General features: G+C 37.2%; 7 protein-coding genes, 5 long non-coding RNA genes, 1 other non-coding gene and 1 pseudogene across 36 annotated transcripts; 5 read left to right on the forward strand and 9 right to left on the reverse strand.

The window, feature by feature from the left end:
* Positions 1-8,393: 8,393 nt before the first annotated feature.
* LOC112198051 (prefoldin subunit 1) lies at positions 8,394-11,010 on the reverse strand. The gene is made up of 6 exons (XM_024339065.2): positions 10,856-11,010; positions 10,726-10,779; positions 10,525-10,630; positions 10,376-10,382; positions 10,170-10,254; positions 8,394-8,710 (listed from the first exon to the last, which is right to left on the reverse strand). Exons 1-6 carry the CDS (start codon positions 10,877-10,879, stop codon positions 8,597-8,599), a joined length of 390 nt encoding a protein of 129 aa, XP_024194833.1. The 5' UTR covers positions 10,880-11,010; the 3' UTR covers positions 8,394-8,596.
* A 5,448-nt stretch (positions 11,011-16,458) lies between these two features.
* Positions 16,459-20,472, forward strand: LOC112197279 (annotated as a pseudogene).
* Positions 20,473-22,299: 1,827 nt separating this feature from the next.
* LOC112197278 (probable serine/threonine-protein kinase PBL17) lies at positions 22,300-27,647 on the forward strand. 2 transcript variants are annotated; one of them, XM_024337900.2, is made up of 6 exons: positions 22,300-23,030; positions 23,648-23,949; positions 24,612-24,747; positions 25,810-25,946; positions 26,269-26,392; positions 26,878-27,647. In XM_024337900.2, the coding sequence occupies exons 1-6, from the start codon at positions 22,961-22,963 to the stop codon at positions 27,411-27,413; spliced, it is 1,305 nt and encodes a 434-aa protein (XP_024193668.1). In that variant the 5' UTR covers positions 22,300-22,960; the 3' UTR covers positions 27,414-27,647. The 2 variants fall into 2 exon arrangements, with proteins under 2 accessions (XP_024193668.1, XP_024193667.1); XM_024337899.2 differs by having other exon boundaries at positions 22,304-23,030; positions 23,645-23,949.
* Positions 27,648-27,808: 161 nt separating this feature from the next.
* On the reverse strand, positions 27,809-33,870 carry LOC112197277 (TORTIFOLIA1-like protein 2). The gene is made up of 8 exons (XM_024337898.2): positions 33,595-33,870; positions 32,573-33,323; positions 31,799-31,993; positions 31,607-31,709; positions 30,162-30,817; positions 29,025-29,726; positions 28,381-28,546; positions 27,809-28,297 (listed from the first exon to the last, which is right to left on the reverse strand). Exons 2-8 carry the CDS (start codon positions 33,230-33,232, stop codon positions 28,293-28,295), a joined length of 2,487 nt encoding a protein of 828 aa, XP_024193666.1. The 5' UTR covers positions 33,233-33,323; positions 33,595-33,870; the 3' UTR covers positions 27,809-28,292.
* Positions 33,871-44,421: 10,551 nt separating this feature from the next.
* Positions 44,422-45,854, forward strand: LOC121052987. Its single transcript, XR_005810464.1, has 2 exons — positions 44,422-45,407; positions 45,501-45,854. It is a non-coding gene; the product is annotated as an uncharacterized LOC121052987 (long non-coding RNA).
* Positions 45,855-63,114: 17,260 nt separating this feature from the next.
* LOC112197019 (cycloartenol synthase 2) lies at positions 63,115-73,735 on the reverse strand. The gene is made up of 18 exons (XM_024337542.2): positions 73,219-73,735; positions 71,909-72,094; positions 71,649-71,738; positions 71,331-71,525; positions 71,113-71,197; positions 70,302-70,468; positions 69,614-69,802; positions 68,728-68,841; positions 68,071-68,193; positions 67,863-67,985; positions 67,688-67,786; positions 67,515-67,571; positions 66,734-66,780; positions 66,496-66,639; positions 66,132-66,309; positions 65,071-65,151; positions 64,507-64,590; positions 63,115-63,764 (listed from the first exon to the last, which is right to left on the reverse strand). Exons 1-18 carry the CDS (start codon positions 73,414-73,416, stop codon positions 63,651-63,653), a joined length of 2,274 nt encoding a protein of 757 aa, XP_024193310.1. The 5' UTR covers positions 73,417-73,735; the 3' UTR covers positions 63,115-63,650.
* A 2,278-nt stretch (positions 73,736-76,013) lies between these two features.
* On the reverse strand, positions 76,014-85,048 carry LOC112200894. 21 transcript variants are annotated; one of them, XR_002936504.2, is made up of 20 exons: positions 84,806-85,044; positions 84,605-84,707; positions 83,988-84,052; positions 83,471-83,523; positions 82,652-82,921; positions 82,426-82,572; positions 81,613-81,694; positions 81,002-81,127; positions 80,656-80,813; positions 80,505-80,571; positions 80,311-80,386; positions 80,129-80,193; positions 79,962-80,047; positions 79,153-79,215; positions 78,327-78,498; positions 78,114-78,242; positions 77,948-78,000; positions 77,078-77,262; positions 76,374-76,594; positions 76,014-76,253 (listed from the first exon to the last, which is right to left on the reverse strand). It is a non-coding gene; the product is annotated as an uncharacterized LOC112200894 (long non-coding RNA). The 21 variants fall into 21 exon arrangements; XR_005810387.1 differs by having other exon boundaries at positions 82,652-82,855; positions 84,806-85,043; XR_002936505.2 differs by having other exon boundaries at positions 82,652-82,781; positions 84,806-85,042.
* A 79-nt stretch (positions 85,049-85,127) lies between these two features.
* LOC112200888 (cycloartenol synthase) lies at positions 85,128-96,635 on the forward strand. Of its 3 annotated transcripts, none has more exons than XM_024341898.2 (18): positions 85,128-85,455; positions 85,584-85,775; positions 89,045-89,134; positions 91,818-92,012; positions 92,802-92,886; positions 93,012-93,178; positions 93,570-93,758; positions 93,981-94,094; positions 94,194-94,316; positions 94,432-94,554; positions 94,652-94,750; positions 94,847-94,903; positions 95,017-95,063; positions 95,315-95,458; positions 95,564-95,741; positions 95,889-95,969; positions 96,224-96,307; positions 96,389-96,635. In XM_024341898.2, the coding sequence occupies exons 1-18, from the start codon at positions 85,249-85,251 to the stop codon at positions 96,521-96,523; spliced, it is 2,310 nt and encodes a 769-aa protein (XP_024197666.1). In that variant the 5' UTR covers positions 85,128-85,248; the 3' UTR covers positions 96,524-96,635. The 3 variants fall into 3 exon arrangements, with proteins under 3 accessions (XP_024197666.1, XP_024197667.1, XP_024197669.1); XM_024341899.2 differs by having other exon boundaries at positions 93,603-93,758; XM_024341901.2 differs by lacking the exon at positions 91,818-92,012.
* Positions 96,636-96,771: 136 nt separating this feature from the next.
* LOC121052954 lies at positions 96,772-97,521 on the reverse strand. Its single transcript, XM_040519153.1, has 2 exons — positions 97,324-97,521; positions 96,772-97,041 (listed from the first exon to the last, which is right to left on the reverse strand). The coding sequence occupies exons 1-2, from the start codon at positions 97,477-97,479 to the stop codon at positions 96,892-96,894; spliced, it is 306 nt and encodes a 101-aa protein (XP_040375087.1). The 5' UTR covers positions 97,480-97,521; the 3' UTR covers positions 96,772-96,891.
* A 6,406-nt stretch (positions 97,522-103,927) lies between these two features.
* TRNAD-GUC lies at positions 103,928-103,999 on the reverse strand. Its single transcript has one exon. It is a non-coding gene; the product is annotated as a tRNA-Asp (tRNA).
* A 14,209-nt stretch (positions 104,000-118,208) lies between these two features.
* Positions 118,209-137,233, forward strand: LOC112200893 (cycloartenol synthase). The gene is made up of 18 exons (XM_040519152.1): positions 118,209-118,744; positions 118,820-119,011; positions 131,022-131,111; positions 132,115-132,309; positions 133,175-133,259; positions 133,386-133,552; positions 134,243-134,431; positions 134,651-134,764; positions 134,864-134,991; positions 135,114-135,231; positions 135,316-135,414; positions 135,511-135,567; positions 135,685-135,731; positions 136,006-136,149; positions 136,252-136,429; positions 136,559-136,633; positions 136,809-136,892; positions 136,980-137,233. The coding sequence occupies exons 1-18, from the start codon at positions 118,538-118,540 to the stop codon at positions 137,100-137,102; spliced, it is 2,292 nt and encodes a 763-aa protein (XP_040375086.1). The 5' UTR covers positions 118,209-118,537; the 3' UTR covers positions 137,103-137,233.
* On the reverse strand, positions 119,508-120,921 carry LOC121052955. Its single transcript, XR_005810390.1, has 2 exons — positions 120,395-120,921; positions 119,508-119,902 (listed from the first exon to the last, which is right to left on the reverse strand). It is a non-coding gene; the product is annotated as an uncharacterized LOC121052955 (long non-coding RNA).
* Positions 123,579-126,545, reverse strand: LOC112200897. The gene is made up of 3 exons (XR_002936516.2): positions 126,502-126,545; positions 125,570-125,617; positions 123,579-123,752 (listed from the first exon to the last, which is right to left on the reverse strand). It is a non-coding gene; the product is annotated as an uncharacterized LOC112200897 (long non-coding RNA).
* Positions 137,234-137,366: 133 nt separating the features above from the next.
* LOC121052956 lies at positions 137,367-139,196 on the reverse strand. Its single transcript, XR_005810391.1, has 2 exons — positions 138,597-139,196; positions 137,367-138,428 (listed from the first exon to the last, which is right to left on the reverse strand). It is a non-coding gene; the product is annotated as an uncharacterized LOC121052956 (long non-coding RNA).
* Positions 139,197-144,179: the final 4,983 nt, after the last annotated feature.

Below are 144,179 nucleotides of genomic sequence, written 5' to 3' on the forward strand. Positions count from 1 at the left end.
AACAGGTTTTAATGATAATCATGAAATTGTCAACAGAGGATATAGCATAAAGTTGCTTAATAGTCTTTTAAGCTTCATAAAATCCAAAAACCACAATAAAGACTGCACTTTTCATTGTCACCTCATACGAATTTGTCGGCCATCACCACATTCAACTCAATATACTTAGCATTAGTCCAACCTTCTTTAATAATCCAACTGTCTTACAAAATGAAAACAATTGGTGTCTACACTCAATTCTATGATAATGACCTATATGCATATGTATGTTTTCATAGAGCAAGAGAATCCAACCTGAAGAAAAGAAAACAAAAATGTGATTACCTCATTTTCAGGCTCTAAGTAGATTTTTTCAGACTCTGTTAGCGTTAATATTTTTTAGGCATAGTTGTTAACATAACATGAGAACAATTGAAAATGATGAATGCTAAAAAAGAAAGTGTTAGGGTTTAAAGATGATTGAAATGATCAAGCTTCAAGTTTAAGTATGTGTTCTATAGGGAATAAGAAAACAAATTGTAATTTTTAGGATTAATTTCAGTTTACCCCCCTGAGGTTTGATTTTGTCATTATGCTACCCCTCTATTCTCAATTTTGAATTTTTACCCCCCCCAAACTTTCCAATTTCAATCAGCCGTGTCCAATTTCTCCAATTCCGTCCAAATTGGACGTTAACTCTGACGATCGGACCCACTTTGAGAGCTAAAATGGTCATTTCAAGACAAAAAACAAACTATTAAAAAAATTCCTTTTTTTCTTTTTTCCTATTTTTTTCCTTTTTTTTTTTTTTTGTCTTCAACCTATACACCACAAGTTATAATAGGTTTATAAAAACAAAAAGATACTCTAGGTGGTTGAAAGCCGCTCGCTGGTCCACGATATTTGTGATATATCTCCGATAAAGTGAAGAATTTTAGGATATATCCCCAATAAAATGAAGAAATATCTGTAAAAAATGATTTTACACTTTATCTGTAAATATCTTTAAAAAATGATTTTACACAGATATTTTTTCACGATTTTACACTTTATCTGTAAATATATGTAAAAAATGATTTTACACAGATATTTCTTCACTTTATTGGGGATATATCCTAAAATTCTTCATTTTTTATAGATATTTCTTCACTTTATTGGGGATATATCCTAAAATTCTTCACTTTATCGGAGATATATCACAAATATAGTAGACTAGCGAGCGGCTTTCAACTACCTAGAATATCTTTTTGTTTTTATAAACCTATTATAACTTGTGGTGTATAGATTGAAGACAAAATTAAATAAGTAAATAAAATAAAAAAACGAAGAAATAGAAAAGAAAAAAAAAGGAATTTTTTTTTTTGTAGTTTTTGTCTTGAAATGACCATTTTAGCCTTTAAAGTGGATCCGACCGTTAGAGTTAACGTCCAATTTGGATGGAATAAGAGAAATTGGACACGGCGGATTGAAATTGGAAAGTTTAGAGGGTAAAAATTCAAAATTGAGAATAGAGGGAGTGACATGATAACACCCCCAAACCTCAGGAGAGTAAACTGAAATTAATCCTAATTTTTAATAAGACTAAATTAAACTGAAAGTTTACCCCCAAACCTCACAGGAGTAAACTGAAATTAATCCTTTATTGTAATTTTATTTTAGGGTATTTTGGTCTTTCAATAAATCAGAAAGTTGTAGGATGAACAAAGTGGTTCATAGGGTGGCAATAGCCGCACCGTAATAATAATTATATATTCCTTATATTATTCTCTAATTATAAACACAATGAATTTTTATACATGGCATCCTCATTTAAAACAAGAATAAAGTTAGAAACCATCTAATTTAAATTTTTAGAAAAAATTCAATTTACTCCCCTGAACTTTCGGCCTAAAATCAGATTGGTCCCTCTTTTTGAAAATCGATTACGGTGGTCCTTATACTCTCAAATGACATCACCCGAGTCCAAAATTTGAATTTGGCTGGAAGCATAACGTCACGTGCTGAGTTGGAGCCAACACAGGGGCCCACTTTTTAGACTTCAAACCCCCCAAGAAGGGCAAAATGGACATTTCTAATTTAATTTAATTTCTAATTTTTTCTCTCTATATTCTCTCTCTCTCTCTCTCTCTCTCTCTCTCTCTCTCTCTCTCTCTCTCTCTCTCTCTCTCTCTCTCTCTCTCTCTCTCTCTCTCTCTCTCTCTCTCTCTCTCTCTCTCTCTCTCTCTCTCTCTCTCTCTCTCGTTTCAGATGAAAGACAATGAAAGTCGACCTCACTGCACGGCGGCACTTGCAGATGTTTCACCAAAGCCGGAACCGCACCTCCAAATCTTCTCTCTACACCCAAAACCTCTTCTTTCTAAGCACATCCAAATCACAGGTGTCTCCCAAATCATAAACTTTGAAATTGAGCATCACCTAATCACAAGTCTCTTCCACTACTTGTTCCACTTTTCTACACACCAAAATCAAAACAAAACATTCAATTGCAACAACTCCAATGCAGAGAGATTGGCGCGTTGGGACTTAGCGCATGACAGAGTAGAGAGATTGGATTTGAGGAAGGTCATTGCTGATGGACATGGAAAGGACCGGGGGAGTCAATGTCGCTCGAGTACCCCAAATCCAGCAACACCAGTGTTCAAGATCCCATCTTTACCCCTGTAACAGTCAATCCCACTCTCAATCACAGAGAAATACAACCCAACAACCCCCATAGTGTTCGAGTACCTCCGACCTACCTCGCCCCAGGAGCTCAAAGCCCTACTCATTCTGACCTTCTGAGGCTCACTGACGGCATTGAGTCCCCGAACAGAGCTATGGACGAGTCCAATGGTCTCGCTACCGGTGCACCGCAGTGAAGTGGCCGGAGTCGCTATAAAAGGCTCAAGACCGCTCGAGCTACAAAAACTTCGTGGGGGAGATAGAGAGAAGTTAGAGAAGCTTGTGCCTACGCCGCCAATTCCGATTGAGGAAGAGGACGAGGAACGAGGAGCTTCAGATCGAAGGGGGTGGAGGAGGCATTTCCGGCTTGTCGGCCTCCAACTCCGAATTGGGCGAAAGTGAGAGATTAGGGCTTGAATCAGATTTGGGAGATAGAGAGAAATTAGAGAAGCTTGTGCCTAAGCCACCGATTCTGATCGAGGAAGAGGACAAGGAAGGAGATGGCATGATGTGGAGATTCAGATCGAATGGAGGTGGAGGTGGTCGTCGAGAGAGAGAGAGAGAGAGAGAGAGAGAGAGAGAGAGAGAGAGAGAGAGAGAGAGAGAGAGAGAGAGAGAGAGAGAGAGAAGAAAATAAAAATTAAGAAAAGAGAGAAAAAAAATTAGAAAAATTGGAAATATCTATTTTGCCCTCTTTGTAGGGTTTAAAATCTGAAAAGTAGGCCCCTATGTTGGCTCCAAGTCAGCATGTGACGTCATGTTTCAAGCCAAATTCAAATTTTGGACTCGGGTGATGTTATTTGAGAGTATAGGGATCATCGTAATTGATTTTCAGAAATAGGGACAAATCTGATTTTAGGCCCAAAGTTCAGGGGAGTAAACTGAATTTAATCCTAAATTTTTCTTAAATAAATTGTAATTAAATGGGATGAGAGCCCATATAATTTACAATTTCGAAATCAATAGCATTAAATGTTTTTAAAAAATATCTCTTTGCTCCCACTTTTTAGTTCTTTTTTTTTTTCTTTTTTTTCATTCTAAAAATTATGATTAGTCAATTTATTATCTAATATAAAATATCACATGTATAAAATTTTGTAATTGTTAATGTGTTTGGCCATCTAATGACAACTTCGTAGTTCCGCCATTGTAGAGAAACTACTGATATAGCTTTGGTTGAATGTTCGACTCAAAATTTTATACTTGATCAATAGGGTGTTTGGTGGATGAGAAGCCAAATAATACAAAACCTATTTCTAAGCATCTATTTGAACTTTGAAGGGAACAATAATGAATCCTTATGGATTTCCCAATAACTAACACAAGTAATTAATATGGTCAATTATATATACTAATCAAATTAAATAGTAGCCTTAATGTAGTTAAATAATAGTGTATTTCATGGTTTTTTAGTTTAAGGATATTTTAGGTAATCTGGGTTGTGTATTTAGTAAAATGTTAGAATGATAAATTAAATGGTAAATGTATTGAGTAAGGAATGTGTATTAAGTAATTAGGGGTGTGTATTTAAAACTTTTCAAATAAAAAATGGTTAATGAATTTTTGTTAAAAATTTTAATAGATATAGTTTGACCAAGAGAAAATTCAATCAAGGGAGATGGTATAAGTATAAAAACTGAAGCTCAATACTATTTGGTCTAGTAGCATAAATCTCTCATTTGTATGTGAGAGGTCATGAGTTTGACTCATAAAGTCACAATAGACTAGTTGATTATGAGTTGTTTTACTTGATAAAAAAAAGTATAAAAAACTGAGGATAATTTATAACAATGCAAGGTTAGCATGATAGTTTTTTGGTGACTTCTATTCAAGAGGTCATGGGTTTGAGCAATAGTTAGGTCATTTGAAAATATTATTTTTGAGATTTCTAATAGTAAGACTCACTCATTCAATCATAAGTTGACACGTCACAAAAAAAAAAAAAAAAAAAAAAACCCACAAAGTCCATGTAAACTCCTAAGCTCACTAGGTATGTCATTTCATCTCCACGTCATAAAATATGGGCCCCATATGAGTCACGTCAGCAAGTTAACAGACTCACTTAACAGAAGACTAATAGATTTGACTTATTAGATCAAAATTGAGAGTGCAAATATGTTTCTGATGAAATTAAAAGAGCAGAGATTGAAGTGATTTTACCCCTAAAGTTCATTTTAGTAACCAGTATTTAACCCTTTTAAATATTGCTCTCATCTCTTTTTTCTTTTGGAAGAGCTACCGCTACGGTTTTTTTTTAGCGTTGGCTTCGTACACCTATCAACCGGCTTTGGTCTTCACGAGGGAGTTTTCCATGGACGACTCCAGTAGTTGTCTCCTCACTGGGTGCCATCCTCGAGTTGCCAGTTCCTCTTATCTAATAGTGTGCATTCTTTTAGTGTGTCGCTGATATTTCACCTGCAGTTGTTTAGTCTAGCGTTGCGATGAGGGATCGAGATCCACCCTCAGCAGATCATGGATTTTTCAAAATGGTTTTCAAGCATTTGTCGCTAATCTCTAGTTTTCTAGGTTGGTTGGCTAAATAATAATAGATGTAAATGGCATAAGCTTGCTATTAGTAAAGAAATATGTGGCCTAATATGATTTTTTTTGTCAACTAAAGTTCATTCAAGAAAACTAAAGGATACAAGAGAGAATAGCAATACAAGACAAAACTAGCTAGGAAAAAGGAAACTAACTAAGGTACAGCTGAAGCCATATTAGAAAGCAAAATATGTTGCAAGAAGGGAGGCGGTTGCGAAACCCACGTAGGTGGGCACACCTTCCTGTATGCCAAGGTAGTGATGTGGTCTGTAGCAGCATTGACCGTTTTGTTGGTCCAAGACCAGTTGAGGTTGTTAAAGAAGCAACCAAAGTACGGATATCAGAGACGATAGGGCTAGAGACCAATGAGAATGATGAGATGAGTGTGAAAGGACGTTGATTAGATTTTTAGAATTTGAAGCGATCATGATAGCGGTGAGAGAGAGATCCTAAGCATAGAGAAGAACCTCTCTACAGGCCAATGCTTTCGCAAGCAGTGGACAAGAGGTACAAACATACTTGGCCACACCATGGAGGAGTAAACCAGAGGGTCTCGAAAGGGAGTAGCAATCCCACCATTTAGTGATTTCATTACTCACAAAGCCCGCAAGATGTTGCGAGTCTCTTTCCTTTCTAAATTTTATACATAATAAAGTAGCGATTATAATTTAAAATTTATTGGCTTACGTCCATAGCGCATATGTTATATAAATCTAATATAGAAAATACATTAACCTATCTACAGGGTCATACTTGTTAATTACAAACTTAAGAAGTTTATTCTCATCTAAACTACGATAAAAAATAAAAAAAATATAAAAAAATCTGTCATTTTTTATGAACGGTAGGTGTTGTCCTGTAGGTGATGTTTATACATATAATGATGTAAGGTATAATTTTTTTTTTTTTAATAATAACTTGAGGGACAATTCCGTAAAAGGGGAAGCAAAACAGGGGTAGAATGGTCAAGATATTATTTATTTTGTTTGTCCTTTTGTGAATGGGTTTTAGTATAGTTATAATCAGTGTTTTCAAAGGCAACGCTGAGGTGATCCCGGGACACGCTCCAGTGTGAGGCGACAGTAAATTGCCTTGCAGGTCCAAATTAAGGCGTGCTACCTAAAAAGCGTTAGGGCTGCCTGTTTTTGCTTAAGGCAAGCTCTGATCCAGCCTGAACACAAGGAAGAAGATGAAGTCGTGGGTCCCCTTTTTTTCCTTCTTTTTTTTGCATCAAAACAGCTTTAGTTCTAAACGATCTCCTTTACACGACATCGTCTTTAACAATTAATTAAAGCAACAAAACGACCTCCTTTATAACCTCCTTTATACCTCTTTTTCTTTCTATTATTTAATAATCATTCTCTATTATTCAGCCAGCAAGGTCATTTGCCTTCGCTTTCACATTTGAAAACATTGGTTATAATGTGCCATGAAGCATCTACATTTATCTTGATGATACCAGGGGGAAATGGCTCCTAAGGTTGTAAGGATAAAGTTGAGGCGGTCATATTGATAATTTGATAGCGACTCAGCTTTCCGTTAACTTAAGAAAATTCAGAGAATGCCGGAGTCGCCCACAAGACCACAGCAAAAGGATCAGGTGGTTTGCGATGAAAAATACAATCACAACGATGCTTCTATAGCTGCCAAAGTAGGTAAGCCACTTCGGTATATTTCTGGGAAGCAAAAGATTCAGATTGCCAATCTGTGATGAGTTGACGAATCTAATCTTCCAACGTAGTGATGTGAGCAACAGGAACCTTATAGCTTAAGGGATGTATGAACCATGCTTTTGTGGCTGAAGAGCAGGTGAATGCAACATGGCTCAATAGTTTCTGGTTGTGAGTCACAGATAGGACAAATGGGGGATGCCGCAAAATGACGATTAGAGCTGGTAGCTATGAAATGCTTCACCTTGGGAGTAGCACGGATACCCCAAATGCATTTCCAAACTGTAGAATCTATTTGGAATGAGGTGTGAGGATGCCTGAAAGAAGGTTACTAGCAAGATGACGAAGATGATATCCGGACCAAAATAGAGAAAATTGGGACAGGTGATCTCCTCCCCAGAAACATCCACATATGCCACACAAACTCCACAGATTAATATACACAGATTCCAACTCAGTTGAGAAAGTCTCAGAAAGATAATACATTTGCTTTAGAAGGGAAAGCCTGAAACCCACATCCATTCCACCTAAACTAGGACCTCCTCTTACCTCTCAAGCCGCTATCAATCAACCTACATGTATGCCGATGCCAATCCAACTTTCCTACCCCATTTCCGGTTTGTGAACACCAGCGGAAGACCAGGCACAGTAACCCATTCCTATGTCACCCACATCATCGTAATCCGCTACCACCACTATTGAGATAATACCATAGCACTATACAAATGACCCTCATTCCTTCTCCTCTGATTATTAGAATTGGCAATAGAAACACCCAAAGCTAGCTCGAATAGTGATCTGGCCTGAGTGGGATCAGACCTTACTGATGGCCGCCACGAACCGATCCAGATCAACAAGGGTAGTATTCGATGAGGAGTCGCGCCACCAAAAATCAATATCATTGTTGTCAATGTCATCACTGTCATCGTCAACAAGGCGTTGCTGCCACCACACCATCATCCCGATGGCCAGCGTTGCTGCCAGCTGCTTCAAGACATCATCAATAGTAGCCATGGTTTGGATCTTTCAAAAAAGAAAAGGAAAAAAAGATTGGCAGGACTGCAGGAGACAAAGAAAAAGGGAGTAGACCGGAATGGAAGAAGAGATTTCTGATGATGTCTACTCTGATTTAGACACAGCAGCTAGGATAACGGCCAAAACGTCTCTCATTTTTAATGTAGCCAAAAAAATTCTAGGTTATGGTTTTTTGTTTAGCTTTGTTGTGCGTTTTGGCTTTTGCTCAATTTACATACCTTCCATCCTTCAGAGTGGTCAGGCTGCAAAACTACCCTAGAGTGATAGATTCCTCATGCAATCTTTAAAACTTTTTCCAAGTTTTGGTCAGATACTATTATGGAAACTAGTAAGTCTACTCGCAACTGTTTCCTCATGAATTCATAAGCATGATCATGTTTTAAAAATAAAATTCGCATTAGAATATCAATGCTATAACGGGGCAATCTTTCTTATTTGATAACATGCTACTGTGCGTAAATGGTCAGCTTATCAAGTAATACAAAATTGATATATGGAGGATACTTTCAAAGAAAGAATTAACTTGCATGAGTTGCTTCAAGATCATGTCACCATATGATCCATGAACTACTATAAAATACGAGAATGGACACAGTATGTGATCAAAAAGGTAGCAGCAGAGAGGAAAACCATTTACTTCTACAAATGTCATGTGTTGTATAAACGAAACCAAACAAATTCACTGCATAAGACTTTGAATGATTTGAAATTCACATTACAGTCATGGACATTATCTGACGAGCAAGACTTGGATCCTGGTTCAATAGCTCCCTCAAGTTGCTCTCCACCTCTCCAATCTGTTTCTCAATGTATTCCTTTGAGGTCTGTGGAAAGCACAGAAAATCAATTTACTTCCATCAAAGTCCAGACAAGAAAAAAAGCTTTATTGTCTTTTAAAATTTAGTAGTGTTGAATGTAGCCAAGAAACAATGTACAACGTGACATGGTCTTAAACTTCTTCTTCTTCTTTTTTTGTGAAAACCAAGTAGTTAATTTAAATCCTACATAAATGCAATCATGGAACAAGTAACAAGCTAGAGCAGTACAAAATCCTTAACCACAAAGAATTCAACGAAAAGAATCCCACAACCCCCACTTTCTTCCTCCAATATTTTTGTAATTTGTTGTTTCCACCTTAACTACACAGCACCCCACAAAAATTCCACCAGTTTTCTCTTCAACTTGCTTTCTCTCCCTCCACAAGCATTTACATGAACACAAAACCACAGTTTGGGATTCAACACATCATAACTCATGAACATGATATTGACTTGTGCATCACATTTATTGCTTGATTGGGTAAAGAGACTTACAGAAGGTTGGACAGAAATTTTGAACAAGAGGAGATATATGAAATACCATATTAGGAATTTACATATAGCATTGCACATATATACGTGTTGACATGGATTCATATTTAACTGGAAAGCTAACAAAAATGGGAAAACTTGCTTGAGCAGAGACTTAGTACATCACATAACTTCAAATGAGCATTCTACAGGAAGTCTCTAATGTGCACACAGACAAAGCTTTAGTTGCGAAAAAGCAGTTAAATAACCTCCACCTTTCTGAAAACAAAACATGATTTCACAACATGACCACGCTGTTAACCATTGACAAAATGTCTTGAAGGCACATGCTTTCGATAAAATTTATCATTTTATCCTAATTCCTGGTTCAGCCCTCCTATTCACTATTATTAAAGTAACATTTCAAGACGGTCAAAGCTTCATACAAAATCATTTTAAGATTCTTATAAGCAATATCACAACTCACAGGTTCAAGTGAAACCAAATTTAACAGCACAAAAGTAAACAAAAAAACAAAAAGTTGACATTCAGGACTAAGAGACATGTTAATGAGTTGGCAATCATAGGATACTAGAATATACAATCCTTCAATCTCAACTGAACAAAATTGGAACTTCAAATCAATTACATTCATCCATTTCAGTGGAAAACGATAAACAATATGATAATCCTTTTAACCGAATCAATATTTGTTGTCTGGCATTGCAGTAAGAGATACCACAAATTGCTCAAGTGGTTTACAGAATGCAAAGACAACCGTTCAAGAAAGAGATTCAGAATGCAAAAAAAAGTCTGTAAATGAGGGCAACAGGTGAATTAGCATGCGCTTTTCAAGTCCATGTACATATGGCCGCCTATTTCTGACATTATGAATAAGCAAATTTGATCCAGGATTGACATCTACACTAGCTGGTGGCATCTCCCAAAAGGGTAAATTAAAGATCGAAAGATGTACAAGAAAGGAGAGGAATACCTGTAGTGAGGCAATTGCGCTCTCACTATCCTTGAGCTTCTGCTCCTGTTCATTCACCAACACTGACTTGGGCTCTAAAACAAACCTGGCCACCATAAATAACAGAGTTTACCACACTATTTCATCTATGTAGAATACGAGGTACCTCATTAATCAACAAGTCCTGAAAACCATTTAATTTTAAGTAAGAGCAATCCAGAACTCACGTTCTTCCTGCAAAACAGATTAAATCCCAACAAAACCATCAAATTCAAATTCAAACACCCAAAAAAAAAAAAAGCAAAAGGGTTAATTTTATTAGGGAAAGATTAAAACTTGAGACTCTTTGTTGATTAAAACAACAAAACTGAAGTACCTATGGATTTGTAAGTATTGGCGTCATCAGGCAAAGGGCGAATTTCCTCTAGGGTTAGAAAAGCACGCTTCTTTTCTCCTTCTTTGTTTCGCATCTGGTTCTGCACCTGAAACCCATTTCAATTCTCCACTTATAAGTTTACGTTTTCACCATATTTTTGTATTCGTATTGAACTGGGTGAAAAAAAAAAAAAAAAAAAACCTGCTTGAGTTTGGCGGTGAGCTCGATCATGCGACCTTGAATCTCCATGAACGCCTGTAAAAGAGTGATTGTGGTCAATAGCTAGCAAGTAAAGAAATTGGAAAATCGAGAGAGAAAAAAGGGAGCTTACAGCTCTGTTGGCTTCGTCGGCCATTTTCAATCGAGTAGTTGCAGACCCTGCTGTGTGGGAAGAGGTTCTAGTCTGAAAAATTAGAGTCGTCAGTAGCGAGTAACTTGGTGCTTGACTACTTATTGGCTTCAGGGTTCCAATTTCATCCCTTAACACTCAAAATCATGTGCACTCATTAAATAGCCGTATCAAACACGTGACATGATCGTAGCTAATATAAAAATTATGTGTTATAGTACGTGTGTATGTGTTCGGAAGCGAACAAATTACACGTAATGATTCGTTTGTAAAACTTGATGTCTATTATTAAAAGAAATGGTATTTTAACTTGTTACTAATTACAGTACAAGAATTTTCGAAAAATTATAGATTCCGTAAAACTACAATAATGAATTAAACTCAAGATCTCCAACAACTTCATGCGATGCTGTCACACAGCTTGCTAAATATAAAAGATGAACATTATTCAACGTCATTGCATGTTAAAAAAATGAGTAAAAGTTTTTTTTTTTTTTTGATACGAAAAGACTATAAATTAAAAATAGATGTCTCTCTGGCATGCCGAGTTTACAATATCAAACATTAAGGCTCTTGAAACCTCAATAGGGACTCTATTTGTCCACACATTTCTACTAGTACAATTGTGGCCTAGATTAGCTAAGGCATCTGCTACAAAGGTTTTTTTTTCAGAAGATCTGCTACAAAGTTTGCTTCTCGAAAGATATGTTGAAAGCAAATTGAGTTAAAACTTGTAGCAATAGCTTGGTGTATAAAATGATGTAAAAGTTAAAATGTGTACCCAGAAGACAAACTTCGCCTTATTGACATCACCCAAATAATGCTGTAGAGAGATTTAAATAATATAGAGCAAACAAAAAACCCAATTGATAGAAGTAATGTTATAAAAAATAAATAAAAAACGTCTAGGCTGACTACCTTTTTTTTATGTTATAAAAAATAAATAAAAAACCACCGCCTGACGACCTTTTACATGATGAAAATAAAATTGTAATAGGTATTATAATGTTAAAGTTGCAGCAGTAGTTGCCTTAATGGTGTTTTCTGTTGTTCGTTTTCAGGTTTTTTTTTTTTAAATTTCTTTCAATTCTGATTTTGGAGATCTGGGAATTCTAGAATTCTTTGTAACCTAACCGGCTAACCCTAATGAATTTAGAAGCATTTATGTGACACTGATGCGATGAATTCGCTTGATCCGCTCTTATCCTCTATTGGTTCTACGTTTTCTCATGAACTAATCGAATCAGATCATCATTTCCTCATTTCAATTTCTCAATTTTACAACCCCCAATTTTGCTATAATCCATAAAAATAATTTCATTTTCGTAATACATGAATTGATTCTCCCTAAATGTCCTCAGTTAAGTGCCAATCGAGCTCCAACTCTGACAGATCTACAGTGGACAACAAGAAGAGGAAGAAGATGTTGTCCAATTACAAATTGGTCACGCGATCGCTGATGAAGAAGTAAAAGCATGTGTAGGTGTAATATCCCGAAAATTCGTTATTAATTTCTTAAAATTTCTGGGAATTAATAAAGTGTTCTTTAGTATAATTTCGTGGTTTGAGGGTGGAACGAAAGTGTTTCAGACAAATAATTACTTGAAACGTTTTATTTTCGAGTGGTCAAAGAGTTGACTTTTATTCATTGAGTTTCCCCAAAAACATCATTCACGAAAGTCATAGAGCATGTCGATACGAGTTCGTGGATATGTGGAACGCGAAAATCGAAGTTCTTATAAAGAAGTTATGCTATTTTGAAAAAGTTTCCATTTTAGTGTAAATAGGAAAAAATTTCCGAAAATACCAACTTTCCATTTTTGGAAAGTTTTCTATCTCCGGTCCCGACCCCAATTTCGCCCAGCTTACTTTCGATGGCGATTTCTCTCTCCTCCGGCCACCATTGGCCACGCTGCTTGTCCCATTCTCTTCGCCTCACTCCCCTATCCAACTCTGTGAAGTTTCATCACCTGGGTCAGGCTGTGCGGCGCTACAACGGCTGGAAGTAATGGAGGCGCTTCAATCTGCCATCTTGTCGGAACTCTCAATTTCGGCCACCATAATCGGCGATTCTTGGGGACTTTTGGAGTCCAGAGGACGTAAAAGCTTTCTTCCATGCAAGGTGGCTTGCAACGATTCAACTTATGGAGATCGAATTTTGAAAATTGAGAATCTAGGGTTCTTCAGATTTCAAATCTTCCGAGGTAAATTCCGGCCAAATGGCTTTTGATTTAGACTTTGTGCATGTTAAGAGAAAGAGTTTGGCATAGGTCTTGCCGCCCAATTCGGAGGTCAGAGGTGGCTCTGCCACTTTCTGTGGTGGCGTTTTTCGGCGGCTTCCGGCCACCTCAGGAGCAGTTTCTGCCCCTCATTGGGATCTACTCGTCGATACAAGCATTTCGATATATAGTTTATAATTTTGAAAATCGTATGAGCAAGTTATGATTTTTTAGGGTTTTTGGTTAGATCGGTTTTTGATCTGTAAGGATTCGACTGTCCTATCGACTTGTAGCTTTGGTATATTGATCGTAGAAGTATTTTGGAGACCTTGGGTGGTTTCAGATGAAGTTTTGCCTCGATTGGCATTACTTTCAAGGTTTTAGTTCAAACGAGGGTTCAAAGCTTAATCGCTTTTGATCCGTGTACTAAGTTGTGACATATATTACTTAGATGATTAGCAGAGCGTATTCAATACCTTATCTCTACTGTAAGAGAAGATGCAGCAGGATTTTGAGGTGAGTAAATCTTACGTGGTTCATTTACAAATGAATTTACTTATTGTTCGGAATTAATTGATCATTGTAAATCGTTTTCAGAAATGAATATTTGTTTTAAATGATATGAACTCGATCGACTACGGTTCATAGGACTGCTGTTCACATGTATAGAAAATAGATTTTAAGTATAAAAATGAGTTTCTCGATGTTTTTGTGATTGTGAACTATAGTTGGTATTAATGGCATTCATATGTGGATGACCGTGTGTGTGTGTATTTATACATTTACGTGACATATATATATATATATATGTTGATGGCGTGACATTGTGATATGAGTGAATTGTGATTTATTCAGAATATCGTTTTGAACTGTTACTTATTGTGTTGAATGAGTAGTCCAGTTCAGTAAAGTTTTGAGTCACATGAGACTTTAAATGTTTTCGGATCTACTGATTCAGGTCACAAGTAGTGACAGAGACAATTATTATCGTAGGTTTGAATCTCAGCAAGCTGACAGTCTACAATTGAGTTAGAGCTCTAGTCTGTCTACCATTGTATTGCATGAGAGTAACACAGGGGTTACATGAGGCCTTGGAATACGCGCTTTTAAAGAGAATTCGTGTGGGTTCTTTCTTTTATCGTCCATTGAGGGACTTGAGTTTTTTTATTTAATATGGAGTTGTTTTTGGATTGTTTTAATTACTCGTGAGTTGTTTGACTTCTTTATTTATTTCCTTTTCATTCTAATTGTTTGATTTTAAATGTAATCTCCTGAACTAAACTATACACAGGGATTACTATGGTTTTGGTTTGTTTACTATTGGTGATTTCCTAAACTAAATTCCTATGCATGGATTACCGGTTTTCATTTAAAATGATTTGAATTGTCACGGTTGTGACATGTGTGTTCCTAAAAAGAAAAAAGAAAAAAATTGTTGTTGGAATTAATCATTGTGTTGATTGTTGTCCTCGAGTTGGAAATGCATCTTTAGGGTTATTTAGGTTTACTCACACAAGCCCGGTGCACTATTCCATGGTGTAGGGGTTATTGTGCAAGTCGGAGTAATAGTCATCGAAGTTGAGGTTTGGTTGCTGTTGTAGTTTGGACGTTGAAGTGTACTTTAATTTTATTCTTCCGCTGTGTAGTGAGTGTGCTTATTTATTGAATTGTCATTCAATTTAATTTGTAAATTCTCTGTAAATTAATATGTGACTTTAAAAAAAGAGTCAGTATTGATGTTAGTGAGTTCAGTTTGCTTTATCACCTAATTTAAATAAAGAATTCTAAGTGTTTTTTTTGTGCTTGTTAAGTTATCGCGTTTCGGATTCAAAATATCTTTATTCTAAATTTGGGGTGTGACAATAGGAGCTGACAATGGAGATCAACCGGCTCCAAATCTCAAACAACTAAATTCAACAGAGCATCGACACTAAGAGCAAGTTCACCTATTGGATCACCAGGTCACCAGGGCAGGACACTATTCACTGCCACTGGACCTCTGTTTCCACTCGTTGGGGTCAAGATCACCAGTTAGTTACTGTTCATAGAATATTTTATTAATTTTTTTAGTGTAAATAAGAAATGTATGATGTAAATAAATACTATTGATGAACATTTTGGAAATCCAACCAAAGAAAATTTTATGAGTACAAAATGATATATCCACCGACCACTCAATTCCGACCACTTTTTTTTTTTTTTATAACTCCACTGACACTTTTATCACATGTACACCACCGACAATTTATTCATAGAAAATTTTGGTTATATTTTTTTTGTTACCATTGTAATCTAACGGTTACTCACTAGGCCAATAACGTAAATATACAACACTTTTTACACAACGATTTTTTTTTTTTGTTGTGTGATGAAGGAAAGTGAATCATACAACACATTTAAGAAACTTTCGTCATATAAGGTTGTTAAAATTCAAAAGTTCTTAGTTAGAAACTCATTGCACAATACTTATAAGAAAGGTCTGTTATGTGAATGGAAAAAAAATAAGAGGCACATTTCCCTCCTATTTCTGCTCAGACTTCCCTCCTCTATAGTACAACAGTCTATTTGTATCTGTTGTATGTGTAGCGTGCAAAATGTCATACAACAGTTTTTTACTTTGTGTTGTCTAAATGAGGAAGATATATTGGGAAGGTTTAGATGTATCCCAGAATGACATTCATTTCCCCCAAAGCGAACAAATTTTGATTGAAATGTAGGTTACATATATGTACTCCTACAACGTAATTACTTATTTGTGTTGTCTGAATGAAAAACGCCTATGCCTAGCACCAAAAATGATACTTTGATTGCACATAAGCGGGAATTTTCCCTCTTTGCTCCCTCAGCTCAATTTTAATATTTAGATAATCAGACAACATAACTTGATTTATGTGTTGTCTGAGTCACGGACACAAAATAAAAGAACCAAATGCGCGCCTTCGACAAATTAATTAGGGCTAGCTAGCTACCTTCTCTATTATGAGATTCTCTCACTCCCACATAAGGTTGTTTCACACTTCGATAAAAACTCTCCCTTTTCTTCATGCCAGCACCCAAACTCTCCCTCTTCAGAATTTCATTCGAGTCAAACAACCATCACTCACCCAATACTAAAATCAGTCTCTTTGAATCACCCATACTGAAATCGGTCTCTTGAATCACCCAATACTAAAGGGAAATCTTGGATTGGGAATCCAGGTCTTCAATTTCGAAACCCAATTAGGTCATTCTCTCTTTCTCGCTCGTCTTCTCCGGCACGACACCAACAACTTGTCTTCTTCCCTATAACAATCATCATTTCTCACTTCCTATCTCACCTTCTTCACCTCTACAACACAATGGAGGAGAGAGAAAGCACGCAGATGAGAAAGAATTCGAGGAGAGAGAAAACAGATCTAGGATTTCTCTCTCCCCCATTGCTAACGATGCGGGGTATGGGTAGAGCTCCTAGTGGCGGAACCTCTCTTTTCAATCATCAAGTTCTCTCTTGGCCTCACTGGTAACCTCTCTTTTCAATCTGTTTATTTTCGAATCTTTAAATCTGTGGGTTATTCTCTGGTTTTAAAGAAAGTGATTTAAATGGTTATTAGCATCCCCGCAGTGGCAGTAGGTTATTCTCTAACCTTTTCATTTCCCTTTTCTTGAATTAGGGTTTTTATTGTATGAGTCTTTTTCTTTTTGGTGGTTTCTTGAGATCTCTGTTTGTTAAATGTTAGATTAGTAATTGTGCTCTTGAATATAAAGAATTGGTTGGAGAGAGAAAGGGAAAGACGTTTGTGAATCTTGATATTGAACCCAAATTGGATTTGGTAGAAAAATTGTGGTTATTTGGTTTAAAATCATGACCTGTTTTGTTGGAATTGGATAGAAAAGTACAGTGGAACTATACAATTGCATTAATCTGTTTGTTTGGTGGCTTCTTGAAATCTCTGTTTTTAAATGTTCCCTTAGTATATTGGGCGTCAGAAAAGAAGCTTATGAGTCTTGAAATTGTAGCCAAATTGAATTTGGTAGAACTGTTGTAATTATTTGATTTTGTAATACTAAGCTGTTTAAGATTGGTGAATAAATGAACTGGTTTTGTTTTTATATTGATGCAGAGTTGCCCAGCCCATAGCTCCCGTCTTTTATTCCATCTCTTGTTATGTGTAAGAGGTAGAATTAGGTGTTTCTATGAAGCACTTGCTAACTTTTGAGTCTTTGGGATTAGTGGAATATATAATTTACTTTGTTTAGTAGTTTTATGTAATCACTACTACAATTATGGGCTTTAAGGACACCCTACAAGGACACATTTTTATTAAGGTGTCCTAACAACGTTACGAGGACGAGCCAAAAAAAAAAACAGGAGCTGCCCCCATTTTTTTCGGTTCAATTTTTGGCACTCCCCCTCTTTTTTTCCAGAAACATTTTTAGTTCCCTCCATCTCACTCTCTCATCCCCATTTGTACCTCGTCATATCAACCAAACCAAGAAGCTCAGATTCTTTAACTCTGGGTAAAACAAATTCACTCACCGCAGATGGGCAATTCTCTTTCATACTCGATCTGTCTATCACTTTTTGTTCCGCCCAGATCTGTATGCTTTTGGTTCAGGGTAACAGTTGTTGGCACCAGTTCATAACTCTCCGTTGGCTTGATTTCACTATTATTCTTAAATTAATGAAAGTTTGCCACTGCCTCTACATCCTTCTACTAAATCTGTTTTCCAATTGAAATGCTCTATTTCACCCAATCCCTTGTTTTCTCCCATAACCTCTCTCTCTCTCTCTCTCTCTCTCTCTCTCTCTCTCTCTCTCTCTCTCTCTCTCTCTCTCTCTCTCTCTCTCTCTCTCTCCGATCTCGATATCACCCACCAAATTGCGATTCGAAGAACTTGGTGGCCACTGGGTTGACCTTGATAAGTTTTTTTTTTGGGTATCTCAATTCAGTCTTTACTCTTGTCAAACCTGATTCAACGTCCGGGTTACTGGTATTGGGCTAATTCCTTTATGCTTTGTTGTTTTGCAGGCTGAGCATCTTGCCTAGTTTCATGCGTATGGCAAGGGCTTGAATCTTGCTAGAACTTTTCAGTTTCCAACATGGCGGATCTCAGCCCCAGGTGTGAGATCTCATTCTTGCAGACGTTCTTGTGCAGTGCCTTCGCTGCTTGTTTCACTGAGGTATCCATCGTCCTTCTCTTTATATCTAAATTTCAATTCTTTTTTGGTAGTTTTAGTTTATAGTTGTGAAATTTGCTTATCTGGGTTGTTTGATGATCATTTAGCTTAAATTTATGTACTTTTTAGCTTCATCAGTGCATTTTCTTACTTGGGTTATGCTGAATTTTGTGTTGAGCAATCCAGAGTTCGCATGATGTCAATACATTTTCGGTTTTATGGGTTTGTGTTCTAAATTAGTTGAAGTTAAACTTTAGGCCTGGTATGATGCATCAGGAAATTGCATAATGTGGATTTAAAGCCAATAAGGATGGTGATTTGTCTCTCTCATCTCTTTGATATACATGATTGTCTCTCTCATGTCTTTGTCTCTCTCCTCTCTCTGATCTGAATATGTTAGGTTAAACTGTTAGAGTCAAAATGTCTTGGCCAACATGATTTAGTCCAACTTAAGCAATTGAAGTACAATTTGCAGGGCGCCCTCAACTTCATGTATCTGTCTGTATTCGGAAGAATCACAGCTTGGTATATGACAGGAAATTTGTTATTTTGCAGTTCTGTACCATTAAGTTGGACACCGCTACAGTGCTAAAGGTGATGCAGTTGGTGCACCTAAGTAAAGGGGCTTATTGGGTACTATGGCTACCATTGCTAGAGAAGAAGGTTTAGCAGCACTTTGGAATGCTATAATTCCAGGGTTACAACGACAATGCATCTATAGAGGCTTAAGAATTGGCTTATATGATATTATTCTTTCGTAATACATCCTGAATTGCCTGTTTAATGCTTTCTTTGTGACACATTTTGTATATCCCTAAACTACTTGTTGAATAGGTCAAACTTTTCCTTGTTTGGTAGTGCTTTTGTTGGAGATATTCCTATATACCATAAAGTGCTTGCTGCACTATTAACTGGTTAGTACAACCGATATCCCGCTAACCTTAATTGCATCCAAGTGTTATCTTAATTCTATGCAAGTTTTTGGCAATTGTAAAGGTGTCGAAATTACTGTGTATATATTCCTTGCCTTCTGAATTGAAAACTGGAAAATTTAACTTCCTAAATTCATGACAAACTTTTACATCAACAGGTGCTCTAGCTATCGTAGTGGCTAATCCAACAGACCTTGTAAAGGTTCGACTCCAAGCTAAATGAAAATTGCCCAGCCCACTGGAGTTCCTAGGCATTACTCTGGAGTAAAGATGCCTATTTCACTATAGTGAGGCAGGTTAGTTTTCTTAGAGTAGAAGAATGTGCTTCTTTGCCCCTTTTTTTTGTTGTTAAATTTAGTAGATTATACAATTATCATCTTATTATGGCTTTCTTTGTAACTTTTATGTAAAGGATCCTTCTTGAGTGCAAAAAGGTGCCTTCCTCCTGGAGACATGTTTACCTTAAGAAAATTTTAGAGCAGAAAACCTTTTCCAAGAAAGTTGTATATTTATTAGCATGTTTTGTTTCTGGGACTTAGAAATTACATAGACATTCTAAATGCAGCCTTCCATAATGAGATTGTAATAACACAGTTGACTGTAAATAATGTCCATTTCGCTTTTGGATGGGTACTATGTTGTTTGCTAAACATTGTTAGCTGTAGGAGTAAGTGATTTGATTGTTTGTGAACTCTTAAATTTATCTTTGGGGTGATTTTGGCTGATGATTTTGATTTGCAGGTCTCTCCCTCAAAATTGACTAGCCTGGAATTAAGGCCACATGCTATTGAGAGTTGTTATCTGTCAAAATATCAGGTTGTTTATAGCTGATTTCATGTTATGCGTGTTTGTTTGTTTGATCAATTGAAACTTTTAGCTATGATAGAGTAAGGTGGGTTGTTTACATCTGCTGATTTCATGTTATATATGCTTATTTGTTTGTTTGATCAAATTGTATTATTTGTTTGTTATGCTTACACATATATTATAGCTCTGCTTCTCGTAGTGTACAAGGCTTGGTAATGTTACCTTGCAATGTTTTCTTCTATTTTAGCTTTAATTAGTTTGAATCATTCCTTCATAACCTTGAATTTTGCTTATTCTGTTTGCAGGTTTGGGAATATCTAGTGAAATGTTGCCTAAAGAGTCACTAAGTGATCAAGCATGGAATACCAAGCAATGAAGCAAAATATATTTTCTTTCATCATGTAAATTCAGCTAGCTAGGAAACTTTATAGCAATGACATGTTACTTGGATTCAATATTTGGTGGATATATTGGAATTTTATTGATGTATCACATTGCTTTTGGTGTAAATATTAATCATTGTTCATTGGATAATGATTTCAAGCACTAATATAGTAAACTTCACACAATTAGTCACTGTTCATTAGGTAAAATGGAGCATTATTATCAATGCACAAAATCCAGAAAAGACGATTATCATACAACAGAATTTCTAATGTTAATAATGTTGTCTGAAGTAACAATTTGGATGTTCACACAATGAATCCTTATATAACATGCAACGGTTCTAACAAACATACGTTGTCTGATTTACAATCACACAACTGTAATAACTAGAATACGTTATCTAAAACTAACACACAACAATAAAATTTCCAAAAGTGAAGTGTGAGGATAACTCATACAACAGAGAAAATAAAATGCTGTTGTCTGATTCGCCTTTCATACAACGGCTCGAAAACAACTTTCGTTGTGTGAATGATGCCAATGACATGTGCAGCATGACTGCACGGCAACTGTGGCTGCCATTTGCCGAGAGAAGGCACAACAGTTTTAACCAAATAAGTGTTGACTGTTTGTGATTCACACAACGGGTTTCCACCGTTGTGCCATTTTTCATCACACAACGGAGATTGTCCAAATCACACAACGAATTTGGTCCGTTGTCTGTTCGCTTTTTTGGCCTAGTGACTAATTACAATATATATATATATATATATATATATATATATATATATATATTAACCTTATCTAACTCTTTAATCATTCACCATTAGATCCCATTCATAATTAAAACCAATGGTCAAGATTTGTGGACTGTTGGCTTCACATTTTCAAGGCTTCCAATGGCTACAGGCCACGTCACCCACCCACATGCCACAACCTGACTTTTCCCCACTGCCACGCGTTGCAGCCTTGTCTCCACTAGAAGACAAGCGACTGGCATGCACTCCACCCTCCTAGCGCGTCTCCCCTCAGCTTCTCTTTTTGGGCCAGCTGGAGGCTTGGGTCACGGGCTCGGGCAGCATGGTGACTGAGCTGCTGTCCTGGGTCTTCCACTGTTCTCTTGCCGCAAGCCCGGTGGAAGGAGCAATTTCACAATTTTGGTGACTTGGGTCACCGTTTGACATGGTGCTCGGGCATAAGGGCTGCCAGTGAACTTGCTCTAAGGACAAATAAGCCTACAACGAGGTGGAGGCTTGAAACCAATGTTTTAAAAAATACCTAGCGCCCAAGCCCAAACGCCTAGACTGCCTAGACAATGATTGATGAGTCAAACGCTTACAGCCATTGCCTAGCCTATAATCAGATCGGTGCCCCAGTGACCAACACCTAGGCAGATGCCTAGAACGTACCGTTTGTTAGAACAGTGGATAACTGGATATGAGTATTGAGATTGAAAAGAATCCTTCTTTACTGATATTTTAGAATAAGAATACCTTACTAACGAAATATGCCAGTCTAATCACCTCCTAATCCTATCACATCCCTTGATGACCTGCCCGTCATAACCATTGAACTCATCCCTTCGATGTGTTATGTCTACAACCTCGATTATCTATAATTTTAGATTCAGAACTTTACTCCCTAAGTCCTTATGAAAATGACTCATTAATATTCTAATAATCATGTTCTTGGACGTATTAACTCATTATATACCATGGTTATTATTGCCGATCACCATATTTCTTATCGTAAATTTAAAATTTTAAACAAAAAAGTCACTCTCATGTCAGCTGTCTATACTCCCCCCAATCCACCGTATTCAGTTTCTCAAAACAGAATCTAATCAACAAAACATTACTCACAATAGAAAGACAAATATTTCGAGCAATGGCAGTTTCGCTAATACCTTCCCGAACAAGTGGTCGAAATGGCAACGTGCCATGAGTGAAAACGAATACGCACCAAAAACAAACCAAATCCCACTTTCAAAAATCTTTGAATGATTGCTGGCACGAAAAAAGTACAACCCAAAATTACCAAACCATCACAACTCATCGTCGTCCGAGAAAGTTTTGATTTTTGTTATTTGTTTTTTTGTTTTTGCGGGAGGGAAGGAGTGACATGGTATTGGGTATCATGTCTGGTTTGCCGTTATGTTCGCCACTTTTGGCTTCTCGACCTTAAACAACAACTACCGGACCAAATCCCTCCTTCTCTTTCTCTCTCTATCTCTCTGTCTCTGGTTTTTTTTGAAAGACTTGTCCTTTTAATCTCTTCTCACTTTCTCTCTCCTCCCTTTATTTATCATCTCTCTGCTCCGAAAGCTTTGGGTGGCTTTTCTGGTGGCCCAATATAGAAGTTAGAGCCGTTTCTCCGGCGACCCACATCGCATTTGCCCCGACCCAGATCGAATCCGGACCCGAATTGCAGGTATTCCAACCCCCCCACATTGACAAGTGACCATGTCGGTGGAGGCTTAGAGGCTTTTGTCATTTGTCAATGCCATGAAATGGGCGGAGGGGTTGGAATGTAAGGTGGGATTTGGGTGCGGATTTATAAGGATTTGGTATTGTTAGTTAGATTCATGGGGATTTGTTTCAGTGAACACAAGAAGGAATCCAAGTTATCCAAGTTTACTCAGAAAGCCCAACAAGGTATATCATGTTTTTAACATTTCAACAATGAAATTTAGGATCTTTTGGGAAGAATTGGGTTCTTGTGTGGTACATTTTGAAAGTCGAGTTTTCAAGTATGGTCATTTGTCATGTGTTTATATAACCAGGTGACTGGATTTGAAGCATTGTTGAGTAAATGTGCCAGACGTAGGTTTTTGGTGAAGCATCAATCATGGGATTTGAATGTTAGTTTTTTTGTTTGGTATGTCATGTCACGGGTCAGGAGTGTCTGAAATAAAGGGATTTGCTTGTACTTCTTAATTAAAGTGCAAAGTTTGATATAGGTGAAGTTTGTATATGGTAGTTATTGAACATATTTAAAGTGCACAGTCTTATGTTGATCATTCTGTAAATGTCCTTTTTTGTTTTACAAATCATGTTGATTGATAAACGCCATTATAATTGTATGGTGTTTAGAAGCTACCAGGAAGAGATGTATTTCTTTGTTAGTCTAGTGACCTATGAGTTAATAAGGTGAACATTTATAGAAGTAAAGTGAAACTTGTGGTGTATGTTTAATCAAATGATGTAGGATTTTGTTTATGAGTTATGGTGTAACACTTTCCTTTTCTTGTGAAAAAAAAAATATGAAGTAGGATATGACTCCTCGGTATCTCAAGCTAACCCGGATAGAACACCATACGATACTCCTTTGGTTACAAAGAATATCAAAGACCTCCGCCAAAGTCCAGGATATATCAATGTCAACATCTTTACTCACGATGAGATGAGGTTGGCCACAAAAAATTTCAGGTCAGATCTGATTCTTGGTGAAGGTGGGTTTGGAATTGTATACAAAGGAGTCATTGATGACACTGTGAGGCCCGGTTACACGTCCACACAAGTTGCCATTAAGGAGCTTAACCCAGAAGGGTACCAAGGTGATAGGGAATGGCTGGTATTTGACTTATCTTTCACTCTTATCTTATTTATTTTCCTAGAAATCACACTTTACAGTATTCTGTTGTACAACATGTTCTGCGTGCGGATAAAGAATATGAATTATTGTCCTTGAAAACAAAGTAGAGGGACATTCTAGTAATGAATGTGGAAGATAAATTCATTCTGAAGGGCTGACAGAATGGCGCGTAGTCTGAAGCTTGTGGTCAGTCCTTTCCAGATATAAATGTTGCCTCCTTGTGTGCAAGGCAAAGTTTCTTTTACTTCTTAATTTGTTACAACTTCCATTAGAAATAGCGTAACCTTCTCTTTAGTTTCGGTGTCACATTCAAGCTTCCTTGATACTAGAAGATAGTGGATCAAAATTTTCAAAATGAAGGACCTAGTCAATGAGAGCAATTGAATATGGTAACTTTGTTTTAAGAAATGATGACCCTTATTGCAAGTTAAAAACATTGATGAAATAAGTAGGACATATGATTCTTTTTTCCTTTGTTGCTTAAACAAATTTTTGTCTCTCAACAAGTTTCTAGTTTGCAAAATACAAATCTTTGAAACCATGACCAATAAGTCGGATTTGGCATAATATATCTCATGTCATTTGTTTGCAATTGATTATAATCCTCTAAGCATTTTTGTCTGATATTGTTTATCTTGCAGGCTGAAGTACACTACTTGGGACAGTTCAGTCATCCTAATCTTGTGAGGCTGATTGGGTACTGTTGTGAGGATGACCACCGCCAATTGGTCTATGAATACATGGCAAGTGGCAGCTTGGAAAAACATCTTTTCCGCAGTAAGTGTTTTTCATGAATGATGAAACTATAACCCTTGATTAGTGCATTGATTGTTGCTTTATAGTGACCTAAGTATCATCGTTTTGGTTATATTGTAAATTATCACCATCATTTTTTTTGGTCATACTTTGGCACTTCTGACTTGGCCATGCTTATGTTGGTCACTTAAGAAAATTTATCTCCCCCTTGTGCTTAATTCCCTATGCTTCAGAATATCATGTATCACCCATTAGTCTCCTTTATTTGTCTGGCTTTTTGGGCAACTTTTTTTTCTTCTTTTTCAGCAGCTTTCCAACTCCAATTTTCCTAGACCAGTCTGGATCCTTACTCATCCCCAATACCTGCTTATTAGTGATACTACTTAATTTCGGCAGCTTTCTAACTCCAATTTCCCTAGACCAGTCTGGATCCTTATTTGTCCCCAATACCTGCTTGTTAGTGATACTAAAACATCTCTTTCTTTTATTTCTTGCCAATACTTTCTCTAGCCATAAAGCAGGTTTGATTAGGAATTTTGTTTTCAAGATGAGATACATTATTCAAATATGTATGTGGATTTTGTTTTTGTTCGACACATGACTGCATTTAAAAGTGTAAAATTTGTTTCACTTCAAACTTGGCACAAAGCAGGTTTGATTAGGAATTTTGTTTTGAAGATGAGATACATTACTCAAATATGCATGTGGATTTTGTTTTTGTTCGACACATGACTGCATTTAAAAGTGTAAAATTGTGTTTCACTTCAAACTTGGATTTCATCAGGGATAAATAACCATTTTTTTTGTTCTCCATTGTCTGATAAATTGTTGATCATACTTTATTTGAAAACCTACTGCTGGGGTAAATATTAATTTCCCCCAAACTGCATGGTTCCACCAATTACGAAGTTACTTGATATGCAGATGCTCTATGACAACAACTTTCAATATGTGTTCAAGTGGATACTTCCACTATGTCAAAACTAAAATTTCATGCATATTATGACTTAGATTGAGAGGCATATTCATATTGGACATTATGCCTCTTGCTTAATAGCTTGTTAATTCTGTTTTGGGTGGTAGGAGTGGGTTGTACGCTTACATGGACAAGAAGAATGAAGATTGCCTTAGATGCTGCAAAAGGACTTGCTTTTCTTCATGGTGCTGAAAGGCCAGTCATTTACCGTGACTTCAAGACATCAAACATTTTGTTGGATGCGGTTCGTTGTCTACTATAGCTATCTTATATCTGCATTTACAAGATTGAGCATTTCTTTAGGCACACCCTTCAAAAGAATGTAAAAAAGGGAAAAAAGAATTGATAGTGATTACCAAAAGCTCTCTAAAAAAGTCAATCTAAATGCAGAAGTGAAACTGAAACCAGAAGATGAAGTGACTCGAATGCTTCTTGCAATGATCTTTTATTCATTTTTGGCAAATAAAAGGATGGAAAATAAATATTCATGCTTTTATTAAATGAGTGATTTCTCCTGAAGAAGTCATGTTGATTTTGTTGTTGAAAATTGCAATTATAAATTGCAGGATTTTAATGCGAAGCTTTCAGACTTTGGCCTTGCAAAGGAAGGACCGATGGGAGACCAAACCCATGTTTCAACACGAGTGATGGGAACATACGGATATGCTGCTCCTGAGTATGTAATGACTGGTGAGTTGTGTCACAACTAAGTTGCTGAGTTATACTATTAATGATAATTATTCTTTTCTTGTCGCTAGTAAATGATATTATATCTATTCTTAATATAGACCAACAACTGTTTATGAATATATGAGGAAAAAGAATAAAGAACACAGAAATGAAGTTCATTGGTCTAGCATGTTTTTGCAGTTAACAATTAACACAAACGACTGGTATAAAGATAAATTGTGCATCTCGTATGGCATGTTCTTGTGCTTCACTCTTATATAACCGACTTATATTCCAGCATGTACATTTGTTTGCTTTTAAGAAAGGTCGAGAGGAAATAATATTCCAAATTGATATAGACCTCCCTCCATCCTCTCCTCCCCTATTGTATATTCTCCGTAGATATGGTTATTTTGACAAATGTTAGTTTTTTATATGAATGCTTATGCAGATGAAAACTAGAAACCAGAGTAGTTCATGTCTCATTTTTAATTTGATCCAATCAGGGCATCTAACGGCTCGAAGCGATGTTTATGGATTTGGAGTAGTGCTACTTGAGATGCTCATTGGAAGGAGAGCAATGGATAAGAGCAGGCCCAGCCGAGAACATAATCTAGTTGAATGGGCTCGGCCACTCTTGAATCATAATAAGAAACTTTTGAGGATTGTAGACCCTCGACTGGAAGGGCAGTACTCACTTAAAACTGCACTGAAGGTGGCCCATCTAGCATACCAATGCCTTAGCCAGAACCCGAAAGGGAGACCCCTTATGAGCCAGGTTGTTGAAATCCTTGAGAGTCTTCAAGCACCAGAACAGCACGACCCTTTGCTTCAAAGTGGAGGTAAAGCTGTAACTCTTTATGAGGCTCCAAAGGGAACCTCTGGAACTCATGCTAAGAGAGATGTAAATGGAAAAGATGGTGGAGGGGGAGGAGAGGTAAGGCGAAGGAGCAACCGGGGAAATGAAAGGAGCCACAGTGAGCCTATGAGTGATCATGATCATCATAGCCCGTCCCCAAGTTTTGTGTCTCGGGAAAAGTAAACTATGCAAGAAGTTAAACCCTTTACCAGAAAATGGATGGAGGTTGGAACTGTACAAGATATATCAACCGGTCTATCCTTTAGGTGTATTGAGTAAAATTCTTTCCCCTTTGGCAAAAATTGAAATGAATACGTTGTAATTCATTCTGTGACATTCTATGTTATGAGCTATCATGTACGTTATGATATTATACTTTAGCATAGCATTCGGAGAAAGCCGTTGATGGTTTTTTACGGTGGCTAGACTTTCAAATACCGAAGCCTCTTATCTTGAAGTCTTCTTATAGACAGAAACTTATGACTTGTTCCTTTGTTGGAGTTCACAAGAGAATCAGTCAAAAAACAGCCAATTTTCCTAGGACAGTTTTCAAGTGTGATTTTAGAAGGGCGAGGATATTTTTTTTTTTGGGTTTGTGTCGAGCAATGCTTGTATTAAAAGTTGAACCGCAAGCTCTATTCCCGTTTGTTTGACGGTTTGATTGCATGGATGTAGAGGATGCAGTTTCTCAATATTCCCAAGATTAAAAATGCTGACAAATATAGAAAGCTCTTTGTTGGAATTTCAAACTTCATTGTTTAGCAAAATAAATTGAATATTTCTACGAGTAAAAGAAATTGAACACGTCCACAGGCAAGAGATTTCCTCACAGAGTCTGATTAATAAAACCTAAACGTAAGTATACCGATAATGGAAACACAAACACTGCAGAAAATGGAGAAGCTACGTCTTACAAGATGGAGAAATTACATACAAAAGGCAAAAAAACTCTAATTGAGAAAAGATGGTGAGTGACCAGACTTGGACCATCGTCTGGTTAAGATCGTACTAATTACTAAAATGTTCAACATTAACTCTCATGACTGATTTATTATTCGAGCACTAACCTGCACAAGCCGAAGTTCATGGATTAGTCACAGGTAGAAACTGCAAGAATGTAAGTTGTAAACAACACATGAAGTAGCCTTACCCCAGTTATGCTGGAACTTCATAGCTAATTGAGTGATAGATCTTCTCTCCGAAGAATTGACAAATTCCATATTTACAGCTTCCTGAACAGAAGACAAGAATTCTTGCCTTGCTTTTGCAGACAGCCCAAAGTAATTTGGTCCATGAGTGGTGCTCAAATCAGCAATCTAAATAAGACAAAATGGCATAATGTGTTAACACTTTTTCTGTACACATTTCTGTTCCTACATAGAAAATGCAAAGTTTAAATGACTAGGGAAAAAGAAAACCAAGCCCCATACGTTGTTGCTTAGTAAGTCCAGATTATTTCAAGAAAGACTAGGGACTCTTTCTTGAAATAACCGAATTTTCAGTCTGATTTCAAAGAAAAACTAAACAACGCACTAGTAATCTACCTGAAGAAAGCAACAACATCCGTACTGTTAAAGCAAATAAATCGTTACGTTTGTAATACATTGCTTTAATGCATTTGTGGAAATATTTGTTTTTCCCCTTGTGACACTCGGTGAAAAAGTTCGAGAGAAAACCGTATTTTAATACATCCAGCCACCCAATTTATGTAAGAAAAGGATCTAGTGCATGATGGCATTCAATTTGTTCATAATAAAAGTTAACAATAAGTAAATCATGTATAGAAACACTTGCCTGCTGCAACCAAGGGATTATTGTGTTGATAAACCTTTGCTCTACAAGATATGATGCTAAAGTGCTGAGGACATCGCCGGCAGTTTTAGGTGACAAGCATTCTAGAACTGGACCAGTTCTATCAAGAAGTTCAATCAGAACAATTTCATCACCAGAACAAAGAGCTTCAACATATGCAGAATCTAAGTCGCCTTCACAGAGCAAACCCTTCACCTGTTTCCAGAGGTTATTCTTGCTTTCTAAAACATTTTGTCTAACTTTGGCACTAGAAGCTGAGGTAAACATAGCATCAGTCCTTGTTTGACTTGTCCTCTGTGTTCCCTGCCCAGAACTTTTCCGAATATCTTTTCCAGCAGGATTCCTGGTAAGTTTCACCTTAGTATTGCTCCATGTCTCTGTACCTTGTCTTGCAGAATTGTTTGCTTGGGTCCTCACAAATGTGTTTTCCTCCCAAATATCAGAATGTTTCACGGACAACAGTGAAGGCTGCCTGTTGCGCATATCTATAGATGGCCTAGGAGTGCATGTAGAGAGTCTCGGAGAATGCACACTTTGGTTTTGCTTCATGAGTTTGGAGGTTGCTAAATTGGAATGCTCCTCCCTATGTACTAGGTTCTGAGATAATCTATCTACAACATGTTCTAGGCCTACCACCCTTGTTTGTAACATAGACAAGCTACCCATTACACCAGATGTAAATGCCTGTAGAGAAGTAAAATACAAAAGCTAAGTATAATTGTTTACAGTCTTAGATGTAGATGAAAAAAATATTATTTTGACTTGTAATTATTTTGTTTACACTGTACCAGAATAACAATAAATTTCAAATACTATAAGAGTGCTAGATTGTAAGGTAGGAATTGTAAGAAGTGCTTGTTTAGCAAAATAGGTTAGTAGGAAGCCAGCCAAGTATAACTTCTTCTTTTTTTGGAACTGAGGTAAAAGTAAGCAGATAAGAACTTTTTCTACCTAAAATTGTATGTGCCAACGAGTCATACAATGTTAAATTGATTTTATCTTAATGATGGGCAATCAAAACTAAATGATTAGGCTCATGCTTCAATGAGTTTAGACAAATAGTGAAGCAACTAACATAAATTAACTTCTATGCATATCTGAGAATCTCGAGGTATGTACCTGTAAAAGATCCATTAAGTTTGACTGCTTGTTTTCAATTTCTGAGAGTTGTTTTCTAATGCACGACACTTCATTTGCCATTTGTGAACAACATCCATGTGGAGTATGAGAATCTGATTCTGTCACAGTTGAATCGAGACTTCTACGATCTCTTTCAGAGTATATTTTCTCACTACTTAAACCTTCAACTGCTGCAAACCGCTGATTTCTTCCCACTGGCTTCTGCGAACTACTCTCCTCAAGACTGTTACAAGAAACTGTGACAAACTTAGTGTCAATGTCATCAGTGACAATATTGGACCGAGAAGAACATTCTTGTTTTTCATCCATGTGAACATATTCATATCCCATATCATGTGTGCTTGTAACATCAGTGCTCATCCTTTCTAATGTCTTAGTAATAGTGCTACCCTCAGATTCCTCATTCTGATATTCTGGCAAAGAAGCATTGTGGGCTTTAGGAACTGCAATTTCAATATGCCAATCATCTTCACTGGAACGTTGATGATTTTCCACATGATTTGGACGTGTTCTTCTGCCAGACAAAGGAATCCTGCTCTTAGTCGCACCAATAACAGCTTTCCTGAGCGAGCGATCTTTCCTTCCAGATTCACTGGCACTTGTGATATCACTGTAGTCACCACCAAAGAAATTTTCTATACAAAAGAAAAATTGATAAACGATTATGAGAAGTAACAAGTTAAGTGCATTAAGTCAAGAAGTTTTCTGAAATAAAGAAGGAAAAGGATGTTCCATATCCTTTAAACGTTCAAAGCAGGCTTCAGAATAACATAAATGACGTAGTGGTACAGCAAGAACAATATCATGATGAAAGATGACCTATTTTTCCATGTTGGACGAGAAGTAGTGCCAAAAGAAATATAAATTCATAGAACATTGTCAAAATATGCCACTTTCACATAATATACCATTTGTTCCAAAACTACAACCTCATAAGTTGAGAAGGTTAAGATGTTGGAGCATGCATATTTTAAGGCATAAGTACAACTAAGCTTCATCATTAGAACCAGGTAACATAAAATAAATCAGGCTATAAGTTAAGTTGGTATATTAGGTCCAGGACCTATCCACCTATGGTTGCAACACTTTCAGCTCATCCTGATATACGTGAACTTTCCTTTGGAAAATATATTTGATAACTTGAGCAGTCATGTACTAGCATATTTTAATTAATTCATTATGAAAGCTGCAAAAATGAGATCCAGTCAACATAGGATTCAATATGCATCACAAAAATGTCGACAAATGATAAGACCGCACACAGTCGTCCCCTGGTTACTAGGGAGCATCTAGAAGCCGCAAGGAGATCAAACAAAGACTACTGAATTTTATGGTGATAAACTGAAGACATTGCATCGAAGTAAGAATCCAGAAAGTAAAAACCAATCTGAAACAAATATCAATACTGGCAACAGTCAGTAAACCTTTAATGGAAGAGCCAGCTTCTGAAGGTTCAGGAGTGTCAGCTCCTAGAAGACTTTTCCAGCACTGCAGTGCCTGTAGGACAGTATCCCTAACTGGTTTCACCTACAAGCAACAGAAGTATAAAACAGATACATTTTACTCATCTGCATGAAAGAAGATTCACCAAATCTAGATTTTTAATCAATGCTAACCTTGTCAAAGCGACATGATTCAAGGGAACGAATGCAGGAAGCCTTAAAAGAGCCCAAGATGGATCCACCACTTGAAGCTATCTCCCCTAAAGCTATGCATGCAGCTTTGCGTGTTGCCCAGTCATTACTCTTGAGAGATTCTTGAATACTTCCCATTGCACCGGAGAGAATGTTTTGTGTTGGTGCACCCCCTGCCTAAAATAGAGAATCAAATTGTGCATAATAAAAAGGACATATACTGCATACAAGGATTGAAAGTACATTCCAAAAAGATGCAGTAAAATAAAGACAAGCATATGAAGTGTAGTTGGATTTCAAACTGAGCTGTTTCGTAACTTGACAGCCCTATTTGGTAGAAGTTAATTTCCTTGTAAAGAATTCATTTCAGTACTTTAGGTGGATTGCCATGATTGAGAAAAAATGCCATGTAGCATGTTTTGCCAAATTCTGATCATTAATGTGACATGAGAGACCCAGGCATATTCTAGTATACAGAAGACAGCACACAAATAAATGCCACTGACGCATAACATCAGCCACCTTAAATAAAAAGGAGCATGAACTCAAATTGTTTTCATTAGCAAACATTCTAAACAAACATAACAAGCCTCGCGTGACTATAGCTAACAAGAATGTTTCGATTGATGTACACATAAATGTCACCAACAGCTGTTCTCGATGCAGCATTTGGAAAACAGATTTGATAATCCAGAAGTATGAACATAAAGAACAACCAAATAACCAGTATAATTGTGTTTTAGTTCAAGAAGTCACCTGGATAATGCTCCTGTTCAACTCAATAACAGCTGGCTTAGCCATGAAATGTGGATTCTTGAGCAACTTTATCGTTCGATTCAACATTGGCTGCAGAATTGAAACCGGGGGATCATGAGTATTATCAATGACCCTTGCTAGGCACAATGCTGAACCTGACTGAACCTGCCTGTTTTGTTCACCCAGAGCTTCGAAAAGTGGCCTTACTAAGACAACAAAGACCCCATCACCGTCACCCCTACCATCACTCAATTTTGATGCCAGAACACCAACAGTCTCCACACATGCATCTCTCACAACAGAGTCCGGGTCTTTTAGTCGCTTAACAATACTGGCAACCATCTTACCAAGATGCATTCCAACATGCCCCTCATGATACCTCACTAATGTACCCATCAACCTAATGCATTCCTTTCTCACTGCACTCTTCTGTTCCGAATCTGTATCCAAAATACACGACAGAAACGGAGCAATCCCATCTGGGTTCAAGCACTCCGCCATTTTCTCCAGCTCCTCGACACCTATTTGGTAAGTATCCCGATCAGCAAGCTTGTTCAGCGCAATAACCACCTTTTGTTTGAGCTCGAAAACCACCTGTTGCACAGTGACCCTCCCAGCTCCTCTCCCCTTAACATGCGCATACGCCTTCATCTTGATCATCGAATCCTAACCCAATAGCCCCAAATTCCACCTATTCCCTCCACAATCAAGAACCCCACTTCCTAACTCTAGGAATCAAATCACTAAAATCCTGCAAAATTGAAAGCAAAACAAGATTTCAACAACCCAAACCAACATCATTCATTCCCACACCATAATGAACCTAAACTTAAACTATGTCTCCATTCAAATTTTGAATAAAAGATCTGGGAAAGAAATCAAAACATTCCAACTAAAGAAAGATCAAAACTTTCACTACGAAAACCACACAAATTTGAGTTATTGAATTCATTAAACCCTAAATGCTATGAGAAACAGTCAAAAAAGACTTAAACCCTAAATTTTGAAGCAAGCCCACTCACACATATTGACATTTAACTCCAGAGGGAACTTGCCCAGATGAAAAGGAAGCTTCGGGGTGGTGGAATCCGAGCGAAGTATGAGAGCTTCCTCTTGTTCTTCCCCCATTTTGGTTTTAAATTTCTGGGCTTTTTACGAAAATAAATGCAGAGATATAAAGAAGGGAAATTTGAATGCGGTTCGAGATTTACGAACTTTTATTAAAATATGATTAAATTTTGAAAGAGAAGGAATCTGAGAAAGCGTTCAACGGAGTTCGAGAAAATCAGAGCCTTTGGATATTTTTGGAGAGAGAAGAGAATAAATTTGATTTAATGGCTTCAAATTTCGCGCCCTCTGCTGCGGTTCAAATTCAGAAGGGACAAACTGGGGAGCGTTTTTGGAAGGTTAGCTTTGGGTGGGGACCTGGCGGTTTCAAAAGGAGTTCACTGACACGTGGACCCCTCAATCAGCGTCCAACTCTGTTTTTAGTTTGATTTATATAAATTTTCAAATCATACACGTGAACTATTTTTATTAGGTAACGTAGACTATGTGAAACACAAACTCTAATACATTTATATTTTAAAATTAAAATTAATTAGCAATAATTAAAGAGGTACTGAGGTACTCATATTATTATTGTGTCATTCTAACCCAACCAGGCAAGAGCAAGCCAGGCTGGTTGTACCGAGCCTAACCTAAACGGATTTATATTAGCAAACAAATTCTCATGACTACTAACTTATTACGTCCCTAGTCAGATGAGTCGATAACTTGAAGGATACCCATCTGGTAATAGCTATACCATGTCGATAACTTGAAGGATACCGAAGTGTAAAATGACCGGAGTATGTCTCTGATGCGTATATAGTTACATGTTCTAATCATAGGACTTCCACATCAAGTAAGACCTTGTTAATATTTTCAGCTTATTCCCTATAAATAGCCCATCACCTCACCCAAAAAAAAAAAATGCAGCTATGATCCTTTGCTCTGACACCCTCATGCTACCAAAATTATCACTTAATTGACTTGAGCGCTAGATGGTTTTTGGCCAATAGACACTAGCCCCTCTAACCGTACTCTTTTTATTGCAAGTGAAACCAACATTTAAACTCCGTATCTTATATGCTAAAATTTGACTTTAAAATTACTAATATTGGTGAATATGCTCTTATATATTAGCTTAAGCACCCACAATCCCAACATTTTTCTTCCTTTTCCTATTGATTTATCTATTTCTTCCACTCCTTTCCATGACTATTTTTTTTATCAATACATATTTCTCGTTTTTGTTTCTTTCTCTCTCCAAATGTATGACTTCTCCTCTTCTTAGTTCATTTTTATGTCTTACTAATGTGGCTATGCTTCACTTTTCATCAACAACAACAGAGATTTTTGTTTGGTTGTGTAAACAGCATTGTGTGATTCACTTATTAGTAAACTTTCGCTTCTTGCCCACTTTGACTAGATCAAAATTTAATTGTTTTATTGCTCAAAATGCCCGGTGCTCAAGCTCTACAGATAGGTGGCAAGCCTTGCCATAAACAAGTCGAAATGGAGGCATGTCCAAATTAAGGGGTCTTATATGAAGTATGGTATGCCCACAAAACATAGATCTTAGAAGGGGTTCCTGGCCTCACTGAAATTATTTCTATTTCTTTAACTCATTCATGTATATCAAGTATTAGGTTCAATTTCCCTACATCTTACTGTTTTTTGCACCGATTATCTACCTTCACTTACTTAATGCAAGGATTATGCCTCACATGAACAAAATTTGAGGTCCGCTATTGCTAGAGAGAGTACATTTTTTTTTTTTAGTTGGAAAAGTTAATATTATTTTTAGAGATTTTGTTTTGAGGTTCCTATTTACGCACTATCTTCAAGTATAGAAGAATTAAAGGGGTCGGGTGTGTGTGTTTGGTGGGGTGGTAAGGCTTTGGTCTCATATATAAGAGGTCAGGAGTTCGAGCCCCATCAAGGGTGGGAATGGGGTGGGTTTTTTTTAAAAAAAAAAATCAGTGAAATCTTGGGCTCGCTGATTGAACCTATGTCCACCATCAGATCTGATCATGTATCGACATGTCTTACATGCATTAGGGGAATAGGGGGTACATTGTCCCTCTTTTGATCATAAATATCAAGGTGATGAAAACTGCCTGGCCATTGGAAGCTGCAAAAGAGTAGTGTACCTCCAAACAATTTCACTTTGAAATTGATCCAATAGGACTCTTGAAAGTGAAGCAGATGGACTCCTAGATCGTCATTCTTAGACTTGCAATGAATGGTAAGATCTGTATTTGGACCCAGATCATTGATAATTTCAACATGTTTGGAACGCTCACCAGCCTCAGTCTTAGTGAGCAAGAGGATGAACAATACTATCAATATCTGATTCATCTTGTTCGTTTGTGTTTTGTTTCGCATGGATGATATTGTGCATACTAGAGGATAGTTGTCGAACAATTTTTCTCATAAGTGATGCAGTACCTCATAACTGCCAAACAATTTTAGTAAGAATTATGTCAATATATATATATATATATATATATATATATATATATATATATATATTTTTTTTTATATGCATATACTATTTTACCAAATTTATATTTTTCCTAGGTTGATATTCATGGCCCATTCACCGATATAGATATAGATTGTTGCTTCCTTATTTTGGTGTTGTTAATTAAAGAGTATCATTATTACGTCCCGAACCCAAATTTATCGGTTTACTAGTCATTTGGACGGTAAACGACAATTACTTTCACTTTTTACTCTGTTTCAATACTTTTAGTGGCTCTAAAAGTTGACTTTTTGTTTGGGTCAAAATTTGAGAAAATTTCCATTCATGAAATTCGTAGAAAACGCTAAACCGAGTCCGTGCATATGTGGTACATAAAAATCGGAGTTCGTATGCGAAAGTTATGGCTAAAATACTAAAGTTACTGTTTATAGTAACTTCCTATATATAGGAAAAGTTATCGGGGTAAGTTTCATTTTCAGAAACTTACCGTCGGTCTCTCTCTCCCTCTTCGACCTCTTCACCTTCTTCCGGCCATAACTCCTTCATTCGGCGACGGATTTTGACGCGTAAGCTATCATTAGAAAGCTCTCTTCCTCCTCTTCATTTCTATATGGTCTGGTAATTTATTTTGAACTGTGGAAAGTGCAGCAACGAGAAGAAGTGGGCGATGTCGCTGTTTTCTCAAATGTTTGGTCGGAACTTGAGTTTCTGGCCACCTCTGGCCAAAATTCTTATTGGGTCTTGGAGCTCTTGGATCATACAACCATCCCTCAAAATTTCTTGGTCCAATTCGAAGTATGGAGCACAAATCAAAGGATTGAAGGTAAAGAATTTCAATTTTCCCTCTTTGCTTTAGGGCTAAATTTCGGCCAACCAAGATAATTTTAGACTTTGTTGTAGTTATAAAAGTTGTTGGGCTTGTTGAGATGATCATGCTGGTGAATTTTGGTGACCTGAATCGGTGGTTGGCCGGCGGCGTGTGGAGGCGTGTAGGGCAGGTTTTTGGCTTTGGTTTTTAGCTAGTTAAATCTTATATTTGATTTAGAGCTTATATATGTGAATTTGGTGAAGATTGGAGAAGTTTTGAATCGATTTCTAATTTTCAAAGATTTAGAATTTCAATTATCAATTTATGAGAATTCGACCGTCGGATTTCTCTTGAATCTGCCCTAGAACTTGTAAATTAATGAAATGGTGTTAGTGGTAAAGTTTGGGTTGAATTGGAGAAGGAAATAGAGATGTTGATTTAAGAGGATTGATTTTGGAATCGTATCTAATTGCCGAATTGTTGTTCACGGAATATAATTGTGTACAGGGCGCTATACCGAGTTACCGCTCGACGAAGAAACCGGTATGTGTGGTCACCTATATAGTACTGTGAGTTGACGTTTGTTTTAAATAATGGTGCATGCAATTATTTTCCCGAAATGATGATTGATTTATTTAATTATTTATCGTTTTATTTGTTAAGCATAATATTTGGCTTTGGACTATACTTTTGGCATTGTTTTTCCATGAGTTTCGGAATTGAATTTATTATACTCTGATTTGGACTTATGAATTGTTTTCGGGAATATGAATTGATTTTTTGGTGATTAATTATGATTTATCTCGATTATGATTTGGGAAATGGATTCGTGATATTATTTTTTTGGATATTGAGCTATCGATATTTATCTCCGATATATGATTATTATTTAGAATTATGATTTATATGATTTTCGACGAATTATTTTTCGAAGTGATTTACGGAATTTAATATTATTTTTTTATCCATCGATTTTGAGATTTTGAGATATTATCGGAGATGAGATTTTCACTGGAATTATAGTTATTGATTATCTCTCGCCTATTTGTTATGAATTTGAGAATATTTTGGCGTGCGGGGCCACGTCATTGGAATATATTTATTTTTCTCGTGAGAAATTGGGGAAGCTTTATGGATTTATGGATTTACTGGTTGATTATTTTCTTCACCATACTGTGGTTGTTCTATAGTGTCTCCTTCTCACTTACTTTGTGTTTGTGAGTGGCAATCGAGGTGATTTATTCTCCTCCTTACGTAAGTGGTAGTCGAGGTTATTAGTTCTCCTCCTCAGACAATCTATGTGTGAGTGGCAGTCGAGGGTAGAGCCTAAGGGGCTCCTTTATTCGTATGGTGATATTTCTTCCCCATATCCTATTATTACTTGACTAGCGAGGCTAGTCCGATTTCTCTTAACCAGCGGGGCTGGTATGTTTTCACAAGATTTTGAGTTTAAAGAAATTTGTTTTACAAACGTTGCATGCATTGAGGTTTTATAAATTTAAATAAGTGGGAAAGTATTCAAGTTTGTTTCTTTTAAAATATCTTAATTATTTATTTTTTGTCCACTCACACTAACGTATTTTTCAATAGTTTCCCCTGGGCCCTTTGGTTTCAAATGCCCAGTTTGCAGGCTAAATTAGTTGAGGTCAGGCATACATGGAGCTAAGACATAGTTGTCACTGCTTCCGCATTGTAGGATCTATCGATCTGTTACCCTTTTACTTTTTATTCTAGTATACATTTTGTTTTAGAATTGCTCTGATAACCTATGGGATTAATGTTATTAAGTTGAGATTTGTGTAATGTGAATTGGAAGATGTTGTAATTTGGGGAGCAGGATGGCTCCAGGATAATGAGGATGGATTGCTTAGAAGTATAAATGTCTTTCTACAGGTTTTGGGTAGTCCACTTTTAGGGAAAATTTTGTCAAATTTTTGGTAAAATTTCTTCTAAGGTGGCCCCGTAGGGCCACTTCGGATTTCACGGTGAAATTTGGGGCGGGTTCTGTCAATCATCCTAACATGCTATGAATATTACCATAGTATTGTTATATACAGTAAAATTTCATTAAATGAATATTTGTTAAATTAATAATCTCAATTAAATAATAAATTTCTCCAGTCCCGACTTGAGACCAGTGTATATTACTGAATTAAGAACCTAACTAAATCCATAAGATAATAATTTTTCTGGACATTCATAAGAACCCATCAAATGTATACGTACTATCTTTTAGGATAGAAGAATTAAAGGGGTTGACCTGAGCTAAATTAACCGAAAAACAGTACATGCATGCATTGATATTGAAAAGTACAATAATTATTTCAAAATGTAAGCAAATAGATTTTTTTGACAACCACACTTAAAAAGCCTTTCTCCTTATTTCTATGTCAATTGAATTCACTTTTCGTTCCACTTGAAAAAATCAGTGAAATCTTGGAATTCCTCATTGTACCTATGTCCACCATCAGATCTGATCATGTATCTGCATGTCCTACATTCTTTAGGGGGTACATTGTCTCTCTCTTGATTGTAAACATCAAGGTGATGAAAATTGTCGGGCCACTGGAAGCTGCAAAAGAATAGTGTACCTCCGAAAATGTTTATTTTGAAATTGATCCAATAGGTCTCTTGAAAGTGAAGCAGATGGACTCCCAGATCATCATCCTTAGACTTGCAATGAATGGTAAGACATGTATTTGGACCCAAATCATTGATAATTTCAACATGTCTGGAATTCCAAGCAGCCTCAGTCTTAGTGAGCAAGAGGATGAACAATACTATCAATATCTGATTCATCTTGCTCTTTTGTGTTTTGTTTCGCAAGGATGATATTGTGCATACTAGAGGGTAGTTGTCGATCAATTTATACAAGGACGTCATGCACTGCCTCATTTTTCCTTTTTTCTTGATCCTTAATTGCAATAAGACAAAACCTGATTTGATATTTCACATTTTTCCTTTTCTCTCGATTCTTAATTTATTGCAGATGATTATCAATAAATGCACATTTTACTATACTACCAGATTTATCTTTTTTTCTAGGTTGATATCCATGGCCCATTCACCAATATAAATTGTTTCTTCTTTGTTTGGCTGTTAATTAAAGATTATCATCCTAGCATGATATGAATATTGCGATAATTATGACAGATGTTGCTGACGAGAAAACATGGATTATACATTTATACATGGAGAGCTAATGATAATTTATATCTAAGAGAACTCATTCTGTTAGCTAAATTGAGTGCAAAATACTCAAATACCCTCACACAATATCACTACTCCTATAAAAGTAGGGGTAGGTTTTGGTGTCAAAAACTTCACAAAAAAATTGAAGGAGGGCTAGGCTTTGGGGTCAAAAGGTTCACCAAAAAATTGAACTCCAAAAAATGTCCATGATAGATATAAAAGTTGACTGATTTAGAAAATTTAGGATGGTGTTATTGACACATTTTTTTTCTCTATTCACACACCACTTCTATTTTTATGTTATTTTAATTCATTTTTTTTTATTACAAATTACCCTAAATACTCTCCCTTGTAATTATGTTTTTTTTTTTTATTCAGCAAGTCAATCATCCGACGCAACCTGTGGAGTTTTCAGGTGGGGACAGCACCTTTGCGCCATGTGTCGCCTCGCTAGCCTACCTCAAAATCTCACCACCCGTATAAGATAAATCAAAAGGCCAAAACCAGCAAAAGGAAGCAAACAAAGCCACAGATACAAAGTTTGGAAATTTCAATTGGGTGGTGACTCAATGATTGATCTCTAACCCTCATGTTTGGAATCCCCGAGGTCCCCCAATTCGTCGTCGTCATCCTTTAAATTCACGACTTTGGTTTCTATGTCATTAGTGTGACATTGTTTTCCAGAGTGAGGAGGTTTGCATGTGGGTGATATAGTCCTTCATTTTGGTGTGGGCTCGTTAGCCATGGTGGATAAGAAGGCATGCGAGTCATTCTCGAAGAGCTTGATTGATGAGGTGCAGAGATGGGGGTGTGTGAAGCAGACGAGGGTGAGCTTGGGGTACATGATAAAGTTTGGGTCTGAGCCCATTCTGAGGATGAGAGATAGAATGATGACGAGAAATAAGGGTACGGACGATTGATTTGCCAAAACGGAGTTCTAGTTGGACCTCTAAATTTGCTATTTGGACATCTCCTACTTATTGGACCTCTAATTTACTTTTTCAAATACTTAAATAGCTAAGTGCACCTCCTTAATTTTACCAAAATATCCTTGAACAATTAAATTTATTCTTCAACAATATTTTGTTCTATTTATTTTTATTTTTATTATCTCTATTAATTCAACTAAGAGAAGAAGAATCAGTCCAAAAAAAAAAAAAACTAAGAGAAGAAGAAGCAGAATGAATTGACTAAATTGCAGATTTGGACTGGTCAAGAAAGTCAAGTTTCTGCTATTACCGATGCTCATGAGTCTTCCGGGTATTAACGCTTGAACTCGAAGAAGAGCCTTTCCTAAAAGTGAGATTCTTTGATGTTGGTTCCCTCGGTTCTATGAATCAATCCAACATTTTGGAGTGTCGTAAGCCATGGAGAATTGAAGATATGTGAAGAAAAATTTAAGGGAAGCAGCAGAACAAACTGATGAGAAATTACAAGTATTTTTTGTTACTGTTGCATTCATCTATTTCTTCCTAAAGTTGAAACAAATAAGGAGTAGTTTTGCTTACAAGTATAAAGGCCAAACTTATCTAATTCCATCTTCAAAACATGGGACTTTAATAGAAAACAATAACAATTTAAAATTTTCTACAAATGTATCATCTCGCATCCAAGCATGGGAGATTGAAGGCAAAACATACTTTGAAAGTAAAAAGAAAAACATCGTTAGTTTGTCGTGGGAGGTAAGAAGAGATTTTTTTTTCTTTTCTCTTTCTCTCTGTATCTTTATATGTCTTTTTATATGAGTTGACAAAGTCCAATAACTATTGAAAAATAATGGAGGTCCATATAGCAAATTTGGAGGTCCAACTAGAACCACCCTTTGCGAAATAGAAAAGAAAAAAAAAACATAACTGCAAGGGAGGGTAATTTAGATAATTTATTTAAAAAAAAATTGAATTAAAGTAATAGACAAGTACAGGGGTTGTGTGAATAGAGAAAATGGGTGTATCAAAATATAATACAAGGGATAATATTATAAATTATCTAAAAGGAAAGTAAAATATAAATAAAAAATGACATGTGAGTACAACGAAGAGAACAAGTCGGCAGGGTTCTTGTAAGCACTATGCTAAAAAAAACCCTAGGAGAGTTTTTCTCTCAACCTAGTCTTCAACGGCGCCCTAGCCTCCTTCCCTAGTTTCCTGCTATCGCTTTCTTCTCGACTTCTCTCCATTCGATGGCTTCCATTGATGTTGTCACAGCAACCTTCGTTGCTTCCCTTACCCTTCCTGAAGGAGGCAGCGCTCCTGACCTAGTAAAGATTGGTGGTGGCCCCATTCACAGGTCCTCCCAATCTTTTCTGATTGGGAAACCTCTGACCCGCAAGCCGGTTTATCCTAAGGCAAAATTTAGGGTTCAAGAACGGGCTGGAGATTTATTCTTGTTCTCTTTTGAATCAGTGCGTGATCGCAACAAGGTACTCCGAGGTGGGATTTGGTGTTTTGATCAAGCCCTGGTTTGCTTTGAAGAGTATGACGGCGTCAAACCTCTTCATGAAGATCCTGCAGCTTTTGGTACTGTTTCTAGCCCTAAAGACAAGGGCAAAGGAAAGATTTAAACTTTCCTGGTCTTCTTGCCTAATACTAGAAGTATGTTCTTCTACTACTTTCATCTTAGTTTCTCTAGTTGTACACCAATTGAGGTCTCTAGGCAACTAGGTTACTGTTCAAAGGGAGGTCAGTTATGAGGATTTTGTTTCTTTATTGTTAGGCTCAATAAGTGAGCGGTATGTGTTAACAGTGAGGATAACCTGTCTTTTGTTTGGCAACTTGTGCCATTTATGATTATGGTATGGGACAACATCTGATGTACGTGCCTTCTGACCGTAGATAAGTAATGAAATTATCTATTCTTCAAAAAGAGAACAAGTCGGCTTCTCGAAGAAGAAAACTACCCATGGTGTAAGATCCTGAAGAGAACTGAAGATTGTGAAAACGTGGGATTGTGGTAGTAGATATGGCCTCAATGCTATTCCCATATTGTAACAGTTAATACAAAAATAAAAACACAACCCGAAACAAAAGAAAAGCAACATTAAACCCAGAAAGAGGAGAAGAGAGATATCAAAATGTTAAGAGTTTAAAAGATTTTACCTTACTGGCGAACCTAACTAACTGTTACGGGGTAATTATGTGATTTGTTTTTTCCTTTGATATGGGTTTCCTTGCTGATTGACTTCTTTTTTATTTCCTATGGTTTTCTTTCAACTTTCTTAATTAAGTATGTTGAATATATGAGTAATTTTTGAATAATCTGAAAGTTGGTGTCTTGCTAATATTGATTCTGGGTATGTATGGGTTTCCTCTTTTGTTTTTGTATTCAAGTAATCTTTTGGTATCCCATTTGAGTGGGAAGCATCAAAGTAGGTGATTGCACCCTTTCTTGGCTCAGCAGTCAGCACTAGAAGACTTGGAGTTACAGGTATTCGGTTGCAAGAAGGCAACTTTTTTTTTTATCAGTTTAATATTTTGCTGTAAAATGTGGTTTATGTTCTTTCTGAATGATTTAATTTCATGTTGTTTACATAGTGCCCAATAATTAGTGTCTTCGCATCTTTGTTTTAATTTCTTCAATTCTTCACATAGTACTCCATACCGTATTAGCTTTTTATGGCTATCTTAACTAAGAGTTGATTGGCCAATGTATGCATATCTCTTGGGTTCTAAACTTCTTAGTTGGTTCAATTTTGAAATTTTGGTTTGCTTTGTTTCTAAACTTCATAGAAGTTTTAGATTAATTCCTTTGTTTTTGTTGTTGAAAGTTTATTAAACTGCTAGGGTTGAATAATATTGCTTACAGATACTTGACTTATAGGCTTTGGGTTAAGATTTCAATTTATTCCTGAGTTAAGATATTCTTCAGTAGTTTGCAGATTACTTGGATGTGGATTTTGTTTCATGAGATGATTGAAGAAAAATAACAAGAATTAATGAAATCTCAACAAGTGTGTCAAGTTTTCTGCATTCAGAACTGCAAGGGAAGACAAAAAGCTCATTTGTGTTTAACATGTTTATCATATATTTTTCCTTTGATATCCAATGTGTTAAATATCCAGACCAAATTCAAAGAATGTTCATGAATGATCCATTGGTTCTAGAATAATGTATTCTAGTTTCCACAAGGAATTTATATGGGTCAAACATCTCTTGGTTCTAGAGTTTGAAATGCATGGACCAAGATGAATGTGGAAGATTCATGAAGGAGCATTAATTGAAGGTGGTTGAATGGAGCATTAATGAAGTCATCTAGAGGGTTCCTCCTTGGTGTATATAAGGAGAGGTCATTTGCTCATTCTAATCATCTGATCTCATCCGATTCAATCTAATCTCATCTTCATCCAAGTAGAGAGTGAAGAGTGTCCACTCCAAGTTGAGAGTGTTGTAGTTGTTAGGTAGCAAAACAAGTGTGAGAGAGAGTTTCCTTCAAGTAGTATTCTTGAAGTTGTGTATCTCTTGTACCCACCTTATCATAGTGGAAGTTCATGTTGTTGCTGACCCGTGGACGTAGGCACCTTACCAAACCACGTTATATCCGGTGTTCCTTTTCCTTTACCCCTTTATTTCTTTGCATATTATCCTTTTGTGGTTGGAGTTATTATTTCCATTCTATTAATTTTCCCAACACAATGTACTGCCCTGTTATTTGATTTGGAGATTACTCTACCTATGGTTTTCTCTGGTACATAACTATATACATATGGTTGTCATCTTTTAGCACCATATTTGAATCATTTTTCTTTTTGCTGTACTAAAAACCTTTTGGTTGAGTGTATCTTCAAAATAGCCTCCTTTTCACTCCATTGATTTCTGTAAGAAAAATTCTTATTCAGTTCTCATTGGACAATTTGGGGTTTTGGTGACACCCAAAGTGTTTGTAATGAATTTCTGAAGTTTGGAAATTCTGGAAATTCATTTAAATAAAAAGAAATTTCTGCGGTGCAATCCTAACCATCCATAAATCCACAGCTTCATCCTAGCCATTAAAATAGATTGAGCTTGGGGCTATAAATACCCTTGATCAGATCAAGGATCGTGATCAATTGCTCCTAGATAGCTCGAGAGAGCATCAGAGCTCTCTGACCCGGACACAGCCGCGACCCAAGAAAGAAACCCGACCAGAGTGACACCGTCCGACCACCGATCGACGACTCACGACCATTGATCTCTTCCTCTAGTCATCGCTGTCACGCCTGTGGGATTCGATCGCCCATGCACCAAACGAGGAGTCAGAAATGACAGTGAGAAGTTCTGACTGCTCCGGCGAAGTTCAGCAATTTCCGGCCACCGTCTGGGCCGCATTCGGTATAGAAATTCCTCCTCTCGCCTTTCTCTACATGTTAGATTAATTAGTCTTTGAAATTGATGGAGTTTTGCTGATTTGGGTTTCTGGGTTAGCTCGGGTTCGACGCTGTTGCTACGCCGACGACTTTTCCGACGCGTCTGGGCTTGGTTTCTGGTACGAATGCTTCTGTAGATGAGGTCTAACCCTGTTTGGAAGTCCAGTTCTCAAGATTCCTGGGTGAAACGTCAAAGCTTTGGTATCAATTCGTCCCCGGGTTTCCAGAAAGCTGCTAAGAGGGAGTTGGAACCCAGACTACAAATCGGAGTTGTTGAAGGTAAACTCGGAAGTTCTGCTCAAATCGTTATACCTGAAAGCTAAGGAACTATGTTGGTTATGCGATGTTGATTGCATGAACAGAATGGGTGTTTGTGTCTTGGTTTGAATAGATGAAGTTGTATGGTTTGGTGCTTTGGGATTGTTTCTAGTTTTGTAAGTTAAAGTGTTGTTAAGTGTTGCTATGGCAGGTTATTCGAAATGATTGTGAAAAGTTTGAGAAATGGGTAAGCTAGGATCTTAGGTGTCCTTAGTGTTTTGAGTACACCATATTTGAGATTAAAATTGTGAACTGGGTGTCCATAGTAAATTCAGTCGAATTACTATGCGACAAAAGGTGAATTGGAAGTAAAAGACCAAGTGTAGTGTGATTGAGATAAACTGTTGATGAGTTTGGAAACATGTTCTATGCTTGTGCATATGTTAAATGGATAGAAAGTGAAAGGAATTAATATATAAGTACATACACACACACACACACACACACACACACATACATATTGGGTGGCCTTAGTAATCGGGTGCACTCAATATATGTTCGGTCAAACATGGTCAAATTGGTCAACTCCTGGTCAAACCAGGAAAACTTAATTGTTTGATTTGTAATCGTCGAAATTTCAAGTACTAGTTCAATGAGATACTAACTATCAAAATGTCGGAATCTAGGATTTCCAGTTACCCGAGGAACGGAAGGTTCGTGAATCTCGGACAACGTAAAAGGTTAAAGCATCGAAATCCAGGTAGGGGACTTGGGACTCATTCGTTTAGTTGTTTTCTATTTTGAATTATATGTTTATGCATGTTGAGCTACATGGTTTGGTTATTGATGGCTTGAGAGTGAGTGGAACATAGCGATTCCTTGGGCTTTAATCCCCTAAACCTCCGGAGGGACCGTATGGAAGGAATGGTGTCTGACATCCTCTGAGGTGTGGCACTATTTCTAGGTAATATGGCATAAGTGGACACTCTCATTACGCTTACCTAGTGATGATTTTATTTGAGGTAAGGCCGTGTAGTTGGTCCATGGGACCGGCCATCAAGTATTATGCATTTCTTTGAGTTTCGTGCATTAGATTTTGAGTCCGAAAGATATTTAAAGTTTGTCGTTCTTTAAAGAAGTGGTTTAACTTTTTCATACTGGGATCCCAAATTATTATCTTATGTGTCGGTTTTCAAACCTAGTCGGGTGAAGGCCCTATTGAGCAGCGAGGACGAAAGCTCACCCCTACAATAGTGCGGATGCGGGTACTGTGTGCACTAGTAACGGAATTGGTGCGGACGGAGCTGGGTGTGCAGATTTCAATAGAAATCAGGTTCTAGGTTCCAATCTTATTCCTGTTCCTTAAAATTGTATTTCTGGACCTTGTTGAAAACTGTTGTTGCGTGCTTAATCCTTTATTCCTCTATTGTTTGCAACGTTAAGTCCTGGATGAACATTTGAATTTAAAGTTTTAGAAAGGTTTTCACCTCAAAAGAATTTAAAAGCTCCTGTTGCAAATTTCTGTCAAAATTTATTTCGAACAAATGCCTAGCGAATTTCTGGAATGTAAATTGAATTTTCGGTTTATGTTTTAGAGACTCGCGGCACTGTAACGTACTCAAGGTGGTGAGGTGCAGTTTGGGGCGTTACACTGTGGGTTGGCCAAGTGAACCAAGGATGGCATTAGGATCTCCCAGAGCTTTATTCAGAACCTCTTTAGCCTGGTCTAAGTCAGCTCTCTGCATGGCAACCTGGGTCGCGAGATTGGATCCCTCATTTTTGATAGCTGCGACGTCTGTGGCGATGTGTTTGCTTGTGGCCAACAGCTCTTCATGGTTCTTCTGCATTTTTTGGTTCATGCCATCCAATTGCCCTTGTGTTTGTTGTGCCCCTAGCTCAAGCCTCTTGACCGAGATCGTGAACTCATCAAGCCGTTGGCGGTCCTCCACAAGGGCTTTTCCCATCTTCTTATGGTATGCGGCAGAATTCTGTTGAAGGATATTAAGCCGCTCTTCTATGGTCGCATTCTCTGGAACGGGAATAGGCACAAAGTCAATAGTTGTAACCGCGCTCGCGGCTACCTGGGTGATGCTAGATGCATCGCCAGCCTCATTAGGCTGGGCGGCGGGAACTTTCTTGCCTTCAGTAGTAGGCTGTTGATTTCCTCCTTGCTCGATTGTCATCTCGGTCGATGGCGGATTGAGGGAAAATCTCTGGATTACCAGTTCTTCAGAAAGACCACAACAGTTTGCACACGAGTGCGGTCTGTAACTGGAAGTCTTGTGTTTCAGGCAGTTAACGTAAACCTTTTGTGTAACTGTAACTGGAAGTCTTGTGTTTCAGGCAGTTAGCGTAAATCTTTGCGCTTGACTTCCCAATGGCTGCGATCGCAAAGAAACGCTATGCAGTAGGTCCCACTGGGCGTGCCAAAATGTTTGGCTCCAGTTTTGTTGCAGCTGGTCAACAGTCTCTTTTCTGCGCTGGCGTGCCAGCACCGTTCGGGTGCGGTCGTCGGGGGTGTCCCCTGACCTGACTTCTTTTGAGCGATTGTGGACGAGGAGAGCACCAACCTCGTCGCGGGATTTTTTGTGCCTCGTGGTGAGGAATTTTGCTAAGTTTCTTCAAAATCACACAATCAATACTCGACGTCGTAGATCGAGCAGAGCGAAAATCACTGTGAAGTGGGGAGAACTTGCTAAAGCGTGACTTTAGCTTGGCTGGTTTGCGAGGGCGTTACCATTGCTTGGCTGTTTCCGTAACTGTTGTGGTCGTGGTACTACAGTCGGCTCCCGAGGAGACTAGTACCGAACCACGTTGACAGAGGGTTTGGTGGCACTGATAGTCGGCTCCTGAGGATTCTGGGACTGAAGTGTGGTCACCTGTAAGAGAATGAGAGGGGTTCTCCGGAGAGACTTGAGTAGTAGTAGAGATTAGTTAATGAATTGTGTGTCTTGTTACTTCGTCGTAGCCTCTATATATATAGGCTACCAAGCCAAAATGGTTGGCCTTAAACAAATCATGATGGAGCACTAATGGAATTATGGAGCACTAATGGAATCATGGTGGGTTAAGCACTTATGGAATCATGATGGGTTAAGCACTTATGGAATCATGATAGGTTTTCCAATTAAGCACTAATCATGATAGGTTTTCCATGTTGGTCACCATGAAATGTAGTTGAATGCTTCCCCACGTGCATGTCATATTCCTTAATTGAATGGAGTATGAATATTCACATGGGCGTGCCTTTTCTTGCAGCTTGCATAATCTTCCATAATTCTGCAGGTAGGCTTTATTTAGCCTCTAAATAATATATTTCGAACTTTTCGACAATATATAGCTTGAGCCACAGACATTGGCTCAATTTCTCCAAGACACACCTTGTCAGGCCAAAAATGCTCATTTTGGGTTCAAACACTCGAGAAGAAGGTTGCTGCCTTGGAGAAAGAAACCATGGGGTGTTAAGCTGAGATAGCTCGTCTGTGACCCTTCTAGACTACGGCCGGTAAGCTCGAGAAGAAGGTTGATAGCCTTACTGCTGATATGGCCAGGGATCCTCGACCGAATATAAAAAGACACTTAATGATGTCGGCGATGTAGCTACCACCCAATAGTACGCCGAGGGTATGAGCAAAGGCTGGTTCAATGAGAAGATGGTCGTCGATATTAGAGTTTAGTGTTGGAGTGTGTGAGCAACAACATGGGAGTTGTAGTGGCGAGCGATACACTGCTTGTTGTTGATTTTTCGCAAGTGTGCGCATTATCGGCGCTATTCAAGTAAGACGTTGTCTAGTTTGAGGCTGTCAACGTTAGTTACTGCATCGTAGTAAGCGACACCTTAGCTGGGTATTTTTGTTTCTTTCGGTACAAAGGCGTCTGTGCCAAATGCCATGCTGAATGGGGTCTTGTCGGTAACCTCAGTTGTCGTTGTCTTGATCGCTCATTGATTATACGCATATATATATATATATATATATATATGTGTGTAATTATATCTAAAACTCTAGAAATAAGCCAACCTCAAGTGAATTAATATGTAATTAATCTATTTTTATTTATTATTTGTAGTATATAAGCGAAATTATGGAAACGAGAGAAAATGGTGCAAATGGGAGCAAATTAGATTTTTCTGACAAAAAGACGAAATAGCTAACGCAAGTCAACCGTGGTCAATGCCATCAAGGGAGCAGAATCTAATTGCCTCAAATAGTATGTGTGGAAGTGCATGGAGAAGAGAAAGGAAACGAAAAGAAAAACAAGAGAGCCACCAAACCACACACAATTCCGTTCTCCATTTTTTTCCTTTTACTGCCAAGACCACCAACATAATTTTTCATTCTCTCCTTTTCTATTACTTCTCTACACCAAATTTCATCAATTTTGTCAAGATTTAAAGGGGATTCAAAGGGGAACCACTCCAAGCATCAAGGGCTTCATCACTATCAAGATTTAGACTTGGGTAAAAGCGGGAGGCTATAAATCAAGGGTTGCCATTTTTACTCTATAACGATTGTGACTTGTTCTTGTGACTTCCCACTTCTCTTCACATTTTCCTTCTTTAATTGATGTATATTGAAATTGATGTTGATGTTGTTTTGATTATGGGTGGTGAGAGGCTAGCGAAATGGGAGCAGCCTAAGCCGTGAAAACGGGGTTGTGGGAGAGCAATACAAGCGTCATGCTGCTAGGCGAAGCGGTGGAGTGCTGCACCCTAGATGGCGAGAGTCCAGTAGCCGAACGAGCCCCTTCAAACATGACTTATTGCTATTGATTCGATGATCCCTATAGGGCACATCCGGAAATGGCTTGTCATGGGCTTATGCGATGAAGAATGATTTGCTCGGGAAAAAGAATCTTATGCTTATGCGGATGGGGCCGATCGACTTCTATATGCAAGTAGAACGTGGTGCTGCCTTTGCCTGCTGACCGGAAGAATTTTTGTTGGGCACAACCCTAGCACAAATGTTATGCAAATGATGTTTATTTTAATGCAATTAAGCAATTTAATTTGATTGATGCGTATATCAATTTTTGTCGGGTTGAAATGCATGTCTAAGAGTCTAGTCAACTCTAAGATATGTATTTTGAGTATATCTAGGACGGAGTTAGAGGTTTGACCTCTTCTAATTACTAAACCCTAAACCCCATTTGGTATTGTGAGGGTTATAAGCATGGTGATTTACACATATTGCGTCATTGCACGGGTGAATTGCTTAGTAATATAATTCTTGAGCTTTATGCCAATTAGAGTGAGTTGGTGACCCTTGAACCAGCTCTAACTCTTTCTCTAATTGAGTTTGTGTGACCCTTGAAACGACACATTAATACCGTAATTGAGCATATTTGGTCCTTGAGCCTTGAACCGCTTTGGATACGACTACCGCCTAATTAAGAATTTTGCATCTATGTTAAATTAACTTCCAGCACATAAAATTTGGATGAAGGAGCCTCGGTAGGCTTAGAGGCCCACAGACCTCTTTAGGTTCTATTTCCCTACATCTTATGGTTTTTGTCCCCCCATTATCTCCCTTCACTTACTTCATTTAAGGATTATGCCCTCACATGAACAAAATCCTAGGTTCGCTGTTGCTAGAGAGTGCATTTTTTTTTTGTTTTTAGTTGAAAAAGTTGATATTATTTTTAGATACTATGTTGTGAGGTCAATACGTACATATATACTATCTTCAAGTATGGAAGAATTAAAGGGGTCGACCTGAGCTAAATTAACTGAAAAACAGCACATAGATGTATTGATATTGAAAAGTAAAATAATTATTTCATAATGTAAGCAAATAGATTTTTTTGACAACCAAACTCGAAGTTTTTCTCCTTATTTCTATGTCAACTGAATTCACTCTTTATTCCACGGGAAAAAATCAGTGAAATCTTGGAATTCCTGATTGAACCTATGTCCACCATCAGATCTGATCTTGTAACTACATGTCCTACATTTTTTAGGGGGCACATTGTCTCTCTCTTGATTGTAAACATCAAGGTGATGAAAATTGCCAGGCCATTGGAAGCTGCAAAAAAATAGTGTACCTCCGAGAATGTTCAGTTTGAAATTGATCCAAAAGGACTCTTGAAAGCGAAGCAAATGGACTCCCAGATCGTCATCCTTAGACTTGCAGTGAATGGTAAGATCTGTTTTTAGACCCAAATCATTGATAATTTCAACATGTCTGGAATTCCAAGCAGCCTCAGTCTTAGTGAGCAAGAGGATGAACAATAGTATCAATATCTGATTCATCTTGTTCTTATGTGTTTTGTTTCGCAGGGATGATATTGTGCATACTAGAGGGTAGTTGTCGATTAATTTATACAAGAAAGTGATGCAGTGCCTCATAATTTCCAAACTATTTTAGTAAGAGTTATATTTATGTCTATGTATATTCATATGCACATTTTACTATATTAAACCAAATTTATCTTTTTCCCTAGGTTGATAGTCAATTATTCATGGCCCATTCACCAATATAAATTGTTTATTCTTTATTTGGGTGTTAATTAAAGATTATCATCCTAGCATGCTATGAATATTGCCATAGTATTGTTATATATATACCAAAAACAGATAGTGGTAGATTTTGCTGGCAAGAAAACGGGGACAATGCAATTCTCAATACTATAGAGATATTTATGATAGGTGTTGCTGACGAGAAAATAAAGATTATACATCGAGAGCTAAGGATAGTCTATATGTAAGAGAACTCACTCTGTTAGCTAAATTGAGCTTGAAAATACTCAAATATTGATTACACGTATTTCTATGTGTGTAATTGTATTCTAAATACTAGAATTAAGTTAATCTCTAAATCAAGTATTATGTAATTACTCCATTTTTAATTTATTTATAGAAAATAAGCGGAATAATGAAAATCGGAAGAAAATTATGCGAATTGAAGCAAAGTAAAATTTTTGACAAAAAGATAAAAATTAACTACGAGTCTACATCATCGAAAATGGATCAACAAATGAGACAAGAAAGGAAATTGAAGCTGATTTAATTAAAGTTTAATTGAAAAAGGTAGAAGCTTTATAATTATATAAGCCAAAGTGGTTTGATTGCAAAGGGCTTGGCTAAATTGCAAATGGAGCTGTATGTCTCTATTGGTTTAATTAAGCTAATTAAACTGCCGCATTTTTCCTTTGTCTTCTTTCTATCCCCAGGAACCACCCACGTGCTCCTTATCCCTACATTCACTGCAGCAATCACCATTAATTCTCTTCTCCTCTCTCCACCAACGGACGAGATTCATTCCCTTTCCCTCTCTCTTTGACCATAGGACACCACGACTCGGGATATAAGGTATCAATCATCCCTAGCATCCGAACATCACCAGCGCCGCACGTCCATCATCAAGGGGAGGGCTGCTGCCCTCTCTCTCCTTTCCCTGCCCTCTCTCTCCTTTCCCTGCCCTCTCTCTCCTTTCCTTCCATTTTCTTATTTTCTTTACCTTTTGGGGGAGGCACTACTAGAAAAAGTACTCATCACATACGGATGAGAATCTGTGTGAAATCACAATATTTCATACGGAAATCCGTGTGAATTGACGTATTCACACGGTACAACGACGGATTAATAATCCGTACATATTACGAGCGTTGCTTATGCTACTTACACACAGAATTATATGTCCATGTGAATATATTTAGTGGGTCCCATTAGGAGTAGAGCTGCTGCTCTCCTATCCCATCCACTAATTATTTTGAATATATCAAAACAATTGTATTAGAATTATTCAATACGTATTGTCCCAAAATTACATTCAATACGTGATATTTATTTTTAAATTCCTCCTTTTAATTTAAATTATAGTCCTCGTTGTTCTTCATGTTCTATTCTGCAGATCTTGAAATAACAATTTCGAGTTCCAACTTGATGGCACATGTCAAAATAGAGCTTTGTTTGCATGTTCCGATTTCCTACCAGAAAACAACAGCAAGATTAGCAAATCAATATAAGATAAATGCAAATTGATGTGTTCAACATCTACAGAGATACGGAATGCTTCTGATCTAAGATTTGGAAGTTTCAGAAAATGGGAGACTCAAAATCAATAGAAAAGTTTTCACTTCACGAGTACCTTGAGTTTTTGCTGGAAATCTGGAGGTTGATGAGACGCTGATGTGGAATACGATGAAGAACAACCTCAAAGCAGCCGCTGCTACCCGAACCCTCTTAATCGTCTTTAGATATCGTTCATCACTTCAGCTTCGATCTGAAATTGGATCACACCAACTTAGTTAAAAATTGTATATGAAGATTAAAATTGACATCTGCTTTTGATCGGGTACATTTGAAAGAGAAAGAGAGAAATCAGAACAGAGATCGGTGAGAGAGGAGATTAGGAGATGAAACTTGAATTAATGAAGAGAAATGGGAATCCGGAGAAAGTTATTGATAAGGATTCTCACACGGATGCTTGTGTGAAACATAAAGCCTGCAATAAATAGTGTGTCAAATATAAATATATTCATAAAAATTATGTAATTAGTTTGCCTTATGTTTTATTTTGAAATATGATTCATACGGATTTTTGTGTGTGAATGTTGAAGTTATTTTTATATTTTAATACATTCACACAGAAATCTATATCTAAAGAAGAATTTACACAGATGTCTGTGTGGAACCAAAGATTTGCAAGAAATAGTCTGCCGAATATAAATACGTTCATAATTTAATTTGTTTTTTGTTTATTTTATAATAACATTCAAACAGATATCTGTGTGTAACTTTAAAATTATAAAATATACTTTAATACATTCACACCGAAATCTGTATTTAAATGTAGATTAATGCAATTATTCTGACACAATTGCAAGAATCTCTGCTATCTCAAGTCTAATCAAATACATTCACACGGACATTCGTGTGAAACATCACAAAAAATTTAATAAATTACATTTTTACCCTGGTAAGACACGGAATGGTCTGTGTCAAATGTTTTAACACAGATAAGTGTGTGAATACACAGTTATTTGCACAACTTTCTGTCCGTGTGAATCTCTGTGTGAACAAAATCTGTGTGTGATGGCCCCTTTTTCTAGTAGTGAGGATTCAGTGCACCGACGTGCATTTGCACCGACATAAATGGATGGTTAGATTATATTAAATATATTTTTATGTTATTAATAAAAATATTAATTATAAATAAGTTGAGATCATCTTATAAGTGTTGGGTCATTTGTACCGTCGGTGCATAGAATATTCCTTTTTTTTTTTTGGTATTTGAAGGAGAATTCATCCAAAGCTTCAAGAATTCATCAAAAAATCCAACCTCTACAAGATTTAATATTTAGTTATTTGTAAAGAGTTGTAATTCAAAGCTAGCTAATTATAACTATCTTTGTTTTCTCCTACACTTCTCTACTCTTTTACTCTTTGAATTTTGTTATTTTGATGTCTATGATTATGAGATGCATGTGAGTAATTTCCTTGTTATTTTGATGTAATAGATGCTTAATTTAATTTATATATGAAATTTTTTAATTATTGGATACTTGTGTTTGGTCATAAGTGGTTAGAATGCATGCTTAGGAATTGTCAACTCTTGGATATATGTTTTAATAATTCTAGACTAAAATTTAGGGGATGACATCCTTAGATTTTAGAGCTAGAACCCCGATTTAATATTTGTGGGGAGTACAAGTATGGTTCAGTACATGATTAGCTTGATTACAATTATGGTGAGCTTGGTTGCCTAATTCCTCGAACTCTAGGCGTCTTAATGTGAGTTAGTGACATCTAAAACCGGCTCTAATTCATGACAAGTGTAACGTCCTGGACCTAAATTTTACCGTTTACTAGTCATTTGGACGGGAAACGACAATTTCTTTCACTTTTTACTTGTTTAGATACTTCTAGTGGCCCTAAAAGTTGACTTTTCGTTCGGGTCAAAATTTGAGGAAACTTCCTTCATGAAAATTGTAGAGGACGTTAAACCGAGCGCGTGCATATGTGGTGCGTAAAAATTAGGGTTTGTATGTGAAAGTTATAAGAGAAAGATTAAAGTTACTGTTTACGGTTACTGTTCATGGTAAGTTTCTATAAATAGCCGAGTTACTGTGGTAAGTTTCCATTTTTGGAAACCTACCCGGCTCTTTCTCTCTCCTCCCCCGACATTTCCTTCCTCTTCGGCCCGATTCTTCCTCCTTCGATTTCTCCCTCCTCCGGCTGACCCACGGCGAAATCCGGCCGTCCCCGAGCTCGTCTCCTCCCCTTGACGCATCTGTGGTGGTATTTTGGGGAGATTTGGCCGGAGGAGCTCGATTTCTTGCTGGGAAGGTTACTGTAGCAACTTGAGTGTTTTGCCGATTTCCGGCGATTCCGGCCGTCTCCGGCCACCAAACCGGTGTCGAAGGTTCGGTTTTTGACATAGATCATTTCCCCTAAGGTATTTCATTTCAATTTGCAGTGTAGAGGTCGAATTAACGATTTGAAATTTCTAGGGTTCTTGGAGTTTTCTGGAAAAAATTTCACCGGCCGGTTTCGACTGTTTAAAGGTAAAATTGGGATGTGTTGTAGTTGAGAAAATTGATCAGTGTGTTGAGTAGGTGCTATTGTCAAAATATGGTGGCCATCGGAGGTAGTGGCCGTCGGCGCGTGGGGCCCACGCGCTGCCACTGTTGGCGGCGTGTGGAGGCGTGTGTGGGCAGTGTTTTAATTTCAGTTTTTAGCCCTTTAAATTGTATAATTGTTGTGGAGCTTGTATGTGAAGTTTGGTGAATTTTGGAAGAGTTTGGATATGTTTGTGAATTCCCGAAGTTTGGAAGTTTTGGTTGTCGAATTGTGGGAATCCGACCTTCGGGTTTCCTTTGTTCCGATATGGAATACTTTAATCGACGGAGATAGATTAATGGTGAAGTTTGGATTGAATCCGGAAAGAAATGGAGATGTGGAATTTCATAGGGTTTTGGGATTCATTATAGAATCGTACTTGTTTATCTAATTATTGTTTATGGAATATAATTGTGTACAGGACGAGGTACCGACCCTTCGCTTGACGAGGATCCTTACGCTTGGGTACCACGTTAGCCGCATACTGTGAGTGGATTTTTGTTTTAAATAAGGATGCATGCATTTATTTTTCTTAAAATAATGCTCTAGTTATTAATCATATTACATTTTGAGCAAATGAATTGATTTTCGGAATTTGATTTCGGTTTATCTTGTGGATTTGCTTTCAATAATGAGTTTCAAAGGTTGGTTATGATTTATAATATTATTTGACTAATTACTTATTTCCGAGATAAGAATCTATGATTAATTTCGGACATTATTTTTGCTATGCGAGGATTCAGAATTTATACTCTACTTTATTTTCAAAATATCCGCCAAAGTGAAATATTGGCTATTATGGTTTTTTCTTACTTACTATTCTGAGACTGAGAGAAATCTTGGCGTGCGGGGTCACGTCTTTGCACAATTGGATTCTTATCTCGTGAGAAATGTGGGGAAGCTATACGGATTTATTGGTTTTCGACGATTTTCTTCCTCACCATACGCGGGTCATGTGATTAGGTCTCCTCCTCACTTACTTTGTGTTTGTGAGTGGCAGTGGAGGTAGCTTTTCTCCTCCTCACGTGGGTGGCAGTCGAGGTAATGTTCTCCTCCTCGCACAATCTATGTGTGAGTGGCAGTCGAGGTTATTAGTTCTCTTCCTCATACAATCTATGTGTGAGTGGCAGTTGAGGGTAGGTTGAGCCTAAGGGGCTCCTTTACCCGTATGGTGACATCTCTTCCCCTTATCCTTTTATTTGTTACTTGACTAGCGGGGCTAGTCCGATTCTTTTAGCCAGCGGGGACTGGTATGTTTTCACGAGACTCCGAGTTTTAAAGACATACGTTTTATAAACGTTGCATGCATCGAAGTTTTTTCGAATTTAAATACGTGGGAAAGTATAAACGTCTTTTATTTTGTAATTATTTATTTTGTCCACTCATGCTAACGTTTTTATGTACTTTCCCCTGGGCCCTTCGGTTTCAAATGCCCAATTCGCAGTGTAGCTGTTCGGCTTTAAGAGTTGAGGCTTAGCACCACCGCTGTCATCTATCCCTCGTAGGTTACTTGCTAACCTACTTTGTATATCGTTGTTCTTTTGGTTTTAGACTGCTCTGATAACCTTGAGATTTTTGTATTAATATTGTAACCTATGACTTGGTTGTAATTTGAGTTAATTGGATAATTTGATACTCTAAATTGTGGAGTTGTGCGGTTTTGGGAGCAGGGTGGCTCCAGGAGTTTTGGAGGGTTGTTTATAAGTGAAATTGAAATTCTACAGGTTTTGGGTTGCCCATTTTTAAGGGAGGTTATGCCGAAATTTTTGGTAAACCTTCTTTAAAGGTGGGTCCCGCGGGGCCACCTCGGATTCCAGGGTGGAATCCGGGGCGGACCCTGTCAACAAGTGAGTTCCTACGACCCTTGAACCGGAGTAGGAATACTATGAAAGGGAATTTCAACCCTTGAGCCTTGAAAAGCCTTGGGTACGGCTTCTACCATCTTTAATAAATTGCATGTACATCAAATTAGCTTCTAGAGCATTGAATTAGAGTTAGAATTCATCCCTAACTACCAATCAACATATTTATATTCATTTTTATTGCTTTATTTAATTTAGTTGTTTGTTAAAGTGTCCATTTAAAATTTTGCACTTTAGTTATTAGAAATGCAAATTACAATTTTCGATGACACTTTCTACTTCATTGTGAATAGTCATCACTAGGCTCATGGCTTTGATTAGGCTTCGGTGCAAACTGAGCCGAACATTGCAAAGGCTTGGTGCCTTAGAGTAGTATTTTCATTTTTATTAATTTTTCTTTTGTTTGTGAGGATAATAATTGTGATCTTAATTATGGGATTGTTTTGAGACTTTACTTTTTACGGAAAACAATATATTATGAGAATGTTGATTAATATTGTTTTGAAAGAGTACTTTGAGTTGTGGTGTAACATTTTTAGGTCTTGTGTGACCTATTTAAATGTTTTGGTCTTTATTAGGGAGAAGATAACATCAATTCAAAACCTTTTATTATGATGCAATGAAAATTTTTTTGGTTAATTTATTGCCCCCAATAAAAGTTTTATTGGGGCAATAAACTTTGTTACATAGAGATAAAGTGAGAGAGAGAATGAGGTCATCGGATAGTTTCTTGGAACATCGCTGGACTTTGCCGGACTCTCTCTGAAGTTTTTATTTGGGGTCAATAAAAGTTTTATTGAGGGACAAATGTTTTATTAGGTGATAATTTTGACCCTCAATGAAACGACTTACCAAACCAAAACGCAAAACCCCATCTGTGCTTTTCTGGTCTTGTCACTTTTGGCCTCCTCCTACTCTACCCCAAGCCTTCTTCACTTCTCATCTGCTTCAATATAGGCAAACAGAGAATATTTCTCCGACTCCAAAATTCTTCCTCAAAATTAATAAAAAAACAAATCAAACCCATTTGAAAACAATGTAAAAGAAAAAAAAATAATAATCAAAAGCCCATCAAAGCAAAATAATGGACTTTTGATGGCCTCCGAATATTAAGTGGGCACACAAATATTTTAGTAGAGTAAATGAGCTCCTGTTAGGCCAAATTTGGGCATTTGGTTAATGAGCCTTTTTTTTTAATGATTTGTGTATATAAATATTCAAATCAGACATTTAAGCAACTTCTATTAGAGCATCTCCAACCATTTAGTCAAAAGCCAAAGCCATATGCAAAATATGACTCCCCTAGAATAGTGATGATACATTCAATTTTTGCATCTCCAATCATCTTTAGTCAAAAGTCAAAGTCATTTAATAAATTAATCATTTTCGAGAATTAATTAACTACAATTGCAGCACATGCAGCGGGGCCCACCATTTTTTCAGCCAAAGAAATTTGGCTTTCGTTCTACAAACTTGAGTCAAAATGACTTCAGTTATGGCTCAAGAGTCAAAATAGCTAAAGCAAGAGCATGGTTGGAGATCCCTTTACCAAAAAGCCAAAGTCAAAATGACTTATAGCTAAATGGTTGGAGATGCTCTTAGGTAACGTGGAATGTGTGTGAAACACAGCTCTGATACCCTGATCAAGTCATTTATATTTTAAATGGCTAAATACTAGTTACTACCCTGTAGTTTGAATTCAAAATCAATTCAGTCCCTGGACTTCTAATTTAATCAAAAACACCCCTGCACTTTCAATTTTAATCTAATAGGTCCAATCTATTAATTTTCCATTAATTGAGTCCGTTAACTTGCTGACGTGGCTTATATGAGGCCTATGTTTTATGATGTAGTATGCATAGTTAGTTTAAGGGTGGATCTCACTATTAGAAATTTATCAAATAAATTTTTTTTAAACAAATAACTCAACTATAACTGGAACTCACAACTTCTCATGACTATATATAATTAACTCCCTAGTTAGAGGAGTTGATAACTAAAGGATACCCAAATGGCAATGCCGTACCATGTACCTCCAAACTTGCCTATAATAGGCTGGTACATTATTCCTCAAATTCCAGCGACGCCCAAGTTGCAACTAGTAAAGTGACCAGAGTATATCTCTTATGCGTGTATAGAAACTAATCATAGGAACTTCCACATCAAGTAAGATCTTCTTACTATTTTCATCTTATTTACACTATTATTAAGAGAACTCATGTTGCCAGCCAAACTGGGTGTGAAATATCACAAATATCGGTATACTATAATTTAATTTAAAATAATATCTAATATATGAAGGATAATATGGTAAATAGCAAAATAACAATGAAAAGAAAAATTCAGCAAAAGAAACAAGAATATCTTCTCAGCCCACATTCTACATATATAACTTCTCAATGCCACTATCTCCATATATAACTTCAACTTCTCAATCTCACTACCTTCAGATATAACTTCTTAAGGAGCCCTCCTAATGAGGACTAGTTGATGACTTTCTTATCAATGGTTTGGGAGACCCACTTTTCGATTACATTACGATATATCAACTAGAAGATGTTTATGTATGCATGAGTTGATCACTTCTGAAAATTTTCTTCCAAATTGCTAATCGTTAAGATACCAAACTAGATCAAATTAATGGACAAACAAAATCTATCAAAAATGAATCGTTCATGTTTATAACTGATTAATCACGATTATGAATATTTTAACGATTTTCAGTTTGGTTGAAAAATTGCATAAATGATCTACACATAAATATCTAAACATCTAACGGTTCATTTGTGAAAATGTGATCGAAAAGTGAGCCTCACACAAAAGTCCTTAATGATTTCAATTTAATGGTCCTCATTGTAAGGGCTGCGTAACTTCTCAATCTCACTATCTCCAATACAACTTTTCACATCCTATATCTATAACTTCATACTTTTTTCCCCCAAAAAGTAAAAATAAAAATAAAACTATTTTACACATGCATCACATGAGTCAATGAAGACTAGTTCTCTATAAATAGCCCCTCCCCTCACCCAACCAAAAAAATGTAGGTATGATCCTTTGCTCTGACACCCAAAATTATCACTTAATTAACTTGAGCGATGTATGGCTTTTGGCCAGTATACAACAGCCCCTCTGACCGTACTCTTTTTCCCTTGCACCTGAAACCGACATCCAGCCTCTGTTTCCCACACCCTGCCTACTGAACCTCTCGGATCAGTTTGCTATTTTTTAATTACTGACCCTGAATAAAATCACAAATATTATGTGATGAGACAGTATCACACAAAAATTTCTCCATAGTCAAGTGCTACTCTTTTTCCCTTCTTTATTCTCGTGAACAGATCTGGTCGTTAGATGATAAATTTAGTGAGAACGCTAGATTTTGGTATAAACACGGACTTCGGTGGCAAATATTGGTCCTTTTCAATAGGTTGGTTAAGATTGATTTGAGTCGGTGCCAAAAATCCTAAAACTGAGGACTGAGCCGGTTCCTCTGTAGGTACAATTCTTGTACAGGTCATGTTGGCATTCCCATACAAAGCTGTGACAAAATCCATTTACTGATCTCGGAGTATCACAGGTAAATGCATCAGCATAAGCATGAGATTGCAACATGTATACAAAGCTGTGACAAAATCCATTTACTGATCTCGGAGTATCACAGGTAAATGCATCAGCATAAGCATGAGATTGCAACATGTGTTGCAATCCTCGAGTCAGTAATTAGTTTCATTTGGAGTCCGTTTTTGGAAAGTAGGATTTGGGTTTTATGTAATTACGTTTTTAAAGATATTTCTGATTGTTAAAATCGTGGTGTTTGATGTCCTAGGCATTTTAGGATTTGTCTATTCCTAATTGATTTTCCTTAAGATTTGTTGGATTTCTTATATGGAAAGTTTCTTTCCTAATTAAAGGAGAATTAGGGTAGAATCGTGGGGATTGAGGTCTTGCTGTTGGTCTATCATATATGCACAAAAGATACACGGTTAGAGGGTGGGTCTCTTGAAAACACAAGAATATTGTTAGGTGTCTTGCATGCTTGTTGGTAATTGAGTCTTCACTAGAGTCAAAACACTTGGTCCATGTTTAAGTGTTTTTTATCATTGTTTCATATGCATAACTTCTCTTGAGATCAGTGGAGGAACTGTGAAGAAAGAATAACGATATTTGGTGATCGTTCAAGTGAAGGAGTTCAAGAAGGAAGAAAAACTTTGTGTTAATCTTTGTCTAAGCTTTGAAGCCGAGCTAGTGCTATTCAAGGTTGTTCCTTCATAATAAGATGATTCTTATTTTAGATTCTCAAGGGTAAGAGTCCCGCAGTGTTTTTAATCTCATATTTGAGGTTTTTACTGTGTAACTAAAATCTAGTGTTCTGTTTGTTAATTTTGATTTCTACTGCCCAGTAAAGATTGATCCATGTACTGCAATCCCCATTTTCCAGAAAAACACATTTTGTCCTTGTATTTTCATCCTCCCAATTTATCGAACCGCTCTGTAATCTTTAGATATAGGAAACAACATAAATAATGTCTCAGACTCACTCACATGAATAGTTATCTAAAACACCCACATGGTCCAGTTCAGTTGGCAAGTTGACTGTGCTCCTTAAGCAAGTTGAGGGACTTGAGGCAGAGGTCTCAAGTTCGAGCCTTGTGTATGGAAAAGACTATGCGGGGAGGGCAAGCCCACCTATTTGGTGTACTCGATGCCCGAAGGGGGGTGTCGCTGCGTCTTTGGCTCGGCACTGTGCTGGACTTCGGGTAAAAAAGGCCATTGCGTGCCTCCTTGTGGTCCTTCCCAGTACCTCCTTTTTTTTATTATAAAAAAAAAAAAAAAAAAAAAAAAAAAAAAAAAAAAAGATGAATAGTTATCTAAAACGTTCTTCTATATACCGGACAGTGAAAGTGAATCGGTAATTATCTCAGCTAAAAAGCATGATATCACTTCATTACATTTTCACTGACCAAATACAAGACTTCATTACATATTCGTTCACCAATATTGCATTTTTATTTTTATTTTGGTCAAGAAACTTCACTGCATTTAATTACTGAGAAGCAGGGCCAATACCCACCCAAAAGCCTACATGTTCGGCAACCAACAGTACAGAACAGAAACTGAAACTGCAAGAATTGAGATGAAACAAATTCAATGTAAATAACTGTCTGAGGACTGAGGCTTTCCTGATGACAGTTACTTCCTTGGAAGGTGACATTCAGAAGTCAGCAATACCGGACAAACCTAAAATGGAAGTACTATATTCAAAAGAGTACCCGAAGCAACGGTTGATTTACAAATGGGGATCAATTGTTCTTTCCAAAATAAACAAGACTAAACAAGATATGTTGATTCCTCATGCATACGAACCCCATTGATAAGTGGCATGCAGGCCAACCACAATCAGAAGGGGCCGGATTGATGAAAGAGGTAGCTTTGAGATACCACTTTAATTGAGAAGCAGACTAATAAGGGTCACTGAACTTGCAAAATACGCTGGGCAAGTGTTGATGTTTTACAAATGAATGACTCATGAAGATCCCAACACCCTACAGCGGTATTCTCCCAATGCCCATATGGGGAATATGTTTCTGTATGCAGAATAGGCGATCATACAGTTCCGGTTGAAGACACCCATGATTTCCTGTAAAATAATATTTTAAGAAAAAGGTCTTAACACAACTTAGTAACATTTCACCCTTTATTTCCCAACAATAAATAAATAAATAAATAAATCAATAAAAATAAAAGAGATTTCCTTCACAATGTTATAGCAATCTAAGGAAAGGCATCAAAACAACAATAGAATGAGAATGGAACATCATGGTAAAGCAAATACTAAAACGCAATACAACAGAGATTGAGAGAAACACTACTACTCTTGATAATTCTAAACTCATAAAAAATAAAAATAAAAAAGATGATGATGATGATAAGATAATAATAATAAAAATCTTGTGACATAGTTTAAACTGAAATGGTGGGTATGTATTCATCCTTAATCTAGTATTTATAGTATAAGAAGATTTCTTATATTTTGTGCATGCTATGAATAAGATTTTCATTAAATGGATCATCAACGCAATGAATTATGACCCATTCCAAAAGGAATAGAGATCTCAAAGAAATAAATGTCAACTGTTCAACACTACGAGGAAGAAATAAAATATTTACTCATTTTTCCCAAAAATTGTTCGACTGATCATGCAGCTATAACTATCTCATTACTATTTATAAGTCACATGCCAAACCCAAGATACGAAGATCTTGTGCTCACTCCCAATTTTTCATTAGAATCCAAAAGGCATGCATAAAATCTGAAGGCTCAAGACCATTTCTTCCCAATTATCCATTCTAAATAGTATTGTCAATGAACAGTGAAGTACCTCTTGAGGAAAATCACCATTCTCCATTTGAGAATTTATCAAACATCTAGCCCCACGGTGCAACGGTGTCGGATCTCTTTCAGCCTGCTCCAAGATATAAGATTACCATGGTTTAGATGATTGCAAAAGTACAGCAGTGCAGAAAAGTCCATATCAGCATAAAAATAAAATAAAATAAAGTATAATGCAAAGATGGTGTAGGGAAGCATTAAAGTTTTTGTGGGATTGTGTTCAAAGGCAGAATTTTCTAGGGAATAATGAGAATTAGATTTCTTGGGTGATATGGTCAGATTTAGTGCTGCTGTTGAGTTCACTGTCAAAGAGCCTCTCTATGAAGTACAATGAGATTGGAGAGTGGCTGTATAGTAAGTCAAACTGTTAGATATAGACGGGCTTATGTTGTCTGATATAATGCCGTTATTCTACTATGAGTTTGAACAGTAAATTTTTGAATGTGCTATCTGTATCTGCGGACTGCTGATCAACAGCGAAAGTTGAACATGAGAACAACCTACGCACTACATGTGATGACATAATGTATTTAAGTAAACCTAAATACATTACCTGCCCGGCATCAATAAGAGCTAACATAGCCCATCCAGTGTTTACCACATGAGACCTATCCCCCTTGAGATTTGTGTACTCCTGCATGGACAGGGTATTAGAACGTTAACAGACATGAAACATTAAAACACACAAAACAAAATTATTACTGGAACCTGTTCAGTAATATCACCTCGGAGGTGCCTTTATGAGCATGTTTACGTTAAATACTGCCTGGGAATTTTATTTAAAGAAAAGGCCAATGACCCTAGAATTTCACAGGGTGTCCAATATAACCACACACCGATGATCAGGAAAACAAAAGCTACTTTTATTAAATATATTTTTATGTAACACAATTATACACACAGATATGATCATATATATTACCGTTGCTAGACATATATTAAACCAATTGAAAGCCCTTAAAATAATGTCTTAACTGTAGAAATTTAAATCTTTGGGGAACATGTCCATGGAGCATATATTACCGTTGCTAGACAAATATTAAACCAATTGAAAGCCCTTAAAATAATGTCTTAACTGTAGAAATTTAAATCTTTGGGGAACATGTCCATGGAGCACTACCATCTAAATTTTTCCCCATCAAAGAATATCATCAAGCTGCTAGAGTAGAAGTAATCTACTAGACTATTAGTAAGATCAAATATTCAAGCTCCATGCAACAAAAGATATAGCAGACCTAAGCTTACAAGAGATACGACAGGACTGACATATTTAAGGGTAACCACTAAAGGATCAGTAGAAAGAATAGCTAGTTTATAAATCAGGAAAGGGGCGAAACTAAGTTTTTTGTGTCTTTGCAGCCCACTATTCCTGTTCACCTAATCTTCAGCTTTGTAGCCATTCAAAGAATAAAAAGACAAAAAAGCAAAAGCAGACAGGAGAGAAGAATGACTTGGTTATCTTAAAATGATAGTTCAAAGGGATTGAGAGCTAAATAACACATAAAACAGTGTTAAACTGATAAACTACAATAGTTCAGAATTAGTGAAGCAACATAGAGAAAGTATTTGTAGTTATTTGACACATAAGAAAGATGTGGATTAGAAAGACCTAACCTTGTTTTGGCATGAAAGATAACTCTCTCCCCAGCCACCAGAGGCAAGCTGTTTCGATAGCAGAAAATCACAAGCATTACGAATGCTAGAGCTATTGTCGTAGTTCCTTCCAGCAGCCACCAACCCTTTTACCCCAAACCATGTACCATAAGTGAAGCAAACACCCCAAGAACCATACCTGCTCAGAAATTTTAGATATAAAAGGTGTGATTGCACTGCAAACCTTATTTTTCATACAGCAACAGGGAATCCTAAATTCTAAGACTTAGTTGCATGCAGTGGCCTAGGAAATCTTGAAAATGATACATCGGAGAATATATAACATTTAGAAAGAACTAATAAAATAACAAAAGCAGGGACAAACCATGAGCCATCAGACTCTTGTATCTTCTCAATAAAATCAACTCCCTTTTTGATGCACTGTTCTACTTCTTGTCGCCGATGACCAGGATATAATTTTTTAAATGATGCCAAAGCTTGAATAGCAGCTGAGGTACATTCAACATATCTACAGAGACATGAAATAAGCACCAACACAATTAAATAATTGGAAACACATTACGAGAGTACAGTTAGTGCAGTTCAAGGTGCTGATATCTTACGGATAATCGATAACAATGTCACCAAATGTCTCAGCAGGGTTGATCAACTGGAAAGAAAAATAGAAGTGAAATGCATTAGGTCTCCATTATCTGTGGAAGTGTTACTATTGAAAGCATAGATCATTGCAACATTTCCATAACTTGGACCAAAAAGAAAGGACGGATTCCTTAATGAATCTAATGAGCCATGTCACATAATGACTTTTGCCCAAGTTTCTAGAAGAAAAGACAGGATGAATTTACACATCAATGATGACAAGATGATCTACAGCTGTCAGACTGACCTATATGATGAAATGGGCGCTATCACCCTGGCGAACTGAAGGGATGTGAAAGTTGGAATGGTTAAGTTGGAACGGTTAACACATTTAAATATATACCTCCATGAGAATTTTCTACTTTAACTTGATAGTAAAAGATACTTTTTAATTTGTTCATGGCGTGGTTTTTCACTATCATCAGCTTATAAACAACAGGATCATAGAGATGGCATTGAACAGGGAGCTTAGCCTATTTTGTGTAGATAGATGTTTTGAAGAATGCAATCAGACAAATTTTACCTAACTTTCTCAATAAGAACAAGATGGAAATAAGCATAATTGGATACATAGGTTAATGAAGATCCTATTTACGCACAACACAAGAATTCCATTACTGACTAGAGGGAGGAGATTACAAGATGCACTTGCATTACTGAGTGCCCTACACAATTTTATTAGAACCGACTAAAGTGATATGAAGATCAGTGAAAACAATGGAGAGTCATGAAAAATGAGGCTACCTCCAACCATCTGTAGGACCTTGTGAGTTCATATGTCGCAAAACCACCATCCCCATTCTGCAATCAGGTTAATTTTTATGAAATAAATAGCTATTCACAATTATTGTGAATGGTGAGGGTATGAGTGGTTGAAAATAACACAGTTCTCTACTTCTTATTATGGTCTGGCTAACCTGTAATGAGAGTACGACATTGACAGCATCATACAACCGATTTGCATCTAGGGGTTCACCGACAATTTCTGATGGGATTTTTGACAAGATTAGAACAGCCTGCAAAAGATAAGAGTTATAAATAGTGAACAATAAAATAGGTAAATGCAATATGTTCAATTCCATCAACACTTACTTTCAGTCCTTCTGCTGTGCAGTCTGAGATGGGCCATCCATGATCAGCAGTAGAGAAAGGCCAAGCACCCTTTGAAATGTGGCGATACCAAAAGTCGAGATCCCCTGGGCAATTTTCTAAAACCTTGATAAAATAAAAGTCTCAATTAGGGAAATGCTGGAAACATTAGTAAGAAGCAAAACAGATTCTGATGCACAAAGAATTCTACCTGTGAATCTTTTATGAATTTATGTCCCTTCCTAAGAGTTGAACCATATTCTTCAACAAGGTTGGTTGACACGATTGCTTGAACTGCGAAAGCAGTGTCCCATAACTGGCTTCCATTATACCCCTACAATAATCATTACATCTAGGTCTTAAATAGAAAAGTTATTTCAGTAACTGAGGTAGAATAAAGTCATGGCCAAATTTTCAATGAGCATTCTAAACAGCTTGAAAGTGCCAATGGACATGCACCAACCAAACCAGATGTATAATAACTTTAAATGGAAGCCCCTCATTTACTCCGATTTCCCCCCAATAATTCTCAGTTTACCCTTTCAAGTTCATTTCTTATCAAAATTAAATTATACAAGAAACAGTAAAAAGAAAAAGGTTCACTCTTTAAAGTGGACTTGTGGAGTATTGGTGCTGGTTGCTCAATTGTCTTCATAGTGTTTGGTGGATGGCTACAGAATGCTTTCCACAAACCAGCAAACACTATAATGCCAGTTTCATAGACCACCAAGCACTTGGCAATTTCCACATTTATAAATGAGAGGACTAAGAATTTTTTGAAAGACAAAAAAGTCACGTAGTCTTGGGCAAAAAGTCATTTAGAATTTCCCTTGTCAAAAATTGTTCGGAGAGATGGCACTATTTCTACCTGCATTTTCATGCCATCTTCAGCAATCCATAGATAATCATAGATTCTTGGAATATGCAACTTGAAAGCCTCTGAATTTGGATCTTCCACCCAACAGCAAAGCATATTTAACACCTGCAACTCAAATTTAGTAAACTCTAATTGACAAATAAACATATGTGACAAGAGGGGTGCTTAATATATTCTGGCAATTAAAACATACACATCACTGAAAGGAAAACTGAAAAAGTAAAAACCAATTTCAAAAGTCATCTAGGAAAATAGCAGATTGGAATGAACATCAGTATTCAGTCCAAGATAAAAATAAAAAAAATAAAAAATAAAAAATAAATAAATAAAAGGTTGGAGATCATTGAAGGAATTTTGGAACCCAACTAATATTATAGTCAACCAAGAGAATCCAACTAGATTGTTGAGAACACTTAACACCAACTTTGGTTGGAGAAGAAAGGGGGAGGGGATAAAGGGATGGAAAGAGAGGAGGTCCATCATGTGGTAAAGGGTTGGGTTAGAACAGAAAACAGGGTGGATTTAATTCAGAAAACAGGGTGGATTTAATTCCCCTCCAAACCTCCCAAACCCATGCACTCGTGGAAGGAGTGCAAGGAATAAATAGTGTTACAAAATCATTACAAGATCCCAATTGAACTGAGAACCAAATAAAGGGTGTTATTTTATATTTATATTATTCGTACTACCAAGGAAATCCTCACATCCTTCTCTTTTACCATCCTTTCCATGCCTACAACTATTTTCCTGCTTCCTACACATCCAGTCTTCCAATGTAGTACAAGTGGCAGCACTCAGCAGATTAGGTCCACTCCCCTTAACAGACGAAACATTTATCACACAAGTTTGTATAGTAGTGAAATGCTTGGATATGTACCTTATTCACAGGCCCAATGCAAAGATAACGAGTATTCTCATCTTCATAATGTATGTGCTCAATCGCAGTTTGCAGAGCCTTTTCTCTCAACTTCTTTCCAGGCCAACGCATCAAGACTGGTTCAACAGCCTTATGAAGAGAGGTCCAAAGTATGTCTTGTACAAGGGGATGCGGATAGTACAAATCCTCCTGCAACAATAAAGCAATGCGTTTTCTTAAACAAATCAGGATCTAATTATCCAATTGATTGAACAATAAATAAATGGGATCTAAAATCTGCTGACTGTAAACCAACGTACTTGAATACAAAAAAAAAAAAACATCAAATACCTCGAACTAATATCCCATATAAATAGAACTGTGTATTACCCACTCATAGCACAACAAATAAAAGTAAGAATAATAACAATAATAATTAATTGCATCTATAAAATGTGAAACATAGCAATAATCGCAGCATATTCTAATCTTTTTCAGAAGGATCATACTTTCCTGTAAGCACATTAATCAACATTTGAGCTGTTATCACAATGAGTAATAATCAAAATGTGAAAACATCAGTACAGTTGTTATACTCTGCTCTTCAGTCAAGTAGCTAAAAAAGAAGAAGAAGAAGATAAATATACTATTTTCTCCCCAGTTTATTATCAACAAAATTATAGATTTTGTCTGATGTCAATTGACCAACCTTTGCACACTCATTCCGCGCCTGGTTCCAATCTATTTCATGATAGGGGACATTAAAAAGCTCCTTTCTCAAAGACAAAACTGTTGGTGTGATTGGACCAACAAACCGCTTTCCATACAAGTAAGACATTGGCAAATAGACCATGCGGCAATGACACCACATCCTTCCTGCAGAGTAAAAAGTAAATCAATTTCTCTGCTACAGTGGCTTTGAAGATCAAAGCAATTATCCCACATATGCCACAGCCCACTAGTAATCTTCAGTTAACCTTTTAGAACAAGATCACACCATATAATGCACAACTGAACAAAAACCATGCTAGCTGAAAACAATGGCATTTGAAATCTCCCTTCCAGAACAAAGAGTGCCGTTCTAAAATAGAAATTAAATTTCAAGAAGGAAAGGAAAAATCCACCAGATACAGCATATTTGTTTATGTTTAGCCATAGGAATGCCACACCAAAGCGAATATGTCAACTTAAGTCACCCAGAGCTTGGTATTTCCAGCATCAACTCAGATAGTTATATAACAATAACAAATTTCTGTCTGAAACAGAAACTGTATGCTATAAAGTTTATTATCCTCCAGGTCCCAGTCAAGAAAGGAAGTTATATGACCACCTAAGCTATGCTGATTACCACAATTAATTGTACATAACAAGTTAAAAAGTGGCTATAAGCTACTTTAACGTATTCCTCTTTTTCCACTGATAAGGAGATGTCACATATTTTCAGCAATTAAAAAGATACATGCATACATGAAGACACACATAAACACTCATCTGCATAAAATGGATAAATGAGCAAGAACCTGGATGGATAGGGAGCATGTAAGGAAGAAGCCATATCTCAGGGGGCAGGGGATTATTGCCAGACCATTCAAATGCTCCAAGTACCTATACCAACCACCAATATAACAAGGATTAAACAACTGAACTAGATTACCGATATATGGAGTTGTTCACATATACATTAAATTCTAGACTTAATGGTTTATTAGACCAACAAGATGAAGGTTAAGTTCTGAACTGATAACCACATTTTGCCCCATGATGTAATTGCTGTGGCACTCCCATGGTCCAAAATCCATTTACGCCCTGTCTCCATCGCTCCTTTTCCATCTTTAGCCCCTTCGCCAAGCAACCTTAAGGTAACATAAGTCAAGACACTACCAAACATGGTACTGGGGCCCTCTATGTGTAAACCCCACCCACCATCTTCATTCTGCAATTAAACATCTCTAAATTAACATAAATTCAGTCGATGAGTAGAAGCTCTAGAAAAGGAAAGCTCTGATAAACTTTTAAGAGATGAGTAAGTCCTAAAAGTTTTAATCCAAATTCTTGCCTGATGATTGTAAAGGTATCGACAGATCTCCTTCCTATGTTCATCTGTTAAGACTGCGTTCAGTGCCCCAGTGATGGACAAAGTAATCACCTGATCATTTGATGAGAAAAAGTGTCAAGAATGACAATAAGTAAGTAATTATCTTTGTAGTAACGTTTATTGTATAAGGAGGTATTAAAATTATAGTTTCTGGTGTACTCTGTTTAGGTTGACTAGCATATTATCCACAACAAGAGTCAATTTGAAACATCAGCACTTACCAGGCCAGGCAGTAAAAACATAGGGCCTCCATAGTCCCCAGGCCAATGTCCATCATGGGCTTGAAGTGTGGAATGGAAATTTATAGCCCTTCTTAAAACTTTAGTAACTGTCTCGTCGGTCAGATCTTCCGTGTCCTTTACTTTGATCTGGGGTAAAACATCATGAACCGGGCTCTCCTTGGAAAACTACATTTTTGGTGAGGAAAGACAAGTGGTTATACTTAAGTGAAGTGATGTAATTTTGATACTATAGGAAAAGAACTTGACATACAGCCAAAATCATAACAACAGCTTTAAAGAAACTCTAATTTTGGCATAGGTCTAAGATTAAGCATTGTTGCAAGTACCATGCAAACTGTACGTGCATTGCAATTTTGACATATTTATGGGCTTCGCTGCAAGACTAGCCCAAGAAGTATTCTACACAGTCTACCCTGTCACATTTAAAATGAAAATTAAGGTCTATGATTTACAAGATCTATTCTTTCTAGTGAAAATGAAACTCCCGGGACCAATTTTAGAATAGTATAACAGGCTTTTCAAAGTTGACTGTAGCTGGTTGCACCTTGACTGGTAGTTGTTTACCTCGGCAGAATTTCGAAATTCAGAAGAACCTAGCTCTAAAGTAACTCACAAATTGGTGGAATGAAAAAATTCATATGAAATGACATTAAAATGATGTTTTGTCATTTCAGTAAAAGAAAAAAGCAAGGCCAGCAAAGACGTGAGTCAGCGGCATCCAAAGAGAACAAATATAACAACTAAGCAGGAAACAGTATAGAGCACGTTAAAACAGTTCAGAAAACACAGATCACAAAAAATATTTAATAATTAACTAACATTATCCTAGTTAACTATTCCCAGATGTAGCTATCATTGACTCCAAATTTTCTGAATTTGGAAAGAGCAACTAGATCAACAAAGGTTAATTAATAATTAAAATATATCTCCATCACTTCGAAAACTCATCCAATGAAGATTCAAAATGTTTTCCACAGTACTATGACCTTTGTGACCAAACAGAAGAACCATGACGCAAACCACTGCTGTCAAAAATAACTTCAGAAGAAATTTTCACACTACAGTCGGCAACAATTCACTCCATCACGCAATCCATAGTCAAGCAAGAATTCCGGTCAACTTCAATTCTCACTTCCAAAACACAATATTAAAATATTCATATACAGACTTAACAAGAAGGTACTAGATCCCTAAATGAAGTAAGCAACGTACTGAAGTAAAGCAAACTCAAAACAAAGCGAGAACGCAACCGATCATTCCAGAATTGAAAAAACATAAAAAATCCGAACCTGAATGCGCATGAGCCGATCGGAGCTGTGCTTCTGAACGAAGCGGTGGTTATGGTAGTGTTCGCGAGCCTTCTCGACCTCCTCAAGCTCCGCCGGAGTTCCAAGCTTGGGATCGAACTCCCAGACATGCCGGCCGACGTGGTTGTTGAGCGTCCGCAGCCATGGATTCCCTCCCTCCGCAATCTTCAGCTTCCACATTCTCGATCCCGCGGCGATCGGCGGTCAGAATTCTCCAAGATCTGAAAAGGCTCGGAGGAGGAGGAGGAGAAGAAGAAGAAGAAGAAGAGTCGCCGGATTTCAAATCCAATTGAAAATGGAGGTATTTGAAGAGAGAAGACTGAGGATTTTGACGAAGGGGAAACAAACAAAATATGTAGCTCGCTGTGCTCTCACTGGATTCCGAAGTGGGAAGTTTTGAAAGAGAGGCATGTGGCAGTTGGCACATAAAACTATTGAGATTTACAGAGTGATAGTGGCAGACAAATTTCGTGGGGTGGGGTTCGTTTGGCTAGTGAATAATTTTTCCTTATTTGTGTAAGGGATTATATGAATGTTCTTATGATGCGGCCAAACACGGAAAAAGAAAAGCTAGAAAGTAGATCCTTCTATGATAGTGCAGTGCAGGATACCCCGATAGATCCACGGGTGTTCTAGAAGCCCCGCGCCTTCTAGAAGAGCAGGTCGTCAACTAGGTCACGTTAAGGCCGTCTTGTCATGTCTCTGGATTCCCTTTTGCCTAATTTTTTGTGGCTTACATATTGCAGCCGTGCCATTTTGCGTACGTCTGCTCAATTAAAATAGTAATCACATTCTGAAAATATGAGTATTTTAATAGGGTGAAATATTCAAAACACTTAAAAATCTCTGTACATCTGATTGATCAGTCCTTTCTAAAAATTTATAAGATGGATGACGATTGACGATGATGGCTTGTAGCTGGGACTGATAACCTAAGCTCAATAATGTGATCCAGTTTGCTTTCTTAGGGTCAATGACGATGCTCACCACAGAAATGTAATGGACTAAGAATACTGCCGACCGTCGTTAACTACATAAGGATGAAGAAGAACCCAATGTTCAAGAAGTTTAGGTACGTGTCCTTGCTTGGACCATTCTAACATAGCACATGCCCTCTCTACTCTACCATCTACCTTCCCTGAAAGTCTTCTATTTTAGAAATTAAGTGAACTCAAAGACTTATGATGGAACCATTAAATCGGTTTTGAATAAAAATAATTAAGATTGTAGGACTTTAACATGATTCAAAAAAATGCTCTAAGTTAAGAACAAATTGTTCAATAATGCACAATATCAAGAAAGTAACTAATATACGAAAAAACAAACATACATAACAATACAATATTTAATAAGATTACCTCTCGCTCCTTTTTTTTTAAGATACGTCTATTTGGGTATGACTTGATCTTTCTTGGCTGTTGAAAATAATAACAAAGTAATAGTACAAGCTGTATCACACAAGTTTATATCTCAAATTCAATCCCTTGAACACCCTAGAAAATCAATTTTAACTCACTTTCAATACTAGGTATAGATAACTCTACAAATTCTACAGTCAATGCAGTGCACTACTATCTCTTTTATAGGCAACAGGCAATTAATTGATTCATTGCACTTCGTAGAAACATGAGATATAGTAAGAAAAAGTTCGTCCACTTCCGCTCAATATTTTTACACCAAAAGTCTATTTGGTTTCCGTGCATGTTTATTACTCATTCTCCATGCTCTAAACTCAACAGTGCATAAGTTTAGATTTGTTCCCTTAATTTCAACTAAGGCTGCACCTAGCTTTGGCTATATTTACCTTCATCATACAATGAATGAATCATATCACATGCATTATATTGCGCATATTGCGGGTTACTTATTTCCATTCAAATGCTCCAATCTCCATAGTCCATAGTCCTCCATAACATTAGCTTGGAGCCATACTACTAAAAGTACTTCGAAGACATGGATGCAAATAAGCCTAACCCTAGTTTCTTCAAACAAATTTGAAGGGGAGGTCAAATTAAGTGGCGTCGCCTTATGCCCTCCCCAATTATATGCCCCACAAAAGATTCGAAAGCAATGCAAGACTTTTACATGTGCCAAGTTTAGTGCAATATTTGGCTAGCAAAAATTCAGGGGTTCGGGGTTCCATTCCTTCTTCTTCTCTTTTTTTTTTTTTTCCCTTCTTGTTTTTGTTTTCTTTCAAGTTATTCATAAAGTGGAAGGACCGGCCAGGTTGAATTATCTGGGAAGTGACCCAGCAATAAGTACATCCTAATGAAGAATTACGAGCCGAATGCAGCAACCAAACTTACTAACATTGATTTCAACGTTGTTGTAGCAGAGGTGTCCTGATCAATGATAGGGTTAGTGAAGGCCCAAAAGAAAACCGCTACTAATCAGATTAGTTGGTGAGGCTGTTATGATGGATCGGGCCCATGGGCCAGAACGATAAAAGCTTTGACCAGACTGTGCTGAGTCCAATTTTTTTCTTTGTATTGTGCCATGATGTGTGTCAAAAATAATTAGGTTGTGATTTTTTTCTTGCATTCCTTTCGGTTTGATCATTATAATAATGTTCTTATTATTAATGAAATTGTTGTCCTGTGTTTTCTGAAGTACTCAAATAAATTAAGGACTTTTGTTGACCCAGTTCTATTTTTTCTAAGGTTACTCTTTAGGCTTAGGATTAATAAAAATAGTGTATCCTTAATCCTAATTACTGTGCGGAGGGCCATTGGTTAGGATGGACTAGGAAGAGTGCCCGCGCTTTGCTGCAAGAAATGTTACTGGGATAACATTGCATAGCAGAATGTTTTTGTTGAACATGCTACACAAATTTCTCCACCGAAATCAATAACTTCAAATCAAACTTGGTAAGTATTGTTTAATAAAACAATAGATGAAAGACAATAATGAAAACTGTTTGATGGATGTTGGCTTGAAAATTACAGATTTTGTGCCTTGTTCTTATTTTGAAGTTCCACCAATTTGATTGAACATTGATGCAGATTATGGTTCGGCCCCTGCAATGTACATTTGATAAATTTTATTAAGAATGAAGGGCTATTGCTCATTTCAAAAAGTCAGCAGTTTGGGGAATGTGCTGATTTCACAAAATCAGCACAGTTAGTGATTATGCTAACCTTGGAGCACAATTTCTTAAGCTTCCAAATCTGTGTATCAGTAAAACATCTAATTGCTGCAGTTGAAAACAGACATGAGCAGCTACTGCACTACCTCAATGGCAAGGCAAACAATGACAACCAGATTCGAGCACATCATCAAACTTTCCAAAAGTTTTTCTGATTGCAATAGTAGAGTGGTCTGCTCAGATACAACCAAGGCACTGTCCCATTTTTTGACTCTGTCAAAGAGAGTAGAAACTATGGTCATCAAATGCTGAGTAGTCAACAAACTTGCAAAAATAGTGTCAACATTAATCAAAAACACACGCTACTGAATCAATTAAGTGCAAATATTTACAATGGATCAGATTTTCAGTGGCTAAAGTTAGATAAAGAAAAAAGAAATAGTAAGGAGAAAGGAAAACCATAATGAATGCAGAGAGCAAATGTTGGGAGAGAAAATAAGTTTAAAAGTATACATTATATCAAAATTGAATTGAAATGAAATCTAGTATACATTATATGAAGATTGATACAATTTACTTTTAATCAAAAGTGTCTTTGGAGTAAATCATCAATTTCATGTTGAAAATAGGAAATGATACAGAATCAATATAAAGACTCTGATGATCGTATTTTTTTTAATATGAACAGAGTAAAGAAGTAGTAGAGATATACTTTTATCAATCATAGTGATAAAATAGCTTGCAGAGAAAACTTACCAAGGAAGGGATAAACTATTCTTTAGCTGTGTCTTGTGTTTGGGTCTCGAGCTAAAGAGACTCAAAAGAGGGTCTACATTGAAGGATTTTATAAAAACTGGTTGCAGGTAGAACGCTCTTTTGATGCTTTTAGATATTCATTTCATAAGGTGTTGGCCTCTCTTGGTTTGTCGAGCACTTGATACCTAATCAGCAGCATATCAGACGAACAATATGATCAGCCAACAAATAACATAGTAAAGAGAAAAAAAATGAAAACCAAAAGAAGAATCAGCGAACAGATGACATGGTAAGTTAGAAATGAATCATATGAGCAGTACATTAACATCGTGGGAACAAAAAGAGAGAAATTTTGTTATTCTAAAAGAACTTACTCAGTATAAGAGTAACCAGAAGGCAAACTAATCAGCTCGAACATTAATTATAAGAACTCTTAGCCAGAGTTCTTCATGGGTAGGGAGCAAATGAGACTCTGAACAGAACAATTCTTTGCCATCTTCTTAGTTCATACAAATAGATTTCTTGATCTATAGCAAGACAGAGTTCAGAGCTGCCTCATTTCTCTTAACAGTAGTCATGCACATTTAAGAAAGGGAAGATGTTCTGCTTTCAAATCAGTTTCATAGCATAGTATAATTCCAGAAGACACATGACAGCTTTTAATTTTAGAAGTTCCAACATGTTTTCAACATCATGAATTCAGCTCTGAAAACAAAGTAAAACCAATTGCATGCAGTTTCAAAGAGGGGAATGCATCTCTATCGAGTGGAAAAAAAACCTTACTGATTGCCTACACATTATGAACTTGTATGGAGTATAAGAGAACAACAGAGGAATGCCATGAAACAGAAGAAATAAAACATTTAGTACCTGAGTAACTTCCTAACTTTCTTTTTGGACATATTCAGGCTTTCTGCAATCCTCTGAAAACAAAGTGTAATTAAAGAAATAAACATTGCTGGCATCAGCAGTTTCATATATAATTTAGTTGACAAAGTAATTGCTTTCTGATGATAACCACAAAAAAAAAACTTACATCGATAGATGGAGTTATTCGTTTCTCTTCCAATCTAACTTTTGCATTTTTGAGTAACCCTAACCTCTCATGCATATGTGTAGGCAGTAGTAAGGTTCTGGAATTTTCAACCAGCGCTCTTGAAACACCCTGGAATGCAAAGAACATGTATACCAGTTTTAGCCTTGCCAAAGAATCAATCTCTCATGATAAATGATATATATTACTACTCACCAAGTTGTTGACCATTTAAATTGAAAAGAGTATCCACCAGTAAACATAAGTAGAGATTTTGAACCCCTTTGATGAATCAAATTTGTCAACATCGTGTAGTAGTTAAGCCACCCTATAATAAGCTTCGTATATGAGAGTTGGATCATCTTAGATATAGTTACAGGGGTGGAGTCTGGAACAGGAAATCATGAAATCAACTGAACTTAGAGATGCAGCAACATTAAAGAGAACAGCCATAGAGCATGAGGGTAGATGATATTCTAAATGGCAGATGTATAAAAGAACTGAAGGCAGGGAAGTTTAAAAGCTGTACGCCGAAGGGAGAACTCAATTAAACCCAAATTTAATCCCAAATAGACGCCCCCAAATAGCTGAAGCTAATAGATTACTAAGGGGAAAAGAAAAAAAAAAACCAACAAAACAAAAACTGCTGCTTATCATCTAGTAAATTCAATTGATCAATAATGTCAAAAACCAATGCATCAGTCATGAAACAATAATTCTTGGTTGGTATTTATTTTATATGATTTTTGAAAGTGCAGAAAAGAAAATTACATGCTTCAGTTATTTGTTGAGTACTTAAAGCAGAAGAAATCTTTTGAAAATACTTTGTGTCCAATAAAGCAATGTGTGGTTATGCAGTAAGTGTTGTTTACATTTTTTCTGAATATTACAATAGACAACATGGATATTTTTGGTTATATTGTCTTGTTCAACTTCAAGCCTGTCTAGACTTTAAGCTAAGAAACTGCATGCAATTCATGAGGACACAACAACGACTAAAAACTAAGCTAACAAAAAAAAAAGTACAACAAAATGGCCAAACCTGCGATCCTCACTCTCGCCAAATCCATCAAAAGCAGAAATCAGAACACCACAGTCCCTTCTACTGCATAAAACACAAAGGTTAATCTAATCAGAAACCAAAGGAAAATTTCCACATGCCAAACCAAAGAACTCAGCAAGAAATAAATCAATACACACAATAAAAACAAAACAATGTAAGATGCTGTTTTTGATTGCAAACATTAAGAGCAGATATAAAGTAAGTTGTGTATTAGAAATATCTGTACAGTTATTTTAGTTAGAACTATTGAAAAACCAGATTATACAAAAAAATGATACTATTGCAAATTGTGAAAACAGCAAGAACAGTAATCAATTTCTATACTTATTAGTCATGGATTTTTGATGCATTTTCTATTTGGCTCCCATGAAATACAGAAAATCAACTAACTAATAAGATAAAAAACAGAAAATCAAATATCTAATAAGAGAAAACCAAATTGAATGAAAGATTTATTAGTAAACAAAGTCCCAGATTATGAATCGGAGCATATAATAACAAATCAAACTATCAAATTAATAAAAATAATAGAATCAAAACAAAGACTTAAGTCACCTACTACAACTTTGTCATCTTGTTCTTTTGGTTCTTCTTAATTTTTTTTTCTTCAAATAATCGTATATGCAAGTTCATGCAAAATATTAGAAAGTATCCATTTAGGGATACCAGAAACAAAGAAAAGAAAAACTTGTCTCTGAAAATGATTGAATGTTAGACAGGAAATTTATTCGAACTCAGAAAGAAGAACACAAATTCAACTAAAACATAGATTTAATTACTTGACTCACCTAGAGAGCAACCTCTGTAAGTAAAGACCCTCAAATAAACTCATACTCAAAGCCGTTCTCTTGTGCTTCGCCGAATCAGTAAGTTCCTATAAATTTCATTAAAATCAAAGGATAGCTAAAGAAAGAAAAAGAAATAAGAAAAGAAGTATATTATTCACAGATGAAACCTTTTCTATTTGATTTTAGTCAAATCTTCCTCTCTCAGACTATCAATGGAATTTCAATTTGAGAGCTGTTCAAAAAACAAAAAATGCAAATACAAATCAGTGAACTAAACCATTATAGGTATTTAACAAAAAGATTAATCTTTATTTTTGTTGTCCTGATTGTATGGAATTAAGAATCTTACCAGGCCGTGATAGGTATTGATGTTGATGGATGTTTCTGATGTTGGCGAACAGAAGTACTGATATTGATCGAGGGTCCTGGAAACGAAAAAGAAGTGAAGATCTTGCTTATATAGTCAAGGATTCAGGGTAAAATTGTAATCCTTGAGTAAATCCCTTTTGAACACTGTTTGGCAAGTCTGGAACCATCACAAACCTTCGTTTTGTCTTGATTCTAACTGTTTTGCAGCATATCTTCTCCTCCCCCAAAACGGACATAGCTTCTTGTACCCAAAAAAAAAAAAAAAGACATAGCTTCAGACACCAATGGCAGAGGCGTAAAAAAAGATAAAGTGAGGAAAGGAAACCTGAATTCACCCCCAAAACTAAGTAGCTTTGCTGTTTGATCAAATCTCTCTGATGAGAGAAGGAAATTGGGCGTCGTTGATACAGAAGCATCTCCTAAGAGCAAGTGTGGTCTTGCTCCAATCCCTCTCCCCCAGTATCTACGTCCACCCAGCCAAAACTGAGAAATGCAAAACTGATATAAGTGAAACCCAAAATTGTATGAGACTTCAACCTATCCAATAACAACGAATTGGAGAAGCAAAAAAATATGAAGCAAAAACAACCATTCAATAAAAGCCTCAATCTTCGAAATTTTACCACCCTCAGATCACAAAAGCTTTAACTTTTATTTGGGGATAGGCTTACCTGAGAGAGAGGATTGACTGCGAATTCCGGTACGGACAAAAAACTCGTCGGCGAAGATGAAACCTCCGCCACTAAGATAGAGCTGACAGAACCTCTAGTACAGAGAAACTATCTCCTGCTGCGAAACTACATAGGACACACACAGATCAAAGTCAAATGGGAATCCTAAGGTTCGTGATTCACTGATGAAATCAAGGAACAGCGAGATTGTTCGGTTGTTACATGTATGGTTGCAGTGTTGCTGTACTTCTTCGATGTTGTACAGAGTGATGGGAATAGCTTAATAAAGACAAAGCAAGAACAGAACCATATAGAAAACAAACCTCTTTTTTTTTCTCTTTGTTTCTTCTCTCTTGATTTTAATTCGATACACCACATAGAACACGTGATCAGACTTTATAGCTATATTGAAAAACTTGGATTGGTTCCATATCTAAACAAGGCTTTTTGAGTTTCAATCATAGTTGATTTATTATAAAAGGTTTTTCCATCTCTATATACAGAAAAGAAAAATAAAAAAATATAGAGCACAGAAAAAAATAAAACTGTCTATTTCATATACACATAAATATTAGGATTCATTTCCACTATACAAAACAGTGAAGGCTTACCTGGAATCAAACTTGAATCAGATTATGATGGGCAGAAGACAGAGGACATAGAAAGCTACAGGTCAAATATACTGCAAAGAGCCTGCAAACATAACACACATTCACATAATGAACATAATATTCAAAGTGTCTAACCCCCACATGTAACAAACTAAACCTCATTTCATACAAAACTGAAAAACAGAAGCATATCTCAGCAGAAAATTGACAATTCGTGTAGTACAGATCCTTACTACTGCAGATGAATTCCCAAATGAACTTAATTTCCAATTCCCAAAAGCACAACTGAGAACCAAAAAAACAAAAGCATTGTTTCCAAAAATCTCATGATTGGGAACAGGTTCTGCCATCTGATTCGACAGTTGTTAAATCGCGCGATACTGCCAAGGCGGGGAGCTTTTGCAGGGTTCATTACATTAATGAGTGCAGGTCTATTTTTCAATATAAACCAATGTTTTCAATGTTTGATAATGTAATGAAAGACTGCAGTAACAACATTGAATCCCAGGTCTAAGCAATTTTATATTCTCAGAAACAGACATGTGGGGCAAATACTCATAAATTATTCAGAAAAGCCCTGAATATAGTCTTTCAGGAAATAAAATTTTCATTTTTTTCCTCTCTTCTGCGCAAATTGAGTGTAGTCTTTCAACACCATATTACTCGGTTTAGAAATCTGTATCTGAAGCTTGAATTTTACATGTAGCAGAATGAAATGAAGTTGACAAACATTGTTTGCCCAAAGCAACCCTTTCTGAATTTTTAAGTAAGTTAACCACTTTAAGTAAGTAAAGTGGAGCTTTACACATATACCTGAGTGGTGATCAAGGGAGGGAATTTCGCTACTAATTTGATGGTGATTCAAAACACACCATTAGTTCGATAAAACGCAGAAGCCAAATCGAACATCAGAAGGTGAAGAAGCAAACTCCTAAGCGGTGGATGCCCTGTCAAAATTTACTATAAAGGGTGCATGTCAGCACCTGAGTCTTTGAATTACAAAGCTAGAAGCAAAAAGCAAAATGGAGAGGGTCCTCACCCAGTTTTTCTCACTGAGAAGCGATAAAGCCAATTCCAAGCTTCAATGGTTGAGAAGTTCTGTTTTGACGAAGACCCAGGCATGTCTCCATCTCCAAGTCATATTGCATCTCCAAAACCATCTCAAAGTCCTTCATCGATTGGCAGGAATTTCTGGGCTCATGTACAGTATTACTGGGTTGAAAGACTATATAGAGTATTTGCGCTGAAAGACTATTTTCAGAAAAGCCCTGAATATAGTCTTTCAGGAAAAATATTTTCATTTTTTTCTCTCTTCTGGGAAAATTGAGTTTAACATCTCAGGAAACTATTTTTTTTTTTTTTTTTTAAGACATAGAGTAGTTAGTATGTTCATGGCAATATATGAAAATGAGACACTGCAGTAACAACATTGCACAAACTCCAGGTCTATCATGATAATGTTTTCAAAATACTCAGTCGGTATGTGTGATAACTTGATAATGGCATCATTTTCCAAAATGTGCCAATGTTTGATTAATGCATGGTTCCGCTCCTCATAACTCCAAGGTTCTCATATTAATAACACAACCATACCACATTCAAATACAAACAAAAAAGCACCATAGAAATGGGAAAGATAATTAAGGTCACCTCAGAGATACAGATAATAAAAACTCAACTAAGCCCTTCTTATTAGGCAGTATGAAAAAAATGGTCATTTTCAAGTTACATGAAGTATACTAATAGCATATATTCTCAAAGATTGAAACAAAGAGTTAAATACTAATCAAAAACTGCAAACATCAGTCCAGAAATGTAACTAAAGCTAACATCGAAACTAAAAAGATTAAGAAACTACCTTCCAAATCTGAAGACAATTCATCCCTTAAAATATTTTCTTGCCAGTTCCACCTGAGAAAAGAAAAAGTCACTATTTGTGAACGAAATGCAATCTTAAATGGAAAAGAAGTGGTCTATTTGCAAACAATCTAAACTGAAAAAAGGCATGATAAAATTAGTAAAAGAGAAATTTGACCAGGAATACATTGTAAGACACAAACTGTGACTAAGTTTGGCAAAAACCGAGTTCATTTGCCTACTTATGCTGCGATCTCTATTAGTGAAGACACAGGGTAGCTTATAAACTGTGAAATTTTTTTACAGTTGACTTAATTCTTGTGTGATTTCATTCAAAGGCGGGGAGAGAAGAAGATACTATAGTTGGTTCCAACCTAAGCAACAAAAGAAAAGAAAAAAAAAACTGAAAGAAAAAATAATAATAGACCCTGCATATAAGAACATGGAAAAATGTAAAGCTATTTATCACAACCTAATGAAAATGTAAATACTTTCTTCTTTAAGAAATTGGCACGTACCTTTGATTTCTCAGTAAAACCTCCACCCTAGCTTTGAACTTTGCATGTTCTAGAGTTCAGTGTCCCTATATAAAAACAAACTAACCAGAGTTACCAGAAATAACACCAAAAGCAAATCAACAATAAATCGAGCAGAGTGCTCAGCCACCTATCCAAATTTTAGTATGGTATAATATATTAGAAACACCTCAAGAAGTAACTCACTGCCTAGCCTAGTATGTAGATGTTGCAGTCATAACCCAAACACCATCAGTGAAAGATAAAACATAAAACGTAACCATATGATTAGTAGAAGAAAGTATTGAAGCAGAATTTGCAAACTGAACAGACAGTAAAAAATATCCACAAAGACCTTACGATAGAATTATCAAAAATTCGATTAACCTTGTCTCGGCTTCAAAATACAGTTGAGTTTCTATACATAATAAGTCTACTGCAGTAGTAAAAACCATAACCAATCTACTCCCAAGTTAAAAACCATAGCTAGGAAGATAAACATACCATACCTCTCCACAGTCTTCATATGTGGAATTGTCAAATCTATTTTAAACAAACAAAATGCCCAACCCTCTTATACTTGTAAAGAAAAAGTTGCAGACTTTGAAATTCAAACACACCCAGAATTGAAAAGATTAAAATTTGAGTTAAAATTTGAAAAAGATTGAGCGAGCGACTCCAGCCGGTGACGATGTCAAATAGGCTGCTGCATGGTACACTGACCTGCACAGTTAAAGCACAATCGATTATAAATAAAATACAACCTGAGGATGAAGAACAGAAATTTGGCGAAGAATCCATCCGGGCATAAAGAGAATTACCTGAGATGAGACCCTTTCGGCCCTCTCTTTGTTGTCTACCTTTCCAGAATATCAACACGCTCTCGCTCTCTCGATCTCGAGTTGCAGCACAAAGAAAATAAACTTTCGTCCTCTCCGTCACTCTTTGTGCAGATTCAAGGAGCTGGTGTACTTTCTCCAGAGCCAACTGCCAAGCCATAACCACTCGGCATCACAGGCAGCCAACACCTGTCGGGATCGAAACTGTTCATAAGGAGTTGCCTAGGAACAGTTACCCGCCTTTAGCATATAGTAAATTGATTGAGGATCATGTGCCAACGTGCGCATGGGACAAAACAAAACTGAATGTGGATGGCATGGGGTACTTTGGTAATCCTATCACCGGCAAAATGTATATAAATAAGCCAATGTGATAAACTTATCATCCTCACAATCACTCACACTATACTGTTTGGCCATCAAAAATGTGGAGGCTGAAGGTTTCAGAAGGAGGAAGAGATGGTAACCCATGGCTCACAAGTGTGAATAATCACGTCGGGAGACAATTTTGGGAGTTTGACCCAAATCTCGGAACACCGGAAGAGCGAGCTCAGGTGGAAAAAACACGTCTTGAGTTTCGTAATAATCGTTTTCAATCCAAACATAGTTCTGATCTATTAATGAGACTTCAGGTATGTACTAGTTCATGTATTAATGAGTAATAGTTCATCATTGAAAAGCTGTTTACGTTTGTGCATATTTATTATTATTATTATATATATATATATATATTTAGAATATTGTGCATGTATTTATTTAGTTTGCAAAGGAGAAAGAAAGTGATCGAATGGAGCTACCAGCTCAGGTGAAAATAAAAAGCGAAGAAGAAATTAATGAAGAAGTAGTAGCAACCACATTGAGGAGGGGGTTGAGATTTTACTCGACTCTTCAGGCTGAGGATGGTTTCTGGCCTGGTGACTATGGCGGTCCTTTGTTTCTTCTACCTGGCTTGGTACGTACGTAAAGTTTACCCTAGCCAGATAATATTGTTGAATTTCTTAATAAATTAGATCTTTTAGTGTATTAGCTATAGGTATGAATGTGCATGTCCTTCTCAATGAAATATATATATATATATATATATATCTAAGGGGGTAAAATTTTAAGTTTTCAATTACTGAGTGTTTTTCTTTCACCAAAGAAAAAAATCATATATAATATTAACAATCATGTGCACATCCTGTCTTGCAAAGAGAGATGCTAAAAGATGTTGTGCAACCGTGTGCTTTCATTCTTAAGGGTAGGACAGAGTATTGACATTCTCCTCACGTAACCCCAAATTAACTACTTTAGCAAGTAGCAACAACAAATGTGAGGTTTTATCAAATCTCTTGATACTATTTAGAATAATCCACAAACTCATATATCTTATATTATTGTGTCTCTTTTTATTGTGGGACTTCCACGTTTCATATTTTTGCCTTGTAACTCACACAACCCCAACAAACCTAAGATGCAAAATAAAATAAAAAGAATAATATATTACTGGAGGTTTTGTATCCTTGATTTCTATTGCCAACAAAATTTTAATTATTGCCATCTCAGATGTAGACTTAATTATTCCAAAACTTAAGCTATTATTAAAATGATCAACAATATGTATTTCGAAATACCATTGATATTCAATCCACGCAGCCAGTGTCGAAAGGATTTGCTTGAACTATTGATCTTAATAGATTGTAGATTAACTCTAACTTGCAAGAATTATGCCTCGAGTCATTGACATATATATGCCATGAAATTAGATGGTATCATTTCATAGAGGCAGAAATATCACTTTGGTCATCGAACTATGTTTCGCTCGACACTTTGGTCATCCAACTTTTAAAAACTTCACTTTGGTCATCGAACTATATCACCGTATATCACTTTAGTCATTCCGTCAATTTTTCGTGACGCCTCTGCCAAAATTGATGATGTGGCAAGACGTGGACAAAAGAAAAGATCAAATGACAGAAATAACCCTCACTCATCAGACCGAAAAAAAAAAACCCTCACTTCTTTTTTTCCCTCAACTTCTTCTTCCTCGTTCCAATGGAGACACGCAAAATGAACGGAGGCGTGTGGGGCTGATTTCGGCTTCACTGACGATGCGATGTCTTGAGTTATGCTCGTCGGAACGTTGCCCATCTGGTTATGGCAACGGTGAGCAGTGGTGGTAGTTGGAGACCTACGAATCGAGGAGAGAGAATCCAGATCCATTTTGCCGCTGCATTTCCAGATCGTTGTTCTAATTTCTCCTCTCTTGGAGAACCCAGATGGACGATGTATAATAGTAAAATCCAAAATTGTACATATGTTGCCAGGAAAGAACTACCGACGGGGGTATGTCATCTGCGTCATCAAATTGGAGTGCTTGTTATTGAGCTCTTGTGATTTTGCAGAATCTTGAAGAACAAATTAACAATGCAAGTCAAGGATATGATCAAGAACATGGCAACTTTGCTCAAGGATTTCAGGATCCACTCCTTCATCAAGAAGAGGGCAAAAATTTTTGAGGATATTATCAGTAAATTTGACAAGAGTAAACTAACATCGATGCTCAGAGTCAAGGACATCTTCAGCCACCCACTCATCATCAACAGCTTCTTCTAGAACCTAATAAAAAAACTCATGGTTTCTAGTGTAAGATGGAGAGAAAATTCCAAAAAGACAAGCCAATTGCTATTGATGTGAATCTGTGTACTTTGGGATTCTGGGCTTATGATTATGCTGAGGAATTGACCATGAGAATAGAGAAGGCTGTGATTATTAAATCCTCACCTTCTCATTCTAAAGGATGAATATTAATAGTAGTTCCAATGATGTAGAAGCACAATGAACGTGAGGGATTGGCTTCGTGTGATTGCATCTAACAAGGACCACAACCTGTATGAAGTTATGAATTGAGATACTTCAACATTGCAGCAGAGAGAAAGCGTGAAAACCTTTTGGCTTAAGAGAGAGATACAATATATGGATTGACAAATATAGCCCTGCCTATTAGACGTGTGAGGTTCAATTGCCACATTTAAACAGAAAAAATAGACGGAATGATCAAAGTGATATATGGTGATATAGTTCGATGACCAAAGTGAAGTTTTTAAAAGTTGGATGACCAAAGTGTCGAGCGAAACATAATTCGATGACCAAAGTGATATTTCTGCCTTTCATAGATACATATATACATAAGTAAATGAATAATTCATTTTCATCTTTATATATATATATATATATATATATATATATATATATATAGACACATATGGTCCCCCTTTTTGTCAAATGGATACATTTAACGTCGTAATCATTTTCAATCAAAATTATATATGGGTATAATTTGTATGATGTGAGAAGACCAATACTATAAAATTAATACCAATATTATATAATTTTATAGAACACAGGTTACATTATTGATGGTCCAAAGAAAAATGTGAGAAGATATAACATGCATGTTGGCTATTTCCTACTCTTTTCCTTTTTTAATATCCTCCATCATTATCTTTGACAAATTCCTCGCTAAACTTTGAAATCAATAAAAGAAGGTCTTATATTCAAAAAGCTAGAGGCTCGATGTTTTTGGTCATTAGCACCTACATACATATATGTTTATCGATTGATGTACTATGAAAGAACAATATAAATACATATCATTGAAGAAACTAGCAAATGAATGTATATTTTAGTAAAAATTAACATATATTCTCTTAACTAACCATCCACTTATTTGATACATTTGTATATATGAATAAACCATCTCCGATTTGTTAAGGTTTTTTTTTTGTGATAATAATTATTAATAGTGTTTCAAAATTGTTCGAATAATGAAAACGATGCATAATTAAGGACAAAATTTGGATGAGCTCATTCAACTGCATACGTTGTTTTCTTATAAAACTAATTTTCTACGCCTACTACAAATTTGATCGAGAGCAACGTAAATAAATTAAAATGAAATTAAGAATTATTGTCGGTAGAGATGTATAATTCCCATGATGCAACATTTGCCCTATCACTCGATATTAGCACTTCACCCGAGCTCTCAACTTAAAAAAGAAAACCCTAGCAAAACATAAAGCTCTGGGATTTAAAATAATCTCTATATTTTGTTGTTTACCTTACAAGATCGATTCATCTCTATTTTATTCACTAATCTTAAGCAATCACACGGGTTGTGTTACATGCACAGATATTAATTAAGTTAATTAAGCAATTAATAATATTGGTGCCGTGTCGTAGGTTATTGGATTATCCGTAACAGGGGCCCTTGATGCAATCTTGCCACACGAGCATTCAAAGGAGATCCGCCGCTATCTTTATAACCATCAGGTATTGCATCATAATATCATATCACTTCATTTTTTCCATTTTCAATTCCTTGAAGTTTGATTTTGTAATTGGGTCCTTGACCCAAAGCCCCAAAATGAGGGAAAATTATCCCACTTACCCCAGCAAGAGATTTTTGTTCTCACTTGCCCATTTTAAAACAAAATGACAATTTTGCCCTAAGCTAATTAATGAATTTACATCGTGCCTCTATGTCTCTCTCCTCTCTCCACGATCTGAACTCTCTCTCTCATCCCTCTCCGTTTGCTCTCTCTCTCTCTCTCTCTCTCTCTCTCTCTCTCTCTCTCTCTCTCTCTCTCTCTCTCTCTCTCTCTCTCTCTCTCTCTCTCTCTCTCTCTCTCTCTCTCTCTCTCTCCCTCTCATCGCTCTCCGACCTGCTCTCTCTCTCTCTCTCTCTCTCTCTCTCTCTCTCTCTCTCATTCCTCTCCGATCTGCTCTCTCTCCATCTCTCTCTCTCTCTCATCGCTCCCGGATCTCCAACTCCGGCGAGGTTCGACCTCTCGCCCAGGTTCTGCTGCAACTCGCAGGTGAGCTCAACAGCGTCCAACCGTTGTCGCTCTGACAACGACCGCGTCCAACTGCTGCAACGCCCGCGTCCAACTGCTGCAACGCCCAGATTCCGTGCAACTCGCCGGGGAGCTCGACCGCGTCCAACTGCCTCGCCGGTGCTGGTCGACTTTTGCTCGGATTCTGCTGCAGCTCGCCCAAGCTCGACCGGCGCTGACAACGACGACCACATGACGTCTTCGATGGCCTCCTGGACGCCGCCGGTGCTCGACCCAGGCTGTGGCAGAGGAGAAAGGTGATTGGGTGCCCAGAGCTTTTCTCTGGGTGCCCAAATCAATTTCTATTTTTTTTTTTTTTAAGTAACAGGACAGAAGGAAAGGAAAAAGGAAAAAGGAAAAAAAAAGTTTTGAATGTCTATTGCTCTCTAATTGACGTCTATTACACATCTATTGGAGGGCAATAGACGGCTATTGGGGGGCAATAGACGTTTTGAATTTATGTAATCTCCTTGTTTTTTTCTGTAATCAAAGTTTTATTTGTCTAAATTTTTGGAGATTAGTTCTCATTTTAGCAACTGAAAGTCCTATTGGGGGGTAATAGACGTCTATTGGGGGGCAATACATGGCTGATGGTCGTCTATTGGGGGGCAATACATGGCTGATAGTCGTCTATTGGAGGGTAATAGACGTCTATTAGGGGGCAATAGACGTCTATTGGGGGGCAATAGACGTCTATTGGGGGGCAATAGACGTCTATTGGGGGGCAATAGAGGTTTATTGCCCATCTACTAGGGGGCAATAGATGTCTATTGGGGGCAAAAAAACTTTCCGGTGAGATTTTCAGCAAATTCCGGTGGGCGGCAGTAGGTGACCGAAATCCGGCGACCGGTGACCGGTTTCCGGCGAAAGTTGGCCAGAATCCGGCGAACGTTGGCCGGAATCCGGCGGTCGGTGACCGGATTCCGGCGGCCGGTGACGGGCTCCGGCGAAGTCTCCCATGGTTTCTCTCTCTTCTATTTTTTCTCTCTCTCTCTCTAAGTAACAAGGGAGTGAGGGTAAAATGGTATTAAAAAAAAATTAAAAACAAAAAAAAAGGTATTAGGGAAGACTCCCTTAGAGTGTATTGGGTAAGAGAGAATTAAAAAAACTTAATGGGGTAAGTGGGAAAAAAATCCCTAGAAATGGGGTAAATGGACAAAATCCCTTTGTAAATTTTCAAATGCTACCTGTCATAATATATTAATATTACATGAGGTGGGTAGTTTAGTTTGCATTAGTAAGTTCATTCTGAATGAGAAACAAACAAGGCTGACATAAGCCATTTAGTTGGAAGTTTGGAACCAATTATCTTCTAAATAATTATTAACAAATCATATATAATAATGAGCTACCAAATCCAATCAATTGACTTTCTAAATGGAAACTAATCGATCCCCAGTAGTGTGTAATTTATTTGGAGTTTTGTATATATTAGTCACACCCAATTCGCACGATCTATTATCTTATTTGCATGGAATATTAATTAGTATCCACAATCCATTTTAATTTGAAGCTACTGGTACTACGTACTATGGCCAACATTCTCTTTCAACGATTATTGATGTTATACTACAAAACTATAATCTTGCACATCTATTGATAACTGAGCCAAGTGCTAAAAAGCAATTTGCTATATTCTAATTGTTTCTAGTAAGTGGTTTTCGATTTGTATAAACATTTTTTTTTTTTTTTAGAATGATCGGTATAACTGTATAGAGTGCCAAATAGTAAAAATTATTTAAAAATTAAAAAAAAAATTATGTTGCCATAATATCTCCTTTCAGAATGATTGATGACGTCTCAAATTCAAACTTTCTCCTCCTTCATAATCAAACAAATTCATGTACTTTGTAAAGGGTTAGGGATGACCCCACCGACCCTTACTTAAAAAAAAAAATCAAGCAAATTAACTTTGAAAAGGGTGTTGTAAGTTTATAATAGTTTTTATTATTATTATTTTTGAAACATTTCAAGTGTACATACTTGCATTTATTGTACTTTCAATAAGTAATTAGTACGTGCATCTAATTAACCAAAGGTGCTTCTAAGAAAACCTTAATTAATGGTTTGGATTAATACGTACTCCCATCATATAATTGCGACTAATGAATTGCATGCAGAACAAAGATGGAGGTTGGGGACTGCATATAGAAGGGCCAAGTACAATGTTTTGTACAGCTCTGTCCTACGTGAGTTTGAGATTGCTCGGAGAGGAGATGGATGGCGGTGAGGACGCCATGGACAAGGCAAGAAAATGGATTCTTCACCGTGGAGGAGTTACCACCATCCCGTCATGGGGAAAGATGTGGCTCTCAGTAAGCTCCAGCACCTAAACCTTAGAATTATTTCTCTGCAGAGATCAATATTCGAATGCTAGCATTTGGCTTTGCCCACCCTTTTGCCCTACAATGTGGCCCTAACACCTAATTTATATCTTCATTATTAATGTGGTCCTGATGTGCATGTATCATTTGTGTGGTCCTATTTATTAATCAAATTGACATTATAATTCAGAGACAAACCTAAGCAAGAAACAAAGAAAAGAAGCTGGAATGTCAGTATTTGAATTAATTTAATCAACCTCTATAAATTTTTTCGTTATTCTTTATGGCTACAAACTACAAACTACAAACATATTAATTAAACTCGTTTCAAAAATGATGAAGGACTACTCAAAGGTCAAACTTGTGTAGCTTAATTTGTATATATCTGATATTGCTATATATTATATGTTAAAGTTACCGTACATGGTGGCGGCAGCCCCAACTACAAGTAGCTAGTAGTAATTAGTGTCATGCATTATCGAAGTGTGTTATTTCTTAAGTTCACGTACGTAATTAGCTTAAATTCTGTATGGCAATACTTGCAGTTAGGATTTTGGTTCAAATGTAACATGATGGGCTTTGTAGCTCCATATAGCAAGTATATATTCATCTTGACACTCAGGCTCAGAGTTTAAATCCCCGTCTTAGTTTACTGTCTCTATTGAATATAATGAACTTGTCAAACACTCTAACGATCTTTACCGCTCATTGCTAGGAATGAAAGTCGATCACTCGCATACTATTTTGCTAGTTAGTTGACTAAGAATTTATGCATGGCAGGTACTTGGTGTATATGAATGGGATGGTAACAATCCACTGCCTCCTGAATTGTGGCTTTTACCTTACTTTCTCCCAGTACACCCAGGTTTAGTTCTCTTCCATACATATACTTGAGGCATATCATTCATGTGTTACTTTATCCCAATAATAAGATTAGTTTTTATTATTCATATATATATGGGGAGATTGATTAGTTTTTATATGGTGCAGGTCGAATGTGGTGTCACTGCAGGATGGTATACCTGCCCATGTCATATTTATACGGCAAGAGATTTGTTGGTCCCATCAACGGCCTTATTTTATCCCTCAGAACAGAGCTTTATACCTTTCCCTATCACCTGATTGATTGGGACCAAGCAAGAAATCTATGCGCAAAGGTACGCCTACTACTTAAAATTGTTATTACTGGAAAAATAATTGCAATGAGATAACATTCCAAGCTTTGCTTGTGTTCTGGTAGAATAAAATATATCTTCTGGATAAAAACATGGTATATACTAGAGTTCTAGTTTTCATGAGGTCTTAGAAGTGAACCTCCATAAGGACACGTATGGTGAACTAATTAGGTTAGGTCTAGATAATTGGAATATTCTTGTTGGAGAATTAATGTAAGGTTTCATACTATTTCCAATTAATGTAAGGTTTATTAGCTCAACCACTAATAATTTTTGCAATGGTTTCTCAGTTGGAAATCCAATTTATGACATTCATACATTTCAATTTATTCCAGCTAAGGTAAAACAATATTCCTCGTAAATAAATCTGCAGGAGGATTTGTATTACCCACATCCCATATTACAGGACGTGCTGTGGGGGTGTCTTCATAAGGTTGGGGAACCTCTTCTAATGAGATGGCCATTGTCTAAGCTCAGGCAAAAAGCTCTCACCACCGTAATGGACCACATACACTATGAGGATGAAAACACTCAGTATATCTGCATTGGACCTGTTAATAAGGTTTTATCATTTATCTATGACTATTTACTCATTTTAGAATTTAAAAAAAGATGGTTAATTTGTCTTACATGCATGTTACACTACCGGAGATGATTTTACTAATCTACAGTTCTGGAATGGTTGAATTTGTAATTAATGAGCAAGATGATGAACCATTTCAAATTTGTAAGTATGCCCTGGGATTTTGAAGAGCAAAGGCTTACGATGATAAAAAACATGCAGGTACTAAACATGATTTGTTGTTGGGTGGAGGATCAGAATTCAGAAGCATATAAGTGTCATCTTTCAAGAATCAAAGATTATCTATGGGTTGCAGAAGATGGAATGAAAATGCAGGTTAATTATCCTGCATTCAATAATATTAATGAATTATTATTTTCCTATATATTCAGAAGATATTGTGAGTAATTAAACATTTTGGTGATGCATACATAGGGATATAATGGATCCCAATGCTGGGATGTTGCTTTGGCTGTTCAAGCAATCCTTTCTACCAACCTTGTGAATGAATATGGTTCTGTGCTTAAGAAGGCGCACTATTTCATCAAAAATACACAAGTATACTTACTGTATTCATAATTAAACTCAAACTTCTGCTTTTAGGTATACACATATATATGTTTATCGTTAGCTTCCATTAAATGGGTTTTGGTGTGATAAATCACTTAAATAGGTTAGGAGAGACAGCTATGGCAATCTTAGTTACTGGTACCGTCACATTTCTAAGGGCGGATGGCCCTTCTCCACTCCAGACAATGGTTGGCCTGTCTCAGATTGTACAGCTGAAGGTTTGAAGGTACATACCTAACAATGGTTGCTCCATCAATATCTGATGAATATGATTTTGTTTTTTTTTTTTTTTTTGTTGGTAGCTTAACACCAGCTAATTGCAGGCAGCACTCTTATTATCACATATGCCCTGTGAAATTGTGGGAGAAGCAATATCAGCTGATCAACTTCATGATGCTGTTAATGTAGTATTATCCCTACAGGTACAACTTGACCTTGTGACGTCTTATAGTACAATTACAAAGTATTTATGTAATCGCAAGAGCAATGACATGTATTTTATTTCTTTGACTCAACAGAACAGCAATGGAGGGTTTGCATCATATGAACTCACAAGATCCTATGCCTGGTTGGAGGTGATGAATGATTAATTCTTGGTTTTTGAGCTGGTATTTGAAGTATGCTAACCAAGTGTGGAAAATTGGTTTTTAATTTTGGGAAAACCTGACTCTCCTTTCAATATCAACAGATGATCAATCCAGCTGAAACATTTGGAGATATCGTTATTGATTATCAGTAAGAAAAAAATAGTACTTCATTGCTTTCCCAAAACAAAGTAGTTGTGTTCAATTTGCAAAAGAACAACCATATATAATACCAGAGTCACCGAATTTGATTACCAATGGGGTTGAGAATGAGTCCAAATTTGAACTAAATGAAATGCTCTCACATCATTCGGTAAACAAATTTGGTGAGGTGCGGTAATGTATTAATTTGTATAAGTAATGATACAAAAAGTCCTTACCTACCCTTATGAATACATGCAGGTACGTGGAATGCACATCAGCAGCAGTTGAAGGCCTTAAAGCATTCATGAAATTATATCCAGGGCATCGGAAGAAAGAAATAGAAGCATGTATTGCAAAGGCAGTTCAGTTCATCGAGAGCATCCAACTTCCTGATGGCTCATGGTTAAATTTGTTTCTAACCATTTCATCAATATATAGTTTCGAAATGCTAACACCAAAATTGGACGTCTAAACATGAACTGAGCTTAATACTTCATTATGTTCCAGGTATGGGTCTTGGGGAGTTTGCTACACCTATGGAACATGGTTTGGAATAAAGGGGTTAATGGCTAGTGGCAAGACCTATCAGACAAGTAATAGCATTAGAAGAGCATGTCATTTCTTGCTGTCTAAGCAACTCGATTCAGGTGGCTGGGGAGAGAGCTTTCTTTCATGCCAAAACAAGGTAAAGGGGCGTTTTGGAAATCCATGCTGAATTGACTAGCTATCTGTGTTCAGCCTTTTCCTTACCTTTGTTTACCTTTTCCTCTGTTCAGCATTTCTGGAAACCATATATGATATTTTTGAATCTCTGCTATCGTTGAATAAATAGGTATACACAAATCTCGAAGGGAACAAACCACATGTAGTAAACACTGGATGGGCTATGTTGGCTCTAATTGAAGCAGGGCAGGTGTGTGACAATATGTGTGTTTTTCCATAACAGATTTAAAGCTAGGCCAATATAAACATGACTACATGAGTAATGGCCATATGAATTGCACTTTCTAAAAACATCACGCGACTTTTAACGTATTAATTAACGATTCCTAACTGTTGATCTGATAGCATATCTACTGTCGTATGATAAAGAAGTCATGTGTCCCTAGAAATGGAAGGAATACACTCATTTGTGTCCTTTTCTTTCCATAATATTGCGACTTCTAGGGTGAAAGGGACCCGATCCCCTTGCATCGAGCAGCAAAGGTATTGATCAATTCACAGATGGAAAATGGAGATTTCCCACAACAGGTATTTGTTATTGTAAATACTGCACAAGGTTTCAGAGGCATAAGATTACTACCTTCGACTTAACTATGTCTATTTCAACAGCAAATCATGGGAGTCTTCAACAAAAATTGCATGATTAGTTACTCGGGCTACAGAAATATTTTTCCTATTTGGGCACTTGGAGAGTATCGAAACCGGGTGCTGGTACTTCACAAATGTATCAATCAAAGAAAATAAGCGTGTAAATGCTCATATAGATATTACAGTTGTGAGTATAAAACTATGCTCATGTACAGTGTATTAGTGGTTGTGCAAATTTGATTTTGTTTATCAAGACCATTTTCAGAAATATGTAGTTGGGACCAAACTATATCACAGTTTATAACTGTATTGTACAGATGATGTGAAATCTTCAATGTTAGCCTTGACATGTAAACAGTCCCGGATTCAATTAATTAATGCCAAGACAACTGACCAACTAAATAGAGAGAGCATCATCTCGGCCAACCTGAGATTACAACAAATATTTTCTACCATTCAGAACTGAGACCAAACCCTAGCACAAAATCGGGGATGGCCAGATACAACAAAAAATTTTGGGGCAGTCAAAACTGTGAATTGCCAAGAGAAGTGACCATGCACCTAGCACTTTCAAACATTTTATCTACTCTTTGCCATGAGTTGCATTGAACGTCTAGGAGCTTGCTTGCCTTATCCTGTAGTTGTGACCGGCGTCGAATTGTTTCGCCATGGATCTGTCCGGGAAGAAAATTAAAACACAGGCAAAAGAAATTAATTTTTTTTTACGACCAACTGGATATTGGTGATTTTACTCTTGCTATAAGCCAAGTTTATAAGCGAACCATTTGTTCTCTAATTACAGTTCTAGTTCTGAGTTCCACTAATATCTAGGAGATATTATAATATTTCTAAAAGGTCTGTGGTAATGCTACTTGTTACTCATCAATTTCCGGACCGAAATTATGACTAATTACTGCAAAAAGATGGTTGAATGCACAAAGGAATTATATCTATACCTTCAGAAAAACCCTGATCACAGCTTGTACAAGGTCAAAATTGTTTCTGCATGCAGTCTCGTGTATAAAATAGTCGAGAAGCAGTTCAATTGGAAGCAACTTTTCTGACTCTTCTTCATCCTCATCACCCACAATCTGAAGAATTCGAAGTTCCATATCCAGGGATGATGGAGGCAAAGTTTTGATGAAATCAGTAAATTCTGAAACTGCAACAAAAGAAACACATCATAGTTAGCATTATCTCTTCCAAAGATTCGCAGCAATTAACAATCCAACATTTCAACTGAATCACAAATAAAACTTCAGTAAATCCATAGGGTATAGTCTAAAAGATAACATATTTACAATTCTTCATTTCTGCAGATGACTGAAGCGCTTGAAGGAATATTGATGGTGCTAGAGCAGCCTTTATTCTAGATGATTCGTCACCACCATTTGCCTCCTCATTTGTCGACCCAGTAGGCTTAAACATTATTTCTCCTGAAAGAGATGGAACTGAAGGCAAAAATAAAGGAGCCTTTTCGGGTTTCTTTGGGGGCTCAATCGGTTTATTTCGTTCCTGGAAATTGCATAACTTACAGGTTAGTAACCAACAAACTGTACTGAAGAGCATAAAGAATATCCATGACAGTTGGAAAAAATTTAGAAATGAGGTTGCAAGCCTGAATAAAAACAGGCAGCTGTAAAAGACTAAAAGTACCTTTATAATGTCTTAAGTTGATTAAGCTTTGCCACTGGCTTTTAGGATATGATGAGAGAGTAACAAGATCTGGAATTTGCTGTACAGGAATTGGAAGAGCAGAAGCATCTTTCAGTTGTTCAGACTTCAGAGTTTCCAACAGGCTCATCAGAATCCTCAGCTAGCTTCAGAACCTTTTGTCGAAGACACAGATGGCAACTTAATGTTGAGAATATATACATATCCCACATGGGAAAAATGGGACCTTGCCTATGGGTTTATAAGGGTTTGGGCCACTCCATCCATTGCCAATTGGTTTTGGATGTGAACCCCAAATTACTTTATCATGGTATCAGAGCCAGGTTACCCACGTGTGCGTGCCTAACGGCCACACGGGCTCCACGTCACCCAAGTTGTCCACGTGTATGGCTTGAAAATTCGCCACACGTGCGGGGGCGTGTTGAGAATATATACATATCCCACATGGGAAAAATGGGACCTTGCCTATGGGTTTATAAGGGTTTGGGCCACTCCATCCATTGCCAATTGGTTTTGGATGTGAACCCCAAATTACTTTACCACTTAACACTCACAACTCGCTTTCACTTGCATAGGAATCTACCTTTGAAGCTCTCGAAAACATTGATTGATTCACCCTGATAAAGTTGCAGGTGCAGAATGTAATGATAACGCAATATTCATGTTATCAATGACCAAAAAAAAAAAAAAAATAGTATATTCAAATTCTTTGTTTTGCATGCTCATTATTCACTGTAAGCATAAATATCTTCGACTTTCCACTACATACAATGAAGTTTCCCAATGACAATTACCAACTTCAATATCCCAATGAAGTTTCACTCACTGTTTAACTGCCTTGGAATTCCACATACGTGAAGACTTACCAAAGATAGACCCCATTTTGATCAACATGGGAGGTCGCTAAAATATCCATATTCGGTGATGGAGACACATCAACATGCAACGCATCTATTTGTCTCGCTAAGATAACATCCCAAACTGGAAGACAAAAGCCATTTTCCATCCTCACTAAAACACATGTCTGTAACACGATCAGTATGGCCTTCAAATTTACGAACCATTCTTGATGCCACAACATCAAACAAGCGGATAATTAAGTCATCAGCCGCAACAGCCAAAAGACCTGAAAATTAATTTGATTGATCACAACATAATCCAGGGAAAGCAGGATAGAAATCATGCCAAAAAATATGTCAAACAAAAGTTACAATTCAAGCGATTGAATACAATCCTGACAACAGAGCTCCCAACTTCCCATCTAGATGGCACTCCACGTCCCTTGAAATCCCAGACCTGTACATCATTACAATTGAGTGAAAGGTCCAGAAAACTTTAGTTGACCCTGAGAAAAGTATTTCTGTGTTGTAGGAGCCTTATATATGAGACTACATATAGTATTGATAGCTGATAGAAAAAACACCGAATTTGGCAGCTTAAAATGAACAGGATGGCAGAAGCCACACAACTAGGGATGGGAATGCAAGATTCCTACTACTTTTTGGTAAAGCGGGGAAAGCAAAGAGGAAAACATCTTTTTTATTTCCATTGTGCATGTATATTGAAACAATAATTAATCAGTTTACCAGTAATGACTAACCCATTTGCTCAATTTAGATCTCCACACTGTCATATATTAGTTTAGAGGTTCAAACCATCCTGATTTCAAATCCTGGTTCTGCTACTCGGCCTAACATATTAGTTTGGGAACGACCTTTGTGTGGGTCAGAGAGGTACCCAGCATTAGCAAAATCAACCAAAACATTATTTGGGGTTTCAGTGTAGTGAGTGGCGCTTTCATCATCAACATTTCCTTTCGGAATTACAGTTCTATCTGCGGCCCCTCTTGTCTCTCTGTAGGGAAAGAACAGTCCCAAGTCAATGGTTCCTTTTAGGTATCGAAAAATGTTCTTGATACCATTCCAGTGACACTGCGTTGGTGCTGAGCTAAATCTAGCTGAGAATGCAATGTTTGGTTGAGTGCATTGGGCTAACTACAATAATGCACCTCTTGCACTTAGATAGGGAATTTCAGTTCCCAGCACCTCTTCGTCATCTTCTTTTGGACGAAATGGATATTTCTTTGCATCCAAACTTCGACTGATCATGGGAGTGCTAGCAGGATGCGCTTTGTCCATGTTAAATCGCTTGAGCATCTTTTGGACATACGCAGACTGGTGGATTAGTATTCCACAAACTCGGTGTTCTAGTTGAAGGCCTAGACAGAATCGAGTTTTGCCAAGATCTTTCATCTCAAATTCGGATTTCAAGTAGCTCGTGATTTCTCTTATTTCATCAAGAGTACCTATTATGTTCATATCATCGACATATACAGCTACAATTGCAAATCTGGAACTTGTTTTCTTTATGAATACGCAGGGGCATAATTCATCGTTCTTATATCCCTTCCCAATCAAGTAGTTACATAGACAGGTATACCACATCCGCCCGGATTGTTTCAATCCGTAAAGTGAGCGTTTCAACCTAATTGCAAACGCACTCCATGGTTTAGAGTCACTTGATTTGGGTAATGTAAGGCCATCAGGCACTTTCATATATATCTCTGAATCAAGATCCCCATAGAGATATGCAGTAACCACATTCATGAGCTACATTTCCAGTCCTTTGGAAATTACCAAGCTAACTAGGTAGCGGAACGTTATAACGTCCATTACAAGAGAGAGTGTCTCCTCGTAGTCAATTCCAGGGGTTGTGAGAAACCTTGCGCCACAAGGCGAGCCTTGTACCTCAGGACTTCATTCTTCTCATTACGCTTTCTGACAAAGACCCATTTATATCCTACAGCCTTTACACTTAGTGGGGTTAGCACTACCAGACCAAATACCTGTCTCTTTACCAGAGAATCTAATTCTGCCTGGATTGCTTCTTTCCATTTAGGCTAATCTGCTCTTTGTTGACATTAATTCTGCAATAGAGCGTGGTTTGATATCATCGTGCTGTATGATTTCTTGAGCAATAGTGTATGCAAATACATCATCAATGTGTATGGAAGATCTTTCGATCAACTCATACATACTCTCATAATCCATTGAGATTTCTTTGGTCTCTGAAATCATTTAAAACATCGGAGCGTCCTCCAGTTTTGATTAATGGATATAACAATAATCAGAGACAATCTCATGAGAGGGATTCTCTACATTGATGATTAATGGATCGGTTTGTGCCTTACTCGCCCTCTTCTTCCTTGGATGATTGTCAGTCAAACCAAGTGGGCTCCCCCTCTTCCTTTGGGGAGCCACGGCCTCAACCACACCTCCACAAAGTGTGGTTGCAGCACCTCTATCTGCGGCGCTATCCCCTTGTTTTGGACTTTTAAATTTGCAAGCACATTTGCAGCTTGTATATGTTATCTCGTTACTTTTGCGATATCAGTAAACATATCAGGCATTTAATCTGCTACGTTCTGAAGATCGATTATTCTTTTCACTTCACTTTCACATTGTGAAGTGCGGGGATCAAAATGAGACAGAGTGGGGACAAACCACGACAATTCCTGTTGTTTTCTTGGAAAATCATTTTTCCTATCTCCCCCTAACAACGGGAAGACTGTCTCATCAAAGTGACAATTTGCAAATCTAGCGGTAAAGGGATCGCCTGTCAAGGGTTCTAAATAGTAGATAATTGTTGGAGATTCGTATCCAACATAAATACCTAATCATCTCTGAGGACCCATTTTTGTGCGCTGTGGGGCGCAATAGGCACATATAATGCACAACCAAATATGCGTAAGTGTGAAATGTTAGGCTCATATCCAGTTACCAACTGGTATGCAGAAAATGGTTGGCTAGCAGTGGGTCTGAAACGAATAAGTAAAGTTGCGTGCAATATTGCATAACCCCAGGTAGATATAGGCAAGTTGGTGTGCATAACCAGTGCCCTAGCCACCATCTGTAGCCCTTTGATGGTAGCTTCTGCGAGACCACTTTGTGTATGCACATGGGGTATAGGATGCTCTACATCGATTGATTACACGCATTTTTATACGTGTAATTATATCTAAAATACTAGAATTAAGCTAATCCTCGAGTCAATTATTATATAATTAATTCTTTTTTATTTATTGTGTAGAAAATAAGCGGAGTTGCGGAAACGAGAGAAAATTGTACAAAAGTGGAGCAAATCGGAGTTTTCGACGAGGAGACGAAATTGTCGACACGGTCAACCATGGTCAATGCAAGTTTGAGAGAGAAACCTGACTAGTCCCTTGACAATATATATGGAAATATTCGAGATTGTGGAAGTGGAGAAGAAAGAAAAATAGAAAAGAAGAAGAAGAAAATTACAGAAAATAAAGAAAAGGTTTTGTATTAATTGATCATTAGCTTGATTATTTAATACCTCCAGCCATTAACATGCAGCAGTAGACCTTAGTTTAATTAAGCTTTACACTTAATTAAGCTTTGGTTTCAATTGAGAAGTCTGCCGCCGTCACGTGCCCAAACCATTTCTTCCTTTCTTCTTGTCCACTCCCATACTGACACGTGGCAACCCTACTCCCTTCACTTTGGCCAATCGATCTCAGCCTTAGATGGTGATATATATATCTGCTATATATTTATGAGAGGAGGAGGAGAACGACATACCTACAGCGGCAGCCGCACTACACTAAAACAGGGGGCAGCCTTTGGGCTACTCTCATTCTCTTCTCCCATCTTCTTCCTCCATTTTTCATTTCTATTTTTGTTAGTTTTCATTTTTCATCTTTTCTTTCTATTTTATTTTGAGATTTGAAGGATTTACTCATCCAAAGCTTCAAGGATTCTTCATCAAAGCCTTCTCTTCTACAAGATTCAAGATTTGGGTAATGGTAGGAGTTATAATTCAAGAGTAGTCATGTTGGTTTTCTAGCTAATTGTGGCTATCCTTATTTTCTCCTACACTTCTCTTTTCTTTTCTCTTTGAATTTTGTATCTTTGATGTTCATAATTATGAGTTGTGAGTAATTTCCTTGTTGGGGTTTAGGGTTGTGTCCCTAACCCAAATTTTGTGTAAAAGATGTTTAATTTAATGTAATGATGCAATTTTCATATGATGGATGCTTATATCTATTTTTGTTGGGTTAAAACGCATGTCTAGGAGCCTAGTCAACTCTAGGGTGTGTATTTTGAGCATGTCTAGGATGGAGTTAGAGGCTTGACCCCCTCTAATTTCTAAGCTAGAAACCTTCAATTTCGAATTCGAGGGGTTATAAGCATGGTGATTTACACATGTTGCGTGATTGCGCGGGCGGGTCCTTTAGTAGTCTAATTCCTCGATCTCTACGCCTCTTGATGTGAATTAGTGACCCTTGAACCGGCTCTAATTCATGTCAAGTGAGTTCCTACGGCCCTTGAACCGGAGTAGGAATACCATGAAAGGGAATTTCGGTCCTTGAGCCTTGAACCGCCTTGGATACGACTACCGCCAAAGTAGGGATTTGCATCCACATTATATTAGCTTCCGACACATAGAATTTGGGTGAATGAACCTCCCTAACACCCAACATTCCCATTTATATTGTTTACACTTTTATTAATTTATTTTCATTTTTATTAATTGCTTTACATTTCATTACATTTTGTTAATCTAAAATCAACTCTCAAAATATTGAACTCCAACTCATTGTAAATATTTTTCACTAGGCTCTTAGTTTTGATTAGGCTTTGGTGAAAATCAAAGCCGAGCATTGCTAAGGCTTGGTGCCTTAGATTAACATTTTTATTTATTTTCTTTTTCTTTTCGTTGTTTGCTAAGTGTCTTTATTTCCGATTACCCAAGGATTGTGGGTTAGCCACTAATCTCGGTGGTACGATAAACTTTGGGCATAATATTTCCCTATCTTGACAATGATACGTACGCTTGTGTAAATGTGTATCAAGTCAATGGCGCCGTTGCCGGGGATCGAACCCGGGTCACCCGCGTGACAGGCGGGAATACTTACCACTATACTACAACGGCTTACCACTATACTTACCATTGACTTGGTTCATAAACTCTTCGCAAGCGTACGAATCGCTGTCAAGTAAGGGAAGTAATTGGACCTTAGTTTATCGTACCTCAGGGATTAGGTGTTGGACCTAACCAAGATAATTGGCGGTAGGATACTAAAAGCACACAAGAAAAATAAAAAGTAAAATAAGACTATAAACAATCAAGGCACCAAGCCTTGGCAATACTCGGCTTAGCTCACACCAAGCCTATTCAAAGCCACTAACTTGTAGCCTCAAGATGGGTATACACAAATGAGTCGATGGATTTAATGTTTGAGAGTGGATTTGAACTTAACAAAAAGTAATAAAATGTAAAGCGATTAATAAAAATGCAAGGAAATTAAACTAGAAAAGCGTGAACAATATAATGGGAATGTCGGGTGCTAGGGAGGTTCTTTCACCCAAATCTCATGTGTCGGAAGCTAATCTAATGTAGATGCAAATTTCCTACTTTGGCGGTAGTCGTATCCAAGGCGGTTCAAGGCTCAAGGACCGAAATTCCCTTTCATGGTATTCCTACTCCGGTTCAAGGGCCGTAGGAACTCACTTGACATGAATTAGAGCCGGTTCAAGGGTCACTAATTCACATCAAGAGGCGTAGAGATCGAGGAATTAGACTACTAAATGACCCGCCCGCGCAATCATGCAACGGGTGTAAATCACCATGCTTATAACCCCTCGAATACGAAATTGAAGGTTTCTAGCTTAGGAATTAGAGGGGGTCAAGCCTCTAATTCCATCCTAGACATGCTCAAAATACACACTCTGGAGTTGACTAGGCTCCTAGACATGCATTTTAACCCAACAAAAATTGATATAAGCATCCATCATATGAAAATTGCATCATGACATTTAAATAGGCATCCTTTACATAAAATTTGGGCTAGGGCACACAACCCTAACCCCCAACAACAAATCTACTCACTACCCATCAATATACATAATTTTAAGAGGAACAAAGTGAAGAGAAGTAGAAGTAACAAGAACAAGCCACAAATTGCTATAAAGCAATTATGACTAGCCTTGATTTATGACTCCCCACTTTTACCCAAATTTAATGGTAATGAAATTCTTGATGCTTGGGCTTCCTCTTTGAAATTTGTGGAACTGATAAGAAGATGGAATTTTAGTGAGGTAGATCTTGGTGAAGAAGAAATTGGTGAGGTGAAGAAAATCTTGGTGAGGTGAAGAAAAGATGAGAAGGAAGAGATTTTGGTGAGGTGGGATGGATTTTGGTGAGGTGGGAAGAAAAATGGAGAAAGAGAGTTATGTGGTGGTTTGGTGCGGCTCAAAAGAAAAAGAAAAAAAATTGGAATGGGATCTCCCTCTGCGGCGGAATTGTGTATCTATATATATGCTCTCGGCTATCACGAAGGAAGAGAGAAGAATAGGGTTTTTGGACTTATGGACTGCCACATGTCAAAACCAGATTGATTGAATAATGTAGGAGAATTTGATCACGTGCTGTGTTGGCTGCAACCTTAATTAACCTTGTGTTGCTGTGTGTCACATGCTCATTGGTGGAGCTGATTCTCTTCATTCTGTTTGCACAGCCCACGTGCCTCCTTCTATAATTAAACAATTGTCTAATTAATTAAACATTTGTTTAATTAATTGAACATTGTTTAATTAATCCCTCTCACTATTATTCTGTATATTTTCTTTTCTCTCTCTTTTGCTCCGATCTTGAGGCACATCTGTCCAAATTATTTTAGGGTGATAGACTTCTATCTCCTCGCTCAAGTTGATCATGGTTGACTAATGTTGACTTTTTCGTCCTTTTGTCGATAATTCCCTTTAGCTCCAATTTCGCCTCATTTTCTCACGATTTCCGTAACTCTGCTTATTTTCTACGAAATAAATAAAAATAGATTAATTACATAATAATTAACAAGGGGATTGGCTTATTTCTAGTGTTTTAGATACAATTAGACGCATATAAATGTGTATAATCATCGATCCCATTAGACATACAATAATCATCAAATTCTTTTGATGTAAACTCTCCAGCGTTATCAAGCCTTATAGACTTGATGAGGTGATCACAGTGGTGAGCCCTTAAATGTATATGTGCATACTGATAGATATTTGATCACCATAAGGTTTTGGCACTATCAGGTAGGGCTCGTAAGAGCACCCAATTACCATACCATGGGCCAGGTTCACAACCCACCATGATGGTGCTCATCAGTGGCGACTCCCCGAGCGCCAAGGGCCTCAGACCTGGCCAGAACAGCCCATCTAATTACACACCAGAAGCTGATATAACTACAAAGGGACAGGCTGCGTCCCACATCCAAGAAATGGGAAACTCCTTTCCCATGCTCAAATATAAGAGATTAACACAACCACCGACAGATAACTTCTTCCCTTTACTATTATTCTGCCCAAATATATATAGAACCTTGAGCATCGAAGAGGCATAAACCGTCCGGTATGGTTTATTCCTCTAACATTGTGTATTATGTCAGGCAGGGACCCGAAGGTTATATTGATACCTAACTGTGGTATAGCATTCTGTGTGACGTACCCGGAGAAATCCACCAGAAACATTGGCGCGCCAGATAGGGGCTTGTAATCATGGTAGAGCCGAACGAAGAGGCAAGTGCGGGTAGGAATGTTGCCCGGGCATTAATATTCACTCCCGGCATTTCGACATCGGAGGCACCGAGCACCAGGATTGAAATGCAAGGCTTGGGATCCCTGGACCCACTAGGAGCAAACAACCCACCAGTCGTCCCGGACCCTCTGGCCCAGATTTTAGAGTTGGTAGCCATGAGAGAGGAGATTGCGACCTTCCGTGAGCAAAACAAGATTGACCGGGAACAGCAGAGAATCGATAGAGAGACCAACCTCCTCTCGCAACAAAGACTACAAGAGTTAGAAGATGAGAACACTATGCTTGCTCGGACGTTGGACAGACGACACTAGCATAACGAAGCTCTTACTCAAGCTCTTGCTAGGGCTTTGCAAATCACTGCAACAGAGTTAGCAGCCGCCCCAGTAACCACAATGGTAGGTGCAACTAGTACCGGCCCCTTTACAGTCAGCGGGTCATTCATATACCTATTGATCTGTACCTTAAAAGCCTGAGGCATATGCCACCCCCACCTCTACCCAGGCCGCCACAATTTGAGCCGCCGGTAGTCGACGCAAACACGACACTAGTCGTACAGATGTGTAATTCGCTGAGCGCCCTTCAAGAAAGGTGGAGGCAGCCGAGAACAGAGATATGTGGCGTCCTTTGACAACTTTCGAAGATCGACCCAGGAAGTCTGAGGCGTAGTACGTTCAAATGCTTGAAAACCGCTCAAGATTAATTACACGGGTATCGGGGCCTATATCAACATTTGCAGGCCTTTCATTCGCAGACAAGTGCCAAGGGGTACACAGATGAGTTCTGTTGCAACATGTTCCAGGAGACATTGTCCGGTGAGGCTTTGAGTTGGTTCCACGAGCTACCAGCTGGTTATGTAGGAAATTTTAAGGAACTCGCAGACAAATTTGTGGCTCGTTTCATTCTATGTACCGATGGAATAAACACCCCAACAAGATTACTGAAAGTACAACAGGGGGAGAATGAAATGTTGAAGTCTTTTGATAACAGATGGCAAGCGGCTACCGCCAAGTGCCGGGATCTAAACAAAGAATTGGCGGAATTGGCTTTCAGGAGGGGTTTAAGACCTGGAGACTTCCTCTACGGGATTAATCATCACCCCCTGGCCAGCTACGACTAGCTAATAGCTACAAACATCAGGCACACCTAGGTCGAGTTTGAAACATATAGGGATAACGTCAAGCAAGAAAGGAGAAAAACCACCAATCCGGTCCTGGTGGCCAGGGATGAGCCCAAGAAGAGGGAGTGGACCCAGGATGGCTGGCGATCACCCTATCCTACAAACAAGAGGGGTAAGGAATCTTCATCCAAATCTAGCAACTATACTAGCACTCAATCCCATCAAGAAGAGAGATCACAACAATACCCAAAAACACCACCCCCACCCAGGCACGAGGTATTCACCCTCCTCACCACCTCATACGAGACCATCTGGAACAAGAACATGGACGAAATACCCAGACCACTCGTAAGTTCCCAAAGAGCAAGCTTACACAGCAAGATACCGGTAGGTTCTGTACCTATCACGAAGAGGCCGGGCGCCAGACCAACCTTTGCATGGCTCTAAAAAAATACGATCGAGTCGCTCATTCAAAAAGGCAAACTTCAGCGGTACCTGCCCGCTAAGGAGATAAAAGCTATCGACGTGTATGGCCGGATTCTCACAATCCATGGTGGAGGACCAAAGGATTTACAACCCCAAATGAGGAAGCGGGGCACGAGTTTCGGCCACCATGAGGTTTTCAATTTCCACAACACCCCCCGGGAGGGAAATGTGACTGGATGGAAGTCGATCACTTTTCTGGAGGAAGAGGAAGGGAACCTCAAAATGCCTTATGACGACCCTTTCCTCATCACGCTCCAAATAGACCACTACATTACTTCCCGAGTACTCATAGATACCGGCACCGCTGTTAGTGTACTGTTTCGTGATGTATATAAGGCCCTGAATCAGGGACGATCCAAGCTATCACAGGACAATGAGCCCCTGATAAGTTTCTCTGGGGATATCGTTCAACTACTAGGATCTAATTATCTATCAATCACGGTGGGAGAAGGTCCAAACTACTCGACCATCAAAACAGAGTTCATCGTGGTCGATTGTGTCTCATCCAACAACGCGATCTCGGGGCTACCGACACTCTGGCGCCTGAAGACGTTTGTAGCTGGCCACATGCTCATGATGAAGAATCCAACTCCAATGGGAGTGGCGATGATCCGGGGTGATCAGGCCGCGACAAAGCATAGATCACCCCGCGGCAAAGGATTGCTATTCTTTAACGGTCTCCCGGGGAAACTGAAGGTCAAAGATGTTATCGGTAATTACGGATCCCTCACCTACGAACCGGTACGAGGACCGAAGAGATGACATAGATTCCTGGCGGCTCAAATTGGTAGGGAAATTAGTGGAAAATTTACTCTCCCCTGCTCATGGGAAAGACCAAGAAATCAATTTTCTTTTCAGCAACCAAACGAGGCCTTATGTCTTATGTTTGATAGTGTTATAGTTTTATTATGTCTTATGTTTGATAGTGTTATGGTTTTATACATGCACGCTTTTAACTAGCTGTTGGTATGACATTAATATGAAGATGTTACTCTTCCTTTTACAGCGTAGTACTTAAACCAATTCAAAATGACAGTAACTGTGATGGTTAACATTCCCTCTTTGATTAGTGATCGTACTACTTGCTGATTTATACATATATGGTAGTGTTTACGTTTTCATGTTTCAAGGTGGTGCAGAACGGATAAATAGTATGTAGAGTTGATACTTGTAGGCAGCAGATGATTAGATACTTTGAGGTCTGTCCTTGTAATTAATGTGTTTTCTTTTAATATTTTTCTTTTTCTTTTAAAGATGAGCTCAAACGAGACGAGACATGAGTTGAAGTCAATTGGAATAGAGCCAATTTACATCCCTATCATATCCCCAATGTGAAAGTGTTAATTAGAAACTGATAGTAATAGGGATACATTTGAATGCTATAAATTCAATTGAACGTACTGAAATAATAAGTTTTCAGATACAAAATGCAGTGCGCTAGCTTTCTCTATAGCATTGTAGCTAAAGTTCGTAGGACTTACAACTTATAAGAGCTGGTTGTTGAGTTGTCTAGCTAGTAAGTCGAGGTACATACGCATCCAAACTTAGTAGCATAATTACTAGTTGCTAGCTAGTAATCAACAAATACTATAGTTTTTGTATTTATTTAAGAGAAGTTTTTAGGCAAACAGATCATAATGAATAAAAAGAGACTTGAGAGAAATTTGTATAACAGGCATCTGGTCATAGTTTATTAAAATAAGACTTCAAAATTGTTAAACCAATCATAATCTAAAAAAGAAAAAAGACTTCAATTATTGGGATCATTTGTACATGACTGCTAATCATGTAAAATAACTAATTAAGAATAAGAACGACGAGCCATAATTGCTTGTTTATGTGAAAATGAGTACAGCTTTTTTAAATATAATCATTCATTGATGATATGAAAAATTACAAATATTGGAATCAATTTTAAGTTATTAACCTATTCCATAAGTCATTCCAGCCATCCTCAATACAAGTAAAGAGAGATAGCTCACTTAGAGGAAACAACACAATGAGCTGCAAAGTTGCATTCACCGAGTTGGAAGATTACTGTCTCTACACCAGATACATGCATGCATGAGCATTTTAATGTCTTCAATGATTGGTCCCTCCCAAAGCCGGCCCTGTGACTTTGGGAGGCTCAAGGTGAAAATTTTTTCGAGGCCCAACAGATTATATAATTGCATCCCTAAAGATGTGGGTGGTGGACGAGGCAGTTGGCGGTTTTGAAGGAGTGCTGCTAGTACAGTGTTTTGGAGAGCAGCAAGTTGAGCTGAAATTTGATTTTGGTTTTAGGTGAGTGTTTCCATGGACAAGTGCAGCTCTTCATTTTGATTTTGCAGAAATTCCAGAGTCTGAAAACTCAGGAGGAGATGAAGAGGTAGTGGGGAGTTGGGAAGAGGAGGATGGTTGAGCATATGTGAGCGGTGGTGGTGGTGGTGGTGGTGGATTGACAAGTGCAAAGGAGAAGGGAACAGAGGGCATTTGGGGTTGGTTGCCTTTGATCGTCATGGCCCTGATTACCAGTTGATGGAGCACATACAGTAAAAGTAAAGGAAATGAAAGAAAGAAAAGGCAAATATCAAAAGCAATTCATTTCCTTCCTAAGCCTCAATGGCAATAGAACAGAAGGTATAAATTAGAGGAATGTGTCCTTAGCATTACAGGTGACCAACACGTGCCACACGACCACAAAAGGAAATTGGACTAGGCCTACAATCTACTGATGGACTAATATAACTAATTGGGCTTGAAGGATAATTGATGGGGTTGAAGGCTGTCCTGATCATAGTGCGTCTAAGCGTTTTGTTTCTTTACTTTTTTTCCTTCTTTTTTTTATTATTGTAAGCCAACATAAAATTTCTTTTTGAGGCCCTAGGCCGCCCAGGCCCAAGGCCTGCACTGGTCCCTCCTTAGACCAATTATTCTATATAAAGGAGTTAATTAGTCTAACAGCCTCAGAGCAGTCAGCCTCTACAAGGAATGAGTACATCAAGAAATTAGCAGACCATATGAGTCATAAGTGGAAGACTTACCCTTTCATAGTGAAAAACAACAATCAAAACCAAATCATAGAGGTCTCTATCTTCTTTATAGCAAATTAAAATCTAGTGTCTTTTCAAGGAGAGCTCCACAAATCTCGGACTGTTCTTGGTTAGGGTTTGCAATTTTCTTCTTGTCCGGTGGCGCTCATAGTCGGCGTTGGCTCGCCTCGCCGGCTAGAGGCTGCTAGCGGACAGGAAATTAAATACTAGAGGCCTGGGAGCTTCTTAGCGAGGGGTTTGGATTGGATGGTTTAGGCTACGAGCACTGGACAACGTATTGAGCGCGGTGGTGGTTTGTACAGGAGAGCGCGCCTCGTCGAGGGACCTTCAAAACTGGCGATTCAGAGATACTCAGCGGCAATGCGGGGTGCTGGATCGGAGGGCACAGCTTAGCGGTGAGGCTGGTGCATTGCAGCGCAGCTCAGCGTGGGCGTTGCAGCATAGGGTGCGACGACCGTTGGATGAGGAAGATGGAGTGTGGGCTTGGTGTAGGCAATCCTCTTTTCTTGGGCTGGGTGATTTTGGGCTAGGGCTTTTGTCCTTGGTCCAACTCTATGTTTTTAGCTTTTTGTCTAATTACAATAAATTTCTTTATATTAAGAACTTAGATCTCTAGCTCCTCCTGCATAGTACTAATGGAGGATCCACATTACCTCTACATATTTGATTGTATAATTAGTGAGTCTATTACTATGTACCACTGTGGGTAATACTATTATCTTTTTATTTGTTTATGCCCTTAAATGGCAGCGGAATGGTATCTAACAGTCTATTCTGACTGTTGATGATTATATATGACAATCATTGATCGATTGATTCAAAAAAAAAAAAATTTAAATTATTCTATCCCAAAAAAAAAAATTATTGTGGCCAATAGGAAAACTACTTTTTTTTGTTTTGTTACAATACTTTTCTCATTGCTGGCAGATTTTTATCCACAGATTGAATGCCTTTAATACTGACCGGGACTGGGAGTGCCCCATGTCACCAACTTCTCTGTACATCCAGACCCAAATATTGATGACCAACTGCCATAGTTCCTTTCCCATTTGAAATCAAGTAATACAGTTACACAGCCATTAATTAACCAACAAGATACAAGTTGGCGAAGAATGTGATTCACAAGTTCTTGAAGACTCACTTCAGCAGTCGATGTCTCCACTCTTCCTAACCTGCGCCTATATGTTTTAATAAATATCCGGTAAAGCCGTCTTTTCAGATAGCTCATACGAGAGAAACAGTCTGCCAATTAATCCCTAGTAACTCAGCTTTGGCATAATCTAGTGTTATTCACAAGCTGAGTACTGTCTCATACTTTCCTGTGTCTTCATGAAAGTCTTTGTACTGTGATCTAAGCCAAATCCCCAGTAAATTAGCTCCCTCATGTGCTGAAAGAGTGTTACGCTGATTGTTTTCATTTATCCTCAAGAGAAACAATAATTGAGGAATATTTTCTTATCATTTACTGTATGAAGATACAGATTTTATACAGAGTGCACAACTACACGATCCACAATTCTAGGCCTACAATCAAGCACTTATGTATCTAAACAATTACGACAGATTACACAAATTAACCAAATCAACTCATTGACTCATTCTGATTCCTTCCTTTACTAACACAGCAGTAGCTCCTTCCTCAAGACTCCCCCTCAAGTTGGAGTGTATGTTAATTACATTCAACTTGCCAAGTAAAGCTTTAAACTGTGCTGCACTCACTGGTTTAGTAAACAGATCAGCCGGCTGCTCCTTGGTTCTAATGTGAGCTGTTTTGATCACTCCTCTTTGCACTTTCTCACGCACCACATGACAGTCAATCTCTATGTGCTTGGTGCGCTCATGAAACACCGGGTTCGAAGCTATATGAATTGCAGCAAGGTTGTCACAATATAACTTAACTGGTTGCTTGTGATGTATGTTCAAATCACTCAATATGCTACGCAGCCAAGTTATTTCACAACACACTGTCGCCATTGATCGATATTCTGCCTCAGCACTAGAGCGTGCCACAGTGCTTTGTTTCTTTGTCTTCCATGAAATAGGTGCATTTCCAAGGAGCACGCAATAACCTGACACAGACCTCCTCGTGTCTCTGCATCGAGCCCAATCAGCGTCGCAAAACGCTTTCAACTCTAATGAACCCGTGGAAGGCAGCAGAATTCCTTGACCTGGTGTTTGCTTGACATACCTCAAAACCTTGTGTGCTGCCTCAAGGTGTGGTTGTCGTGGTTTGTCCATAAACTGACTCAATATATGGACAGCGTAAACAAGATCTGGTCTTGTAATGGTCAGATATATGAGCCGCCCTACAAGCCTGCGATATTGGGAAGGATCACTTAACAAACTTCCATCTGCTAGTGTGAGTGATAAACCTTGCTCAACTGGGAAATGTGAGGGCTTGGCACCAAGGAAACCTGAGTCTTCAAGGATCTCCAAGGCATATATTCTTTGACATAATGCAATTCCTTTCTTTGATCTCGCCACTTCTATTCCCAGAAAGTATTTAAGTTGCCCCATGTCTTTCAACTTAAAACAACTTGAAAGGAATTGTTTAGTCTTCAAAATGTCATCCAAGCTGTTCCCTGCCAGTATCACATCATCCACATAAACTAATAAAACTGTAAACCGTCCTTGACAGTTTCGGACGAACAGAGAGTAATCTGACCATGATTGGTGAAACCCGGCAGATTTGAGTGCACTTGAAAGTTTGATGAACCATTGTCGTGAGGCCTGCTTTAGGCCGTAAATTGATTTGTGTAATTTGCACACTCTTGTCTCCCCCTTTCGTCCGAAACCAGGAGGAAGCTGCATATAGACTTCTTCATAAAGATCACCATTCAAAAATGCATTGTTCACGTCGAGTTGGTGTAAGTGCCAACCCTTCATAGCTGCAAGGCTGAGAAGAACTCGTACTGTTGTTAACTTAGCAACAGGGGCAAATGTTTCCCTATAGTTCACGCCCTCAATCTGACTGTATCCCTTAGCGACCAATCGAGCCTTATATCTTTCAACAGACCCATCCGGGTTGAGTTTAAACTTGTAAACCCACTTGCAACCGATGGGTCGTTTGTTTGGTGGAAGGGAGACCAAACTCCAGGTATGATTAGACTGAAGAGCTTGAATCTCTTTGTGCATTGCCTCTCTCCATTGTGGACATTTAACTGCCTGCGAAAATGAGGTTGGTTCTTTTTGTATGGTGAGTTTAGTGGTAAAAGCTCGATGGTTAGGGGAAAGTCTAGTATAAGACAATACATTAGAAAGAGAGTGGGCAGTACCTTGAGGAGCCTCGTTCGTTGAAGATGATTGTGCAGGCCGAGAGGGAAGAGCAGCTTCGACGTGGAAATCTTGAAGAAATGATGGTGTTTTGGTAGGCCTGCTAGAGCGACGTATTGGTGGTGATTGGGAAGGAGGCATAGGAGCAGAAGTAGTGGGCGGTGATGAAGGGATGACAGACTCTGATGATGATTCCGTATTCAAAGGAATGATTGACTCGGATGATGTGTTAGGATTGGATGTTAGGTCAGTTGGAGGATTTATAGGAAGAGAATTTTGAGTGTCTGGTGAGATCTCATGATCAAAAGATGATGGAGCTATTTGTGGCAAGAAAATGGGATCGGGATTTGTAGAGTGTGAATGAGAAGCAGATTGAAAAGGAAAAGAATCCTCATAAAACACTACATCACGTGAAACCAAGACCTTTTGTTTCTCTAAATCATAAACTCTATATCCCTTTTTACCGTGGGGATAACCCAAGAAAATACACTTGGTGGAACGGGCATCAAATTTTGATGGTTTGTGAGGGTGTGTGGACGCAAAACACAAACATCCAAATACCCGTAGATGTAGGTAGGTGGGTGCCTTGTGAAACAACATTTCAAAAGGTGTTTTGCCTTTGAGAATTGGTGTGGGTGTCCGATTTATGAGATAAGCAGAGGTAAGAATAGCATCTCCCCAAAAAGGTTTTGGTAAATGAGCTTGGAAAAGAAGAGCGTGAGCAACATTGAGCAAATGTCTATGCTTACGCTCTGCCACACCATTTTGCTGTGGTGTGTTGACACAACTGGTTTGGTGGATTATCCCTTTTGACGCATAAAAATGGTCTATTTTAAACTCGGGACCATTGTCACTTCGCACAATCTTGACTGTTTTACCAAATTGATTTTCAACTAGTTGAATGAAGTTGACTAGGAGACTGCGTGCTTCTGACTTGTGTTTCATTAAATACACCCAAGTGCACCTAGTGTGATCGTCAACTATGGTGAGGAAATATTGTGCACCAGTGTATGTAGGAATATGGTACCCACCCCAAATATCAACATGAATTAATTCAAAAGGAGAGTCACTAGAATTAACATGCAAAGGAAAAGGCATTCTGGTTTGTTTAGCTAGAGGACATACAGAACAGTTGCTTGTATCACAAGCCTTATTTTCAAGAAAGGGAAATGATACAGAAACTTTGCTCGAAGGGTGACCGAGCCTTTGGTGCCAAAAACTTTGAGTGCGACTATGAACGGCATGACATGTTCCTTTCTTGATCAAGTCAAGGCAGTAGAGTCCTTCCCTCTCAGTTCCCGTCCCAATCATCCTCCCTGATCGTAGGTCCTGTATGAAACAAATTTGGTTGAGAAATATGGTAAGGTAAAAGGAGTCATGAGCCAATTTACTAATAGAGATCAGGTTCAAATAAAAGAATGGGACACAAAGAACATTATGGAGAACAAAATGAGGAGAGAAAACGACTTTGCCAATATGCGTGACTCATGTGGTAGTTCCATCTGGTAATTTAACGAAACGATTGGCAACAGATTTAAATGATGTACGGAGACTGGTGTGACAGACTATGTGGTCACTAGCTCCACTATCTAGTATCCATATGGTTTCTTTACCACTTTGAGAGAGGTGCAATGCTTTACCTGAGAGTTCCTCATAATTGGGAACATTACCAACTTGATTAACAGTAGTGATACCAGCCTTGTTTTTGTGGATGAGACCCAGCAATTGTTGGCAATCTTCCTGAGAGAAGGGGAAATTCATGGCAGTCTCCATCTTGTCATTGAATGAGACCGCATTGTTTGCCTTAGAGCTTCCTTGACCCTCTCCCATGATAGCCTTCCTTCTTCGACAATATTCAAAGGTATGATATCTACCATTGCAGAAAGTGCATTTGAGATGTGCACGACAATTCTTGGTAGAATGATTTGTCTTGTTACACTTCTCACACTTCACTGCTCCTTCTCCATCTTCATGTTCACGGTTGCCTCTCCTCACGGCAAACGCAGTGGCTTCTGGCTGTGCCAAGGCTTTTCCGGTGGACAACTCAGCTTGCTTCTCGTGGCGGAGTGCCATTGAATAAGCCTTGCTTACTGTAGGAAAAGGGTCCATGTTCACTACGCTGCTCCTGATTGTTGCATAGTTGTCGTTGAGGCCCATTAAGAATTTCATGGTCTTCTGCGTGTCCATGTAAGCCTTAATTTCCTTAGAAGCTTCACAAATGCAGGGAGTAATTTCGCATAGCATGTCCTTCTCATCCCATAAGCTTTTGAGTTTGGTAAAGAAAGAAGTAGCAGAACTTGTTCCTTGCTCACAATCATGAATGGCATTTTCGATATGGAACAGCTGCACTGTGTTAGTGTGAGAAAATCTCTCCTGTAACTCTTGCCACATACCTCTTGCAGTCTTGCAGTGGATGACGCTGCTGGATATTTCCTTCGACATAGAACCCAGCAGCCAAGTTTTAACCAATGTGTTGCAACGATCCCATTGTAATTGTTCTTCAACTCTCTGGGTTGATCTTTGAATGGTTCCATTGATGAAACCCTTTTTGTTTTTAATCATAAGAGCCATGCTCATAGACTGAGCCCAAGTGGTGTAATTGTCTTCCACTAAGGGCTGTGCCACGAGAACTGCTCCAGGCTGATCTGAGTGATGAATGAACAAAGGGTGATTGGAATTTTCCCATGGTTCTGGCATCTTCAGCGTAGTCGAAGTTTTGCCTTGTTCAATGACTTGGCGTTCTTCGTCCCCTGGCATGAAGGCTTTGATTTGAAAATTCTGATATGGTGTGGTTGTTCTCACGTTTTAGGTCTCAGATCATGCTTTGATACCATCAAGAGAAACAATAATTGAGGAATATTTTCTTATCATTTACTATATGAAGATACAGATTTTATACAGAGTGCACAACTACACGATCCACAATTCTAGGCCTACAATCAAGCACTTATGTATCTAAACAATTATGACAGATTACACAAATTAACCAAATCAACTCATTGACTCATTCTGATTCCTTCCTTTACTAACGCAGTAGTAGCTCCTTCCTCAAGATATCCTACTGATTGCGGTCGACATAGGTATTTCTTGGTTGCTTTTGTTGGAATTTCACCTTTTAGTTTGTAGGTCAAAGGAGAAGACAAAACTTAAATCTTGTTTACAATCAGAGAAGTTTAAGTTCTTGATTCCTTATTTTATTATAAGAAGGATTTTAATTGCACTCTCATATTCAAAGTGAAGGAATTTGAAGAGCAACAATCATAAGTCATATATAAACCAAAGAGATAAGGTACATCATTTAATTCCGATCTTCAATTCTATTTGTTTATATATTTCTATATTTATTTTTATTTTTTTGTAGTCCTAAGTTCAATTAACACTTGTAGACCTACTATCAGCAGATATAGATATGCTAAGGCAGCAGAAACAGTATGTCGTTCCCAATCATGGTTGGTTCATGGAGCAGATAAGCTCAAGTTGACATGGTACTCATGGAAATGCTTCTTTGCTTGAAGAAGAAGGAAAAGCAATAAACAACTTATAAAAGCAAGTTCACCCGTTGGATCACCTACTATTCATTGCTTTTTAGTGTATATTTTCATTCTTTGGGTCACGAAATACACTGTGCCGCGCCCATGACCCAGGGCTCGAAATACATTGTGCAGGTCACCATGGTGACCTAGAAAGTGATCAAGGGTGACCCAAGGCATGAAATACAATGTACTCATGACCCAGAGGGTAAAACACATAAAAAATAGTGAATAGTAGGTAACTTGGTGACCCACGGGTGAACTTGCTCTAACCACTAACTTACAATCACCAACTTTTCTCCTATGGTCCTACCTACAGAGTTTGATAACCTAGATGTGTACAAAAGAAATAAGTAATGCGTAACGAAAATGTATATAAATAAGCTTGTGTGATAATCTTATCATCCTCACAATCACTCACACTAAACATATTGTTTGGCCATCAAAAATGTGGAGGCTGAAGGTTTCAGAAGGAGGAAGAGATGGTAACCCATGGCTCACAAGTGTGAATAATCACATCGGGAGACAATTCTGGGAGTTCGACCCAAATCTCGGAACATCGGAAGAGCGAGCTCAGGTGGAAAAAGTACGTCTTGAGTTTCGTAACAATCGTTTTCGAACCGAACATAGTTCTGATCTATTAATGAGACTTCAAGTACGTACTAGTTCATGTATTAATGAGTAATAATTCAACATCAAAAAGCTATTTACGTTTCTGCATATGTTTTAGTTTGCAAAGGAGAAAGAAAGTGATCCAATGAAGCTACCAGTTCAGGTGAAAATAAAAAGTGAAGAAGAAATTAATGAAGAAGTAGTAACAGCCACATTGAGGAGGGGGTTGAGATTTTACTCGACTCTTCAGGCTGAGGATGGTTTTTGGCCTGGTGACTATGGTGGTCCTCTGTTTCTTCTACTTGGCTTGGTACGTACGTAAAGTTTAACCCTAGCCAGATAATATTGTTGAATTAATAAATTAGATCTTTTAGTGTATTAGGTATGGCTGTGTACGTATGTCCTTCCCAATCAATATATATATATATATATATATATATATATATAAGGAAGTAAAATTTTAAGTTTTCAATTACTGAGTGTTTTTCTTTCACCAAGAAAAAAAATCATAATATTAACAAGGAAAAATTTCAGTTTACTACCCTGATGTTTGGCCTCGACATCATGTTAGTCCCTGCCTTTTCAATTTAATCAGTAACACCCCTGTGCTTTCAATTTCCATCAACCGTGCCCAAAATTTTCTCAGGCATCCAAATTTGACGTTAAGTGCTGAGCTGACACTGACCAACTGCTGCCGTGGGCCCATTTAAAGGGATAAATTCCTATTATGACCCTAATGGGTACCCATCAGACTCCTCCCTCTTACAACTTCTATTAACCTAATTTTTTTCTAAACCCAATCTCACTTACACTCTCTGAAATCTGAATAGAGCAACAATCTATTTAGAGCAGAAGCCATAGCAAAGATCCTCACTTCCACTCTTTAACTCTCCACGTAGACAAGGTAACAATAACAAGTTGAACAAAAGCATAAAATCCTCCACCCAAATCAGTTTCCAGAAATTTTTTTTTTTCCCATTACTTTCACCACGATCCCCAACCGCCCAAGCAGACCCAGATTCCTCTACCCATTTCCCCAATTTCTACAAAGCCCCTTTCGCTTTCATCACTAAAACAAAGCTGGATTGAACACCCAGATGATCGAAAAAGAAGCCCGACGAGGCAAGATGGTCGTTGTCGGTGTCATTAATTCCTGGAAACCTTCAACCTTCATTCGTCAAGCCCTAAGAACATGAGATGTCTGCAAAATAAATTGCAATAACAGAATGACAAATTGCACAAGAGAGATAGCTAGCACAATAACAAGTCCAATTTCACACGTTAGAGCCTTGATTCATGAATTGCAGGAACAGAATGACAAATCCATACCACATTCATCGTACATATATAAATTGCAAGAACAGAATGACAAATCCATCCTCAATGTTTAAGAGGCAGAACAAAATCTCCCGTGCTTTCAAGATAGAAGAAACTCAGAAAGGCAATAGAATCAAATGCAAAACCAATAGGCAAGTGCATATATGCTATCAAATTGCAGGGCAAACAAAAATACCATAATTTGCACTTAAATTCTGAAATCAGATTATTGAAGGTTTCCAGAAACCTTAACACTCGCTCAATTAATAAAAAATGAAAACAATATTCATTTTCCCATTGTTCTTCTTTCAGCCAAGAACGTATTTTTCCAGAAAATTCAACAAAAATTAAATTAAATTAATATATGAAAATTGACCTGTCTGATCATCTAGTGCTTGAGGAATTCTCTTTACCCAGAATCTTAATAGCGAAATTGTCAACAATCTTGATGTTCCGAGCAAACTTGACCTTGGAAAAATTGGCCTCCCCTAGAGCCCAACCCAGATCATACCGCGGGACAGGAATCCAAATCGAGTTGCTCCACTGCTCCTTGTCGCCATCTCCGGCAAATTTCTATATCCACACCCCTTTCTCTCTTGCACGGCTGCCAAACTTGAGACTTGTCCTCTTCGTTGTGGGAGTCAGCAGAGCGAGCGACAGCCTCGAGCTCCTCCTTATCCTCTTCCTCGTTGATCGGCTCCTCCTTATCTGAATTGGATAGGGCTTCGTCGGAAGAGACTTGGGGATTCGGGGCTTATGCCATGGATTCTGAGATCGAGGGTTTGCAGGAAACGCCGATGGGCATGGTTGGGAGATCTGAATTGTGGTTCTCATTAGTTTGGAGAGAACCCATTAACCAGCGATGTGGGTACCAAAATTGATTTTTTTTCCTCTGAGTTTTGGATGAAAATTAAATGAAATGTCAAATTTACCCCTTTTTATAGGCCCACTCGTTGAATTTGTCGCTTCCATGTCATCAACTAACGTCTGAATTGGATGCCATAAAAAAATTTGGGCATGGCTGATTGAAATTGAAAGTACAGGAGTGTTGCTGATCAAATTGAAAGGGGAGGGACTAACATGATGTGGGGTGCAAAGTACAGGGTGCTAAACTGAAATTTTTCCTATTAACAATCATATGCACGGTCCGTCTTGCAAAGAGAGATACTAAAAGATGTGCAACCGTGTGCTTTCATTCTTAAGGGTAGGACAGAGTATTGATACTCTCCTCACGTAACCCCAAATTAACCACTTTAGCAACAAAAAATGTGAGGTTTTATCAAATCTCTTGATACTAATTAGAGTAATCCAAAAACTTATATATCTTATATTATTATGTCTCTTTTTTTATTGTGGGACTTCCATGTTTCATATTTTTAGCTTGTAACTCACATAACCCCAACAACCCTAAGATTCAAAATAAAATAAAAAGAATAATTAGATTACTCGAGGTTTTGTATCTTGGACTTCTATTGACAACAAAATTTTAATTATTGTCATCTCAGATGCAGACTTAGGGCACGTTTACTTACTTGGAAGGAAATAGAATGATTACGGGGTAAAAACATTCATGCGTTTACTAACACATAAAGCAATCGGAATGATTCTGGGTAAAAGAATTCCTGCGTTTACTAACACATAAAGGAATCAGAATGGATGTAGGTCTCATCTCCTTATTAGGAGTCGATTCCTGAATACTCAGGAATTCGATTACGAAGGGGAAAGATGGGTTTAGGAATCATTCCTCCGGAATCAATACCGATTCATTTCTTCTCCCATTCCACTTGTCTCCGATTCATGATTATTTTCAATTTTAAATAAGTAAACGTGTCATTAATTATTCCAAAACTTAAGCTATTAGTAAAATGATCAACAATATGTATCTCAAAATATCATTGATATTCAATCCACGCAGCCAGTGTTGAAAGGATTTGCTTGAACTATTGATCTTAATAGATTGTAGATTAACTCTAGCTTGTAAGAATTATGCCTCGAGTCATTGACATGTATATGCCATGAAATTAAATGGAATCATTTCATGCATACATATATACACAAGTAAATGAATCATTCATTTTCATCCTTTATATATATATATATATATATATATATATATATATATATATATATGGTCCCCCTTTTTGTCAAATGCATACATTTAACGTCGTAATCATTTTTAATCAAAATTATATATATGGGTATAATTTGTACGATGAAAAATAAGGTATTTATCACATAGTTTCTTATCGATCAATGTTTACAAATAAAAAGCAAACCCTTTTTTTGTTCCTTTTATATATGATCCCAACACATAATATATGGATGAACTCTATATATCGTAGTCACGAGAGAACCGTAGCAAAACATCTCAACCAAGGGTAAGACCGTCTTTCCAACCCTCAGGAACTGTTCCCTAATGTAGCCCTTAGGAACAGTGGCACAGTGGAACTCAACTTTCGTATATAGTAAATATTAATCTTTATCAATATTTGTGTATTATATGTTATATATATATACCATAATACCAACCAAATGTTTGTTTGTATGTATGATTAATACCAATACTATATAATTTTATGAAAGAAACATTTCATAAAAGAAACTAGCAAATGAATGTATATTTTAGTAAAACTTAACATTCTCTTAACTAACCATTCACTTATTCGATATAATTGTACATATGAATAAACCATCTCCGATTTATTAAGTTTTTTATTTATGATAATAATTATTAATAGTGTTTTAAAATGGTTCGAATAATGAAAACAATGCATAATTAAGGACAAATTTTGGATGAGCTCATTCAAGTTGCATACGTGTTGTTTTCCTATGAAGCTAGTTTTCTACTACAAACTTGATCGAGAGCAACGTAAATAAATTAAAATGAAATTAAAAATTATTGCATGTCTGCAGAGATGTATAATTCCCATGATGCAACATTTGCCCTAACACTCGATATTAGTACTTCTCCTGAGCTCTCAACTTAGAATAGAAACCGTAGCTAAACATAAAGCTCTGGGATTTAAAATAATCTCTATATTTTGTTGTTACGTTACAAGATCGAACAATCATAACAGTAAAAACCCAGAATTCGCCCACCTAATTACTTTGCTAATGACGAATCAAAAGCAAACAACTGGAAAAGAAAGACATAGTCAAAGACAATTGGAAAGAAGGAACAAAAGCAAAACCCCGATTATCTGCCACAATTACCTTGATCCAAATCCAAATTCACAAATCGCAAGCAACAGCTCCTCTCTGCGCTAATAACTGTGGATCAACAAACAAACCAAAGCAGTACTCTTCGCTCTGAGAGAGATCCAAAAGCGTTTTGGGGGCAAATATTGAGAAGGATCGGTTTACTGTTACGGGATGAAACGCATATAGTCTAGAAGGACCGGTTCACTGTTTTGGGGCTCTGATGATGTTGAGACGCATATAGTGAGATCTTTTTCTTTTTTAGAGGATTGATGTCTATCTCTTTTGGGGGCAAATCCAGAAAATCACTGTATTAATATTCAACAGTACCAGAAACATTTTACTTTTATATATGTACTAGGCAATTCCTCCCGCGTGATGCCGCAGGTTTGTTTGCTTGCTAATGATGAACGCTTTGACGCTCATGTCACGTCGAGGTACTGATCGACTCAACGTTTGAATTAACAGGCACATAATTTCAATCACAAACCCAGATCCAAAGCCGTTCGTTTCTCCTTTGCTCAATCACCAGTCTGCTGCAAATTGAAGCAAAATCAATTCTCATGAGAAAAAAAAATTACTTGAACACATAAAAGAGCAATTAGCACGACAAAGTCACAAACATTCTCACTAACCAAAAAGAGGGGAAAAAGTAAGAATAATATTGTGCTATAAAATTTAAAGTAATCAAAACCAAACTAACAATCTTTTAAAGAGGCCTCAATTCCGGGATCTTAGCTTTGGCTCTTCATATTTTGGGCTGTTTTCACTTTCGTCGTATAAAAAAAAATATATGTATATATATGTATATAGGTATGTGGTGTTACTTAACTTTTTGTACCATATGTACTTAGTCAATGTTCATTTTAGGATTTAATAGTATGATTAAAAAATGTCATGTCTTCATTTTGTTGGTGATATAATTATGTCTTTGGCAATTTACTAATGAATTTTAAAATCCCTTATAATTTATGATGCTGTCGAAGTAAACACAGTTTGACTGTGCGTATAATTTAAGTTTAATATTTCCCCTTTCCCTCCTTATGGGGGCGGATCCGTGGCATCATAAATTATAGTTAAAATCATACTTCAATTACCAACCATTAGATTAAAAGACTATCAATGGATGAGATTAGTCATACAGAATAATATATCATTACCTATTATTTTAATTTCTTTTTAATTAATTAATCAAATCTATTTATTATGATTTAATAAAAATCAATAATTGCTATTCTTATTTGGAATACAATTAAGGAATCAAATCTTTCAATTGTTTTCCTATTGAAACTCATCAAAAAGAAAAAGAAATCGATCAGATGAGGCTTTTGATGAACTAAATGAAAACTTTAACAAACTAAATGAACATGAAAGAATTTTACACAACGTCAACTAGATATCATGAGACCTGATGTTTATCATCAACAAATGGCATGAACTGTACAATATTTAGAGCAAACAGAAAAAAAAAATTAAGGGTAACCTATTGGAAATATGCAATGAAAATATGATGACTCTTGATTTTGCTCTGTCATCTTGATGAAGAAAAGGTGAGAAAGAGCTAGAGAATTCAATCAGTTTTCATCATGCTTTGTCAAACGCCTCATCAGTTCTTTTTTGAGCAGTAGATGAGTTTCAATAGGAAAACAATTGAAAGATTTGATTCCTTAATTGTATTCCAAATCAGAATAGCAATTATTGATTTTTATTAAGTCATAATAAATAGATTTGATTAATTAATTAAAAAGAAAAGAAAAGAAAACAAAATAATAGGTAATGATATATTCTTTATGACTAATCTCATCCATTGATAATCTTTTAATCTAATGATTGGTAATTGAAGTATAATTTTAACTATAATTTGTGATGCCACGGATCCGCCCCCTTTCATTATAATTCATAAATATTTTCATTTACACATCTTCATATTTTACGGTAATGAAAGTATTCACCTAATAATTTTTACTATCATTCTGCATTCCATTCACCTAACTTTTGAGCTTTAAGTGTGCAAATTTGTTGAAATTGCCCTAGCAGGAAATATTTTAGTATTGATTATGTTACTTATAGTTCACAGTTCAAACCCTGCATTTACTATATAAAATATTAAAACATTATCCTTGATAATGATAATGTATAAATCAATTTATAAACTCATAACATTAGTTGAATCTAACAGATTGAGAATAAACAGATTAATAATAACTTAATAATTAACTGCTCCTGCAACCTAACAACAGAATAATTTCAACTCTTATACAAATGAACAATAAACAACTTCACATAGAACCAAGGTCTATTCACACAGAGATCAATACTTGCAATTAGAATAACACTATCTAAACATTTGTACCTGAACTCAAAATACTTGGAAAATTTAACAGCTCACAGTTCCTGATATCTGTAGAACAAAAACAAACAATTACCTATTACAGCTATATACATAACAGCACAAAAACATAACATTTGCAGAAACAAAGTAGTCTGTGAATTTCATGTCATATTGTCATTATATAGAGTTCTCTCCCATTTAAAGTTTCAAAGGGCATCATTATACCTGGTTACAAAATTTACATCACTTTAGGAGACTTTCAATTATTGAAAAACTTACCTTACTTGATTTCTTTGGTCAGCCATTTTCAAAAGAAACAAAGTTTTTTTTTTTTGGGTGTGGGGGGGGTCCGTTTTCTAGTGAAGTGTAGGGTTTGAAAAGTAACATAATCAATACTAAATGTAGTGGATACTCCGAGGCAGTTATTGGTTTCTTATGAAAAATAATCCATCTCCCCAACCAAAATTGCACACATGGATGGCCGATTTTTCAAGTCATGTTTTATGTTGATCACAATATAAAACAGACATCGTAGTTTCCCAAAAAAGAAAAAACAAAAAAAAAAACAAAAGAAAAGTATGAATTAGACCACATATGCTGCAAATTTTCTGAATATGATTTCTTTGAGAAGCAGAATATCAAGGTTTCTCAAAAAACATTTACATCATTTAAACTTTGTAGTCCTTGAAATCCAGAAAAACGAACGTATTGATATGTGCTAACATTGTCCATAGATCACTCAATATCAGTAGTCAACATCAATCAATCAACTAATAAAAGTTATCTTCTACACTTACCGACTCACAAAAATTGATAAGAAACCATATTGGATGCAAGCTTACAGAAAAATCATGTTATTGCTGATAACTATACTAATAATCACTCCTCAGAACGTTAATTAATTTCACCCAATGGGAATTACAGATACCAACAATGACACATTAATTCCATACCTGTATAAGAATAGAACACCAAACCAATACCAAATAACAAATATGTCAATCGAAATACTAAAACAAAAAGAGTTAAAATTACTGTCCTACTCACTATCGCCCCCATCTTCTTGTCAACTGTAAATCTGTAATACAAAACGGCACAATCTAATTGAGTCTTGTTTAACAAATCCAATATACAACTACTTAATAGTATCAGAAAAGAAGAAGAAGAAGAACCAAAAATCAGATTCGACCATCTAAGATTCTGAATAAAGCTATTCAAACACTTCTTTGATGTCAATCACTCTGGTACAGACCGAAAATAAAAAACTTACCTTCAATCACTGAAATCCCAAACCCAGCAACACTTCTTCTGTTTTCTGCAACGGAAGATACTTCGCTGACCATACCTGGTCAGCTTTGGCTAACCATACCTGGTCAGCTTTAGCTGACCATAACCACTAAGTGGGAGACACGTGTCCCCCTAAGCCAATTAAGCCTTCTACATGCGCTCGATCCCGTCGGTGGCGCTGTGCTTCATGACGGGGATGGAGGTGGAGGAAGCAAGCATAATACTGTTGCGAAGCAGGGTAGTACCCCGGAGGAGGATTTGCCGTTGCTGGAGACGTGCCGTTACCGGAGACAAGGAGATATCTCGATCCATTGTGTAGACTTTGATTGAGAGGGTGGGTGAGGCGGTGGTGACTGGAAACCGGCGATAGGGAGTGGAGAAGGGATTGAAGATTAAGGAGGAGGAGGAATGAGGTTTGGGGATGGTCAGCTTGGTCGGGGTGAGCAGCCGATAGGGAATGGAGAAGAGAGAAGGAGAACAGGAGAGGAAGAAGGAGAACAGAAAGAGAGGGGCCCAAAAATACACATGTTGGACCCTAAGTGGCGTTGGTCAGGACGGGCTGCCCATGCCTGGTCAACCAAGTATTGTCCTTCTGCAACCCAATTTCAAAAAACAATACAAACAATCAATAACCAACAATATAGACCCCTTGGCTTTATTCAGAATCTTAGTTAAATGAAAATAATAAAGCACAACTACATCAATTGAATGAAAAAATTACAGCAATATTGAACAAAAAAAACAGCACTGATTATATGTGTAACCCAGCAGAAACAAAAACAAAAACACGACCTTCAAACCTTCAATCCTTACTCATATCCATAACAACCAATCACTCTATATTGCTATCAATTTTATCATTATTTTCAATAATACATACAGTTAACAATTGAAAATCAAAACCTTACCTTCAACCGCTCCAAATCAATCACTGAAATGCCAAACCCAGCAACACTTCTTTTGTTTTCTGCAACCTAATTTCAAAGAACAATACAGACAATCAATAACCATCACTATAGACCTTTGGTTTATGATGAAAAGAGCAGATGTTACTTATATGAAAATAATGAAACACAACTACATCAATTGAATGAAAATATTACAGGAATATTGAAAAAAAAAAAAGAAAAAGGGCACTCATTATATGTATGACCATAACAACCAATCATTCTATGTTGCTATCAATTTTATCATTATTTTCACTAATACATTAAAACAAAAACACACTTCACTTTATAATGCCATATTTCTATATTCTATAAGCATAGATCATCATCCAATTGACTTAATGTGATAAATCAACATTCATCTGCTAAAGAGTTTCTGAATACAAAATATCCAAAGTTTCTAAGAAAACAAACTCAATAGTGGTATGAATTAAGCTGGTTGTGAAGCAGCCATCACCCTAAGCTCTTTCCAACACCTGAATTTAGGTAATAGTGTTAGTCATTCAGAAACCAAAAGCTTCATAGATGGGAATAAGCGTAAAAAAAAAAAAAAAATTGGAAGTGCTTAATTCCTGATACTTCACAATTACACCAAAACCAAACTTCATATCATTCTCATCCATTTCAGCTAATTTTCATAATGAAACCTCTCATAGCATTAAACCTCCTTTGATGCCAAAACCATGACCTCTGACGCTCATACTTGATCTACCTAAATATATGCCTTTTCCTGAAACACAAATACTAAATGCTCATAGTATAGCATACCCTGGCCAACTCTCTTGTTTGTTTCAATAGGCATATCCCAGGATACAGGGTGAGTCAAGCATTACTCATTGCGAGCTTCATAATGGGGCAAAACCCAGATAAAAAAGTCTATGCACAATTGTATTTAAGCTACAGTTTGGACTCATATACTTAACAACCATATCCAAAATCTTCAGAAATCCATATCAGAAATAGGAAATAGTTAATGTTAATATTATTTCTTTGCTCCATTTTTTTGCAATTTTTCTTCCTAGGTGTACACAGACACAACAAAACCAATTAACCATAGTAATTCAAGTACCCAACAAAGATCTCAAGAAGAAAAAAAGAAGAAACAGAGTCTCAACAACATAAAAACAAATATGATTTCAAAGCTAAAAACAACAAATAATCAAGTGAGAATTATAGTATATAAAAATTGAAACAACAATATCAAAAAGACAATTTTGTTAAAGATCAAACCTGCTCTATTTCACTGGAGCACAACTTTCTCTTCTCAGATTTCTCCCAAAACCTGAGTTTCAGAGCTGTTCAAAAAGAAAAATAAAGATTATCATACAGTACAGACTTCAACCAGCCAAACAATTGAATTGAATTTGTTTCAACTAAAAAAAAGGGAAAAATAAGAACATGTTTACTAATTTGAATTCAATTGAATTAAATAAAAGCTCAATAGCAGTGAAATTCGAACATACACCCGTGTTGACTTGAATAACAATGAAATTCTTCGCGTTTCCCTCTTCTTTTTCTTCCTCTTCTTCTCCTTCTCCTTCTCCTTTTTCTTCTTCTTCTTTTCTACTTCTTTTCTTCTGTTTCAACAAAATCCCAAGAGTCGATGTCAGTGTACAGATGTTGCTACAGAAGATACAATCAATACAGATCATCCGAATGATCAATCATCCGAACACTAGATTAAGAAAAAAGAAAAACTCACCAACGATGAACAAAAAGCCAAACCATCAAACCCAAAAAGTGAAATCGCCTTCCGCAAGAGAGCGTTTTGAAAGATCTATAATTGAAGAAACTGAACAAACCAAGACGGCAAGAGCGCATCGGCCAACAACCCTATCTAACAACACCAAAACTGTAATTGAGAATAAAAAACCCATATCCCTCTCCCACTTCTTTCTCTGTGTGCCTCTCTGATCAGTCTCGGATGAAGAGCAACTAACGTCTTGCTGAGATGATGAGATGAATTCTTTATCTTTCCTGAATCTCACTAATCCTGTTCATGGTTCTTTGGATCGTTCTTGAACCCTCTCACAGAAGCCGTACAGCTGTAGGGGTAGAGAGCGAGAGACAGAAAATATCCAGAGCTGTAAAGGTGGCTTTTTAACTTAGACTGAATGGCAGGGATGTAACTTAAGGAAAAAAGGAGGGAAAAGCGTCAGTTTACTGTTCACTAAAATGAACATTTTTTTTTTTTGAAAGGGGTTTGGAACTCAGCCTAGCTGGGAGGCTCAGCCCCACGCCTATTAATATTATTCATGAGCAAAAAAGAGTACACCGGGGAGCACATATGGCCTAAGCCCCGTGAATTACAACAATAATCTGCATAGAGAACGTCCCGAATGATAACAGGATTTTCATCTAATCATAGTTTATTTAAATAGTCAACACTAACAAGGTGTGCTAACCTGTTGGTGACACCATTTGCTTCCCTATATACATGATGGATTTGAAAGGAAGCAAAGCTGCAAATGTACCTCTCACAGTCTTCCAAAATCCGCCCAATATCAGATAAATCCTCCTCATCCCTATTGCGGGCGTAGACAAGACTAGCACAATCTGTTTCAAACTCCACATCCAACCAACCTTGATGGATCGCTAACAGCATACCTGCCCGCATAGCCTCAGCTTCCATGTGAATCGCAGAAGATGCAGAAGGGAAAGGCCTTGCAAGAGCAGCTACACAACGACCTTGGTCATCACGATTCACGACCTACTGCACCTATTCTGCCCACATTCAAATCCGCAATGAAAGCACCGTCAGTATTGAACTTCAGACGCCCAGACGGAGGACACTGCCAGTAGGACACAGGTCTCCTCTGTTTACTCTTAGACATCGGTCTGGCCTTCCTATATTCCTCCAAATATTTGCAAGCCCCGTCTTATCATGTTCAAAGGGTCATACACTCATACACCCCATTCTTCCAAACAATCTTATTTCTTTCTGTCCATAAAACCCAAAGAAGTACGAGAAATAATTCTAGATCATAACCATGCAAAGAGTCAAACATGAACCTGATCCAATCACTCAAGTTGATAGTTGCATAGTCCGTTGTATTGATCTTGAGTGGAGAATAATACCAAAACAGTTTGACCACTGAGCAATCCATGAATAAGTGGAGAATAATAAAATGAACACTTCTTATGAACAAGATGGGTTGTGTACTTGTGTTACATGCACAGAGATTAATTAAGTTAATTAAGCAATTAATAATTATAATAATATTGGTGCCGTGGCGTAGGTTATTGGATTATCTGTAACAGGGGCCCTTGATGCAATCTTGCCACACGAACATTCAAAGGAGATCCGCCGCTATCTTTATAACCATCAGGTATTGCATCATATCACGTCATTCTTTCCATTTTCAACTTCTTGAAGTTTGATAATGTACTTTTCAAATGCTACCTGCCATAATATTACATAAGGGGGGCAGTTTAGTTTCCTTTTAAGAGAAACAAACAAAGCTTTCAGCCATTTAGTTGGAACTAGATAATTATTAATAAATCATATAGAAATGAGCTGCCAAATCCATTCAATTGACTTTCGATTGGAAATTGTACTAGTCCATATCCAGTAGTGTTTAATTTATTTGGAGCTGTATATATTACGTTAAACCAAACGTTTAAGCTACACTCAATTCGCGCAATCTGTAATTTTATTTGCATGGAATATTAATTAGTATCGATTCATAATCCATTTTAATTTGATGTTGTTGGTAGTATGTACTATATATGGCCAATATGTTGTTGGCCAGTATTGATGTTATACTAATTATTATAGTACCTTGCACCTCTTTTGATAACTTAGCCAAGTGCTAAAAAGCGATTTGCTATATTCTAATTGTTTCTAGTCAGTGGTTTTCGATCAATATAATACCTTTTTTTTCTTTTTTCTTTTTGAGAATGATCAGTATAAGCACTTAAATAGCAAAAACTATTTAAAAAAAAAAATTGTGTTGCCATAATATCTTCTTTCAGAATGATTGATGACGTCTCAAATTCAAACTTTTTCTCCCCCTCATAGTCAAACAAATTAGTGTACTTTGTAAAGGGTTAAGGACAGCCGCACAGGTTTCTACTTACAAAAAAAAAAAAAAAAATCAAACAAATTAACTTACTTAATTTGTAAAGGGTGTTTTTAAGTTTATAAAAGTTTTTGTTGTTATTATATATTTGAAACATTTCAAGTGTATATACTTGCATTTGTTGTACCTTCAATAAGTAATTAGTACGTGCATATAATTAACCAAAAGGTGCTTCTAAGAAAACCTTAATAATTGGTTTGGATTAACACGTACTCCCATCATGTAATTGCAACTAATGAATTGCATGCAGAACAAAGATGGAGGTTGGGGACTGCATATAGAAGGGCGAAGCACAATGTTTTGTACAGCTCTGTCCTATGTGAGTTTGAGATTGCTCGGAGAGGAGATGGACGGCGGTGATGGCGCCATGGAGAAGGGAAGAAAATGGATTCTTCACCGTGGAGGAGTTACTAACATCCCATCATGGGGAAAGATGTGGCTCTCAGTAAGCTTCAGCACCTAAACCTTAAGATGAAATCTCTGCAGATCAATATTCGAATTGCTAGCATTTGGCATTGCCCGCCCTTTTGCCCTACAATAATTTGGCCCTAAACCCTAATTTATAATATAACAATTACTTCATTATTAATGTGGTCTTGATATGCATGTATCATTTGTTTAGTGAAACCCGTGTGGTCCTATTTATTAATCAAATTGACATTATAATTCAGAGACAAGCCTAAGCAATAAACAAAGAAAATAGGCTGGAATGTCAATATTTGAATTAATTTAATCAACCTTTATTAATTTTTTCGTTACTCTATCTTTATGGCTACAAAGTACATATTAAACTTATTTTAAAAATGATTAAGGACAACTCAAGCTCAAACTTGTGTAGTTTAATATATATATATATATATATATATATATATCTGATATTGCTATATATTATATGTTAAAGTTACTATACATGGTGGCGGCAGCTCTATAATACAACATTAACTACGGATTTGAGTTACTAACGAGTAGCTAGCTAGTAGTAATTAGTGTAATGTATTATCAAAGTGTGTTATCACTCAAGTTCACGTATGTAATTAGCTTAAATTCTGTATGGCAATACTTGTAGTTAGGGATTTGGTTCAAATGTAACATGATGGAGTTTGTAGCTCCATATAGTAAGTATATATATAATATATTCATCTTGACACTCAGGCTCAGAGTTTGAATTCCCGTCTAGTTTACCGTCTCCATTAAATATAATGAACTTGTCGAACACTCTATCGATCTTTACCTCTCATTGCTAGGAATGAAAGTCGATCACTGGGACACTATTTTGCTAGTTAGTTTAACTAAGAATTTATGCATGGCAGGTACTTGGTGTATATGAATGGGACGGTAACAATCCACTGCCTCCTGAATTGTGGCTTCTACCGTACTTTCTCCCAGTACACCCAGGTTTAGTTTTCTTCCATACATATACTTGAGGCATTATCATTCATGTGTTACTTTATCCCAATAATAAAATGGATTAGCTTTTATTATTCATATTTATATGGGGGATTGATTGATAGTATGGTGCAGGTCGAATGTGGTGTCACTGTAGGATGGTGTACCTGCCTATGTCATATTTATACGGCAACAGATTTGTTGGTCCCATCAACGGCCTTGATTTATCCCTCAGAAGAGAGCTTTATACCCTTCCCTATCACCTGATTGATTGGGATGAAGCAAGAAATCTATGCGCCAAGGTACGCCTACTACTTAAATTGGGGTTGTCTATAGTTCTTGGATGTTTATCATACACTCATTTATATTTAATTGAACTAAAATTACAATTTAATTGAACCAAATTTACAACATTGACAACAAAGTTATCACATTTACATATAATTGAACCAAGTTACCACATCGACAACAATTTGTTCATAAACTTGTAAACATATCGTAGGTGAAGTAATTACCTTTAATAGAACTAAAATTACCCAAAATTGTTGTCAAATCTGTAAATGAGTGTATCATATACATGCAGGTACTGTAGAATTTCCCACTTAAATTACTGGGAAAAATAATTGCAATGAGATAACATTCCAGGCTTTGCTAATTGTGTTCTGGTAGATTAAAATATATCTTCTGGATTCAGTAGTTGTTTAATAGGGTATATACTAGAGTTCTAGTTTCGTGAGGTCTAAGGGAGTGAACCTCCATAAGGACAAAGTATGGTGAACTAATTAGGTTAGGTCTAGATAATTGGAATATTCTTGTTGGAGAATTAATGTAAGGTTTTATTAGCTCAAATACTAATAATTGTTGTAATGGTTTAGTTGGATAAATTAATTTGAGGTATTTCTCAGTTGGAAAGCCAATTTATGACATTCATACATTTCAATTTATTCCAGCTAAGGTAAACTAAAACAATATTCCTCGTAAAAAATCTGCAGGAGGATTTGTATTACCCACATCCCATTTTACAGGACGTGTTGTGGGGCTGTCTTCATAAGGTTGGGGAACCTCTTCTCATGAGATGGCCATTGTCTAACCTCAGGCAAAAAGCTCTCACCACTGTAATGGACCACATACACTATGAGGATGAAAACACTCAGTATATCTGCATTGGACCTGTCAATAAGGTTTTATCATTTAACTAACACTATTTACTAATGTTATAATTAAAAAAAAGATGGTTAATTTGTCTAACATGTTACGCTACCGGAGATGATTTTACTAATCTACAGTTCTGGAATGGTTGAATTTGTAATGACCAAGAGTGATGAACTATGTCAAATATGTAAGTATATATGCCCTGAGATTTTGAAGAACAAAGGCTGATGGTGATCAAAAACATGCAGGTACTAAACATGATTTGTTGTTGGGTGGAGGATCCGAATTCAGAAGCATACAAGTGTCATCTTTCAAGAATCAAAGATTATCTATGGGTTGCAGAAGATGGAATGAAAATGCAGGTTAATAATCCTGAATTCAATAATATTAATGAATTATTATTTTCCTATAGATTCAGAAGATAATGTGAGTAATTAAACATTTTGGTGATGCATACATAGGGATATAATGGATCTCAGTGCTGGGATGTTGCTTTGGCTGTTCAAGCAATCCTTTCTACCAACCTTGTGAATGAATATGGTTCTGTGCTTAAGAAGGCGCACTATTTCATCAAAAATACGCAAGTACTGTATTCATAATGAAACTCAAACTTGTGCTTTTAGGTACACACACACACACACACACATTATATGTTTGTCGTTAGCTTCCATTAATTGGGTTTTGGTGTGATAAATCACTTAAATAGGTTAGGAGAGACAGCTATGGCAATCTTAGTTACTGGTACCGTCACATTTCTAAGGGCGGATGGCCCTTCTCCACTCCAGACAATGGTTGGCCTGTCTCAGATTGTACAGCTGAAGGTTTGAAGGTACATACGTAACAATTGTTGCTCCATCAATATCTGATGAATATGATTTTTTTTGGTAGCTTAACACCATCTAGCTAATTGCAGGCAGCACTCTTATTATCACGTATGCCCTGCGAAATTGTGGGAGACGCCATAGCAGCTGATCAACTGCATGATGCTGTTAATGTAGTACTATCCTTACAGGTACAACTTGACCTTGTGACATCTTACAGTACAATCGCAAAATATTTATGTAATCACAAGAGCAATGACATGTATTTTATTTCTTTGACTCAACAGAACAGCAATGGAGGGTTTGCTTCATATGAACTCACAAGATCCTATGCCTGGTTGGAGGTGATGAATGATTAATTCTTGGTTTTTAATCTGGTATTTGAAGTATATATGCTAACCAAGTGTGGATAATTGGTTTTTAATTTTGGGAAAACCTAACTCTCCTTTCAATATCAACAGATGATCAATCCAGCTGAAACATTTGGAGATATCATTATTGATTATCAGTAAGAACAAAAAATAGTACCTCATTGCTTTCCCAAAACAAAGTAGTTGTGTTCAATTTGCAAATTAAAGAACAACCACACACACACACACACACATATAATACCAGAGTCACTGAATTTGATAACCAATGGGTTTGAGAGTGAGTCCAAATTTGAATTAAATGAAATGCTCTCACATCATTCGGTAAACAAATTTGGTGACGTGCGCTAACATATTACATTTGTACAAGTAATGATACAAAAAGTCCTTACCTGCCCTTATGAATACATGCAGGTACGTGGAATGCACATCAGCAGCAGTTGAAGGCCTTAATGCATTCATGAAATTATATCCAGGGCATCGGAATAAAGAAATAGAAGCATGTATTGCAAAGGCAGTTCAGTTCATCGAGAGCATACAACTGCCTGATGGCTCATGGTTAAATTTGTTTCTAACCATTTTATGATTATATGATTTTGAAATGCTAACATCAAAAATGGACTTATAAACATGAACTGAGCTTAATACTTCAAGTTCCAGGTATGGGTCTTGGGGAGTTTGCTACACCTATGGAACATGGTTTGGAATAAAGGGGTTAATGGCTAGTGGCAAGACCTATCAGACAAGTATTAGCATTAGAAGAGCATGTCATTTCTTGCTATCTAAGCAACTCGATTCAGGTGGCTGGGGAGAGAGCTTTCTTTCATGCCAAAACAAGGTAAAGGAGCGTTTTGAATTTACTAGCTATCTGTGTTCAGCTTTTTCTTTACCTTCTCCTCTGTTCAGCATTTTCGGAAACCATATATGATGTTTTTGAATGATATCTCTGATATGGTTGAATAAATAGGTATACACAAATCTCGAAGGGAACAAACCACATATAGTAAACACTGCATGGGCTATGTTGGCTCTAATTGAAGCAGTGACAATATGTGTTTTTTCATAACAGATTTAAAGCTAGGCCAACATGACGCGAATTTTATTGTACTAATTAACGATTCCTAACTGTTGATCTGATAGCATATCCATGTTTCCCTAGAAATGGTAGCAATACACTCATTTGTGTCCTTTTCTTTCCACAATTTTGAGACTTCTAGGGTGGAAGGAATCCTATCCCCTTGCATCAAGCAGCAAAGGTATTGATTAATTCACAGATGGAAAATGGAGATTTCCCACAACAGGTATTTGTTATTGTAAATACTGTACAAGGTTTCAGAGGCATAACATTACAATTTACAACCTTGGACTTGCTATGTTTATTTCAACAGCAAATCATGGGAGTCTTCAACAAAAATTGCATGATTAGTTACTCCGCCTACAGAAATATCTTTCCCATCTGGGCACTTGGAGTTGGAGAGTATCGAAACCGGGTACTGGTACTTCACAAATGATTCAATAAAAGAAAATAAGTGTGTAATCTACATGAGATATTACAGTTGTGGGAATAAAACTGTGCTAATCTACAGTGTATTTCTGGTTGTGCAAATTTGATTGTGTTTATCAAGACCATTTTCAGGAATAAGTAGTTGGGACCAAACTATATCACAGTTTACAACTGTATTATACAGATGATGTGAAATCTTCAATGTTAGCCCAGACATCTAATCAGTCCCGGATTCAATTAATAAATGCCAAGACAACTGATCAACTACATAGAGAGAGCATCATCTCGGCCAACTTGAGATTACAACAAATATTTTCTACCATTCAAAACTGAGACCAAACCCTAGCACAAAATTGGGGATGGCCAGATATAATAAAAAATTTTGGGGCAGTCAAAACTGTGAATTGCTAAGAAAAGTGACCATGCACCTGGCCTCTGAAACATTTTATCTACCCTTTGCCATGTGTTTGCATTGAACGTCTAGGAGCTTTGCCTTATCCTGTAGTCTTGACTGGCGTCGAATTGTTTCGCCATGTATCTGTCCAGGAAGAAAATTAAAACAAAGGCAAAAGACATTAAACAGAGTTTTACGACCAGCTGGAAATTGGTGATTTTACTCTTTATTTTTTTAGTTTCATAAAAGCTAATAAGGCCAGTTTATAAGGGAACCATTTGTTCTCTAATTACAGGTCTAATTCTGAGTTCCACCATTATCTAGGAGATATTATAATATTTCTAAAAGGTCTGTGGCAAAATTTCCACATGCACTGATCACCGAAATTCTTGCATGCTCCGAGCTTGCCGTGCTTGTGGGCACGTCAGCTTATTATGGACCGTTGGATTTCAAGTCTGAAATCTAACGGTTGAAATGTTGACCGGGTGACCTGTTATTCCATACTCTCTCTTTCAACACTAAGCCACCATCAGCATCAACACCAGTAGTTGTTTCTCCGCGTGATTATCATCCACAGATTCATAACTAACAAAAACCCAGGGTCCCCAATTTAATTAGATCAAGATCGAGAATAAGAACTTTCATTCCGGTCTGATCTACCAAATATTAGAATTCCAAATCAAGATTTGATCTTTCACTATAAATCAAACCCATACGATGCAGCTGTGAACTTAAAAGTCCTCTCGACCTCGATCGATCTTTCATTGTTTAATATACCGCAAACCCAGGGCCAAACCTGACCCAATCCCCGACCACCCTCCTCCACCTCACTTTCAGCACTTGCTTCTCCACCGCTTCGAAGAGGGTCGTCGCAACTCGCAACCACAGCCAAATGTCCATCACCGGCAAACATGCATCAAATCTCACCATCACCTGTTTCTGGCAACAGCCAAAGTTGGAAACCAACCAACAGAACTTAGAATAGCTACCATGAGCAGTAAAACTAAAAACCCAACACACACACACCAACTCGTCCAAAAACTACAATAAAATTGAAAACCAATTTCACCAAGACGTAGAGTTCGTTGAGAAAGCTAAATTTCATACCTCATGCACTGCGAAAAGTGACCCTACTCGCCGGAAGCTTGGAGAAACCGTCGGCGACTCGGTGTCGCCGAAACTTCGGATTTCGATTGTCCTCCCTCACCCAAAGATTGGACAAATCTAGACTAGAGGCATAACGCGGCGAGGAGACAAATCTAACGGCACCGGTGCGCCGCAGTGAAGCGGCCTGAAGGCGGAGCTCCAAAATCGGGTCGTCTTCACGGGTATTCGAGTTGAGGAGACGGGTCGAAGGCTGGATCGTCCGAGGACTCTGATCTGACTTGGGCTATTTATAGGCCCCAAATGATAATTAAAGGATGGTCCTGATTAAGAGGTGCTGAGATCAAAGGTCTAGATCGCACCATCTAAATTTTTCTTTTTGTTAAACTAATTTAACTAGCTTCAGATTTTTGAAAATTGTAGAAATTATCTCTGGTGTGCCAAAAAACCTCTAAAAATTTCCACAAACTCATCGTGTAGTGTACTTTATTATGGTGTCCCAAGCCTTGTATATGTAGTCGTTATGTCATCATTCAACTAAGAGGTTATATATGTTATTTCGGTTGACTAAGTGGATCGAAGTCGAAACTATGATGAAATTGGCTAAATTTTTGACAACATACATATAATATTCCAATACTATTATCCAATGGTCAGTTCCCCCATTTTCATTTTCCTCGATAAGGTTGTTCTTTGAGAAATTTGATATATAAATTTATGTTTATAAAGGTAAATACAGTTGACCAAGCAAATCGAAATCAAAACGAATGCGAAATTGGCTGAATTTTTAACAACAACCATAAAAAAATTCAATATTCCCATCCAACGGTCAGTTTCTTCAAATTCATTTTCCACCATGTTGTCACTTTTTAAAGGTCCTCATCACTTTAAATGCGACCTACTAGTTATACAATATTAGTAGGCATATTGATATTTCTTACGGTCCGCAAAATAGAAATAGAAATTTTGTTTTGTTTTTAATCATTCACATGTATCCACGACATATTTATAGACATTGTGTGAAAAAATTAGCACGTTTCATGGTCATTATGTCATCGTCAATCAAGAGGTTATATATGTTACTTCGGTTGATTAAGTGGATCGAAATCGAAACTATGACAAAAGTGGCTAAATTTTTTATAACATACAAAAATTATTCCAATACTCTTATCCAACGGTCGGTTGCCTCATTTTCATTTTTCTAGAAGGGGTTACTCTTTGAAAAATTTGATATATAAATATATATTTATAAAAGTAACTATAGTTGTCCAAGCGGATTGAAGTTGAAAATAATACGAAATTGGTTGAATTATTAACAATAACCATAAAACATTTCAATCTTCCCATCGGACGGTCGGTTTCTTCAAATTTGTTTTCCACCTTGTAATGACGTTGATCTACTCGGTCAACCAATTAATGCTTAATATCCCTATATATTTTCACTACAAGCTTCAAAGAGCAAGGATGTCATCGAATCATACACTTGAGACACTGTCCATTCATTAGATATGACAAGCACATCATTTTAGGCTTCGGGTTCAAAATTCAGAAAAATCCATAATAGTAATGACGTCAATCCACTCGGTCAACCAATTAAGGCTTAATAACCGTATATTTTTCCACTACAAGCTTCAAAGAGCAAGGGTGTCATCGGACAGTACACTTGAGACACTGTCCGTTAGATATAACAAGTACATCATTTTAGGTTTCGGGTTCAAAATTCAGACAGTTCCGTGATAGTAATGATGTGGATCCACTCGGTCAACCGATTAAGGCTTAATAACCCTATATTTTTCCACTACAAGCTTCAAAGAGCAAGGGTGTCATCGGATAGTCCACTTGAGACACTGTCCGTTAGATAACACAAGTACATCATTATTTTAGGCTTCGGGTTCAAAATTCAGACAATTCCGTGATAGTAATGATGTGGATCCACTCGGTCAACCGATTAAGGCTTAATTACCCTATATTTTTTCACTACAAGCTTCAAAGAGTAAGGGTGTCATCGGATCGTTTACTTGAGACACTGTCTGTTAGATATAACAAGTACATCATTTTAGGATTAAGGTTCAAAATTCAGACAATTTCGTGATAGTAATGACGTGGATCCACTCGGTTAACCGATTAAGGCTTAATAACCCTATATTTTTCACTACAAGCTTCAAAGAGGAAGGGTGTCATCATATCATACACTTGAGACACTGTCCGTTAGATATAACAAGAGCCAATCCGCGGTTATGAGCATAGTAGTTTTATGTGGTATTTAGGTTTTAGGGTTGACCTACTAGATCAAGACCCAAACGACGATGAAAATAGCTGAAATTTTGACCATAACCATTTATTCTTATCATGATAACATCTTACGGTCAATTTTGATAAAATCTATTTCCTACGCATTGTTGCTTGTGGAATGTATACTTCTAATTACAACTAATAAACTAGTTATACTACTTTAGTAGACATATAAGAATTATGTGTGATCCAAAAATTGAAATTAGAAATCGATAAATTTGACATTATCCATTTATTTGAAGCGTATTGATAGGTATTATGTAAAAAATTTAACCCAATCCGCCATCATTTCGACATGAAATAAACCGGTCAACCCTTTAAAAGCTTTTACTTCCCTAACGGGAGCCAACCCTTGAGGAGATAAAATTCCTAAAATTTTTATATTAGTTGATATAGCTTCTACCCACGAGAGCGTGAGAGCTGACAGATCGAAAAAATAAGTTACGAGTGAGCGGTTATGTGCATATTAGTTTTATGTGGTATTTAGGGTTGACCAAGTAGATAGAGATTCAAACGATGATGAAAATAGCTGAAATTTTGACCATAGTCGTTAATTTTTATCATGATAACATCCAACGGTCAATTTTGATAAATTCTATTTCCCCCCACCTTGTTGCTTATGGAATGTATATATTTTCATACAACTAATAAACAAGTTAAGACTGTTAGTATGCATATAAGGATTTTGTGCAATCCAAAAAATATAAACATGGAATCGATAATTTGATGTTACCCATCTATTTTTAGCGTATTAATAGGTACGGTGCAAAAAAATTAACTCGGTTTGTCGTCATTTCGACATCAAATAAAGTAGTCAACCTTTTTTACACTTATACTTTCCTAAGGGGAGTTGAATCATGAGGAGATAAACTTCCCGAAATTTTTACAATGGTTGATATAGCTCACACCCATGAGAGTGTGAGAGCTGACAGATCGAAAAAAGAAGTTGTGAATGAACGGTTATGAGCATATTAGTTTTATGTGATATTTTGGGTTTAGGGTTGACCAAGTAGATCGAGATCCAAACGATGACGAAAATAACTGAAATTTTGATCATAATCATTTATTTTTATCATGATCACATCCAACGGTCAATTTTGATAAATTCTATTTCCTCCACCTTGTTGCTTATGGAAGATATATTTTTTCATACAACTAATAAACAATTTAGACAACGTTAGTATGCATATAAGCATTTTATGCGATCCAAAAAATGGAAACTTGAAATTGATAAATTTGACATTACCCATCTATTTATAGCGTATTAATAGGTACTGTACAAAAAAATTAACCCAATTCGCCGTAGTATTTCTAAAATAAAGTCTGCTCATAATCTCGAGGTAAGAAACGTCCTCTGAGAAGGGTTTTCATCTTCCCCCATGTTCTGAAAGGCTCTTTTCCTTGTCGAATCCGTGACTCCTGCAAATCATCCCACCAACAGGCAGCGGTGCTTTTTAGCTTCCAAGCAACTGTCTTCATTGCTTGTTTTCCTGAACATCCATTAAACTGAAGAACCTATCCACTTCAGAAAGCCAATCAAGAAATTCTTCTATCTGTAAGTTTCCATAGAAGAAAGATATGTCAGCTTTCATTCTATAATTTTATTCTTGATGGTTTTGTTGTTGATTGTTTGGTGGGCCCCTTTCGTCTTCTTCCTCATAATCGTAGTTTCGTTCTTGCTGACGGTGTTGGCCTCGGGCAACTCCTGCGGCTCGTACTGCCACTGTAAGCTGCTGAACGTTACTTGCCAATTGATCCACAAGATTTGTTAGATTTACCAAATTCCTGATGGTGTCTTGACGAAAATTCCCAATATCTTGTTTCATAGCAGTAATCTCCCGACCAGCGTCGGCGGGTGTTGTGATATTAACTCTCGCTTCGTCTTCTGCCATCAATACAGGCGAAACCATGCTCTGATGCCAACTAACGCAGTGAAAGCTATAAGGATGATAGATGAAAACGGTAGACAAGCGTCGAACCGAATATAGAAAAAATAAGAGAGATAAATCTCTGAGGAACTAAATTGTTATTGAAATTGATGAATGCCTAACACAACATAGAGGGTGCCTTATATAGGGTCTAACTCATAATCCTATTTAATTTAGAACTAGGAAATAACAAACTTGCTGGACTGGAAGTCCTTATTGAAGTAGTAAATGTGTGCTAAGTCTATGAAGATAAGGAAAATAAACCTAAGAATTATAGGAAACTTATGCTTGCTTACGACGTTGTTTATCGATGCGTTTCTCAAGCTGCTCTTCGAATTCTTCTGCAAGGCGTTCTACATCATAAAGCTTGAAAATTTAGAAACTCTAAAGGCAAAATAAGAGAAAGGAACTCACCGACGAGGACCAAAGTGAGCTTTGCGCACTGCAACAACGGAGAGCATAAGAGTATGAGGATTAATCAGAATCAAAATTGAAAATTTACAATAGGAAGTGAAAATTTACATTGTAAATTTGGAAGGCTTTGCCAACGGTGACGGTGACGGTGACGAAGGCTTCAGTGCCGAGGTGCTGAATGGAGAAGGGGACGGAGGTGGTGGTGTAGCCGACTGCTCTGAAGGGCTCGAAGACGTCGAGGGTTTGGGAGGACGAATTGAGGAGACGTTGAGGGAGAAAGAGGGAGGAGATACGGAGAAGGGTTTAGGGTTTTAGGGAAGAGGAGGGTTTTCGTAAACCCAAGCTCTGCCATTCATTGATAAGGCCCAAATAGGTATAGGTTGAGAGGAAACAATAGCAAAGGCCTAAAGGCCCGCATCCCTGTAATAAGCACAAAAGAAAATTTTTGTTTTTCAATTGAGGGAATGAAGGTATATACGGTTTGTTGGTTATTTAGAATAACGGGCATAAATGAGCATCATAGGTTGGGATGGAAAGAAAATTATTTACTTTTCTTTTTCTTTGAGAAAATGTCAATCTATTTAAAATTTAACAAGATTAATAATAATAGAAAATTACATATAAGTGTCACTTTGAGACTTATATTAGTCATAAGGCCACCTAAATTGTTTTGTACACATAAGGCCACTTTAAGGCCCAAAAGAATTAGCTTTTTCTACCTCTATTTCAGTTTCAATTAATTTCCATCTCTCTCTCTCTCTCTCTCTCTCTCTCTCTCTCTCTCTCTCTCTCTCTATTCATCGTGGAAGCTCTCTCTCCCTCTAGTAAACCGAGATGAGCTCTCTCTCTCTCTCTCTCACACACACACACACACACATGCACACAGACGAAGATGAAGCGTTCTCTCTCTAGATCGCAGCAGAACCTCTGCTATTTCTTCTCGGATTTCCAG

The sequence above is a fragment of the Rosa chinensis genome, chromosome 4, assembly GCF_002994745.2.
Source record: "Rosa chinensis cultivar Old Blush chromosome 4, RchiOBHm-V2, whole genome shotgun sequence".
NCBI lineage: Eukaryota > Viridiplantae > Streptophyta > Magnoliopsida > Rosales > Rosaceae > Rosa > Rosa chinensis.

Coding starts and splice junctions, on each gene's coding strand:
- LOC112197278 (XM_024337899.2), top strand. CDS start 22,961: ATGGGGATTTGTTTCAGTGAACACAAGAAGGAATCCAAGTTATCCAAG. Junction 23,950..24,611: donor AAGGTGATAGGGAATGGCTG/GTATTTGACTTA, acceptor TTTATCTTGCAG/GCTGAAGTACACTACTTGGG. Junction 25,947..26,268: donor CAAACATTTTGTTGGATGCG/GTTCGTTGTCTA, acceptor TATAAATTGCAG/GATTTTAATGCGAAGCTTTC.
- LOC112200888 (XM_024341898.2), top strand. CDS start 85,249: ATGTGGAGGCTGAAGGTTTCAGAAGGAGGAAGAGATGGTAACCCATGG. Junction 94,904..95,016: donor GATCCTATGCCTGGTTGGAG/GTGATGAATGAT, acceptor CAATATCAACAG/ATGATCAATCCAGCTGAAAC. Junction 95,459..95,563: donor CAACTTCCTGATGGCTCATG/GTTAAATTTGTT, acceptor ATTATGTTCCAG/GTATGGGTCTTGGGGAGTTT.
- LOC112198051 (XM_024339065.2), bottom strand. CDS start 10,879: ATGGCCGACGAAGCCAACAGAGCT. Junction 10,780..10,855: donor CCGACGAAGCCAACAGAGCT/GTAAGCTCCCTT, acceptor ACTCTTTTACAG/GCGTTCATGGAGATTCAAGG. Junction 10,631..10,725: donor TCACCGCCAAACTCAAGCAG/GTTTTTTTTTTT, acceptor AATGGGTTTCAG/GTGCAGAACCAGATGCGAAA.
- LOC112200893 (XM_040519152.1), top strand. CDS start 118,538: ATGTGGAGGCTGAAGGTTTCAGAAGGAGGAAGAGATGGTAACCCATGG. Junction 132,310..133,174: donor GGGGAAAGATGTGGCTCTCA/GTAAGCTTCAGC, acceptor TATGCATGGCAG/GTACTTGGTGTATATGAATG. Junction 134,765..134,863: donor AAGATGGAATGAAAATGCAG/GTTAATAATCCT, acceptor ATGCATACATAG/GGATATAATGGATCTCAGTG.
- LOC112197019 (XM_024337542.2), bottom strand. CDS start 73,416: ATGTGGAAGCTGAAGATTGCGGAGGGAGGGAATCCATGGCTGCGGACG. Junction 69,803..70,301: donor CGCGGAATGAGTGTGCAAAG/GTTGGTCAATTG, acceptor TTATTGTTGCAG/GAGGATTTGTACTATCCGCA. Junction 66,640..66,733: donor GACATTGTTATCGATTATCC/GTAAGATATCAG, acceptor ATGTCTCTGTAG/ATATGTTGAATGTACCTCAG.
- LOC121052954 (XM_040519153.1), bottom strand. CDS start 97,479: ATGGAACTTCGAATTCTTCAGATTGTGGGTGATGAGGATGAAGAAGAG. Junction 97,042..97,323: donor TGATCAGGGTTTTTCTGAAG/GTATAGATATAA, acceptor CTTCCCGGACAG/ATCCATGGCGAAACAATTCG.
- LOC112197277 (XM_024337898.2), bottom strand. CDS start 33,232: ATGATCAAGATGAAGGCGTATGCGCATGTTAAGGGGAGAGGAGCTGGG. Junction 31,994..32,572: donor TGAACAGGAGCATTATCCAG/GTGACTTCTTGA, acceptor TCTCTATTTTAG/GCAGGGGGTGCACCAACACA. Junction 30,818..31,606: donor AGCTGGCTCTTCCATTAAAG/GTTTACTGACTG, acceptor TCTTTTGTATAG/AAAATTTCTTTGGTGGTGAC.